At 46.5% G+C, this 137,488-nt stretch overlaps 2 protein-coding genes, 1 long non-coding RNA gene and 1 pseudogene across 4 annotated transcripts; 2 read left to right on the top strand and 2 right to left on the bottom strand.

Moving 5' to 3' along the window:
* Positions 1-6,122: 6,122 nt before the first annotated feature.
* LOC144336324 (uncharacterized) lies at positions 6,123-9,334 on the bottom strand. The gene is made up of 5 exons (XM_077974352.1): positions 9,238-9,334; positions 8,562-8,785; positions 7,760-8,369; positions 6,777-6,910; positions 6,123-6,488 (listed from the first exon to the last, which is right to left on the bottom strand). Exons 1-5 carry the CDS (start codon positions 9,332-9,334, stop codon positions 6,141-6,143), a joined length of 1,413 nt encoding a protein of 470 aa, XP_077830478.1. The 3' UTR covers positions 6,123-6,140.
* Positions 9,335-37,176: 27,842 nt separating this feature from the next.
* LOC106996713 (uncharacterized) lies at positions 37,177-41,428 on the bottom strand. The gene is made up of 2 exons (XR_013407624.1): positions 40,250-41,428; positions 37,177-39,899 (listed from the first exon to the last, which is right to left on the bottom strand). It is a non-coding gene; the product is annotated as an uncharacterized LOC106996713 (long non-coding RNA).
* A 145-nt stretch (positions 41,429-41,573) lies between these two features.
* LOC106995779 (uncharacterized) lies at positions 41,574-88,452 on the top strand. Of its 2 annotated transcripts, XM_077973714.1 has the most exons (4): positions 41,574-41,704; positions 45,797-45,923; positions 46,606-47,405; positions 85,130-88,452. In XM_077973714.1, the coding sequence occupies exons 2-4, from the start codon at positions 45,844-45,846 to the stop codon at positions 85,177-85,179; spliced, it is 930 nt and encodes a 309-aa protein (XP_077829840.1). In that variant the 5' UTR covers positions 41,574-41,704; positions 45,797-45,843; the 3' UTR covers positions 85,180-88,452. The 2 variants fall into 2 exon arrangements, with proteins under 2 accessions (XP_077829840.1, XP_028708136.2); XM_028852303.2 differs by lacking the exon at positions 85,130-88,452 and having other exon boundaries at positions 46,606-49,385.
* Positions 56,021-56,906, top strand: LOC144336129 (uncharacterized; annotated as a pseudogene).
* Positions 88,453-137,488: the final 49,036 nt, after the last annotated feature.

Raw genomic sequence — 137,488 nt, 5'->3', positions numbered from 1 at the left:
GCTTAGGTTAGGGTTAGGTTTAGCGGTAGGGTTTAGGGTTAGGGTTAGTGTTAAGGTTAGTGTTTTTTAGGGTTAGGTTAGGGTAGGGTTAGGGTTAGCGATGGGTTAGGGTTAGGTTTGGTTTAGGGTTAGTGTTAGGGCTAGGACTAGGGTTAGGGGTTAGGGTTGGGTTAGGGTTAGGGTTTGGGTCCATGTTAGGGTTGAGATTCAAGTTAGGGTTCGTGTTCTGTTTTGGGTTAGGTTTAGTGTTCGGATTTGGGTTCGAGTTAGCGTTCGTGTTTGGTTTCAGGTTAGGGTTGAAGTCGTTATGCTGCCTCAGCCTCCCGAGTAGCTGGCATTATAGGCACACACCACCATGCGCAGCTAATTTTTTTATTTTTAGTACTGACAGTGTTTCACCATGTTTCCCAGGTTTCTCTGGAACTCCTGACATCAAGTAATCCACCTGCCTCTGCCTCCCAAAGTCCTGGGATTACAGGCATGAGCCACTATGCCCAGCTTTCACTTTCTTCTTTGTGTCAGAGATCTCTAGCAAGATACCTTTTCACAACTTTTATTGCAACGGAAGTATTTCAGAACTTTGTCAGGTTAAACTGTTAAGGGTATGTCTGTTTTTCTATGATACACTCAATTTAGGAATGTATGACTCAGTAATGAAAGTTGATCTGGCATCACCCTTGGCATTTGAGTTCCTAGGTGGAGAAGGGTCTGTTTTCAGGCATGATAATGGCTTACAGGAATGCAGCACCCCAAGAGGACCCTAGCAATTGGGAGAATTATGTTTACATGACACCCAAATAACCTTAAATTCTTAATAAAAGTTCCAAGGGTAATTTGTATAAGGGTCTTGTTTTTTATTTTTTGTTTTGAGATGGAGTCTTACTCTGTCACCCAGGCTGAACGGTGGCATGATCTTGGCTCACTGCAACCTCCACCTCCCGAGTTCAAGTGGTTCTCCTGCCTTACCCTCCAAAGTAGCTGAAATTACAGGTGCCTGCCACTATGCCAAGCTAATTTTTTGTATTTTTAGTAGAGATGGGGTTTCACCATGTTGGCCAGGCTGGTCTCGAACTCCTGACCTCGTGATTTGCCCGCCCCAGCCTCCCAAAGTGCTGGGATTACGGGCGTGAGCTACCGCACCCAGCCAGGGCCTCGTTTTTAAAGAAAATAAATTATATGACAGATTTGTTTCATATACATATATATATATAAAATATAAACTATACTCGTGAACATTTTACTCAACGTTTAAAAATCTTTAAGACCTTTCAGTACATAAAGCTTACATAACAAAATCTAGCAAAAGTGTATAAAATCTAAACACATTTCTAAAAGAAAGGGTGAGGCTTTCAGGGTGGCTATGCTGTGTTGAACGTGGGCAGTGTTCTCTCTCTCTCGTGGTTCTGCTTATATGGCAGTTCCAGCTCACAAGAGCCCTCGGAGCCTGTCTGTTGGCCTGCATCCTGTGGCATTTGGCGAGTGAGATCTGTTTAATATAAGGTGTCCATAAAGCCAAGGTTATGATATCTAAAAATAATCAACAGTAATTCCCCAGAAATTTTGTCTTTTTTGACCAAGCCACTGGTGCAATGTGGAGTCACTGCATTATATGCAAAAAGAATAGTGCCCTCACTCCAGAGTCTGAACCAGAACTGACCCTCAGTGGTGACTCCCCCTTTATTCTGGAGGTGTTAACATTAGCTGTGGCAATGTAAAAACGGTGTTTCTGGAGGCAGTGGGGGCCGAGAATGGAAAATCCTCTGCAGCCGTCAACATGGAGAGTGAGACAATGCAGGTGTTGACTCACGGAACTGGACGAGAATCTACTACTCCTTCTCCAGTGAGAGTCTCTGTCATTTCATAGAAGGCTTAAACGCAGGGAGGGCGTGGGGATTCCGTGTAAACTTCAGTAAGGTGCATAAACAGAGGCCGTGATGTGTTTTTTCTCCGACCTTTTCCAGGGAGATCTGACCCCAGGGTTGCAGCGTGATGCTCACTAACAGAAGCTGACTCAATTGTGTTATGTCTCTGATCTTTTCCAAGGACATCTGGACCCAGGGTCGCAGTGTGATGCTCACTAACAGAAACTGATTCAATTGTGTTTCCAGGTTTTGGGGAATATCTTTAATTACTGCATGAATGTTTGTAAACTGTTGGGGCTAAATACGAAAGTTGCTCTTCAGGTGCCGTCTCCACCGAGCCACTGTGTACATTTTCTTTCTCTCTCTTGCAGCTGTTGTCTTCCTACAAACTGAACGAAAATGAAAAGGAAGTCATTTCTGCATGTGTCACAGAGGCATCCTTTGGTTCCAAAGGGAGCTGAGTTGGATTCCACAAGCGCATGGTCCTTGTAGCATGTGAATAGGATTCAGTCACGGACGAGAAGGAAGGGTTCAGGGGAGACTGTCACCGCCCTGTCCAGGCTAACACTCCAGCTGCCCAGGTGACAGGCTGGCCTGTGTTTGTGTTGTGTAAGTGTGTACAGCTGCTAATGTAGGGTCCAGAAACATCTTACAGAGTAAGCCTATCGCTACATGTAGTTTTATGTGGGTATAAATGCATTTCAGTTCTTAACATGAACATTTGTACAGTGCTTCCAAGTGAGGGTTTGACTGCCTCACATCTGGAATCCTTCAAGTTTATCCTTCTTGGAGTCAGTGTCGTGAACGTTTTCCCCTAGGTCAAGAGTCTGCTGTCAACATGATGTTCTCTAATTACACGGCTTCATACAACTCCGAGATTTGTGGACATATATTTTTGTATTTAAGGTGTTCCTTCTTTTACTTCTGTTTATAGTTCATCCTTGACACTGCTCTTTTCCCACTGTCTTTATCTCAGGTCCTTTCCAAGCTTTCATCCTGGCTGACTTCTTTTAAGTAATGGAAGGAGAGGACGTGGGGTCAGTCAGCCTGACTTCCGATCCCTTCTCCACCCATTGTGGGGAAAAGAAAGAGATCAGCCTGTTACTGTGTCTATATAGAAAGAAGTAGACATAAGAGGCTCCATTTTGTTCTGTATTTGAGATGCTGTTAATCTGTGACCCTACCCCCAACCTTGTCCTTGCAAGAGACATGTGCTGTGGTGACTCAAGGTTTAATGGATTTTGGGCGTGCAGGATGTGTCTTTGTTAAACAAGCGCCTGAAGGCAGCTTGCTGGTTAAAAGTCATCACCATTCTCTGAATTTCAACTACCCAGGGACACCTACACGGCCAAAGATTGCAGGGACCTCTGCCTAGAAAAGCTAGATATTGTCCAAGGTTTATCCCCATGTGATAGGATGAAACAATGCTGCTAAAAGGTTTATGGAGATGTTTGCATATGTATCTCAAGGCACAGCATTTTCCTTTAAACTTATTCATGTCACAGAGGTCCTTGTTCTTATGTCTTACTGCTGATTTCCTCCCTAAAAACGATCCTATTGTCCTGCCACTCCCTTATCTTTAAGATGGTAAAGATAATTATCTATAAATACTAAGGGAACTCAGAGACCGGTGCCGGCGTGGGTCCTCTGTAAGCTGAGCGCCGGTCCCCTGGGCCCCGCTTTTCTTTCTCTATATTTTGTCTCTGTGTCTTATTTCTTTTCTCAAGTCTCTTGTTCCACCTAACAAGAAACACCCACAGGTGTGGAGGGGCAGGCCACCCCTTCAACCCATTACTTGACAAATTAAAGCTGTGTTTAGGCTTCATTTATGTCATCCTGGATTTCTCAAGAGTTACAATTTTTTGATACATTAATTACAATTATAGGATCGTTTAAAGATCAAACAAGACAATGTATTGTTGGAACCGAACTGTCGATTCCCTCCTGGGCAGGGGTCGCCGCGAAGGATCACCGACACGAGATTCACAGCAGAGAGTTATTTATTACTAGCGCGCTAGGGTCCCAAGCTCTAAGTTGGCCCTGGGACCCCGAGTGCTTGTTACAGGTTGTTTATATAGGCAAACACAAGTTCAAACACAGCTTCAGGCGCGAAATTCAAACAAAGCTTTAGGCCCGTGGTAATTGGGTCTAGCTATGGCCTGAGCAAGGTGTCTTGTTCTAATTGGTTAGAGCAGGACCTTATGAGGTTTTTTCTTGGAGTTGCTGATTCCGGGAACTTCGAGGCAGGGTGGGACCCCCGGAATTGGCAGGGTGGGACCCCATGAGGTTGTTTCCCGGAATCGGCAGGGTGGGACCCTATCAGGGTGGGACCCTATCGAGGCAGGGTGGGACCCTATCCAGAGCCACCTGGTGTTAATTTTTTCTATATGAGGCCTAGTTTCTAAATTTTATGAGGCCCAGTTTCATTCCCTCCTCTTTTTGTGTCAGAGGCTCAATCTTGAGCCTCTTCTTCAGTCCTGAGGGTCTGGTATTGTTGGGTCAGAACCATAGCATGTACTAGGTTTAATCTATTTTTAATAAGGGTGAGTAAGCGGTTGAGTATGCATGGCCCGAAAGTCAGGATGAGCGTGAGCAGGATGAGGGGTCCTAAGATGGTGGAGATTAGGGTGCTAAGCCAAGGGGATTGGTTGTACCAATTTTCAAACCAATTTTGCTGAGATTCTCTCTCTTTTTTTCTCTTGTCTAATCTTTCTCTCAGTTTTGCCATAGAATCTTTAACTACTCCTGAATGATTTGCATAAAAACAACATTGCTCTTTCAGGGCTGCACAGAGCCCGCCCTCTTTCAGAAAGACAATTTCTAGTCCTCGTCGGTTTTGTAATACAACTTCAGACAGAGAAGTCAAGGACTCTTCAAGTTTTGTGATGGATCATTCTATGGCTCTAAGGTCTTCATCTATGGCTACTCTAAGTTGTTGCAGATGATGGTTACCATGCACTAGGGCTGCTGTCCCGGTCCCAACTCCAGCCGCTACCCCAATTCCTAACATTACGGCGAGGGTGAGGGAGATAGGTTCTCTCTTTGGTCTAGTATGAGTTTTTTGCTCATACCGGAGATCAAAGGAGTCTCCAGAGTGATAGTATACTCGGGGAACAACTTGTACCAACACGCAATAGTGGGTGCCACTGCTAAAAACGGCTGTGGATATACAGGGGGTGAGTCCAGTGTTGCAAGCCCACCAGTCCGTCTCGGAGGGGACCAAATAGTGATTGGAGCTGGGTACTGTCAAGGTTACATTACAAAGATGCTGATGACTAGGGGGCACCTGGCCTATGTAGGTTCCTGACCCAGAAACTTCAGCCAGGGTTAGTTTTCTTTGTTGTTCCCATGCGCATCCAGTAGGATTGGCGGAGTTAGTGAAATTATTAGTGGAGGCAATGCCTTCATAGTAAGGGGGGCCTGTTGCCAGACATAGCCAGCAAGAGGATGTAAATTCTGGCTTTGTCTGGTTTAAAGCGAAGTAGGAGCCCTTTATGAGATTTAGGAGCCTGTCACCTATTCCCAGGTCAAGGGGCCCGCGGGTGACGTTTTGGGCTGAAGGTGTGTATTTAGAGGAGGTGGAGATTAGAGGCGGGGAAGTGCTTTTAGGAGCTCTTGGTTGGGGCTCTCTTGGTGCAGGAACCAGGGGCTTCCTTGTTTCTGATAAAACTTGGTTTGGTCCTACTGCGACAGGGGCTGTGATAGGGTTGACTATTAATTTGATTTGGATAGGGATTCCATACAGTGGCTTTTGGTATAAATATAGGCCCCATATTAACCCGGATATTCAACGGTTATCAGATTTTGCTGCATCTTCAAACTTGATGTGGACCAGATTGCAAGTTTTTGAATATCGGGTTCTAGTGCAGCGCTGGACAAAGGACATGGTTATGTACCAGGGTTTCATGGCCCATTTCCATTCTCCATCATTAGTAGTTATACAGGACCAACTAGCGCAAAACAGGGCATCTATTTCTCTACAAGTTTTTTTCATTTTTCCTGTCCTGAATCCGGGACAGGCATAGAACCCGTTCCGGCTTACGGACACCCTTCTAGCCTGTTTTCTCCATTCTCCCCCTTCCATGTCATCTATTTTTGCTATTTTGTCTAGGTTGAAATAGAGGTCAGGGAACCAAGTCCCCATAGGAGCAATTTTTGAGGTTTTATCTAAGACCTCATGAGTACTAAAATCAATCACCTGCCAGGTCAGGTTATATGGCCGGTGGGGGTTATTACTGCCAGCGACGCAGGGAAGGAGGGCTAGTAACAAGCAAGGGGCTAGATACGAGAGAGTCTTATCTTGAGCGGGTCCTCGGAGCGTCGGAGTCTCCATGTCTCAGGTGGTGTTGGTCCGGGCGTCCCTGGAGCAGCCTTGGCGTGGGATGCGTGGATCCAAGTGGAGATTCCGTCAACCTTTATGGCTGTGGGTGTGGTCAGGAGAACAATGTAGGGTCCTTTCCACCGAGGCTCTAGTCCTTGAGTGCGATGCCGTCTAACGTAGACAGAGTCTCCCACCTGGAAGGGGTGACTGGTCTGTGGATGTCCTGGTTGGTACAGTTCTGCCAAGGGGGCCCAGATTTGGGCCTGTACTGCTTGGAGTCCTTTTAGCCGGGCCTGTAGGTCAGTCTTAGGATCGGAGGGGGAGAAGGAATTAAGCAAGTTTGACAAAGGGGGAGGTCCTCCGTAGAGGATTTCATATGGAGTGAGCCCAAAACGGTTAGGTGTATTCCGGGCCCTTAACAGAGCTAAGGATAGGAGGCGTCTCCAATCTTTTAAACCAGTCTCTAAGGTCAATTTAGTAAGGGTCTCTTTTATTGTTCTATTCATTCTTTCTACCTGTCCTGAGCTCTGGGGTCTATAGGCACAATGTAATTTCCAATTAATCCCCAATATCCTGGCGAGCCCCTGACTTACCTGAGAAACGAAGGCCGGCCCGTTATCTGACCCAATTACCTTGGGAAGTCCGAATCTAGGAAAGATTTCTTCCAAAATTTTCTTGGCTACTATGTGTGCCGTTTCTTGCCGGGTGGGGTAGGCTTCTACCCATCCTGAAAAGGTATCTACAAACACCAGTAAGTACTTATATCCAGCATAGTGAGGTTTTACTTCAGTGAAGTCTATTTCCCAATAGACTCCTGGGCGGTTACCACGAGTTCGTTTCCTTTCTGGCACTCGGGTAGCCCCAGCGTTTACCTGCTGACAGACCTTACAGGCAGATGTCACTTGTTCTACGAGGGTACTTGCCTTTGGGATTAGAAAGTCAGTTTTTTCAATCAGTAATTTTAGCTTTCGATTACTGAAGTGTGTCCAGGCATGCATCTGCTGGATCATTGCCAGGGCCTCCTTTTGGGGAAGGACTATTTTCCCTCCTTTTTCCCAGTTTTTAGTGTCTTTGTTTTCTATAGCCCCTATGGCCTTTGCTTCTTCCTGGTCTTCTGGGGTATAAGTATGTTCAATAGTTATGTGGCTGGTTTCGTCAGGTTCTGTGGCTAGGGTCAGTACTTCCGCCATGGCGGCTTGCCTGGCTACTTGGTCAGCCTGTCTGTTTCCTACTGCGACTGGATCCTGTCCTTTCTGATGCCCGGGGCAGTGAATTATAGCCACTTCTTGAGGAAGAAAAAGGGCTTTCAATAAGGCAAATATTTCAGCTTTGTTCTTGATTTCCTTTCCTTCTGAGGTTAGGAGACCTCTTCTTTCATAGATACTTCCATGAGTATGAGCCGTTGCAAAGGCATACCGGCTATCAGTATAAATGTTAGCTTTTTTCCCCTTCGACAGCTCTACAGCCTTGGTTAGTGCTATTAACTCAGCCTTCTGTGCAGACGTGCCAGGAGGTAGTGATTGTGCCCAAATGGTGTTGTGGCCATCTACTACCGCCGCTCCCGCCCTCCGGGTACCTGAGTCAAGGTAACTGCTGCCGTCTGTGTACCAGGTGTGATCCGCGTCTGGGAGTTCTTGGTCTTTAAGGTCTTCCCGTGTTCCATGGGTCTCAGCCAGTACTTGCCGACAATCGTGTGGGCTTGGTTGGTCTTCCGGTACCGGCAGCAGCGTAGCAGGGTTTAGGGTGACCGGAGGGCCAAACTGGACGCGGTCCGTGTCCAGTAGGAGGGCCTGGTAGTGGGTCAGGCGTGCGTTGGTTATCCACCGGTCTGGGGGCTGCCGCACTATGGCCTCTAGAGCATGTGGGGTAATAATAGTCAGTCGCTGCCCAAGGGTTAACTTAGCAGAGTCCTTGACCAGCATAGCGGTGGCTGCCATGATACGGAGACACGGGGGCCAGCCGGCCGCCACAGGGTCTAGCTTCTTAGACAGGTATGCTACCGGTCTTTTCCAAGGCCCTAATTTTTGGGTCAAGACCCCTTTGGCAATTCCTTGCCTTTCGTCCAGGAAGAGGGTAAAGGGCTTTGAGGTGTCTGGTAACCCAAGGGCCGGGGCAGACAAGAGTGCTTGTTTTAGTGCCTCAAAAGCCAATTGATGCTCTGTCTGCCAGGTGAAAGGGGCGCTCTCCTTGGTGAGTGCATAAAGGGGGGCGGCCAGTTCAGCAAAACCGGGTATCCACAAGCGACAGAACCCAGCAGTTCCCAAGAATTCACGTACCTCCCTGGGATTTCGTGGTGGTGGAAGGCGAGCCACTGTCTCTATGCGCCCAGGGGTGAGCCACCTTTTCCCTTCACTCAGGATATACCCCAGATATGTTACCTTGGTCTGACAGAGCTGTGCCTTCTTGGCGGATGCCCGGTATCCTTTTTCACCCAGTGCCTGGAGTAGATGCCTGGTACCTTGTATACAGATTTCCTTTGTAGGAGCAGCCAAGAGGAGGTCATCCACATACTGGAGTAGAGTCACTTCTGGATTTTGGGTCCGGAAGTCGGTCAGGTCTCGATGAAGAGCCTCATCGAAGAGAGTGGGAGAGTTCTTGAATCCTTGGGGAAGCCGGGTCCAGGTCAATTGGCCCGAAATTCCTTTCTCAGGATCCTTCCACTCAAAGGCAAAGAGTTCTTGGCTTTGGGGGGCCAGAGGTAAACAGAAGAAAGCATCTTTTAAATCTAATACTGTATACCAGTCATAGCCTGGTTTTAAGGTGCTGAGTAAGTTGTAAGGATTGGGGACCGTGGGATGGATGTCCATGGTTCTTTTGTTGATTTCTCTCAAGTCTTGGACAGGCCTGTAATCCTGAGTACCAGGCTTTTTTACTGGCAGAAGAGGAGTGTTCCAGGGTGAGCGACAAGGTCGCAACACTCCGAGTTCTAGAAATTTGTTAATGTGCTGCCGAATTCCTATATGAGCCTCTCGGCTCATGGGATATTGCTTGATAGACACGGGCACCGCCGTGGGCTTTAGATCAATTATGATTGGGGCTTGATACTTAGCTAGCCCGAGTCCTCCCGTTTCCGCCCAAGCTTGGGGAAAATCTTGCCACCAAATATCAGGGAGGCTAGTGATAACCGGAGCGTCGAAAAGCCGATGCTCATCTTGCAGAGACACAGTTAAGATTTGGATGGGCTGACCGTCCCGATTTAATACCTGGGCCCCTGTCTCAGAGAAATGGATTTGGGCTCCGAGCTTGGTCAGAAGATCTCGCCCTAGGAGGGGGTAGGGGCATTCAGGTACCACCAAGAAGGAATGTGTCACCATTCCTTGTCCAAGGTTAACTGTCCGGTGGTTAGTCCACTTGTGCAATTTTCCCCCTGTTGCCCCCTGGACCCAGGATGTGCGGGAAGACAGGGGCCCGTCTGCCTTTGTCAAAACTGAATGTTGGGCGCCTGTGTCCACCAAGAAGGTGGTGGGTTGCCCCCCTACAGAGAGAGTTAGCCGGGGCTCGGGGGGGGCTCCAGAGCCTTGACACCCCTATTCGCTATCTTCACCTAGGGTGAGGACAGCGGCAGGTTTCTTTTGGTCTTTAGGACGCTTGGGGCAATCTTTAATCCAATGTCCCCGTTCTTTGCAGTAGGCACACTGGTCTTTTTCCACTTTTGGCCGCCTCCGCTTCTCTCCCTCTCTCCCTGGTCCTTTCTCTCTCACAACTGCCGCCAGGATTTTTGTTAAATGCTTATCCCTCACTCGGTCCCTACGATCCTCTCGCTCCATCTGTTCCTTCGCTAACCTGGCTTCCCTTTCCTCAGGGGTTTCTCTCTTATTATACACTTTTTCTGCCTCCCTAACCAATTCCTGTAATCCATAGGTTTGGATTCCATCTAGCCTTTGGAGTTTTCCTTTTATATCTAATGCAGCTTGGTCTATGAATGCCATAGCTACGGTAGCCTTATGTTCTAGGGCCTCTGGATCGAATGGGGTATACATTCGGAATCCTTCCAGAAGCCTTTCCATGAAGGCTGCCGGGCTTTCATCCCTTTCCTGAGTTATGGTCCTTACCTTGGCCAAATTTGTGGGGCGCTTTCCTGCCCCTTTGAGACCCGCCAACAGAGCCTGGCGATAGATTCGGAGACTCTCCCTACCTGGTGCCGTTTCATAGTCCCAGTCTGGGCGGGTGAGGGGAAATCCCTCGTCTATTTCATTGGGAAGTTGGGTTGGGAGGCCTCCTGGTCCTGGCACATTTTTCCGGGCCTCCAGGAGGACTCGCTGCCTTTCTTCAGTGGTTAGGAGGACCTGCAAAAGTTGCTGGCAATCATCCCAAGTGGGCTGGTGAGTGAGGAGAATGGATTCTATTAACGAGGTTAGGGCCTGGGGGTCTTGGGAAAAGGAAGGGTTATGGGTTTTCCAGTTGTAGAGGTCAGAGGCAGAGAAGGGCCAGTACTGGACCGTGCGATTGACAGTACGGAGGGGAAAAAGGGAGGATTGCCAAGTAGAAGGGCCCTCTGGGTCCTCAGTCCGCCGCAAGCGGAGACGAGAAGGTGTCGGCAGCGGCGTCCGAGGGGTGAGCTTGGGCGGGGCTGGAGAAGGAGACGGGGTGGAGGGAGGGGCCGAGGGAGAAGTTGGAGAAAGGGTAGGGGCCGAGGCGGTAGAGGAAAGAGCTGGGGACAAGACAGGGGGCAAGGGTGAAGCGTAAGGTGGAGGTCCCAGAAGGGGGTTCTGAGGTGGAGGAGGCAGGGGGTCAAGAAGGAGGAGATCCCTCTGGGGTTCATCTGGGAGGACTGGCTTAGGCGGGTCCGGATTCCGATTCTTTGGGGCTTCTAAGGCAAGGAGGGTAGATTGGGATGGGGAAGGGGGATGGAGGAAGGGTTTCACCCAAGAGGGAGGATTTCGGACCAGATCCTCCCAAATAATTATGTAGGCCACCTGGTCCGGGTGTCCGAGTGGCCTAGGATCCATCACTTTTGCTTTAACCTGCAAGATAATTGAGAGGTTAAATGTTCCGTCCCGGGGCCATTCCCCATGGAGGGTTGGCCATTCGGACGAGCAGAATGTTTTCCATCGTCCCTTACGGACTTCTACAGAGAGGTGGTGGGCTCGAGCCCGGACGTCAGGGAAGTGAGTCAGGGTTAGAGACAAAGGAGTCGTCAACGTCTGTCCTATTTCGTCCACGTATAACAAGGACAAAACAAGGGAAACAAAAACAAAGACCAGACAAGTAAGGAGAAGCCGCGCGGCCAGAGAGTGGCGCCACAAGATCACAAAATATTCAGACGGCAGGGGCGGCCTGCCTACAGATTTGAAGAGGCTGACTGAGTCGTCAGCTTTCTCCCAGACTACCGCCAGGGCGTCCCCCAGGGCGCAAGTGGGAAGGTGCGGGACACGTCTGTCCCCCTTCCCCACTTAATTCAGAAGGAGTACTCCCCAGAGTTCAGAGTTAGCCGGCAAGACAGACAGAACAAAACGAAAGTACCTGGTGGGTCCGTTCAGTCAGCAGTCCGTGGCCCGGGCCAGATAGGTCTCCGCCGGATGGGTCGGGGGTCCTCGGACGACCCCACTTCCCGGCCAACGCACCAAATGTTGGAACCGAACTGTCGATTCCCTCCTGGGCAGGGGTCGCCACGAAGGATCACCGACACGAGATTCACAGCAGAGAGTTATTTATTACTAGCGCGCTAGGGTCCCAAGCTCTAAGTTGGCCCTGGGACCCCGAGTGCTTGTTACAGGTTGTTTATATAGGCAAACACAAGTTCAAACACAGCTTCAGGTGCGAAATTCAAACAAAGCTTTAGGCCCGTGGTAATTGGGTCTAGCTATGGCCTGAGCAAGGTGTCTTGTTCTAATTGGTTAGAGCAGGACCTTATGAGGTTTTTTCTTGGAGTTGCTGATTCCGGGAACTTCGAGGCAGGGTGGGACCCCATGAGGTTGTTTCCCGGAATCGGCAGGGTGGGACCCTATCAGGGTGGGACCCTATCGAGGCAGGGTGGGACCCTATCCAGAGCCACCTGGTGTTAATTTTTTCTATATGAGGCCTAGTTTCTAAATTTTATGAGGCCTAGTTTCAGTATATTGATGTGTTTTGTAATATTTGTTGTTGTTTGTTTGTTTGAGACTGAGTCTCACTCTGTCACCCAGGCTGGGGTTCAGTGGCGTGAGTGAACCTTGGCTCACTGCAACCTCCGCCTCCTGGGTTCAAGTGATTTTCCCGTCTTAACCTCCCGAGTAGCTGGGACTACAGGTGCCTGCCACCACACTTGGCTAATTTTTGTATTTTTAGTAGAGATGGGGTTTCACCATATTGACCAGGCTGGTCTTGAACTCCTGACCTTGTGATTCACCCAACTCGGCCTCCCAAAGTGCTGGAATTATAGAGGTGAGCCACCGCGCCTGGACTGTAATCTTTAAAGCTCAATAGAAATGTAAGATCTTGCTATTATTATGCGATGATAAAATCTTTCATTCTTTGCTTTTTCCTTGGTTGCTGGCCTAGAAATTGAATCAATTCTGTTCTCTCTTTTTTTAAAAAAATAATCTTGAACGTGTGAAATTGCTGATATTTTAATATGTTGCTGATGTTTGATCATTTGAATGGTAGCTTCCTATGGTTTCTTCTAGTAGTTAAAACTATCAGGCCAGGCATGGTGGCTCATGCCTATAGTGCCAGCACTTTGGGAGGCCAAGGTGGGCAGATCACCTGAGGTCAGGAATTTGAGACCAGCATGACCAACATGGTGAAATCCTGTGTCTACTTAAAATACAAAAATTGGCAGGAGAACCACTTGAACCCGGGAGAGGAAGGTTGCAGTGAGCTGAGATTGCATCACTGTACTCCAGTCTGGGCAACAGAGTGAGACTCTGACAAAAAACGAAAACAAAAACAGAAAGAAAAAACTATATCAAAGTTATATATTTGTATAGTGAAACCTCAGACAGTGCCACTAAGTGAATGATGATATAATACTCTTATTTCTTATTTTGCTATGACGTTAGTTTCTCAACAATCACTCCACCTGCCGGTTTGGTCTTTTTTCCCATTGGGATTGGTTTCCCTTAAATGTCTGGTGATTCTTCATTGTTCACATTTAATAGTGACACAGGAAGAAGAAGAAAGGAGTCTGTTATCATTAGTAAAAGGCTCGTCTAGAGGGTTTTTTTTCCGGGAGTTGATAGGGTTTCCACATGTTAGTAAGTGATGTCTTTGGTCTAGATGGTTTCCTTTCTCTGGAGAAAAACTTCTCCTCTCCTCTCTGGAAGGCAGGTGCTTGCTGTTGGTTGTTGGTGTTCTACTCACTGGTTACCTGAGGGGTGGGGTGCAGGCATCGGTGAGGGAGGATAACAAGGGTTGACTGTTAATGTACAGATGTTAATCAACCTTCCTGTTTTCTGACGCCTGCCTCACTTCTCCGCCCCTCACCCCCAGGAAGGTCCACAGATGATACTCCTTCTCAAGGCTGCGAGGCCATCACATCACTTTTTTGTCTCTGCTGCTCTCTCTACGTGATGGATAACCATCATGGTTTCTTGGGAGGGAAAGGAAACAACTGGGCCAGTATTTGGTCTACCATCTTTAAGTTGGAAGCTTCTTCTTCCAACTGAAGCTAGAATAACAAAGCTTGAGAAAGCGTTTTTAAAATATCTAGTATCTCAACTTTTGGGGACAATTTGAATATCTTAAGGCACTAAGTAACTGAGTTTTCTGAAAAGGGTGATGGGGGAACCATTAATTAATTAATTAATTAATCTCTGCTTTAAATATATTGCACCAGGTTTGTGTATTATAATTCACACTCAAAAAGTACAGATTTAATTTTGATATATTTTCTTTGAAGAAATAGCTTAACTACTCTTCAGTGCTGCATTTACGATGTGGCCAAATCTTTGAGATAAAATTATTTCTCTCTATGTAAATGAAGATGTTGTACTTTGAAAAATCATTCCTTTTGGCATTTTTAGATCTTTCTCAGTTTTCTTGAACCTTTTGTGCAAGAGCAATGACCTTATATTTCCACAATATTCCTATTAAACACTTAGCTGTGGGCCTGAAAGAAATGTGCAGTTCTGTTAGAAAAAAGGTGGGGAAGGTAGTATCACTATTCCTCTTTCATGGATGGGCAAACAGGTTCAGGAATTTTCCAGAACTGAGGTTTTCTATCTTATAATTGGGTGTTCTTTGTCTCACAACGTGCACTTCGTCCTTCTGTATGGATTTCTTTGCTGAGGCTGACTGTGAATTTTGGCTCTCACATGCTAAGTACACATTAATTTCTTATCCTTTATTCCCACATAGTGTACGAGTGATTTTGAGAGGGTCCTGGATGGCATGGTCCTCAGGTGCTTGGCAAAATGGGTCTGCTCTCTCCTAGGTAAGCCTGGCTCTAGGCCCTTTTCCATGTCCTGGCCTTCCCCAGCAGTCCCTGGTGCCCTCTGCTAACCAAAACTCCACAGTGAAGCACCACCCGAATGGTGACCTGTTAAAGGTTCCCAGTTTGGGACATGTTATTCCTCTTCTGTAAAAACTGCATCAATGGCCGGGCGCGGTGGCTCAAGCCTGTAATCCCAGCACTTTGGGAGGCCGAGATGGGCGGATCACGAGGTCAGGAGATCGAGACCATCCTGGCTAACACGGTGAAACCCCGTCTCTACTAAGAAATACAAAAAATAGCCGGGCGAGGTGGCAGCGCCTGTAGTCCCAGCTACTCGGGAGGCTGAGGCCGGAGAATGGCGTGAACCCGGGAGGCGGAGCTTGCAGTGAGCTGAGATCCGGCCACTGCACTCCAGCCTGGGCTACAGAGCGAGACTCCGTCTCAAAAAAAAAAAAAAAAAAAAAAAAAAAAAAACTGCATCACTTTCAGATAGACTCTCAGGCAAAGGCACAGAAAATTATGATTAGATTAATGATCTTTCAGAGGTTTCCTGTCGCTGAGGTCATCTGAGCCAGTAGTTTTCAAAATGAGTTGCGGGCTTCATATCCTCAAATGTTGCATTTAAATTCTAGTTAAAAATAGTTTCACCACTGTATTTTTCCATTCTAAGACAGATTTTTTCCCATGCTTTACTTACTCCGGAGTTAGCCTGCATCTTACAATTGATCCACTGCATTTCATATGATGAGATCTCTTCTGTTCTTCTAAAAAATTATCAATAGTTTTGTGATGGATATTGATTTAATAGCATCTCAGAATGTAAAACATCCAGGTTACAATCATTAACTCTTCTACAATATTTACATGCAAGAAGGCAATATTTCTTTCTTTTTATAAGCCAAATTATATCTAGCAGAAACTCCCATGTGTCGAGATGTGGAAGATTCCAATTCACGGAAGTTTCTCGTCATATTCTGTTCCAGACACTGGAGGCTGGGATGGTGGCACTTCATGCTCCTCACCTTCCTGTCTCACTACTTTTCCTGTGACTGCTGACTGCTGGCCCTTTACTCTGAAGGGGGTGAGAGGACCACTGCCCTGGCACTGGGGAGGGGATGTTCCTCACAGCACAAGAAGTGCCTGGAAGGCAGCCGTCACATGCCGGAACCTTGGCCACACCAACCACATCTGGGGAACTGCACATAACTAGGGCCTAGCCCATTAGGAATGCTACTGTTCTGGGAACATCTCCCCGGCATCCTCATTTTGTTTTCCCATTGGCTAGTCCAGCTTAACTTAACCCTTAGATGATTCTAGATTTCCCTAGAAAATACCTAGGTGAGAGTTATCCAGGCAAATTCTCTTTTCCTCCTTTAAACCCCTAAAGGCTATATTTTGTGTGTGTGTGTGTGTGTGTGTGTGTGTGTGTGTGTGTGTGTGTATGTGTATGTGTTACAGAAAGACCTAATCTGCAAAAGCACAGCTTGGCCTTCAGAAAATAGATGGGAAAAGGGCTGCTTTATTATTTCCTGGTGCCTCCAAAGCACACACAAAGAGGATATAAGTTAGTACTTTCTCTAATAATTCCATCTGTAACATTGAGCATTTAAATACCTTGCCCATACAAGTGCATCATAAAAGGTAGCATTAATGAAACAATTAAATGTCTCAACCTGTCTTCTTGTAAGCCATGAAATAAATTTCTCCCATTATCTCTATGTATATGTTTACCATTTGTGCAAATATACCACTGAATAGAGATTGTAGACAATTTTTATTTTGATGACAGTCCACTCATGTAAAATTACACACAAAAATAGTACTGTAACCCAGGTGCATTGCCAGATCCAAGTAAATGTGAGCCTAGGCCCATTTGTTCATGCATGTGTTTTTATGATTTTGTCTGTTCCTTTTCTGACTTACATATTTATAATACAGAATGTGAGAAGAGGTAGCTCTTTGTAGTTATTTAGCTTTAAGACATAGAAAACTCTTCTAGAATCTTTAAAAAGTAATTGCAAGAATTTTTTGAAAGCTTCTTGAAATTACAAGTCAAGATTTTAAAAAAATTATTATTCTTTGAAACTACTTTTCTGTATACATCAAGATTTATCAATAGCATATAAAATAAATCAATAGCAACAAAATAAAATGGGAAAGGATGGTAATGGCCATCTCATATTGCTTATTTCTTTTTCTTTTTTTTTTTTTTTTTTTGATACAGAGCCTTGCTCTGTCGCCCAGGCTGGAGTGCAGTGGCCCCATCTCTGCTCATGGCAAGCTCCACCTCCCGGGTTCACAGCATTCTCCTACCTCAGTCTCCCAAGTAGCTGGGACTACAGGCGCCTGCCACCTCGTTCGGCTAGTTTTTTTGTATTTTTTTAGTAGAGACGGGGTTTCACCGTGTTAGCCAGGATGGTCTCGAACTCCTGACCTCATGATCCGCCTGTCTCAGCCTCCCAAAGTGCTGGGATTACAGGCTTGAGCCACCATGCCTGGCCTTGCTTATTTCTTTTATAATAACTAAGTCATATAAATTGAGCTCACAAAAATATTTAGATTAATAAAATTATAATTTACCATTGGTAATGTTTGAGTTTTTCTTGTACATTTTTATGTAGCAAGAAAAACAGTTTTTACTGTTAAAAATGGTTTTTAAAAAATCAGAGCAAGCCTAAGCCCCTTCATTTTATAAATACAATAACCTGAGGCTCATCAGTGCTGGTGACTCACACAGGCACACACTCAGCATTGCTGGATGTCAGCTCAGGATCCAGAATGCATTTGAACAATTCGTGCTAAATTAATAAATGTACTTTAAAATAGGCCCATATTAATCCAAAAATAACTAAACCTGTGGAATTTGTAAAATAAGATGTTTATGAATGAGGACATGGCATTTCGCCTTAGTTCTGATTCCCCCCTTTCTGAAAGCAGAATCTACAGTCTATTTTCCCATTGCTAGATTTCAGAGGAGAGCCTGGTGTCACTTACAGCAGACATTGCAGATGCCTCAGCATTTCGGATGAAGACGGTAAAGACCTTCTTTGTTTCAAAAAAACCTTTATTTTCCAGGGGAGAAAACACAGGTTGGATCTAAACTCAATCTTCCTATTGAAATATTTTAATGACACTGAAAGAGGTTGTTGCATTTGGCAGGTGCAAGTGGAGCCGTGCGGTCCTGCACTGAAGCCCTGCAGTCCTGACTTCTGAGTGGAGCTAGAGGAGAATTATATTAATGTGTTTGCACTACTTGCTCAATTGTAAAGCATAACAAATATATTTAAGGCATGTTTTTTTAAATGAGAATAAAATAGTTTAACAATGTTTACACACCTATTTTAGTTGTTACATTCTCTAATCTTTTTTTATCCTCACAACCATGGAAGCGCTCCACCATCTCCATTTCAGAAAGTAGACAGTAACTGAACAACACTATCTTCTTTTAAAAAACATTTATTTCATTATGAAAGTTTATGGTTTATGTAATTAATACCTTTTTGTGGTCTGCATTCAATGGGTGTGGGCATCTGCACACTGTCGTGGGTCCACTATTGTGAAATCGCACACAGTGGTCTCACTGCCCTAAACAGCCAAGGCTCTCTGCCCATCCATCCTTTCCTCTCCCCAACCCCTGTCAACCACTGATTATTTTGCTATCTATGTAATCTTCCCTTTTCCAAAATGTCACATAATGCCCACAGCAATGAATGCGAGTTTCTGTTGCTCCATATCCTCACCAGCATTTGGTGTTTTTGGTCTTGTGGATTTTGGCCATTCTAATAGGTATGTAGTGGTATCTTACTGTTGTCTTAATTGGCAATTCCTAATAACACATTATACAGAGCACCTTTTCATATACTTAATTTCCATCTGCATATCAGTTCAGCTTTTGCCTATTTTTAATTGGGTTGTTTGTTTTCTTATTGAGTTTTAAGAGTTCTTTGCATATTTCAGATATGAATCCTTAGATATATTTTGCAAATATTTTCTCACAGTCTCTGGTTTGTCTTTTTATTCTCTTAACAGTATCTTTCACAAAACCAACAGTTTTTTTATGTTAAAATTCAACTTCCCAATATTTTTCTTCGTGGATAATGCTTTTCGTGTTGTATCTAAAAGAATCACCAAATCCGAGGTTATCTAGAGTTTTTCCTTATGTTATCTTCTAGGAGTTTGAAAATTTTGCATTTCATATATTGATCTGATATCTACTTTGCATTAACTTTTGTAAAAGGTGTAAGGTCTGTTTATAAATTCATTTTTTTTTTTTTTTTTGCACATGGATATCCATTTGTTCCAGCACCATTTGTTAAAAAGACTCTCCTCTCTCCATTGAATTGCCTTTGCTCCTTTGTCAGAGATCAGCTGGCTGTATTTCAGTCTGTTTCTGGGCTCTCTGTTTTGTTTCACCCGATATATGTGTATATGTATATATGTATATACCCGATATATGTGTATATGTCTTCTGTTTTGCCTTTAGTTTAAAAAAATGTAATTGCTACCTCAATTTGCTTATGAATTCTCATTTGTAAACAGAAAAGCATAAATTAATGCCTGAGTATATTTTAGGGTAGATGTTGCCTTGAATACAATGAGCAGAATGAGTTATAATTTTAAAGTGAATATAAAAATTTGACCATAGTGGTAACAGATTTGCGAACTAGTGATATCAATGACAGAGTCCATTGCAATATTGCTTCATCCTTTGGCTCAGCTCTGCTTCACACCAGGTAACTACCAATCCCTTTTGTGATTCGTTCAAGGATTTCTGTGGGGTGGAAAGTAGAAATATGATATCAGTGGAGGGAGAGAAGGCAGTTTCCCAGACTGGGAGCAGTCAGATCTCCAGTGGGTCCCAACACTGCTCTGTGGCAATATCTAGAGGGTGATGGAAACAGAGACAGGGTGCAAATGAGGTGGGTGCTGGCCCTAGGGTTCCCAGTGTTTCCTGGTTCCCATGGTCTATAAGACGTCTGAAATGAGACCTTCCGGGCTTTGGGGGGCCCCTGTGGAATTGGAAAATGAGGAAGTGAGCAGTGACAATCTAGACTGATTATTAGAGGTACGTCTCTCATTTTTCAGCAACCAAGGAGCCTTTGATTAGTAGTGAAATTGTGGCACCCCAACAATGGTGGAGTGGAATGTCCTGCCACTCTGGAAGGGTGATGGCTCAGGGTCAAGACTGAACTAACTAGAAAAAAAAATGCACTCCAGGAATATCAAGTCCAAAACGAAGCTCTTCAAACCATCTGGGAAGAGAAAACAGCATGACAAGGAAAGGTATATTTGTCAGATCCCAGAAATCAATATAAACATCCATGATAACCCCACCTATTTTTTAAATATATGATTTGGATGAAAGAAGAGAAAGAGACTGATTGTTGCTGAGTCCCTGCTGCAGTCCCAACACAGCTGGAGATGCCCTGTTCCCCTGCTCCCCTGCTCCCCCGCTCTCCTGCTCTCCTGCTCTCCTGCTCTCCTGCTCTCCTGTTCTCCTGCCCTCTTGCTCTTCCGCTCTCCTGCTCTCCTGCTCTCTTTATTTTGTTGATGCTCATGAGGACCCTGATGTCTGAGGAAGAAGGTTCCCGTCCAGCTCTGCCCCTGGTGTGTCACGTACCGGCCTTGTCAACGCACACGAGAACCTGACAGGGTGAGTGTTATAACCCCAATCATAGAAAAGGAAACGTCTCTAAAGTCTTTAGCATCTTGCCCGAATTCGGACACCTAGCAGAGGCCTGAGTTTAGATGCAGCCCCGTCTTGCTCTTTGACAGCCTCAGCACCACATGCTCTGGGTGACCCACGCAGTGAGTCACTGACAACCCTCGTGGTTGGCTCATGGCACAGCGTGGAGCGAAATGGCCCACTGACCTTTCCAGACACTTGGACAATTCGTGATATAGTTTATGCGGTCACTCCCAGTGAGTTCTATTGTTCAGTTTAATAGAATACCTAATTCTGTGTTTATTATGAATAAAGGGAGATTTCTTGTGGTTTTTAAGAATATGAAGCATATCTATTTTGTATACAAGTTGGAAGTTCCAATACTATAGGAAGCATAAGTGCAGGTTATAATGATGGGTCTTTTATAAGACTGAATTCACATCAAACTGAATCAGTAACTCCGGCTGTATGAACAGGGTGAGACACTAAATATTTAATGAAAAGAATTCCTTTCTTAGGTCACAGCAAGGACTAAATATGTCTAATTATCATGCCCGCTAAGAAGATGTATTGTAATATTTGCAGTTAATCACTCATTCAGTTCCAAGAGTATTTATTAATTGTCTGCTCTGGGCATAACAACAATTGGAAGCAGTATGTTCACATGAAAAAAAACTTACCTGAGGCTCTAAGTCACAACTTTCCATGACCAGCACACATTTCTGATTTGAAATACATATCTAAAGCTTCAAATGCATAAATAGATATCCCAATCTAGAACTAATAGTTGCTTAGAATTAATTGTTTAAATTATCCTGGGAATCAGAAAGATATGTCTACATGAAACAATAAAGGTTATATTAGAATTAATAAACTTTAGAAGACCATTTTAATCTTAATATATAAGCATACTACCTAGGCACACTGTTTAAATACATCTGCAACCTACTATTTTTAGATTTAGGTAAATCATTAATCCTTAAATTTGGAAGATTCCAGTGTTAGAGCTCTAGACTATGAAACTTGGATGTTTTTCTAAAATTTTTGAGTCTTTATCCAGAAATACATATTTTCCTGGCACTGAGAACTGCAAGAAATTTCACTTGGAGTCTCCAAATAGTCAGCCATGTGTGATGTCAACATCAGTGTAATAAATACTATCACAAACATCCTGTGACTTTTATTTTTTTTTTATACTTTAAGTTCTGTGATACATGAGCAGAACGTGCAGGTTTGTTCCACAGGTATACACGTGCCATGGTGGTTTACTGCACCTGTCAACCCGTCATCTATGTTAGGTATTTCTCCAAATGCCGTCCTTCTCCTGGGCCCCGACCCTGCAACAGGCCCCTGTGTTTGATGTTCCCCTCCCTGTGTCCATGTGTTCTCATTGTTCAACTCCCACTTATGAGTGAGAACATGCGATGTTTGCTTTTCTGTTCCTGTGTTAGTTTGCCAAGAATGATGGTTTCCAGCTTCATCATGTCCCTGCAAAGGACATGAACTCATCCTTTTTTATGACTGCGTAGTATTCCATGATGTATATGTGCCACATTTTCTTTATTCAGTCTATCATTGATGGGCATTTGGGTTGGTTCCCAGTCTTTGCTATTGTGAATAGTGCTGCAGTAAACATACGTGTGCATGTGTCTTTATAGTAGAATGATTTATAATCCTTTGGGTGTATACCCAGTAATGAGATTGCTGGATCAAATGGTATTTCTGGTTCTAGATCCTTGAGGAATTGCCACACTGTCTTCCACAATGGTTGAACTAATTTACACTCTCACCGACAGTATAAAAGCGTTCCTATTTCTCCACATCCTCTCCAGCATCTGTTGTTTCCTGACTTTTTAATGATCGCCATTCTAACTAGCATGAGTTGGTATCTCATTGTGGTTTTGATTTGCATTTCTCTAATGACCAGTAATGATGAACTTTTGTTCATATGTTTCTTGGCCACATAAATGTCTTCTTTTGAGAAGTGTCTGTTCATATCCTTCACCCACTTCTTGATGGTTTTTTCTTCTCCTTGTAAATTTGTTTAAGTTCCTTGTAGATTCTGGATATTAGCCCTTTGTCCGATGGATAGATTGCAAACATTTTCTCCCATTCTGTAGGTTGCCTGTTCACTCTGATGAGAGTTTCTTTTGCTGTGCAGAAGCTCTTTAGTTTAACTAGATCCCATTTGTAAATTCTGGCTTTTGTTGTCGTTGCTTTTGGCATTTTAGTCATGAAATCTTTGGCCATGCCTATGTCCTGAATGATATTGCCTAGATTTTCTTCTAGGGTTTTTATGGTTTTAGGTCTTATGTTTAAGTCTTTAATCCATCTTGAGTTAATTTTTGTATAAGGTGTAAGGAAGGGGTCTAGTTTCAGTTTTCTGCATATGGCTAGCCAGTTTTCCCAACACCATTTATTAAATAGGAAATCCTTTCCCCATTGCTTGTTTTTGTCTGGGTAGTCAGACATCCTAAACTTTTAAATTTAAGAATTTACATTTTTTTTAAAGTAACTGACAACTGACAATGATTTAAAAATCCATAACTTAAAAAAATAATAATTCCTCCTAAGTTTTCAACCACGAGAAGTGAAAATCTGTTGATACAAAGGCCTGAATATAAGTATTCATAACAACTTTCTTCTTAATAGCCAAATATTTTTAAAATAGCCTATCACTGAAGAATAGATAAGCAGTAATATATCCCTACAATGGTTACTGCCCAACATAAGAATGACATACACACTGGAAACCACATGGACATATCTCAAAGGCATTAGAACACATGGAAGAAACTAGGTATAAGAGAATATTCTATATGATTCCATTTATATCAAATACTTCTTTTTTGAGATAACATCTCACTCTATCACCAAGGCTGGAGTGCAGTGATGTGATCACAGATCACCGCAACCTTGACCTCCCAGGCTCAGGTGATTCTTCAGCCTCCTGAGCATCTGGGACCAAAGGGGTTGGGACCAAAGGGGTGTGCCACCACACCTGGCTAATTTGTGTGTGTGTGTATTTTTTTTTTTTTTTTTTTTTTTAGAGATGGGATTTTGCCATGTTGCCTAGGCTGGTCTCAAGTTCCTGGGCTCAAGTGATCCCCACTTCTCAATCTAGTGCTAGGATTACAGACTTGAGTCATTGCACGTGGCCTGTATCATATTCTAAGACAGACAAAACTAGAGTGAAAGAAAGCAACTGCCGGGAGCTGTGGGTGTGGGGCAGGGGTCCCTGACTACAGCAGCATGCAAGGGAATTTTAGGGGTAATGAAATGTATTTTAATGGTAGTGTTGTGTACATGACAATATGTATATTTGTCAAAATGCATTGATTTGTACACTTAAGATTACTAAATTTTATTATATGTAAATTAAACTCAATTAGATAATAAAAAATAAACTTTTGATCCTGAAAAAATACCTACATACATACAAACTACCTCTGAAACAAACTACTTTTTCAGAATTTCTAATTTAAATATTCAGAAATATGAATGATGATGATGAATTTTAACAAAGCTTACATAATTCAATTCTGTTTTGGATCATGTCTGAGAGGCATATTAGCTGCTGGACTTATTTGGACTTCCTTACCTCCTTTGCATATGAAAAAATAAGAGGTTGAGACAGAAACAAGATATGTAATTTATATACAGTGAAACTTTCTACTGCCCAGGAAATGAGGCTTTCTGTTGTCCAATGAATTGTGCCTGGCAGCACAATTCACTGCTTCACAATTGATCGTTCTTTTTACCCTCAGAGCATCCTCGAAATGATTGACTCAACCATGAAAGAAACACTGTAAATATTCTCAGATGCAAACTCACAGTACCAGCGTCACAGAACACCTGCAGGTGCAAGTAACTAAAAATCCAGCTCAATTTGACTTTAAATACAAGGGAATTTATTGACTCAGGTGCATAGTTCAGAAGCAGGCCAGGCTTCAGGGTGAATCTGAGTACAGAAGCTCATGGATGCTACCAGAACTCAGTCTCTTCCCGATTTTCTGCTCTGCCTTCAGTGAAGTCAGAATCATTCTGCGTGAGGAAAAATCTCCAGGAACAATTTCTGAGGCTGCATTCTTCACCAAAGAGGGAGCATGAACAAGCAAACGCTTGTTCCTAACAACCTACCACAACTTGTATTTGACTCTAATTGGAAAAACTCAGACCCTTGCCCATCCCCAAGTCCATTAGGGGGACCAAGGGAGTGCTGTGTGGCACCTGGCATGAGCCTCAGTTATGCACCCACTAACTGTGGAACCAATAACTGTGACACAGGGTGAGACAGTGCTGGTTAAGTCAACCAGGACCCACCCCATGTTTCAAACCACGTGACTGAATAATTCAGGGCTCTGTTAGGAAGGAGAAAGGGGGATGCTTCTTAAATAGCACCCAACACTCAACTACAATTTAATTTGACAGGAACCCGGAGGCCCTGCCATAGAAATCTCTCACAGTTGCTTGGAATGAGAGCACTCAATACAAAAATCTTATGGCAGCAACCCTATGGCCTCAAGGGCGCCACGCATTTGGTGTGGAGGGTGGGGCAAGGAGGGTGGCGAAGGGCTCAGGGTCTTCTGAAGATGAAGCCAAAGAACAGATGGCACTGACTTAGCAGAGTGGAAAATGTTTAACCCCGAGAGATGCCTACAGAGGCAGCTAAGCCACACCACAGACTCCTAGAAGGGCTTGTGTTAGGGTTCCCAAGTATCTAGGTAAGCTGAGGAGATGGTGAGGCAGACACAGAGGGTCGGTTCAAAGCACATTGGGAAGACTGTGATCCCAAGACCCCTCAGTCCACACTGGCAGTCAAATGCTCCTCCCTGACTTCGGGAAAAGAAACAATTTATTTTCTTCAGATATTGCAACAGAACTTTTCTAAGCTCCAGGATACTGGATAATGCTGCTTATGCAAAACAGTATTTAGTGAAAGCCAATTTACTGAGCAGGGAGATCTGCAGACTCTTTCTCCCTCTTGGCTCCCAGAATGCTGGGGTCAGCTTGCAGTCTTAGGAGATTGGCGACCTCTTTTTGGAGAGGATCTGCAGATACCAACATTTTTAGGGTTTCCTCAGGTCCAGGAGTGCCAGGCTCCTGTGGACTCTTCCTTTGGGGAAGCAAAAGAAGACTCCATCTGTACACACAGAATGCGTTAATTATATTTTCTTGTTTTCTGTTTTCTTGACGCTCTAGCATCTGGTGTTTACTGGGAAAAGATTGCCTTTCCCAGGGCCAGCCAATTAAACTACCAATTCAGAACCCATACTCCTAACCACCTACTTTATCTGGCTCTGATACTGTAGGAGACAATACCGCCCTTCCTTCATCACCACAGGGTGAGGTACTAGACAACTAGAAATGGCCCCTATGCCCCAGAGCCTGCTGAAGCTATTAACGCTGGACAGCCTAAGCCTGCCTGCCCTGCCTGCCCTTGCTGTCCCACAGAGACCACAGCAGAGGATCCTGCCCATGCCTTTCCCTCTCCTGCCTCTGCCTGGGGCGTCCCTGTGCCTCCTATTTCTAGGGATCTGTGAGTATGAATGGGACAGTCACTTCCATGTCTGCAGGTCTTAACATCCCTGATTAAAACAAATTCTGAGTACATTTGAAAACATAAGGCTTCCAACGGAATTTTTAAAACCCTTATATGGAGAATTTTAAACATATATGTAAATAAACATGAATATAACAAACCCCTGTATATCAATAACCCTTCAGAGCAACAAGAAATACATGGGCAATTCTGTTCTGTCTATATTCCCAAATAAAATTCATACATTGTGATTAGTTGATGTGTTTTTAAGTCTATATAATTTATACATTTCCCTTGTATCTCCTGTATATCATTTTCTTGTAATTTGTTGAAGAAGCTGCATTGATTTTCCTGATTCATCTTCAGAGTTTAAAATAGAATTTCACAAAAAGAAAAAAATAAAAGCAGATGGAAAGAATAAAAATGTCAGAAAAGAAATCAATGGGATTTAAATGGTACAGCTGCTTTGGAAAACAATCTGGCAGTTCCTCAAAAAGTAAGACATAGAATTACTCTTTGATCCATCAATTCTATTCAAATCTTCATACTGAAGAGAATTAAAAACATATGTCCACACAAAAACTTGTAGAGCAGCATTATCCGTAATAGCCAAAAAGTAGAAACAACCCAAACATCCACCAACTGATGAGCGAATAAATAACATGAAGTATTTCCACAGAATGGAATATTACTCAGCCTCAAAAAGGAATGATTGCCAGAGGTTGGAGGAGGAAAAAATGGAAAATGCAGTTTCTTTCTTGGGTGCTGAAAATATGTTAGAATTAAATAGTGGTGAAGTCTGTGCTACTTCCAGAAAGTGCTAAATTGAACACTTTACATGAGTAAAATGTAGTATGTGAATTATATCTCAACTTAAAAATCAAGAACATTTTCCAGAAATAAAGTTTATGATTTTCAGATTTAAAAGATCTATTGAGTTCCCCTCAAAATGAATTTCAAAGTTCTTCTACACTAAACACATTATTGTGAAATTTGATAACGTCAGCGATAAAGATCTGAAAAGCTTCCAGAGAGGTGAAAGAAAAAGATCACCTGCAAAGAATCAAGAACGAAAATAGCACTGAAGTTTTTCACTGAAATTCTAGATATAATAAGAAAATGAAATTTGGCCTTCACATTCTGAGAGAAATATATATATTTTAAACCCAACTAAACCGTCAACCCAGTGTGAGAATAGTGCACAGGCATTTTGGGACATGCACAGCATCAAAGCTTTACCTTAGATCAGGAAGCTACAGTAAAGTGGCAACCTAAGAAATGGGAGAAAGGAATTCCAGGAACAGGTGATCCATGCAGAAGAGAGGAGCAGCATTGCCGAGAGCCAGGGGTGAAGCAATTCAAGCTGGAGACACTGAGACAAACACAGGAGCGCCTGGCATTCTCTGAGAGGCAGTGCAGTGGTTCTGCACTGTGTGCAGAACTAAATGTGGCATTTACCTCTTATTGGGTACAATGTGCCTTCCCAGGCCTGCCAGCAGAGATTCTAAATCCTAATGCAAATGATATGGCAACACTTGTGATTATAGACATGAGTGTTTGAATTACAGATCCAGGTCCAAACCCAAATCCTCTCAGCAATTAACTGTATGCTGTCATTTAATTACTTAATCTCTCCAGCATGCCACTTCCTCAGATCAATTCGTATGGGAATATAAATTCATAGGATTGTTATAAAGGGTAGTTTGTACAATGAGCTCGTGACTATGAAATGCTTAGCTTGGCATCCAAAAAGTCCTCAATAAGTGGTGCAACAATACCTTTTTATTACAGGAAACACACCCAATTTAGAAAACAGCGTTCATGGGGGATTAAGAGAAGTAACTACAGTCGGGTGAGCAGAGGGAGCCAGCGTGGGGAGGGCCTTTCGTAGGTGAGGCATCCACCACATTTGAAAGTGGGATACAGGGCCAGAGCTGAACATCAACCAGGATGGGCAGGAATGAAGTAAACATCTCATACCTATTCCTTCATGGGTCAGTTCCTTTCATTTTCACTTTTGACTCTGATGCAAAATTAAAACTCTTCTCTGCTTAAATGTCACTATTCTTAATAAAGTAAATAAGTAGGATCCAAAAACTTCAATTGCGTAAAATACATGCTCTTGTTATTGCAAGGCAAATGGGAAATATTTTGCAGTTGGTCATCGCCATCACAATAACAGGAATTCTAAAACTTACACTGTTTACAACTGAACCACACCCTCAAATAATAAAAAAATGGTCCCTCCCTAACCTCTCTCCCCAGCAAGAGAAGGTCTTTGGCCGCCCCAACCTGAGCAGGAGAGCAGGAGGAGAGTGGGAGCCCACAGTTGCAGTGGCAAGAAGCCTGAGGGCTGATGGCTTTGACCAAATAATAGGGAATTGGGTTGACTTGTTTGAATCATTTTCCAAAAACTGATTTATAAAACAGATCAGACTCATTGAAGGAGCTGGGGAATGGTAGCCCACCCCTCAGTCTCCAGCCTCCCCAAACTGTGTGTTTCTCCAGAGTAACCTTGAGTCTCTCCCAGCATGGATTAAAACCCGTGGCTTTTCCAGATCTAAAATCTGAGGCTCTACAATTTACGTCATAGTTAGGCACTTCCATACCTGTGATGGTAACATGCTTACATACTCAGTCTATCATTGTTTAATATTGAATGAAAGACACACATTTTGTTTACTTCTTATGCAGCAGGTTGGCTGTGTTCACCTGTGTTGTCTCAGGGTCAGCTCTTTTTTTTTTTTTTTTTTTTTTTGAGATGGAGTCTCGCCTGTGGCCCAGGCTGGAGTGCAGTGGCACAATCTCCGCTCACTGCAAGCTCCACCTCCCGGGTTCATACCATTCTCCCACCTCAGCCTCCCAAGTAGCTGGGACTACAGGCGTCCGCCACCACGTCTGGCTAATTTTTTGTATTTTTAGTAGAGACGGGGTTTCACCGTTCACAGGATGGTCTCAATCTCCTGACCTCGTCATCCGCCCGCCTCGGCCTCCCAAAGTGCTGGGATTACAGGCATGAGCCACCATGCCTGGCCGGGTCAGCTGTTTATTTCCAAGAATCCTGTCCCATTTCCTGGAGCCTATTGACTGGGGAAAAGATGTGTCAAAAGTTAAAAATATGTTGGGCAAAGCCTTAGAAACACAGCTTTTCTGACAAAAACAAGCAATGGGGATAAGACTCCCTATTCAATTAATGGTCCTGGGATAACGGGCTAGCCATGTGCTGAAGATTGAGGCTGGACCCCTTTCTTACACCATACACAAAAATTAACTCAGGATGGATTGAAGACTTAAGTGTAAAACCCAAAAATATAAAAACCCTGGAAGACAACCTAGGCAATACCATCCTGGACATAAGAACAGGCAAAGATTTCGTTACAAAGACACCAAAAGCAATCGCAAGGAAAGCAAAAATTGACAAGTGGGATCTAATTAAACTAAAGAGCTTCTGTACAGCAAAAGAAACTACCAACAAAGTAAACAGGCAACTTACAGAATAGGAGAAAATATTTACAAACTATGCATCTGACAAAGGTCCAATACAGCATGTATAAGGAACTTAAATTTATAAGAGAAAAACAACCCCATTAAAAAGTGGGCCAAGGACATGAAGAGGAATTTCTCAAAAGAAGACAAAAATGTGGGCCAGGCGTGGTGGATCAAGAGGCTGGGCCCCCACCAGCTCTAAGGTACACAATCTCAAAGTAATCCCAGCACTTTGGGAGGCCAAGGTGGGAGGATCAAGAGGACAGGAGATCGAGACCATCCTGGCTAACACGGTGAAACCCCGTCTCTACTAAAAATATCAAAAATTAGCTGGGTGTGGTGGCAGGCACCTGTAGTCCCAGGTACTTGGGAGGCTGAGGCAGGAGAATGGCATGAACCTGGGAGATAGAGCTTGTAGGGAGGCAACATCCTGCCTCAGCTTTCCAAGTAACTGGGACTACAGGTGTCCGCCACCACGCCAGGCTAATTTTTTATATTTTTAGTAGAAACAGGATTTCACCATGTTAGCCAGGATGGTCTCGATCTCCTGACCTCATGATCTGCCCACCTCGGCCTCCCAAAGTGCTGGGATTCCAGGCCTGAGCCACCGCGCCCGGATGGAAAATCTTTTCTTCTAAGGTGAGATGCAACCCCCACTGGAGAGGAAAACACCAGAGAGTTTTAAAAAGGAAAAACCAAGGTAAACTGAGGAACTTCTTCACAGGAGACATAGCAGAGTCCACCCAGCTGGGGTGAATCTCTGCAGTTCCCAACAGGACAGTGAGCAGGACCCCCAAGTCACTGGTCCCTGCAGCGTGGGAGCAGCATGAGCCATCTGTGGTCACATTGTCTCCTCTGGCAGCAGCCTCCAACCAGAAATCCATCTCGGGGTCTGTCCTCACAGGAACCTGATGCCAGAGCTGTGCGCTGAAAGGATTTGGACACAGGTATTTTGTGGAACTGGGCATTTTCCAGGTCTTGCTGGAGGTCATTCTGTGTGAACTTGATGGAGCTCTTTCTCATGGGCTTTTTTTCTAAGTGTGGGAGAGCATGGCCTGCATGACTGCTGGCTTCCAGCACGTAGTGTGCAAACCCAAGCCAGGGTGTGTAATTCACTGTAGCCCTTGACAAAATAGCAGGAGATAAAAGTCATTTCTTAATCTTCTGTTTATTACTCTCAGCCAATTAACTTCTATCTATAGTAGAAGATATTTTACCATTATTTTTCAAAATGGAGAAACACCATGCTCTTTAAAAAGTCTTTTGCAGGCACAGACTTCTCAATTTCATTACTTTAAAATCACTAAAAGATAGAAAAAAGTGAAATTTACGTATCAAAGACATTTTCTTTTGGCAAAATATTCTATTTTGTGTTTTTGTGTTTGTGAACTTTCTGTTCATGTGTCCAGATGCATAAGGAGTTTATTCATTCAATTAAGTTAAAACATTAGATAACATGGTACATTCAAAAAGTAGTGAGGACACATTTTGTTTCTGTCTCTTTAACTGAGAAAACTGGCTGATGCCTCCTGTGTGAGAGCACTGTATAGCTGATGCAGATATGGAAACCGAGGTTTTCTTACTTCCTGCCGCTGGCCTGGGCACTGGAAGTTGACTCCAGGAGGGCAGGGTGTCTGTTTTTATTACCACTCAGCAGTGTCACACAGATACACACAGGTGTGTCTGTCCTATAGTGGATGCTGGCAGGCACTGTTCTTATTACCACTCAGCAAGTGCCACACAAATACACACGGGTGTGTCTGCCCTCTAGTGGATGCTGGCAGGCACTGTTCTTATTACCACTCAGCAAGCGCTGCACAAATACACACGGGTGTGTCTGCCCTCTAGTGGATGCTGGCAGGCACTGTTCTTATTACCACTCAGCATGTGCCGCACAAATACACAGGGGTGTCTCTGCCCTCTAGTGGGTGCTGGCAGGCGCTGTTATTACCACTCAGCAAGTGTCACACAAATACACAAGGGTGTGTCTGCCCTCTAGTGGATCCTGGCCGGCACTGTTATTACCACTCAGCATGTGCCGCACAAATACACAGGGGTGTGTCTGCCCTCTAGTGGGTGCTGGCAGGCACTGTTCTTATTACCACTCAGCATGTGCCGCACAAATACACACGGGTGTGTGTGCCCTCTAGTGGGTGCTGGCAGGCGCTGTTATTACCACTCAGCAAGTGTCACACAAATACACACGGGTGTGTGTGCCCTCTAGTGGGTGCTGGCAGGCACTGTTCTTATCACCACTCAGCAAGTGTCACACAAATACACACGGGTGTGTGTGCCCTCTAGTGGGTGCTGGCAGGCACTGTTATTACCACTCAGCAAGCGCCACACAAATACACACGGGTGTGTCTGCCCTCTAGTGGGTGCTGGCAGGCACTGTTCTTATTACCACTCAGCAAGTGTCACACAAATACACCCTGGTGTGTCTGCCCTCTAGTGGATCCTGGAAGGCACTGTTCTTATTACTACTCAGCAAGCGTCACATAAATACACCCGGGTGTCGGGAGGCGGAGCTTGCAGTGAGCTGAGATCCGGCCATTGCACTCCAGCCTGGGCCGCAGAGCGAGACTCCGTCTCAAAAAAAGAAGAACAAAACAAAACAAAACAAAACAAAACAAAACACCCGCGTGTGTCTGCCCTCTAGTGGATCCTGGCAGGAACTGGGAGCAAATGTGACCATAAAACAATGAACGATTTAAAAAACACTCATTATTTCCAGAGGGGATTTAATTCTAACAAGAGGCTCTTTTTTTTCTTTTTTCAAATGGACTGATGGGTAAAAATAATAAATTCATGAACCAAAAACAAAGTAATATACTTTAGAAAGGAAGCAGGCTAGAAAACCCACAGTTGCAAAGTGAAAAAAATTTCCAATTGCCTCTTTGAGTCCCTTCCTGGAAGTAGTCACAGCCGACTTCCTCCTCTGTTTTTTGTTTGTTTGTTGTTTGCTTTTTTGTGGGGTTTTTGTTGTTGTTGTTTGCTTTTTTTTTTTTTAAAAAAATCCCTTTCTCTGCTTTTTTGTCACAGAAGCCTTTGTCACTTGAAACACTGCAAGTGTTCTTTTAAAAAAATTATATCAACCTTTCAATTAAAATGCAACATGTCTTCAACCTGGTATCTAGAGAGGTGAGATGGACAAAGGAGCCCTTGTTACTGCACGTTTTCTTGCCCCAGACTTCACCTTGCACACAGCAACAGACAATGCACAAAGCCACTTCCTTATGGACTGAAATTCTGATCCTTTTATGACCGGCCTTTCCATCTTTCACCTTCTCCTCTCCCATGCTGTGAATGATTGTATTGGACATTTTTGTTTTAATCTCAGTGACAGGGGAACACAGGTAGCTCTAATATAACTGTGACCCAGATGCTTCTGTTTCTAGCATGTATTTATTTTGTAGTAAACATTTACATGCATCATTTTTCACTGTCTTTTGAAAATAATTAGGCAATATCTCATCTGAGGTAGAATGTTTCTAGTGGTTGTGTTCTGAGGGAAAAAAACTAATCTGTTCTCTTTCCACTGTATTCCAGGAACAGTAAGAGGACCTTTTGCTTGAATAATTTTTATCCACACTACAGAGTGGGTAATGAGCAGATTATCTAAAAACAATTCAGCTTCACTTCAGTAACAGCCTCCTCAACTCATTTTTTCTCAACAAACTTATTTTTCCTGCAGAAGAATCCCAGGCTTCTTAGAGAACCCAGGGACTTTTTGCACCTTCAATCGGTGAAATCATCATGTTTTCTTCTGCCGTATCCATAGTTCAAACAAAGATGAGGCAAAGCTAGACTCATTCCTGAAGGAACCCAAGAAATTCCTCCTTTCTCTCTCTGGAATGAAATGAATTCTCTAGACCATCAGTTCTAACCTTCAAAAACCAAACCTGTTTGTGAGATCTCCTTCAAATACTACTGTAGACCCCAGTGTTTATTCATCAAATTTTTGAATATTTGTGTTATTTGGAATCAATTTATTTGTAAGTTTAGTATTTGTATTAATATAAGGGAGAAATGTTTAAATCTGTCTAGGCCATATGTGCCTCTGGCTTATTGCCCAATTAATTTTAGCCTCAGGCTAAACTTTGGTTTCTGTCTTTAATTTTTGTCAGAACAAATATAAGTGATCTCAAAACATCTGCTTTTATTGTAGGGACTCATGCTGCCATCTCCATTCCTCTTTCTTTTCTTGTAATCTGGGTGGAAATTCTTTAATATGAACATTTCAACCACCTTCACTCTCCCATGTCCGCTATCAGCATAGTCAAACTTATCCAGCCAAGGCTGTCATCTTAGGCCAGGGATTTTTTTAGGAATCTATTTTGCTGTGATGCAGCTGGCACCCCTTTGACTCACTTTATCACCCCAGGCTTCTTTTCATTTTAGGAGCCCAAGAGGGCAGAAAAAGAAGTAGGTGAGCAATTAAACCCTCTGAGTCAGGAGCGTCTCCCCTTGTGTTAAGCAGTGTTGTAGAATATCGTATTTAGTAAGCTCCTAGCAGATGAGCCACGTGACTGCTGAGCACACATGCCTGCTTGCTGCTGTGAGCTCAGACACCATCATCATTAGTCTTTTCCAGCTCTGGAGGGAATGATAAGGGCCACTTAATAACCTGTAAATCATAGAGAGTTAAAGGTGTTTCCCCAAAATGCTGATGACAGAATGAAAGGTGAGGAGTGTTAGCCACAGGTCAAAAGTGGAAAGTCTCTCCATGTGGGTTGTTGAAGAAATGTAGGTCTTTTTTCTTTTGGAAGTCTCACTAGAATGGGGTCAAGGACTCTGCCCATTCTAGGATGAAAAATTGGGATATTAGACACCCTCAGATATTTATCCCAAGTCTTCATTTAGGGCTTTTAATTAGTTTGTTCAACCATCACAATCTCAAATGCTAAGCAGGGCATTTGAATCTCTCCACAGTCCAAATCAGCACCGTCTTTTAAAGTTGAGTTTCTCATTATTCTGACCTGATATACCTTATTTATCCTACACCCACCCAATAACATATCATGCTGTTATCTTTGAGACAACACTTGAATTTTATTCAACCTGGAGTGCTCTTCACATGTCTTGTCCAGATCCAGTTTGGACTCATTCTTCAGCCTTGCATCAGTCAATGGGAGCTAGGTTAAACTGTGGTGACAGACAACCTTCAAATTACAGTGGCTCAAAAATCTTCTTCCTCATTTATATACATCTCATGATGGGTCAGGTGAGAGGTAGCTCTGTGCTGTATCATCCTAACACAGGAATCCAGATGGAAGGAGGGACCATCAATAAGATCCCCATTGCTATAGAAAAGAGAAAAAAGCATGCGGAATAGAACTCTGTTTCTTGGAAATTTCTCCTGAAAAAGTCACATGTTATTTTCTTCTCACCTACATTGGCAAAGAAAAAAAAAAACAGTCATGTGGCCATGTGAAAATTTAAGTAGGTGGGATGGAACACTCAGAATGCATTCATAAAAAGTGAACTGAAAATATTTGGAGAACAACACCAATGACTATCATGAATGCCAACATGCATCCCAAACAACCCAGTGCTGTCACTCTCCAAACTTTTTATGTCTTGCAAAGTATTAGAAATTATCTGAAGCCATACCACTCAGAGGGACTGCAAAATACGTAATGACATCTCCTTTAGGATGTCCTTAGAGAATTCAAGGAAAAGAAGTTAAATAATTTAAAAGTGCGTTTGGGTACAGATATTTACCACTAGAGGGTAAGACTAGAGATAGATCGTAAATATAATAACAGGGATTATGCTCAGAGTCAGGGCCAAAAGTATAGTTTGAGGTGGGGTCATGATCAGGGTCAAGATCGATGTCAGGGTCAGAGTAAGGATCAGAATTAGGGACCAGGGTAGAGATCAGGGTTTAGGTTCAGGGTCATAGTCTTGGGAGAGGGTTAGGGTTAGGACTAGAACCAGAACTTTGCTCTCTTCGGGACCCACCTGAGAGTGGGTCACCATGGCTTTGGAGCACCAAGTAGCGTGTCCACCTTGAAGACCAGAGTTTCGTTGTCCTTAAGACTGACCTGGGGAGATGTGGCTGCAGGCCATTGAGGAAGGTGAGGCAAAAGCTTCCTGTCTGCTCCCCGCGTGCTGAGGAGGGAGCTCTGCTATGGGCTTTATTTTCACATGTTACATTCTACAAGTCTTGTTTTACAAAAGCCTCCCTGCCTTGAGGCTTTGGCTGCTGCTGTTCATCATCAGAGTGTGCCATAACATATGGTAAGATTTGGGCTTGTTTCTGGGGAGAAGTCTTGGTACAGAGAAAGGAGCAATGCTTAGAGCCATCATCAGGACGGTTGGGATGAAAGCTGAGGATGGGCAGAGGCTGGAGGAAACATGTGCACCCCGCTGTAAACACTTTTATTCATGTTTTAATTACTAATTTTTCTTACAGTGTTAAAGTAGTAAAAAATAGTATTGAAAAATTGAAAAGTATCCATATTAAAACTTGCAACATTATTTAAGTTTAAATATATTATTTGTACCTCATCAACATTTTTTTTTTTGTTGAGAAAGTCCAAGGTTAATTGGCAGCATATTTTTAATAGTAGATAGAATAATGTCTGTTTTATAAACACTGACATCCTACATTACATGTGTGAACCTTGAAAATCTGAGACAGCTCTCAGATTTTTAGAAAGTGTATTTTGCCAAGCTTGAGGATGTATGCCTGTGATGCATCCTCAGGAGGTCCTGACAACACGGGCCCAAGGTCGCAGGGGCTCAGCTTGGTTGTATACATTTTAGGGAGACAAGAGACATCAATCAATATGTGTAAGATGTACATTGGTTCAGTCCAGAAAATTGAGAAGGCCCAGACGGGGGCTTCCAGGTCATAGGTAAGTAAGAGAGAAATGGTTTCATCCTTTTGCGTTGCTGATTAGTCTCCTCAAATGAGGCAATCAGATATGCATTTCTCTCAGTGAGCAGATGGGTGAGTTTGCATAGAATGGGAGGCAGATTTGCCCTCAGCAGTTCCCAGCTTGACTTCTCCCTTTAGTTTAGTGATTTTGGGTCCCCAAGATTGATTTTCCTTTCACAAGGTCTAACATGTTTTCCTATGAGCATTAATTATTCATTGCGTATTTTATTACACAAATAAGGCACAGATTTTAAAAAAATCATCAACTTTGTGGCTAGCTATATAGACATAATTACACAGAAGCTCAACTAAATTTGCAAACATTCCAGAGTCTGGGTTTCCAATAATTCTTTGTGATTCTTTAAAAGGTAAAAGTATTTTTTTCCCGTAAAACATAGCAACATCTAAAATCACCTGTAGAATGTCCTGCCATTTTTTTTCCCTTAGTTTCCTCATTTTCTGCAAAGCCTCACTGAGGAAATTGACTTTGAATATCCTTTTACACTCTTCTGTTTTAGAAAGCATTGTGGTAAAACATTGAATCATCAATGTCATAAGTTCTCTCCACATTCTTTCTTTCTTTGAATATTTTTTCCCAGTGGCTAATATTTGATTCTGTTGTATTATGACTAAAAGGTAGGCATGGGCACAAAATAAAGACAAGAAGTCTTTGCAATAAGTGATCCCATCATAATGAATCAATTTTCCATTGGAACATATTTTTACAAAGTCACTCTTTTGAAAATATTTAGCCATGAATTGAAACAGAGCCTATAAGGTTATTTTTTTTTCCTGGTCTAAGGCGAACAGCATTTTAGAGAATGAACCTGGGACACAACCACAACACAAGAAAAAAATATGATAATTAAGTTTACTCGTATGTGTGACTACTCTAACGGAAAGCATGTGAAGAGCATTTGTTTTTATTTATATATCAATCTGCTCTGTTTAATTTTTTGTGTCATAAATGCTCTTATTTTAAAAAACAGGACTAGTTAACAGTGTCAATTACTAGTAATTCATGGTATAAATAATTAAACAAGGAAGTGTTAAAAATATAACTGTTTTAAATAAAGTTTTATTTTACATCTTTTTTTACTTACTCAGAAATTGCCCCCCCCAAAATGCAGAGATTTCCCATGTAGCTGCAACCTAGTTTCATCTCTTATTAACATCTTCAATCAGCGTATCTTACATGGCTTATTATATCTTACATAATTTGTCATAGTTTATGAACCAATACTGATAGACTATTATTAACTAAAGTTCATATTTCATTTGGATGCCCTTGGTTCTGTCTTACTCTGACCCAGGATCCCATCCAAGATCCCGCATGACATGTAGTCATCACGTCCCTGTGGGCTCTTCCTGGCTGTGACAATGTGTCAGGCTTTCCGTGTCATGATGACCTTGACATTACTGAGGAGGATTGGTCAGGAATTTTGTAGAATGTCCCCCATTGTCACTGCATGTTCTCAAGGTGAACTGTCACCTTTGATGTTCACTTGGATCATTTGGAAGAGCTACTGTTTGTCAGGTTTCTCCACTGTGAAGTTATTTTTCCTCCTTGCCCATACTGCATGTGTTTTGGTTCTTTTGGAGCACGACACTGTGCGGAGCCCACACTTACGGAGTGAGGTGTTGGCTCCACATTCTTGATGGCTGAGTGTCTACATCAATTATTTGGAATTCTTTTGCAAAGGAGATTTCTATGCAACTCCATTTGCTTATTCACCTGTGTATACAAATACAGACACCTAGATAATTACTTTCAGCTTTAGTTATTATTCAACACTACAGTTCATTCCTGTGTTGGCCATCAGTAGCTGTTTTTATTGGCTATTATTTTTCTTTGATATATTTTAATTTTTTTTAGTACTTACTTACTTTCTGATACTTCAAGATTATCCTGACTCCTATATTTACTGTCCCAGTTCTAGTATCAGACATTTCTTCAAAGAGCATGATTCCTTTCAGAATGGTAGGAAAACTTACATCTGGCTGCCGAATGAGCACATTGTTGAATAGCACTTGTTCTTCATTAGCAATGCTAGGAAGTATATGTGTGTGTCTAACCTACCTATACACACCTAATCATAAAGTTTTCTATGTAGAACTGTGTGTATCTATATTAAACTAAACATAAGTTTACATTCATGTCTCCACCTCTGATCTACTATCACATGAATCATTCTAGCCTTCTCCCCTTGCTAATTTGTAACCTCCCACTTCAACAGTGAGAAACCTGGTTCCTACCATCTGTGACTTATGTAAGTCATTGCTTTATTCCAGATACAGATACTGTGGTTTTACAATTGTTCACAATTGCTTCTGTTGGAAAGAACTTTATAAAATGGAATCCAGTGATGAAGTATAGTTCATTTGCCTTCAGCATACGGATTCTATTCATTTTCAAAGTGACTTAGGTCAACACCATTTTCCCTACACCTTCAGTGAGTTTTTTCATACGTTTATGTCTTAGTCTGTTTTGTGCTTCTGTAACAGAATACCTGAGGCTGGGTAATTTATAAGAAAAAAGGTCCTTTTGGCTCACAATATTGGTGGCTGGAATGTCTGAGATTGAGCAGTTGCAACTGGTGGAGTCTCAGTCTTTTTCACCTCATGGTGGAAAGTGGAAGGGCTAGTGCCTCCCAATCCATAGGTATTCAGCGTCTGTTATAAGCCACACATTGTAACAAGGAATGAACATAAGGGGAATTTGGCCCATATTGTCCAATTGCTTGCTTTAAGTCTTTCAATATTTTAAAAGGAAATGGCTCCCAGCATGCTTGAGTAAGTTCTCTGGCCTCCTCAGCTGGTGAAATAATTACCAGAAACTGCCAAGCATTCAAATCCCCCATTTCTTGTGCCTGGCGAATGGATGACTGGATTGTCCCTGTGCCATATTTGTATTTGGACCCGCTCGCAGCAGTCCTCTACCATAACTAACAGGTGGGCAAGCCTGGATCATTCCCTCATCCTAATTGGCTGTTGGACAAGCCTGAAGCTTCCCTTCGCCATAGTTACTGGCGGGGCCTGCAATGATGGGAGCGGCAAGGCGCGGGTCCCAGGCTCCCCTTCCAAATATTCAGGAGGCTGGCCTGGGGGTGGCCATTCCAGACCTTCCCCGAAAGGCGCAGTAGGTGGCACAGTTTCTTTTATAAGTCTCTGGAGATTAGCATACATACCTTCCCGTTTCTCGCCCTTTTTTAAACGAGACTGTCATGGTTCACTTAGCTGATAATTAGACTCCTGATTACTCAACTTTCCAATGTCATCCTGAAAATCCTCCTTCTCCTCCTCAGTGTGGAAGGGCTCCAGGGCTGTTTTAATTGCAGACCACACAGACCAAGCAGAGACGGGAATATCGCGGCCCACTTGTTGTGCTCGTTTTAAGTCTGACCCCACCTTGTCCCAATCTTCTACATTCATGATTCCATATTCCAGGAACCAAGGAGAATACTTGTCTACCAGACGGAACAAAGATGTGAGATTTTGGGTGCTGACAATTACCCCTCCGCGGCGCAGTAACTGCTGCACAAGGCTTAAGTAATTAGCGAACTTACTGTCAGCTCGACCCACATTTTCCCGAGGTTTCCCTGGAATTCCCCGAGCGCCCTCCTTACCCTAGAGCTTGAAGTGAAAACCTACTCGGGAGTCCTTTGTCGGTCGTCCTCAGCTTTCCACGCTCTGGTGTTCCTTCACTGGATTATTTGTAGAGATTACGGGGAGCCCTGCGTTGGGCACCAGAGACAGCCTTGGCAACCGAGGGAGACCCCCGTTTCTACCAAAAAAAAAAAAAAAATTAGCTAGGTGTGGTGTCGCTCGCCTGTAATCTCAGCTACTCCATGAGAAGTCAGACAAAACCTGCCACCAGAGACTGATTTTCTTCTAAAATGCTTTCTCCAAAATATTTTGAAAACAAAAGGGGGAAATTGGAAAGGAAAATATTTTGGGCCCCTCGAATCACTAAGATAAAGGGAAAAATCAATCTGGGAACTGCTTAGGGCAAACCTGCCTCCCATTCTATTCAAAGTCATCCGCTGCTCGCTGAGAAGAATGCATATCTTATTGCCTCCTTTGGAAAGGCTCATCAGAAACTCAGAAGAATGCAACTGTTCCTCTCTCACCTACCTGTGAACTGGAAGCCCCCTCCTGGCTTCGAGTTGACCCACTTTTGCTTCAGGTTGTACCAGATCAAACCAGTGTTCATCTTACATATGTTGATTGATGTCTCCTGTCTCCCTAAAATGTGTAAAACTGTCAGATACGGTCAGTTTCTCTTCCAAGGTTTGGCATGTTAACGTTCTTGTGTTTTGTTCTCGAACTCAACTTTCTTGTTCTCCATGCCTCCTTGCCCTTAGTTACTGTAAACAACCTTCGCCTCAGTTCTAATCAATAGCTCACATCTGTTCCCTTGGTTACCTGCTCTGCACCCATTTCTCCCTTCGAAACCACACGTCCCACCATTGTAACTCACATCCCCCTTCCCCCTCCCTTATTTGGGAAAATATTCACAAATAGCCAATGGGGTCAGTGTAGATCTTGAGGTCTGGCCCTAGCCCATGCCAGAGGTAGGGATTGCATTAGGAATAAAAACCCCTGCTTTCCTTTATTCCGTGTGCTCTTGCGATTGTGATTGATGAGAGCAGCACGCTTCCGCAGAGGTAAACTGCGTTGCTGAGAAAACTTTTGCTTAAGTTCTGGTTTTACTTTGCGTCACCGAGCATTTATCTCCAACAAAACCAAGCTGTGCTCTGACCACCTTGGGCAACTGTCATCAGGACATCCTGAGGCTGTGTCATGCACAAACATCCCCAACCTTGGCAAAATAAACTTTCTAAATACTCTTATCCCCAAATGCTCAGGGAGACTGATTTGAATAATCATAAAACTCCGAGGCTGCACTCCAGCCTGGGCGACAGAGCAAGACTCTGTTTCAGAAATAACAAAATAAAATAAAATAAAATAAAATAAAAATCAAATCTCCGGTCTCCCGCACAGCCGACTCTGCGTGAGTTACTCCTTCTCTATTGCTATTCCCCCGGTCTTGAGAAATCGGCTCTGTCTAGGTAGCGGGCAAGGTGAACCCACTGGGCAGTTACAGAATTGCCATTATATTGCGTGCAATTTTATATCTTATTACGCATAATAGCTATAATCTTGTATACAAGGTTAAATGCGAATGTGCTCCTTGCGTTGTCAGATCCCAGCGCAGGAAGGACGCACCCCCTACAAACCGCTAGGCCAAAACGGTCATTCTGGCCACATCCAGCCTCACGTGAGATCGCAATCTCCTGTCACTCAGGGCCTGAGGGGCCGGGGCCTGAAGCCCCATACAATCAGGGGCGCTGGGGGTGGGGACCTGTCAATCAGGCGCACCGCCGGAAAGGAGAGGGCGGCTTCCGGGATCTGGCTGGCGGGCGCTTTGTCTCGCCCTCGCCACCGTAGGCTCTTCCTGTGAGTCTCCGCTGCTACTTCCTGGCTCTGGGAGGCCCGGTGGCTCTGCAGCAGCCTCTGCCACCCTGTGACCTGCGGGTATTGGGACATCCCTAGCTGACGCTGGGACACCCGGGAAGCCGAGGAACGGTGAGTGGACTGCGCCTGGCTTCCCGAGGTGGGGAAGAGGGCTGAACCAGCCATCGGCTGCGGAACCTGCGGACCGAGTCTCCGCGGCGCAGCCGGGCCTCAGTCCCCTTCTGTGCAGGGCCGGGCGGTGCGGGCAGCGGGACCCCTGCGTCCTGTCTGTACCTGCGGGCGCCACTTCCGCCGGCCGGAGCCCTCTCCGGAACCCCGCGCCTCCCCCACCCAGGTAGTGCGGTGACCACGGGAGGGTGATCCGGGAGAGCCCCGACTCGGTGAGCGGGGTTCCAGCGTGGGAGAAGCTGTGGTTCATGGAGCTTCCAGTCCCACCTTTCTCCCCCTAAAATTAACCTGAGGCTTTGTTAAAACGTTAAACGGCGCGTTTGAGCAAACGCGATTCATAAACGGGTACCGCAGTCAGGGTTTGTGGTTTGGGGTCCAGGGGAGGGGCGTAAATGAGAGGCTTTGATAAGGTGAATGAGGAAGCAAACCATACATATATATACACACACTTATATATACATATATATACATATATATGTATATATATATTTTTTTCTTTTTTTTTGAGACGGAGTCTCACCCTGTCGCCAGGCTGGAGTGCAATGATGCAGTCTCAGCTCACTGCAACCTCTGACTCCCGGGTTCAAGTGATTCTCCTGCCTCAGTCTCCCAAGTAGCTGGGCTTATAGGCGCCACCACCACGTCCAGCTAATTTTTGTATGTTGAGACAGGGTTTTGCCATGTTAGCTAGGTTGGTTTCGAACTTCTGACCTTAATTGATCACCCTCCTCGGCCTCCTAAAGCACCGGGATTACAGGCGTGAGGCACCTTGGCCAAAATATTTTTCTGTTTCCAAACATTTTACATGAGAGGAAAGCGGAGAATAAATCATCTGACACTACTGTAAAAAAAATCTTTGTGCCTCTCTTCTTTTCATGTTTCCTAAGTGTACATATTACCAAAATGTCTTTAGGTTGAGGTCCCCCCGTGAAAACTTGACAGGGTGTTGTGTCCTCAGCCACTCTCCTGTCTTTTCCTAGTCCTGGCATTTTAGAACTGTCTGGGGATGACCCAGGATACCCACAGTGGCCATGTCTATTGGCGGGTCTAGTGAGTATCATCCCCGGGGTCATCTCATCCCCAAGGACAGCCTGAGGTAGGGGGTAGAGTCTCTCAGGTTAGCAGCTGGATGCTCTTGGCCTTAGAGGAATCTCCTGGTATAGTTTCATCTAAAATGGTGACCCCTTAGGGTCATTAAAATTTTAGGACATTAAAATTAATGGACAATACAATGTAATGTCATGAAAGTTAGGTCATTAAAATTATTCCTCCAGCCCGAGTTATTATTCCTCGAAGACACATTGATGGTTTACCAATTGGATGCTGATATTGAGAGGAAAAGGCAGAAATGATTTCTGCTCTCTAGCTTGTCTCAGACTTGTGAAGAGAGAAAAACCGTCCCAAAGGACAAGGAAAACCCACCCCAGAGAGGATGCGCAAGAACCTGAATATTAAAATGCACTTAAGGCACACAGGAGGACAAAGAGCAGTGCCAGTGCCTCCTAGGTGGTCATTGAGTACTTTACTGAACAGGATGGGTGTCCTAAGGGATAGAACGGCCTGCCGTGACACTTAGAAAGGTCTGCGTTGGAGGCAGCACTGCCTCTCACTGAGTTTGTTACCTTGAAAAGGCTTGTCCGCTTATTTGAGTTTCAGGTTTTCACTGACTGTAAGATACATTTTGTCAGTACAGCTTGAAAGATAAAAATACTATTTCCAAAGAGGCAAGGTAAAATGATGTATTTCATTTGCTAAAAATTTGTATTTATTTCTTCCCCAGAGTGAATGTAGTAAGTTTTAAAGTTCTGTTCTTTTTAAGGGTAATTTCAAATGGAATTGTAGGACTTAGCTTTGTAAATGCTATTGGTGAAATAAAAGTGTGATAGATAAATTGATGATTTATAAAGATTCACCAAAATGTCAGTTCCCCTCTTGTAGCTTTGTGAAGAATTTATGACAGTGGACACATGTGTATCCTCTTATCTGGGTGTCTGAGTGTTGTTTTTTGTTTTTTGGAGATGCTGTCTTGCTCTGTAGCCCGGCTGGAGTGCAGTGGCGCCATCTCTGCTTACTGCAACCTCCGCCTCCCGAGTTCGTGATTCTCCTGTGTCAGCCTCCTGAGTAACTGGGATTATAGGCACCCACCACCACACCCAGCTAATATTCATATTTTTAGTAAACACAGGGTTTTAGGCCTGGCACGGTGGCTTATGCCTGTAATCCCAGCCCTTTGGGAGGCCAAGGTGGTCGGATCATGAGGTCAGGAGTTCCAGAGCAGCCTGGCCAACATGGTGAAACCCTGTCTCTACTAAAAATACAAAAAAATTAGCTGAACGTGGTGGCAGGCACCTGTAATCCCAGCTACTCGGGAGGCTGAGGCAAGAGAATTGCTTGAACCCGGGAGGTGGAGGTTGCAGTGAGCCAAGATCTTGCCACTGCACCCCAGCCCAAGGGACAATGCGAGACTCCGTCTCAAAAACAAATAAACAAACAAACAAACAACAAAAAGACGGGATTTTTGCCATGTTGGCCAGGCTGGTCTCAACCTCCTGACCTCAGGTGATCCCCTACCTCAGCCTCCCAAGATGCTGGGATTATAGGCGTGAGCTACGACGCCTGGCCCACTCCATTTTCTTTTTATTCCCTAAATTTTAATATGTTTGAGTTTGTCTGTTCCTTTATCACTTTTTTCTTACATAAAAAAAATTCTGCCTAATCCTTAGTTAAAAAAAAATCTTCCTGTGACTTCTGAAAGTATTCTGGTTTTATCTTTTGTATTTGAATATATAATAAGATGATTATTGTTCATGGAATAGAGAAGAATGCAATACATTTTCCCAAGTAGATGCCAGCCTGGTTTGCCTCATATTTTAAAGTGCATGTAATTTCTTTTTCTATTCTATAGTGCCTACTCTATCATTCCTCAACTTTCCATATAGATGCTGGGTCATTAAGACTTTTTTTTTCCTTTGGTCTGCTTGCTCATCTCTCTGCTAACACTGTGCTGTCCTGAATATTTTTGTTTGAAAATCTTAGAAGTATGTTAGACAAGCCATCACTCTTTTTTTAGATGACTAAAAATGATTAGACATTGGTCATTTTTACTACATATGAAAGAGTAGCTTTTCTTGCCTAAAACCACCTGATCTGGGAATTTATGTGGTTTCATAGGAATAGCATCTGGAAGTGGTGACATTAATGTCATTTTAAAAAGCATGTGTCCTATTTCCTCTTATTCCTTTCTGCCTTGATATTGTGCAATAGAAATTTGAAAAATTGTTGTATTAGTATTGTTAAATATCAATTATTGGTTTTATTTACTACTCAATTAAATTTAATAAGCCTATTCTCTCTTGGTGTAATCACGTGGAATGGGTTCACTTCCACAGTTAACAAGTGACAGCACATGTAAAATATTGTCTACCAGAGAAATTCATTGAACACTTAGTGTTCAGACTGTGTTTTTGTGTCTGGTTCCCTAAGCACCACTGCAGTGACACAAAATAATAGACTTTCAGCAGAAGAAGTTTTGGAAAATATACTGCATAAGCCATTTAGATGCAATGAGTCATTCTTATTACTTGGGTTGGTGGAATCCCTTTCAAAATGTAAGTTCCTAATACAAACAAAGATTGAACTTTGTGAGCAGGTATTTTTAAGAATAAGTAGTCTCAGGACTGATAATATTAACTCACTTATGCACATCAGGTAGGACTTTAGTATGACAGATACTAGAAATGTACAAAGTGAAGTTAAAAGGTAACTCCTAGCAGCATTTCGTAATCTTACTCCCTGGATTCTCTCATGAGATGGGTGTTTCTACTTTGCTGTTGCCTTTTTGAATAGTTCAATTCTAGCATTAGTACTGCTGTGTGGGAGGGAGTATGCATGAGCAGAGTAAGAGTTGTGACAATCAAGTCATAAAATAAATGCTTGGAAATTTTAGAATCATGTAAACAGCTTATGAATTGAGTATACATTCCCAGTGCTCTCAGTCTCACTCATCCTTCTATCCACATGTGTGGAATGTTTTAGGACTCCGTGGCTTTTGAGGATGTGGCTGTGAACTTTACCCAGCAGGAATGGGCTTTGCTAGATTCTTCTCAGAAGAATCTCTCCAGAGAAGTGATGCAGGAAACCTGCAGGAACCTGGCTTCTGTAGGTAAGAATGACAACACATTTCACTTAATTACAGAAGTATTTCCCTATCATCAGTGCTATTTGTGATTTGGAATGGGGCAAGGGAATGATTTGGTGAATAAATCAGGCATGGGCACTGTGTACAATGAACATGAAATCTAGTAATGTTTCTATAGTTTGAAATAATTCATGATAATTTTGTGCATCTGCATTTTAGGAAAAAACAGAAAGACCAGAATATTGAAGATCACTTCAAAAAACTTGGGAAAGATACAAGATAATTTGCACCGAGAAGAGGAAATAAAGTCCTCTGAAGGAATCTTAGCATGTCATGAATTTAAAAACAAGCAATCAAAGCAAATAAGAGTCACTTGAAATTCATTTCCTTTTAGAGAAATTTCAACCAAAATGTAACGTACATCAGTGTAGCAGTCAGTGTTTGGAAAACAGTTTACTTGAAAATAGTACTACAAAACTGTGTATATGAATGTTACTATTTTGGTCATAGCCATGGAGGTGGTAGCTGTGTTTTCAGTAGTAGCCCATTTACTTTCAAATAATTCAGTCATGGCACAAAAACAAAAACAAAACAAAACAAAAATGCATTTTCCCTAGTATTGGTAGCAGTGTAAGTTGAAGACCTATGAATGAGTAGAAAGTTATTAAACCAACCAATAATAATGTGCTTGTCATTTTTTTTACAGAAATCATATGGTACAGAGACTGTGTGAAAGCAAAGAAGGTAGTCAGTATGGACAAGTTGTCAGCCACATTCCAAATCTTGATCTGAATGAGAACATTTCTACTGGATTAAAACAATGTGAATGCAGTATTTGTGGAAAAGTCTTTGTACATCATTCCCTCCTTAATAGGCACATCCTAGCCCACTCAGGATACAAACCATATGGAGAGCAGCAATATAAATGTGAACAGTGTGGGAAATGCTTCGTTTCTGTTCCAGGTGTTAGAAGACACAGGATAATGCACAGTGGAAATCCAGCTTATAAGTGTACGATATGTGGGAAAGCTTTTCATTTTCTCAATTCAGTTGAAAGACATCAGAGAACTCACACAGGAGAAAAACCCTATAAATGTAAACAATGTGGTAAAGCGTTCACTGTTTCCGGTTCTTGTCTAATACATGGACGAACTCACACTGGAGAGAAACCCTACGAATGTAAGGAATGTGGGAAAACACTCAGATTTTCTTGTTCTTTTAAGATGCATGAAAGAACTCACACTGGAGAGAGATGTACCAAATGTGATAAAGCCTTCAGCTGTTCCACTTCCCTTCATGACCATGGAAGCATTTATACTGGAGAGAGACCCTATGAATGTAAACAATGTGGCAAAGCCTTTAGTCGTTTGAGTTCCCTTTGTAACCATAGAAGTACTCATACTGGAGAGAAACCCTATGAATGTAAACAATGTGACCAAGCCTTCAGTCGCCTCAGTTCCCTTCACCTCCACGAAAGAATTCATACTGGAGAAAAACCCTATGAATGTAAGAGATGCGGTAAAACCTACACTCGTTCCAGTTACCTTATGCGCCACTAAAGAAGTCATGATGTAGAGGTTGGGTGTAGTGACTCAGCCTATAATCCCAGCACTTTGGGAGGCCAAGGTGTGTGTATTGCTTGAGCCCAGGAGTTTATAACCAGCCTGGATTAAAACAATGTGAAACAACCTGGGCATCGTGGTGAAACCCTGTCTCTACAAAAAATAAAATAATGCCGGGCCCGGTGGCTCACGCCAGCTACTCGGGAGGCTGAGGCAGGAGAATGGCGTGAACCCGGGAGGCGGAGCTTGCAGTGAGCCGAGATCGCACCACTGCGCTCCAGCTTGGGCGACAGAGGCAGACTCTGTCTCAAAACAAAAACAAAGAAAATAATTAGCTGGGCATGGCGGCACATTTCAGTTGTCTTAGTTCTTTTTCAAGGACATAAAAGGCTACGGGGGGTTGGGGGGAAGCCCTGTGCATGTGGATCACGAGGTCAGGAGATCGAGACCATCCTGGCCAACACGGTGAAACCTCGTCTCTACTAAAAATACAAAAATAGCTGGGTGTGGTAGCATATGCTTGTAATCCCAGCTACTCAGGAGGCTGAGGCAGGAGAATCACTTGAACCCAGGAGGCAGAGGTTGCAGGGAGCCGAGATTGTGCCACTGCACTCCAGCCTGGCGACAGAGTGAGACTCCATCTCAAAAATAAATAAATAAATAAAGCCCCTTGAATGTAAGAAATGTGGTAAAACATTTACTCTTTCCCATTCCCTCATAAACATGAAAGAGCTCACACTGCAGAGAAACCTTAAGAATGTAGGAAATGTGGTCAAGCCTTCAGATTTTCCTGAAGATTTGGGAGGGCTCAGAGTGGAGAAAAGGCTTTTGAATTTAAATTTATGGTAAGGCCTTCGGTTGTATTAGTTCCATTTGAAGACATCAGCTCATTCCTGAGAAAAACCCTATGAATGTCCAGAATGTTTGAGTGTTTCATTTCTCTCATATCCACTCAAGGACATATGAAAATGCACGCTGTAGCTGGCTGGACCTTGTAAATAAAAGAACGTACACAGGATTAAAACTCTAACAGTTTAGAAACTGCAAGAATATTTTCAGTTTTAACATTTACTTGAAAAGCCGTGTGAAAACTCCCACTGGAAAGAAGTTCTATAAGTGAAGCTTTTCTAATTTGGAAAGCCTGATGCAAATTAATTATCGTGCAGTGCTTGAAAAAAATCTATGAAATGTTACACAAGTTACAAGTATATTGTTTTTATCAGTGGCCCATTCTTAAAGAGTCTTGAGTATGCATTTCACCTTGTTTTGCAGGGAAACCTTGAGGTGAGAGTTCTGTAAATGTTCTTTAAGCAGTAGTACCTGAATTTCATAGATAATGATATTTTCTTAAGTCTGTTGGTAGAATTTTTGTCTATTCATTTGATAATGTGCTGGATTCATGGTTGAATTTGGATGTTTTTCTAATATGTAGGTAAGTTTAATTTTTTTATTCCATTATTATTTCTTTTTGAGATGGAGTCTCACTCTGTTGCCCAGGCTAGAGTGCAGTGGTCGGATCTCGGCTCACTGCAACCTCCGCCCCCTGGGTTTAAGCGATTCTCTTGCCTCAGCCTTCCGAGTAGCTGGGACTACAGGTGAACGCCACTACATCCAGCTAATTCTTTGTATTTTTAGTAGAGACAGGGTTTCACCATGTTGGCTAGGCTGGTCTTGAACTCCAGACCTCATGATTTGCCCGCCTCGGCCTCCCAAAGTGCTGGGATTACAGGCATGAGCCACTGCGCCCGGTCAGGTAAGTTTCATTTGTATGTATTGTCCTGTGATTAATGGACCAGTGAATAATGATTGTGAATTCTTGGGATTGTCTTACTAGCCTCATTTGGCAAATTTTGATTATCCCTTGTCCATTATACACATCCCACCTATTTTTATTAAATGAAAAACTACTTTTGATGTAAAGACATTTATTTTTTGCTAATAGTGAGTTGGTATTAATTCCTAAGTACATACGGTTTACCCGGGAGATGGAGCTTGCAGTGTGCCGAGATCACACCACTGCACTCTAGCAAGGGTGACAGAGTGAGATTCTGTGTCCAAAAAAAAAAAAAAAAAAAAAAAAAGGAATATCCTCAGTTTTTTAATGTTATACCACTCTCTGCGCTCAAGTTAATCCCTGTTTGGGCCTGTGGGAGCTTACACCATCCTCCTGTATGTAATTAGTAACTGAGGTCTGGCTTATCTGTTTAGTAATAGATGTTATGTGTTTAACGGTGCCAGTAAACATAGGGTACTAATTCCTTCCTCACCAGTGGGGTGCATGAGACGCTATTGAAACAATTAGCAACACGAATGGAATGGATCAGTCCTCAATGCAGGACACCAGCTCAACTTGACCTACCTGCTATGGGCTGACTGTTCCGTAACACATCAGTAGTCACCTGGGTCAGAACCGTGAGCTGACGATGGGCGTTCCCTTTGGTTTGCAGTGTTTTGTGGTCTTCAGGTGTTGTTATCTTCTTCTACACTAAAATGCTCTCATCTCCTAGACATCAATGTTTAACTTTACCCCAGCATGACCATTGGCCTGTGCTTAGCAGGCAGTTTTGAGGCCCTGGCTTATGAATGCACAAAAGCACAGCACATAAGCTAACACTTAAGTCCTAATTAGCAAGAATCAGGCTGTATCTCTGCAGTCCCTGCATCTGCTCTGGTCACCATCTCTGTGTGCTTAGGGCAGCCATGTGAACATTATTAATTATTTTACACTCCAAGACAATAGTTATTATGTAAGCAGAAGTAGTGGCCTTGTTTGTTTCTTGTGCTGCTGCTCCCCTTGCTGCTGTACCATACACCCTCCTGATGAGGTGTACATCTATGGTGCCTCATGGTTCAGGCACTGCTGAGTAAAGAAAATGGGAAGAAATAGTTTGATATTAGCCCCTACCGAAGCATATGAAGAAGCATCTCAGCTGCTTTTATTGAAAAATTCCTGACCAGTGTGTGGGCTTTTCTTATCACTGCTGCTTATCAGCATGTCAAAAGTCTCATCTTCGGACTGCAAGTCTTGACGGCCTTAGTTATAGTGGCCTTACTGCATGTGGAGCTAACCCCAGGAAGATGGAGTGGCACTCTCTGGAGGATTAGGTGGTCTCCTCCAATGTGGGTTGATGGGCTTCTGAACTCTTTCCTTTAACCATGCAGAGAGTCTACACTGCCAGTGATCATGTGCCACAACTCTATAGATGTAGAAATTCAAAATATTCTGAAATCGTTTCCATTGAAAGGAAATAGAAAAGCGGTCTGGTGCCACGCTCCGGTTAAGAGAACTAGTAGATGGCTCACAAGAACACTCTGTCGCTACTGTCTGTGCCTCTGTCACAGCAAATATCCTGATCCTTCAGTTTTAAGGGTGCAAGGCCATTTTCCTCCCTTTCTTACTGGTAGTTCTCAAGATTACTGTATGATATGCTGGGAAGGCAATATTCTGATAATCAAGTGACATTGGTCAGAACAGCCCAGGCTCTGTTATAGTCCCTGCTCGAAACAGAATGGCCTTTAACGCTTGTGTCCAGCAAACCACATCCTGGGAGAAAACTCAATGTGGGCTTCTTTCTGGGGTCCCTCAGTTGTAGTGCAAGTGAAGCATTTATAGTCAAAACTCCATCCATCTGCTCTGGGTAGCCTTCCTGATCTTGTGGTAATGGTTCATATTGAATCCTAGAATTCTGTTGTCTTTTGTTTGCTATTTGTAAGTAATAAATTCACTTCATGGAATTTATCTATGAATGTATTTGGCCTCATTGTGCTCAGAAAAGTTGGTAGCCATTGCACAGTGAACCCGCTTCATAATTGGTGAAAACACCTATGGCCCCCTTGTGCCACAGCAAGGAGGTTCATTCAGCCAAACATAGACTTCATGTTTATAAAACCCTGTAGCACAATTATTACCATGTGGGAGGCCTTTAACAATGGTGATGCTGATTTGAAAAACTCTGAAGGAAGAAATTTACCCAAATGGGTTGGGTACATTGGAGTTCCTCCTAATTCCAAGAAACCCTTACTCCCCTCCACCTAAAAAGAGTGGAGAGGCTGGGTGCGGTGGCTCAGGCCTGTAATCCAAGCACTTTGGGAGGCCTAGGTGGGCAGATCACAAGGTCAGGGGTTCAAGACCAGCCTGACTAACATGGGGAAGCCCCATCTCTACTAAAAATACAAAAATTAGCTGGGCGTGATGGCAGGCACCTGTAATCCCAGCTATTCGGGAGGCTGAGGCAGGAGAATCGCTTGAACCTGGGAGGTGGAGGTTACAGTGAGTCGAGACAATGCCACTGCACTCCAGCCTAGGTGACAAGGCAAGACTCCATCTCAGGGGAAAAAAAAAAAAAGTGGATAAGAACTGAAACAGGTTTAAAATTTCAACTAATTGGAAATGCAAGTTTATAAAAATAATATTTAAAATAAAAGGTTAAATGAGTGCTCATTGAATTTTATGCCTCCACAAAATAGGTTGTGAGTTAACTTCCACATTTATTGAAAGCCACCAAAGTTGGGAAGCCTCCGTGTCTGAAATTCACAGGTGGCTCAAATAAGAATTACACCTGGGGATACCCCAAAGTTTAAATATGGTATCCCCTATGATATTATGAGGAATTACTGTACATAAATCAGGTTGTCTTCCTTTAACTCTGAAAATCATATTATCTTGCCTAAATTCTCCATAACGCATCGCTCCGCAGTATCCTATAGTGGACATGGCTTTTCTGACAAATGAGCACTAAAATTAAGTGTTTGAGACTCACCTATGTTCTTATCAAAATGGAAATCCCTGAATCCCACCAGTTAGAATAACATGACAGAATGTCAGATTTATGGAATATATAAGTTTTCTGTAAGGTTATTAGGTATTGAGTCTATTTTATTAATAGATATCAATATATATAGATTACCTATTTCTCCTGTGTTTTAGTATTAATAGATTGTGTCTTTTAATTCATGCAGTTGGTCTAAGTTACCAAGTTTGTGGGTTATGGAGATTGTAATATTCTTTATGATTTTATCATCCATGGGCTCTCTAATATAAAGGCTTCTTTTAATTCTTAAAGTATTAGGTTAGTGCAAAAGTAATTGTGGTTTTGGACCATGAATTTTAAATTTGTATAACTAGGCTGCAACACATCTTTATTAATCAAAATAGAACCCATTACAATGGGCTGGGCACAGTGGCTCACGCCTGTAATCCCAGCACTTTGGGAGGCTGAGGCAGGCGGATCAGGAGGTCAGGAGTTTGAGACCAGCCTGACCAACATGGTGAAATCCCGTCTCTACTAAAAAGATAAAAAGTAGCCGGGAGTGGTGGCATGTGCCTGTAATCCCAGCTACTCAAGAGGCTGAGGCAGGAGAATCTCTTGAACCCGGGAGGCAGAGGTTGCGGTGAGCCCAGATTGCACCTTTGCACTCTGGCCTGGGTGACAGAGTGAGACTCTGTCAAAAAAAAAAAAAAAAAAAAAAGAAAAAGAAAAAGAAAAAGAAAGAAAAAGAAAAGAAACCATTACAACGAATACATTTTTGCCAATGAGAAATAAACTTGTTTATTCTGTGCTTTCAGGGTTGGATGAACTCTTGAAAAGCATTTTCTGCATCCTGCTGGTTGTGTACTTGTTTTCCCTGCAAAAAGTTGTCAAGATGCTTAAAGAAGTGGTAGTTGGTTGGCGGTAGTGGGAGTAGTATCATCATCTCTTCCTTTAGATGACAGGAACAATATCACAGGGTGGGTGTACACCCTGTGTGTTTTTGGAAGCAATGTCATTCTCTCTTCTTTTAGGTTTTAGGATTCATATCACAGGCGAGGTGTACACCCTTTGTTATATTGGATGGAATCTCATTTTCTTTCAACCTGTATCTTTAGAACAATATCCCATGGGGGCTGTCCGTCCCTTCAATATTGGTACTAACACCATCTTCTCCTTTCCTGGATATAAGAAACAGTATCACAAGAGGGGTGTACACCCCTTGCAATACTGGTAGTAATATCACCTCTCCCCTGTGGTTATTAAGGACAAAATCCCAAGGTGGCTGTATGGTTCCTACTTTATTGGGAGTAGTATCATCCACTCACCCCCTGAATAAGAGGAACCATATCACTGAAGAAGTGTCCACCCACTTCGATATTGTCAGCCATGTCATCTTCTTCCCGCCTGGATATTAGGAACGATATCCTAGGGTTGGGGGCTGTGTACACCCACTGCGATATCGAAAGTAAAATCAGCCTCTTTCCCGCTGGATATTAGGAACTCTATCACAGGTGTGTGTGCACCTTCTCGTATATTGGGAGTACTATGAGCCTCCACCCCTCTGCATATTAGGAACAATATACAGGGGGCAGGGTGGCTACAGCCCCTGTGATATTGAGAGCAATAGTCTTCTCTTTCCCCTGTACATTAGGGTCTACATCACAGGGGTCTGTACACCTTCTGTGATATTAGGATTAATGTTGTCCTCTCCCCTACTGAATGTCAAAAACAGTATCACAGAAGGGTGTACACCCCCTGCGATATGGCCAGTAATATCATCGTCTCTACCTTTGGATACTAGGAACAACATCACAAAGGGTGTGTACACTCCCCTGTGATATAGGGCATAATGTTATCCTCTCTTCCCCTGGATATTAGGACCGATATCCCTGGTGGTGGGAGGGGGAGTACATTAAGAACAATATCACTGGGTGGGTGTACACCCCCTGTGATATTGGGTGTAGTATCATCCTCGCTTCCCTAGGATATTAAGAACAATATCACAGGAGGGGTGTACCGCCACAGCCCCTGCGTTATTGGGAGCAATAGCATCTTCTCCCCCTCTCAATATAAGGAACAATATCCCAGGGTGGGTGTTCATCCCCTGTGATATTGAGCATAATGTCTTCGTCTTCCAATGTGGATATTGGGTGTAGTGTCACAGGGGGGGTGTACGCTTTCCTTGATATTGGGAGCAATATCACACTCTCCCCTCAGGATTGTAGGCAAAATATCAAAGGAGTTTTACAACACATGCGATATGAGCAGTAATATCATCCTCTCCCCACCTAGATGTTAGGAACTGTATCACAGGCTACTGTACACTTCTTGCGATATTGGGAGTCATATCATCCTCTCCCATCATGGATGTTAAGAACAATATTACAAAGGAGGTGTACACCCCCTGCCATATTGAGAGAAATATGTTGCTCTCCCTTTCGGGATATTAGGAACAATATCGCAGGAGGTGTGTATAACCACTGCGATATTGGGAGTAATATCATCCTCTCTCCCTGAATATAAGAAACAATATCACAGGAGGATGTACACACCCTGTGATATTGGGAGTCACATCATTTTCTCTCCCTCTGGATATTCGGAACAATATCACAGTGGATATGTACACCCCCTGCGATATTGCCACGAGTATCATCGTCTCCCTCCCAGGATATAGGGAACAATATCACAAGGGGGTGTACATCCCCTGCAATACTGGGAGTAATATCTTCCTCTCCCCCACTGGCTATTAGGAGCAATGTCACAGAAAGGGTGTACACTCCCTGCTCTATTGGGAGTGATATCTTCCTCTACTTCCCTGGATATTAGGAACAATGTCACTAGGGAGTGTACACCTCCTGCAATATTGAGACTAATATCATCGTCTCGCCCCCTGGATGTTAGGAACCAGGGGTGGTGTACATCCCCTGCGAAATCGGAAGAAATATCCTCTCCACCTTTGGAACACTTTTTAACATAGCTTCGTATGTGGGGAGGACTCGAGTGATTAATCGAATGTTTCATCAGGTGCGGTTCTTCTATTTCCCAGTTTTGACGCAACATTTGGTGAAATTTCCAGGGACTCCTGTGGTCAGCTTCACGGTTTCACTCTGTCACTTTCTAATGCAGTATTCTTTGGGAGTCTTTCAAATTAAGCGCCATCATTTAAAAATAAGTTTTATAATATGCAGTTTCAGGTGAATTCTTTACCTTCGTGTCTCAGGCAGTAGCTACCTACCTGCGAGTTGTCAGAAAGGTTCACACTGTTTTCCAGGGCGGCCTTTGCATTTACTGGAACTATTAAGAGCTCGTTCCTGCTTCGGCCGTGATTGACACGCAGTGCGCGTGAGGCCGTGCGTGGCTTAGCGTCTTCTGCAGGCTTAGAGGTCACTTTCTGTTCTTCCCCAAGCCTGCTCTGCTGTGCCGAGTGTTCACTGCGGGCGACGGTCACACTGTCTGGCACAGGCCACCGAGGCCACAGGGCAGACTCCACGTATTGGAGCCTGCAGAATGGCAGAGCCTGGCCTCCTCGCCGCCCTTCAAGGGGAGCAAAAAGCGCAAGCCTGTTATCAGAGCTGTGCTAGCCCAGAAAGCCTCCGAACTGGTTTAATTTAGGAATCAGCTCCTACCAACTGCCCATGTTTAGGATGTGTTTGAGTTTTTGTGATTTTTCCTGCACTGAAGCTACTGGGCTGGCTCTGAGTCACTGTCATGGGACTTCAGGTTGCCCCGATGGGAAGCGGAGGGGGAGGAGGGCCGCACAGAGGCTTGCGGCCGTGATAATGAAGGGCTTGTTGCCTCTTGGGACAGCGAGTTCAAACTCTTTGTAATTGTCAGCGTAAATAGCGACCCGCTGAGGACATGGCTGTAATTCAGGGTGGCATGGTTGATTGTCATCGTTGATATCAGGTACCTGCCTCTAAAATGACGGTACCCGTAGTGCGGCTCCAGGAGGGCAGCTCCTGCCAAACACACGTGCTCCTGGGCCCGCGCCTGAAGCCACGGTCGTGCTGCCAGCCAGGCCTGCAGCTGTGGGTGCAGCGGGGTCTTCATGGCACTGAGCGCCTCCCTCGTTTGCTTGTGGGGCCCAGCCCTCCATCCCTCCTGGTCCCCAGTGCGGCTTCTCCCAGGATTCTCCCAGCCCCGTGCACACCTCTGTCTTCACAGCTTCCGTAGTTTTCTCGTGGGCGGCCCAGGTGGGCTCCTGGGCAGGGATCGTGTGTTAGTCGAGTTCTCTCCAGCCTTCCCTGGCTAGTGGCTCAACAGGTCCCTTCAGATGAGTCAGCCAGCTGTGTGCCTGCATGTTCAGGATACTTGTCAGGATCCTTCCTCAGAGCAAGACGGACACTCACTTCCTCCACAGGACTTTGGAGCCCGCCATGGAGAGATGCCAGCCACATCCAGAGGGGCCGCCCAGGTCCCCGTGGGCTGGTGGGAGTGACTTCTGAGCCACTCGAGGCCCCATTTTGTGTTCCTACACCCCACAAAGTCACTTAAAGTGCCATGTTCTGGTGCCTTGTGCCTCTCGAGTGTGGCACACAAGCCTGGATGGGGATCTGAGCGGGCGCTGCCTTCCTCAGGCTGCGCTTGTGTTTTAGGGCCCCTGGAACACTCGTGGCTGTGATTCTAGCCACTGTCTCGGCTTCCCTAGACGGTTTCACCCGCAGCCTGAGGGCCACATCGGCAGCCACCGAGGAGCCAGCAGACGTTGGTCTCACTCAGTCCTTCTCGACTTTGGTGACAGAGGAGACAGCAAAACTTCAGCTGGGAGCCCCAGGCCTTCTCTGCTTGGGGCCCTGGGACTGAGATAGCACAGATCCTGCCATCCACGTGCTGGGGGCCCCGCTGTGCGGCTCCCTCCTCTGGTCAGGGGCCTCTCCCTTGGGCTGGGCAGCTCCGGGTCCTCCCACTCACGGGCTCAGGGCGGGTCCTGGATGCAGAGAGAAGGAGAAGGGTGGCGGTTTGAGCCCAACTGTGTTGGCTTCATCTTCTGCTTCTTGTCGCTAAATACATTTGCAAAGTTTTCCAGATGAAAACTCAGAAGGGATTTTTAATGACTGGAATCTGTGAATTCCATGGAAGCCAAGTCTGTCCACCTCTTTCACCCACCTCATTTTTCCCCGTTGGGGCTGATTTTGGCAGCATTCATAGGGGCAGGGACGCAAGGGGTGGTGGCCAGCCCTTGGCCCTGTGTCCCTCCTCTCCTCCCCTCAGCGCCACAGCATTTCGGTGTCATCCCCTTCCCTGCATGTGTCCTCACGAAAACCAAGTGCGGCTGGAGGGAGATGCCTGCGCCCGCTCCCGTGACCTTCCCGGCCAGCCCGGCTGCAGCGGCCCCTCGGCAGGCATCTTTGTGGTGCTGCCTCCGTGCCCCTCCCATCACCTGATGCTCGTGCTCCTGAATCTTCACGCGTGTGCTCCGTGCAGCCACCTCACGGGCTTCCTGGGAATGGAGACAGTGTCTCACGCCAGTCAGAATGCTCTTCTCTGTCCACTGAATAGGCCAACACAGAATTATTGCTCTGTGATTATTTATGCTTTGTTATGTAGAACTGGAATAAAGAGAAAGCGAATTTAGACATTACAGCCATCAGGTTGAAGCTAGGTAATTGCATTAGGGAATTAAATGAGAGCATTTGAGCTTCTCGAGTTCTAATTCCACATCTTCGTATCCCCATCACCCCATACCCAGTGTCTAACACAGCTCTTGGTCTAGGAGTTTCTTGATAAATGCTTACTGAATTGAACTGTACTGAGCTTAACATTTCTACCCAGAGTTAGAAGCCAGTCCCTGAGCAAATTGCATTTAGAACGTGAGTTTGACGTTACTATGGTAAGGGGTATCCTACACGTCATAATTCCTAGTCAATATCAGCTATTTAGTCAAATAGAGTCAAGTATAGAGAGGCATTGGCCCATCTGGGGAAAGGGCAAGGCACGATGCTTTAGATGCAGGTCCCCAATATCAACTATGAAAATTAAATGTTGTCATCTCCAATTGCAGCCCTGTCCTCAGCTGGTCACTGCTTATGCTAACAATTATAAACAGCTTGAACTTGCTGTCCTGAGAGACAACACACCCTCCATTCTCTCTGCAGTGCAGCTGCCTTGGTGGATGGAACATGCCCCTCCTCCCTCCCTCCCCCCTCCCTCCCCCCCTCCCCGCTCCCTCCCCCCCTCCCCCCTCCCTCCCCCCCCTCCCCCCTCCCACCCTCCCCTCTCCCTCCCCCCCTCCCCTCTCCCTCCCTCCCCCTCCTCTCTCCCTCCTTCTCCCCTCCTCTCTACCCCCCTCCCCTCTCCTTCTTCCTGTCTTCTCTCACATTTCTCCCCCCACCTTCTCTCCTGGGTGAGGGGCAGAAGAGAAGAGACCTCCGGAATCTTCTGCTTCATCCAAGCAGCTTGGGGGCAGCATTAACTGCTGCAATTTGGCTGCCCCAGCAGGAGCCTCAGGGCAGCCTTTCTAATGGGAATCCTGGAATCATGTCTTTCCTTAATGTGTCCTAAAGGCTGGAGGACATGAAGTGAAACAATGCTCCATGCTCAGTCCTGTGATTTTGTGTATTTATTGGACTTACTTTGAAATTAAACTAAATGATACCCAAGGTAGACCATGAAAAAAAAAGTAAAAACAGGCTATGGTGTTTGAAAAACAAACAAAACCGTTTGGCTTGTTGGTTTGTTCTTAGACCTTCACAGGCTCCTAGGTCACACGTTTCAGTTTCTCAGCGAGTGACATTCTCTGCGGAAGCTGTGTCAGTCTCTTGTTTGATGATGTCAGCCACAGCAGAAGGAAGCACTCCGTAGGCCCCGTGCTCAGCACCTTGGCATGAGCTCCTGCCATCTTCTGTTCATGCTCATCACAGCTCTGTGCAGTGGGCATCCTCCTGATCCCTGTGGGAGGATGGAGGATGGAGGCGGAAGGGTGAGTGACGGCAGGATCACATGAGGGGTCTCTCCCGAAGTAGGGAGGGGAACCTTCCCAGGACCTCAGTCCCCATCACGACCTTCCTCCTCCTCCTCTGCCTCTCTGTGACTGTTTGACTCAGGCTGCAGGGACAGACGTGAGTATGTGCAGAGCGCATGTGCACCCCTGAGGGTGTGTGCTCATATTGGCAGAGAGGGATGTGCACGTGTACAGAGCGTGTGTGCACACCTTGGATATATGTGCTGGCATTGGCAGGGACAGATGTGAGTGCGTACAGAATGTGTGCTGGCATTGGCAGGGACAGATGTGTACAGAGCGTGTGTGCACACCTGGGAGGGTTGCTTATGTTGTTTTGTAAGCGGCAAATACGTGGCCTGTTGCATTGGCGGCCCTGCGCCGGTGCTGAGTCCGTCAGTGTCCCTCGGGTTGGGGTCTCCATCTCCCCAGACAGCACTCGAGTGTCTTGAGGTTTCAGATTCTTCCTCTACGGGTACTTGGGCCTCCTCAGGACCAAACATCAGAACCAGCCCCAACTGCAAACTACAAGAACATTCAAATGCATCTTCAGTAGAGAAAACAAAAGCAATTGGAATAATTTTCCACCATGACCCCGTGGTTAAGCCGTTAGATACTCCAGCCAACAGATTGAGTCACTTTAAAATTCACACCAATTAAAATGGTTGTGAGAGTTGCAGAGCTTTACCGCTAAACCTTGAAATAATTGAAGCGTTCTGCTCCACTTGCTTACAAACTAGGGTTGGGGATAACTTTCAGTCCAAAGTAGTAACCTTCTAAATCCAGCTTAGATGCGAGGCTCCCACTGACACAGGAAGAGACAGTGGCCCTTGATTATTCTCCTGTGTTCAGATACTTTGTCATTTTTTTTTGTATCCTGATCATCACTTCTGCTTTTCCAATTCAAACTAAAGGGAGTTTAGTTCTGTTTTGGAGAAGCTGTGGTTAGTGGTTTCTTTTCATGGTTTGCTTAATCTCTTATGTCTGGCGCTTACATTTACCCAAATAGATTTTTCTTTAGTACGGCAATGCCATAGCCCAGGGCTTCTCCCTCCATATCTGCTCCCCAGGAGGCCCCCTAGGAATGGGCGCTGGAGATCCAGCCCCTCTCCATGTGCCGTTTTCTTTGAGTCCAAGGTAGGTTTGGCTCAGAGAAGAAAACAGGCCTCCGAGTTAGGTGCCTCTGACTGCTTGCTTGTGAAATGTTTAATGATAAGGTGCCTTCCAAACTAATTTTACACATTGATAGTTGTAGCCTGAAGTATCACTGCAGTCATAAGAACAAGAAACACTCCCATCAAGTAGATGAGCAGAAGAAAGCCATAAAAGTTTAATAAAGCGCAAATAAAATGGTGTTGTAAGAATGTACAGTGGGAAATGCTCTCAGTCCAGCCAGATCGGCTGTGGCGTCCTCCTGTAAATACATTTAGCCACGTGTGGCCCTGATCGCAATCACTACTGTGAATTGCGATCCACAATGTTCTTGGGGGTCGATGCCTGGACTGTGCCAGCAGATGAGTCTGATTTGAGGTCACGGTGGTGATGTGCTTAACACGGCCAGCTGAACTGAGGGGTGGCCACCCATGCACTCACCACGTGCAGCCGTTATTCTTGTGATGGAGTTGCACGGGGCGCAGCTTGTCCACCTGGGCTACTTAAAGTACCGGGAACCCAACCACGGGTGGGTGCCTCCCGACATGAGAGCTGTCTTTTTTATCCAGGGCCCTCTGGCGCTGCAGACTCTGAGTCCACATGGGAGGCGCCGGAGTGCTCTGCTGGGCCATGGAGGTCCCCGAGCAGGTGGTCACTCATTGCTTGTGGAGTGGTCCATGGCCTGTGAGTTTATTCCCCGGTCTGTGTGGGTGAGATTAACCAGTTCACAGCTGGGCACTTACCCCTTACACAGGTGACACTAGTTAAAGTGGAATCTATATTAACTCGCACGGGAGTGCATGAGGAACCGGCAGGGTGGGGAGGTTTGGCCCTAGCACTAGAGCCCGGGCTCCTGACATTCTGCGTCCTCTTGTTGGGGGGGGCCGTCAGAGCCGCTGTGGGTCCTGAAGACAGTGGGTGCCATATGGACCAGGGGATGCGGAAGCCTCTAGAGGCTGCGGGAGGCAAGGAGACGGTCGCTTCCCCAGAGCCAGCCCTGCCGCCACTTCGACGTTAGATGGTGGGACCTGTTTTGGACTCCAGCTTCCAGAAATGTGAGAAAATAAGTCAGTGTTTAGGGCGCTAAATTTGGGGTGATTTAGTGGAGAAATAGAAAACTAGCCCACAAAGGTGCACGCATTGAAATGTGCTCTGTTCAGGTGTTCACAGTGGTGTGAGGGGGATGGCATCAGGGTTCTGGGAACTGTGCAGTTTTAATGAAGGAAGGGGCTCGCCACGCCTTTCCTCATGTAACTGAAGGCATGTGTACCTGCCACACCGCCCAGGAGACAGGGACTGGAATTCTGACTTTATTTCTTATGGGAACCAAGCCACAGTCAGAACACAGTGAGGGCTGAAATGAGCTTCCTACAGCCTGAACTGGGAAGAGGAATCGCAAGTAGCTTGTTTTTTTCTACACAGACCTGTCCTTTCAGGTTTTGTTAAGTTCTGGAAAAAGGGAGAAGCCAGGCACACCTCGGTGAGGGACAGTGTTTCTGGAGGTGGTGCGGCTTCAGCCTTAATGTGGCCGTGTGGTTGGGAGGCTCAGAAACTGCCCTCCAAGGGCACTCATCTATTCCTTATTGCAGTAATACCTCGTTTACAGAAATCCACAGAAATTACAGTGCGGGAGGCCTCTGGTCTGGATGGGTTTGTGTGGACCGAGGTCACGGGGTGTTGTCCCAAGTGCTTATCCTGATCTGGCAGAGGCTCTGTTCCCAAATAATTATTCCACAGTTTCAGAGCCTATATCTGAGTGATAGTCTTTTAACTTTGTTGCATAAAAGTAAACAAAGTATGTCTTGAGGGTCTAAAAATCTAGTAGTCATGGCTGTAAACTCATACATGGGGCTTTGGGATGGAGTGAAAACCACTGTCACCTGGGGTGGACGCTGCGTGGTATTTTTAGCGTGGTGGCCTGCTCGTGCCTTGAGCTCCATCTGCAGTGTGAGCAACAGCTGTGCATTTGAGAAATGTGGACAGGTCAGCTTGCTCCTCCAGGGGCCTGCGGGCATCCGGATGAGGGGCCTGGGATGAGGCCACATCAGTGGGAAGGAGCTTGATTGTGTCAGCAGATATGTCTGCCTCTACAGGCCTGAAAGCCAGCCAGAACCCAGTTTTCCTTTGGTCATCTAATGCCAGAAAAAAACCTGTTTCTTGGAGATTCTCGTAATTTATATTAATGAACCATTTGACCATAAATAAAATGTTATAAATGCATGAGGCTTTACAATTTGGCAGATGTGTAACTCACATGTCATTATATCAAACTGTTGAAGATATTTGTTGCACTTGAAGGTTTTTAGCATTTTATGCGCAAACCAAATGCCAGTAGCATTTTGAAGGAGTATTTTGGAATTTTAAACACAGTGGGATAGTGCTGGGTCTCTGGGATGCTGGTGAGGTGGACGTGACCTCAAGCTCTTGGAGCTTGCAAGCAGGATTCCTAAATTGTCACACCTGCAGTGCTGGAAAGTCAAAGTGGATTTCTGTAAATGAGGTATTAGTGCAATAAGGAACAGATGAGTGCCCTTGGAGGGCAGTTTCTGAGCCTCCCAGACACCCCAGGAGGAAGCGGGGTGGGAGGAAGTTACCCACCAGAACCTGGACGGTGGAGCCGGGTTTGCTGGTGGCCCTGCTTTGCAGGCCATTATGTGCAATAAGAAACAGGTGAGTGCCCTTGAGAGCGGTTTCTCGGCCCCCTTCAGAACCGCAAGTGGAAGACGCTCCAAGGTGGGGGTGGGGGTTCGGTTATCCACAGGAGCCTGGATGGTGGAGCTGGGTTTGCTGGTGGTCTTGCGTGGCAGGTCATTACATGCACTAAGGAACAGGTGACTGCCCTTAAGGGCGGTTTCTTGGCCTGCTTCGGAACTGCAAGTGGAAGATGCCCCAAAGTGAGGGGGGGTGTGGTCCATTATCCAGTGGGGCCGGATTTGCTGTTGGCCGCTGCGTGGCAGGTCACTGCGTGGAGCGATGGGAGGTGAGTGGAGTGGGAATAGAGGATGCACCCTCCACAGCTGCTGCTGGGAGTTGGCTGTGGTAGCCAAGGGGGCATAGAGGGATTCCCATCAGGGGCAACACGACTGGGATCCCACGTGTGCTGGACGCCGATGTGTGGCTATATGTAATCTGTCTGCAGAGCCGTCCTGGTGAGTGGGTTCAGTTACCTTCCCATCTCACATTTGAGAAATCTCGGGGGCTCACATCACAGCTAGGTGGGTTGGAACTAATGTCTCAGGCAGGACGTTGGCCCCAGAGTCCAGATCTTACCCCCCCTCTTTTGAGTCCACCAAGCTTGTAGACGGGGTGTGTGGTGGTGGGTGGCGGCTGAGAAACCAACACAGTAGAAGGGGAGGAGGAAATAAACCAGGCAGGAGACACAGGCAGTGCTTGGGAGGTCTGCACGGGGTCTGGGTGTGGGGGGCACGTCTGGGCCTGTGAACCCCGTTCTGTGCTCCTGGCTTGCCCAACCTTGGCCCTCAGCCACATGCTGCGTGCTTTAGGTGAAATCTCAGTCCCTCATGTGGTGCGGGCATCTTTTCTCCCTGGCTTTGTCACTCCGTAAATCACGGAGTCTCAGTGGGGATGGCGGGGTGGTTGGTGGTCCGTGGAATTTGCCCTCAACCTCCCCATCCTTGTCCTGTCCTGTCTGGCGTGTTACCTGAATCTGTGTCTCTTCAGAGCCTGCAAGTGAGTGGAGGCCACGGCAGCCTCTTGCTGACCGACCTCTCAAACTTTTATTCATCAGAATAGTGTTAAATGCTGATTCCTAGGCACCCCCATTAGACTCTACGCCTGCCTGGCATGGGTACTTTGGGGAAGGTACAGAGGATTGCTGGGCTGTTCCAGGAGGGAATTTGCATTTGTAGAATGTCCACTGTGGTCATTCTAGCACTCTACTTTCCATGCACACATGGCATTAAACCTGGAAGACCTCTGGGTGCTGTGCTGGTGAGGAAGCCCCGGCTGGATGAGGGGCTGCTGGGGCTCGGACTTGATTCCTGGGCTGGGGGCTGCGGGCTTATTCTCTTCAGTGGGCCTGCTGATGGGATGCCCTGAGAAGTCCTGCTGTGCACTCAGGGGAAGGTGCAGAGACAGGCTCAGAAAAGACAGACCATGGATTTAAAAATTCCTACTGGAAAATCTTTTATGAGCAAAGTAATTTGCATGTAACTGAAGACAATCATTGCTTGAATAATTGGTTTGTTTACAAAGTTGGTCCTATGAACAGATTAAAGTTTTCATTCATGCCTTATCTATAATGTAAATAGGAGCTATTACTGCAACCTAAATTAGCTTTAAATTTCGTATTAGATTGCAGTCCAGATTACAAACGGCTGCTTGATAATCTAATTGATAAAACGGAGGAATTTAGTGCTTGCAACCCAGAGTGAAGGGAAGAAAACTGCTTTGGCTTCTCAAAAGTGTGTGACTGAGGGGTGACCTGGGGTGAAGAGAAGTGGCTGGAGTCATTACACTCGAGGAGATGATCTGCCCCCGCCTTTCTCAGCTGTCTTCTGGACAAAACAAAAGGGTGATAAATGGAAAAATTCAACACTGAGTTCGTCTATGCCCTGAGCTTCTCATACGGTCATTAATGGGCTGTATCTGTGAAGCCTCCATACAGGCACAAAGGAATTAGGCTAGAGTAAGGTGGTCGGCGACCTCTGGCGTCTGGACCGCGTGTCATTTCCTAAAGCCCTTTTGGGTGAAATGACAGTCGCAATGTCGTTGTTCAGAGGAGTGTAATCTCACGTATGAGATGCAGATTTTAAATGATGCAGATTTTAAACACCAAAGCCAGGAAGCTTGGTGGGAGTGGCTGTCTTCCAAGTGGTTTTCTGTGCTGCCATGGATGAGGCGTGGATGTGTCATCTGTTGGTGAGATCCACTGGTGAAGGGGATAAGCAAACCATGGAGGTGGGGGGGTGTGAAGCTGCATCTCTTCTGGCATCCCGAGTAAATACATTTTGTAAAACTTGTGAATTTGACCCTGACCCTAACCCTGAGTGTTGAAGTCTGGTGCAGTGTCTTGAGCCCTCTTCTGCATTGAGGGTGAGTGACTGTAAATGACCGATTCCTCAGTGGTGAAAGTTCAAATTTAGCTTCCCTGAGGAAACCAGACCTCAGTCACCCGTGTCTCCATTAATACTGCCGCCCCTACGATGGTGGCTGCAAGTTTCCAAGCCTTCCTTGGAGAAGCAGCCGTGAGGTGCTTGATGATTTGATAACATCAGCCACCTTCTGTCTTCTGTCTAATCACGGTACAAATGATTCTCCTAAAAGGAAATGGATCTGGTTTCTTCCCGATCATTGGAAGAAGCAGCCCGCCTAGGGACTGCACCGTCCTCTGCACTGTCGCAGGGAAGCCTGTGTCTGTCTCCAAGGAGTCACGTGTGTCGTGGGAATTGCCTCCTTAATTTTTCCTGCTTTTGAGGGCTCGGTAGCTCTGCCTGTGTCACCCGGGATGAGCAGCGGGTGGTCTCTGGCTGCTGTGGGACCAGGGCTTGTGTTTCACCCGGGACGAGCAGTGGGTGGTCTCTGGCTGCTGTGGGACTAGGGCTTGGGGGTGCATCATCACATCCGGTGGCCTGTCCAGGTGGGCATCGTTGTCTTTTGCCTGTTGCCTGAGGCAGCTGTGATGCCATGGGGGTCATTCTTGTCAGGGCCAACCCAGTTCTTCCCGTGTACACCTCTCCTGCTGGAGTGCCTTTCCTTATGATGACTTGTTGAATTAACGTGGAGAATGCAGAGAGGCTCTGGGCCTCTCTCTCCCATTCTTACTCCCTGGAGCTGTGATGCCCGACAAGGGAGCCCATAGCCAGAGGCTCCTTTAAATTCAATTAGAATAAAGATTTGATTACATAGCTAAACACATTTGAAAAGAACTTCACAGATTAAATTCCAGATTCAATCCTTCAGGCCCAGTGGCCACGTTTCGGGGCTCAGCAGCTGTAGGTGGCTGTTATCTTTCTGTGTTGGCTGAGCAGATTGGGGCGTTTCCAGTTCAGCAGGCAACTCTCTTGCATGGCTCTGCCTGTGGTGAGGGCACTTAGGCTGGAGAGCCTCGTGGGGATCCCTTAGGCCTCTGGCTGCAGCCAGGCTGCACGGTTCCTATGCCTCGGGTCCTCTGCAGGCCCAGATGGATCCCACCACAGAGCCAGCACTGCTAGACTTGGGTACTGTGTGCAGACAGCAGAGGGGCACGTCTGGGCCTTGCAGGGGCTGGGGTGACTGGCCTCCTTGGCCAGGCTCCTGTCTCCGAGTCTTCAGGGGAAATGCATCCACCATCCACCATCCACACCGTGCACCAGAGGAAAACTGCAGGCTTCTCTGGATGGTGAATTGAGATCATGCAGAGTGACTAGGTTTGGGCTCCTGACCAGCGTGGAACCTGATACCTTTAGGTGGAACCTGACATGCCTCCATGTGTACATGGCAAAGAGAATGCAGCATTGTCAGCTTGAATCCAGATGTGCTCCCGTTTTGAGGTGGAAGGTTCTGGGAGTATTGGCCATTGGTGATTGTGCTGCCGTGGAGGACTTTGAATGCAGGCACTGGTTTGGGATAACCCTGGTTTCCTGGTCCTGTATGTGGGCATCCCTGAATATCCCGGACTGGAGGAAGGCAGGGCAGATGGGAGGGTGACAAGAGGTGTCAGGTGTTTCCAGCTTTGGGGACTGATGCCATCAGATGGCCGAGATCAGGATGGTGGTGGCCAGGGACCAAAGCAGGGGTGTGTGGAAATGCCATGTTTCCTGGAGCAAGTGGAGGACCTCTTGAACTCTATTCCTGGGCAACAGTTCTTCCATTCTCAGGAATCTGTGCCATTGTAATTGAGTAGTAAATTCTGTAATTGCTCTAATTACTTACTGTTAAGTCCCCATCCCAATTACCATGAATTAGCAACAGTGATAACAGTTTGCCTAGTCAAGCCTTACCAAGAAAAACCAGTGGACCTAGTTTTAGTTGCCTCCAGTTCCCTCCAAATCAGATTCCTTAGCGGCTTGTGTCCCCACACTTGCTGCAGTTCCTCCTGGGCCTGGCAGGCACATTCCAGACATTCACATCTCCGCTCAGATGCAGGCGTGCACATTATTTATAGAAAATCGCACTGCGCTGTGATCGGCTTGAGCTGACGTTCTCTAGGTGGGAGGTGGAGGTTCAAAAGTTCTAATGGGATGAAATTAGAAATATGAATTTTAAAAATTCACGTGTTATGAACTCTGTTCAGTGATTTTCTCTGAAATGAGAGACTATTTGCAGATGAGGCAGTCAGCCTGCAGCTCTCCTTAAATCTGTCCTAGACCTCGATGCCGTCCTTTGGCCTCTTCCTGGGTGTGGGGTGCTCTGCTTGAAGCAAAACCAAAGGAAAGAACGTGGTCTGCATCACTACTGCAGCCAGCTCAACGCGCACACCCACTGGGAGGGGGGTTTGATCACTTAACATTTTAAATGCATTTAACATTCAACCAGCAAGTCAGCCAGTGCTTTCTGTAAGCAAGCTGCCTGGCTCGTGGGAACCTGACACTTGACTTTTTGGAAGAGAGTACTTGCTTCTGTGGAGTGTCAATATTTGTCTCATTTCTTGAGACTCTGCTCAAAGTGATGAACGTGAGTAAATTAGGACCCTTTTTTTTGTAAATTGGGCCACAGAGCTCCCTAGGCACAGTCAGGGGAGTAAACGGCTATGAAAGATGCCGCCTGATGTGAGCCATGGCCAGGCACTTTGGAACCTGGGGTCCCATCTCCAGCCTTTCAAAAGACACAGAGGTAATATAAAATGCAGATGGGAGAGTTCATATTTTGGGCATCTCTGTTCTTTTGAAATCAAAGTGCAAAGAAAAAGTTTTGCCTTGAGATCTTAACCCATACTTGTTTTTCTCCTGAGGTTTTAAGATTTTCTTAACTGCTTTTTTCTCCCCCGATCCTTGGGGAACTTCTATCTTCATATCTTCTTAAAAGATATGGTTAAATTCAACACTGAAATTTAAAAACATGCTTTCATATTTTTCTTTAAACTGATGTATCTGACATTGGTGAAGAACTAACTGGGAGTATTGGTTTATTTTTAATTTTTTGAGACAGTCTTGCTGTGTTACCCAGGCTGGAATGCAGTGGCACGATCTTGGCTCACTGTAGCCTCACCTCTTGGTTCACGCCATTCTCCTGCCTCAGCCTCCTGAGTAGCTGGGATTATAAGTGCCTGCCACCATGGCTGGTTCATTTTTGTATTAGTAGAGACGGGGTTTCAACATGTTGGCCAGGCTGTTCTTGAACTCCTGACCTCAGGTGATTTGCTCACCTTGGCCTCCCAAAGTGCTGGGATTACAGGCATGAGCCACCACACTCGCCTGGGATATTCTTGATTATAACCGTAAAATATCCCTTTAATAAAAACAGAACAGCAACAACAACAAAACAGCTGTCTGAAAAGCCTCGAAATTAAAGAGCTCACTTGGACAGGGATTTGGACACCAGTTGAATGGCCCAGCACACCATAGTTACATGGGCCACTCGGCCTGTTAGATCCTTAGGGGATTTAAAGTCATGTGGATATTTGCATTTCTGCCTCTGGATATCGTGTTAGTATTCGGCTAGTGTTTGAGGGCCAGGCTCAGATCCGGGAAAACAAGAGCCCCTGCCCTCACGGCACTTCTCTTCCATGTGTGTGTGTTAGGAAAATAGAAAGCATAAGATATTTTTTTCAATGAGCTGGGAAGGTGGAAAAACAAGCTTAAGATGTTTACTTGTTCAGAAGAAGGGAAGTGCAAGGAACACTCTGCTTTGCTGCTGCTGAAGGAGGCCCCTGGCGGAGGCTGTTTCAGAGGTGGAGTTTCTCTGAGAAAGGTGGTAAGAGGCAAATAGGATGCCCCATCTGGTTTGCCAGAGATGGGGAAAGTTACTATCCCCAAAACAGCCTCAGCATTCTGGCAAAGGCTTTGGAAAACCAGCTAGGGTGTGGGACCTTGTTGGCCGCTGGGTAGAAGGAAAACATTGCTGGTCCTGAGGACTGTACTGTTCTTCCACTGCTATAAAGAACTATCTGAGGCTGGGTAATAAGGAAAAAAAGGTTTAAGCGGCATACAGTTCTGTGGGTTGTACAGGCTTCTACATCTGGGGAAACTTACAATCAGAGTGGAAGGTGAAGGGGAGGCCGGCATATCTTCACATGGCTAGAAGGGGAGAGAGAGTGAAGGGGAAGGTGCCATGCACCTCCAAACAACCAGATCTCAGGAGAACTATCATGAGGACAGCACTTGGGGGATTGTGCTAAACCATTAGAAACCACCCCCATGAGTCAATCACCTCCCACCAGGGCCCGCCTCCAACACAGGGTTAGAGTTCAGCATGAGATTTGGGTGGGGACACACAGCCACACCATGTCAGGCTTCCCATTCTTCTCCTGCAAGTGCTTCGCAAATGGTTCTGTCATTGGTTTTTGTTTTTGTTGATACATAATATATGTACATATTTTCAGAGTGCATGTGATACCTTGATTCACCGCTATATTGATGAAATCTGTGTACTTGGGATGTCTTTCACTTTAAATAGTTTCTTTTCCTTGTGCTGGTTATGTTAAGTTATTCTCTCCTAGCTGTTTTGAAATACACGGTAGATGACCCACTGCCATCCCCCTGCTGATTTATCAATAGTAGGTCTCGTGTTCCCATTAGGCTGTGTGTTTGTGCCCGTTACCAGCCTCTGCCCATCCTGCTTATGAGTGGGCTCTGCTGGGCCCTGTTGACCACCTACTCTTGGCCTCCATGAGATCTGCTCTCAGCTCCTGCTTATGAGTGAGAACATGCGCCGTTTCCTTGCTTGACTCGTTTGCTTAACGTAATGTCCTCCAACTCCATCCATGCTGCCGCGGATGACAGGGCTCTCCGCTGTGTGGTGGAGTATTGCTCCTGTGTGTGTTCAGGCCACGTTCCCTTCATCCCCTGTTGACGGGCACTCAGGTGATTCCAGACTGTGGCTACTGTGGATGGAAGCTGAGAGCAGTCACTGGCTTTATACTCGGGGGACGTGAGCCACTTTGATGTTCTCAAGCAGCCTATCCCCAAAGCCCTCCGTAGAATGCCGCATTCGTTTGTACCCACGGCTTCTTCCACTAGGATGAACAGCTGGGAAGGGGCTTTGAGTGAATGCTTGGGTTTCTGTCTTTAATTGGTACCCAGCTACACTGGCCAAGCAGGGGTCCCAGTGACCCTGGACACTACCTCACATAAGGTCCAAAGATGCAGTTAGGTTCTTTAACTTAAAAAAAAAATGCTTTTGACCTGGTTAAGCTATAGCATTATCAGTTAGAGTTTTTCATATTGGAAAGGTGTATATTTTATTTTCTAAGAAGGAAAGAAATCCTGTTAAAGACTCTAACCACAGATTAAATCATGTGAAGGAAAGAGGTACTATTTTTGGGGAAAATTACCCCTTCATGTTAAAGATCAAGGAGATGACTTACATTGTTTAATTGAGTTAATTATGAAATCTTAAGTGGTTTTAAGAAGATGAGTTGTGGATGCTGCAAGACATGAGACTGATACTGATTTAATGTTAGTCAGCCCTGACAGAATGTGGCTAATATTTAAAGCTTGCTCCAGTATTGCTTGATAGATTGTAAGTTAATGTAAAGATCTGTTTGATGCTTTTATTTTACAAAATATTATTGAGAAAAAGTTTGACAGCCAAGGAACCACCTTCAACCAATTTCTTCCTAATTTCTATCACCAGAAAAATTTGTCCTGTTAATTCCAGAATTTGCTTTTGAAAAGTTCCTGTAAGGAGAGCAGAGGTATTGGTGGTTGAATGGTGACTTGAATTTAGATGAAGATCATTAAATATTTCATAGTCATGTTTGTTTTGGTGGTTTTAGCAATTTTATATTAAATTTAGAACTGTGAGTCAAACCAAATGTGTTCTTTTGCTTTTGTGGTACTCCTTTGTATGACTATACTGGTAAAGAATGATAAAATGTGTATAGGGTATTTTTTCTGTGTAGATATTAGGATTTTTAGGGGAACAAATTAATCATTCTTCTAATATACACTGTGTTGTGTGTTGAGTCCTTTGTATATTCGTTGAATCACTATAATGAGGACCACTTGAAAGTCTGTTTCTATACAAGATGTTTTATATGTTGACTTGTGTTATACAAAATCCTTCATCCTCTAAGAAGACTAAGCAATGGGTTGGAGGAGAGGTTTAATCACCCATTAGGTCTATTCCGAATGCCCAGAATTGAATGCGAGTACTAATTATGTTTTTGAAGTGAGGGGTGTGTGTGTGTGTGTGGTGGACTCCTTTTTAGGTCATGGGAGGGAGGTAAAGCAAAGATGAGATTTGCTGATGAACATTTGTGCATATGCTAGTGGAGAAGTCATATGACTTGACTGCATCTGCGTACTCTGATTTTGGTTTTGTTAGTGTCCATAGCCACAAGCCTCAGCCGCCTCTGGGACCCATCCTGAGGGGCTGTGGTGAAGGTTATTACAGAGTTGTGTGTCTTAGCGAATGACCCAAACTGTCTTGTGGTCCTACTTTGGCTTTGTTTGAACCTCTAGATTGTTAAACTAAGTTTAACATTTTGAGGATTATAAATTGTGGTTCTTGTCTAAGAAGAGGTTTCTGTTGTCTCTGAAGACAGGAGGCACAATAAAGATGGTCCCTGGCTCACAATGGTTACATTTGTGATTTTTTTTTTTCAACCTTGTGATGGTGTGAACTAGTCACACTCAGTGCATTGTTCGGCCCGAGATGGGCTGCCTCTGGATGAACCCGTTGTAAGTTGAAACTATTATGTCAAATGTACTTTCTATTTAGGATATTTTCAGCTTACGCTGGGTTTATTGGAACAGTTTCATCCCATGGTAAGTCAGGGAGCATATGTGCTCATAAAAGTAGAGACGATCTCATAGATACCGTGAGATATAATGTCTCTGATGTTGTAGAGATACGATGAAAACAATCAAGTGGGACTTGGAAGCCTTGGAGGGACTCACATGGGCGGCTCCTGGAATGCAATCCTGAGCGCCACTGGCTTCTGCATGTGACATCTGTGCCTTCTGCTTAGCCCAGTGGGTTATTGGCTGCTCCCGAGGGCAGAGAGGTCCAGCGTTCCTGTGTTTAGGTGTTTGAGCTGCCTTAAGAGGCTAGGTCAATTCTCACTGGTGTCTTCAGGGCTTTAGGTCTTCTGAACAAGCAGGAGGAAGGGCGACTTTGTAGAGCTTTGGAAATCTCAACGGACTTCAGGGCCATCCCCCTTGGTAGGAGAGAACCCCACTGGCAGCATTTCTGCCAGGTACATGAGTGCGGGGACTTGGGTTTTGGGGTGTGCGTCCTGGTTGCCTAGTTGCTTGGAAGACCCCTATTCAGACCCCAGCCTGAGTCACCGTGACAGGCCTCCCGCTTCACATGCCACACGGAAGCCGTGGCATCGGTCACTGACGCCCACCAGCTGTCAGATGTGCGTGTGTATCTTCCCTGGTCTCGTGATGGGTCTTGTTTTGAGGTTATAGTAAACGTTCTTTAAGAGGGGTTTTGGATTTTTTATGTTGTTTGCAAGGAGGCAGCAGGGAGTGCTTGAGCAGTGAGATCCCCTTCCCAACCAATGCAATTTCAGATCACAGCAGGTAATTAGGGCAGCGGAACTGTGGGATCACCTTTCCAACCAATGAGAATTCGGATCACAGCAGGTAATTACGGCAGAGGGGCGGGTGGCAGAACCCTGAACTGTGGCTGTTTCTGGTGTCTTGCCCCGCGGACAGAGCGTGCTGGGGCCTCCGTGGTCCTCTGTGGGGTGGGTGGAGCACATGAGCTGGGTGCTGCTGGGCTGTGGCTGGCTCCCCAGCCCGGGGTTTATGCAGGACTGGTTCTTAAGACAACTTGGAACCCAGAGAGCAGCACGAGGAGAACGGATTTGTGCGTTTCGGGATCCTTGGTGCTTCCCAGTCTCAGATGATGTGCAGGCTCTGAGGGGTCTCGCCAGGAAGACTTGCACAGTCGGCCCCCAGGGTGGAGTGGGGCTGCAGCAGGTCTTGCAGGAGCTGGAAGTGGGGGTGAGTGTCTCGCAAGCGGGACCTTTCAAATGGGCCCAGCAGGATGCATCCGTTGAAATGGTGCCACCTAAAGCAGGGCTGCGGCCAGCAGGACCTGAAAGGCTACAGCGGGCTCTGTTTCTGCTCTCTCTTGAAAGAGTTTCTGCATGGTTTTCCTTGGTTTTTGTCTGTTTGGAGGACGCTTCCCCCTTTCTTGGGCTTACCTAGCCTTCTGAGCTTCCTTGTTGAGTATGACAAAGCCCTGAGAAGGCATTTTTATCGCATAATTATGTTATCCTGGTGGCTGGATAAATGACCTGCAAATGTGGGTGACTCAGTAGCTCTGAGTGTGTTCAATATGCAAGCCAGAGGTGGGAATGAAATGTTCAGGCAGGCATCAGAGGATCTGTTCTCTGCTTCACACTGGGGCCCTGGTTTGCTGACAGTCTTCACACTCAATCCAAAATGGGGATAATGAAGTCTCACGGATTCGGCTTCAGCTGAGAGCTGCCTCCAGCACAGTCTTGTGTGAGTAACAGTTTATAGGTTTGGTGCAAAGGGCGGGCGTCAGTTGATCTTATTTGTGGTGGTGCTTATGGTGGCTTTTCCGTAAGGAATGTAGACTTTATTAGCTTTGGCAAGGGAATCCTGAGTGATAAATTGGAAGAATGTTTCAGGAAATTCTGGAACCTGCAGTGAATCTGGAATCTGTATGAAATTGAGATTTGGATTCTCACAATTTCCTAATGCTACCCCGAAACCCAGTAGTTGACATAGTCGTAGAGCTTCAGTTGCGCTGCCCCAGTTCCGCATTTTAAAAGGAACACGTTGCTTTCATCTAGAATGTTCTGAGTTCTGACTACTGCCAGCAGAGTGACCAGCTCTCTGCATCAGAGGGGAAGCCAGGGCTGCGTTCACGGCGTCGTGGCAGCTGGGAGCTGACCCTGGACCTCAGACACGTGTGATGCTGACCTTTTTCTGTAAACTCCAAGGGTGTCGTGGTCTCCTTGGCGCTTTACAGTCTTCTGAAGCTTTTGATGTGTCTACACTTTATAGATTTTTCAGAAGTAGACAGCATTTTCCCACACCCTTGCGCTGAGTTCCGTCAGAGGCTGGTGTGTGGGAAGCACCACACCCACATTCTGACAGGGAAGACTCTGGAGCCCAACTGAGGTCAGAGTGGAAATTTGTTTTTCCTTCCCTCCAGTCTGGTCCAGCTGCTCCCTGCTTGGTCAGAAGAAAATCATGCTTTCCCAAGTCGTAGGCAAACCACCTAAATCAAACATTTGTCTTTTTTCTTTAATATGCCCATTTAGTTTATATGGGACGATAGATACAGAAATGTCTTTTAGGGGAAAATTAATTTCTTTAATTACAGAGAACTTTTTGGATTAAAACTGCAATCAGGAGGCTATTTTGTAATGAGATCTAGTTAAATACTACAGTGGAAAGCTCCTTATATTTGATCTTAAACTTGGGCCTAGTGTGCGTGGCCGCGTGCTTGTACTCATGACGCCACGCTCAGCTGTGAACTACAGGCACGGTACATACTTTCTGGTTGCTTTTTTGAAAGTCTTATTGCTTGGCCTCTCCGATTCAAATGATGAGTTACGTTGATTCTGTTCAGAATGTTCATCCCTCCGTCTAGGGTCCAATCGTCCATCTCAGAGGAGGAGACCTGAGGATGAGATAGAGGCCAGAGGGCTGTTGGGTTGAGGAAGAGGGTGGGGCATAGGGCCGGAGGGGCATGGGGCCAAGGGTGGGGCAGGGGCCTAAGGGGTGCAGGGCTGAGGCCGGGGCAGTGGTAGGAGGGGTGTGGGGCTGTGAGTCAAGCTGCATGGTGGCCTCTATGAATTGGGAGACTCCAGGCAGGAATACAAGCTACGGACTCCTTGACTTCAGCCCTGGGACTCCTGACTTCCAGGGCTGAGAGGAGGTTTGCATTTGTGGTAATTTGTTGCAGCAGCAATAGGAAGTTAATGCATTGTATCTGTTCTTCACCTCCAAACCTTTGAAAAGTAACCCTGTTGTATCGGCCTTTTGTGTGCCCTAAATTCTAATGAGATGGTTTGTAGGAAATAACGGACACAAACGGTGGCAGAATGCAAAGTTGGACAGAAGCAGTGTCTTCTGTGGTTCTGTAGTTTGGGTCTGGGAAGTTAGATTTCGGTCAGAGTGTGTGGTCTTGTTCAGCGTATACCTGGAGTACTTGTTCAGAGCTCCTGGGGGAGTGGTCTTTAACACTGTTAGGATTAAAACTCCAAGCACATCAGGGCCAGAGTTCCTGAGTCAGTGTTAGGCGACCTTTGAATAAGAGTTGGCATGTAGAATCTGCCCACTTTACTAGTATGAAGCAGCAAAATCTTTTTTTTTTTTTTTTTTTTTTTGAGATGGAGTCTCATTCTGTCTACCAGACTGGAGTACAGTGGTGCGGCCTCGGCTCACTGCAACCTCCGCCCCCTGTGCTCAAGTGATTCTCCTGCTTCAGCCTCCAAATTGCATGATTTGTTTTCCTGTTTTATATACTTAGTATATGAAAACTCTGCAAACTTTATTAATACAAATGACATGCCAGAACTTATGAGAATCCAGCATTTTCCTGTGCAAATTAGTAGTGATGTGGAATTCCTGGGCTGATTTGGTTTTATAAGACATGGGACGGATTCTTTGCCTAATTTCTGTGGAGCTAACAATTGTTAATCGCCCAGCACTCTTACCTCCACCAACAGCTCAGGTGAGGGAGTTACCCCCGATGTCATGATGAGAGGCAGGAGACTGAGGCTTAGATGAGCAGGTGACACATTACTGTCCAGCCCCACCAACCCCGTAGTTTCCTGCCATGGCTCAGCTATCTTCCTGCAAGAAAGCAGAGACACCCTGGTGCTGGGTAGAATTCCTTGTGAACCGCTTTGCATCCTCCAGGGAGTTCTTGCTTTACGGTGGTGGCTCATGGGGACGCCTCTGGCCCACTGAGAAAGTGACTCATGTTGTAACATTACTGTCTCTCTGTCCAGCTGCTGTCGATTGGGTGATTTGTAAAGAGACATTTATTGCTCACAGCTCTGGAGGCTGGAAAGTCTAAAGTCAAGGCAGTCCAAGGTCAAGGCACCTGCACATCTGGTGTCCCAGGGCCTGTGGCTTACAGACGGCAGCATCTCACCGGGTCTTGCGTGGCAGCAGGCATCTCGTTGTGACTCACATGGTGGAGGAGCAGGAGGGCTCCTCCAGACCTCCCAACAAGGACACCAACCCCAGTCCTGAGAGCAGGACCTCCCAAAGGCCCCACCTCTTAATGTATCCCTTCGGAGATGGTTTCAGCATGAGGTTTTGGGGACATTCAGGCCAGAGCCATTGCTCTGCTGTAGTGTTAGGGCTGCATGGCATCATTACTGCAGCAGAGCCACAGCTTCTTATCTGCATTTGCTGCAGGAGGAAGACGCAGGTGCCTGTGCAAGTTGGGGTTCAGTGCAAGAAGTCGAGACCCTCTAGGAATCTTAGCAGGAGGAACTTAAGGGCTTTGAGAACTGACACCTTAGGACTGTAGTTTTCTTCAGACCATAAAAACCTTGGTGTGTGATAATACTGAACATTTCCTGAGCCCTGTGATCCTGTAAAACAGTGATGGTTAAGACATTCCCCCTCCCCACAACTGCGCCCCCCTTTTACTGCAAGAAGCCCCTTCCCATGTGGCTTAGGCTGACTGGCGGGTGACCATTTACCGAGGACAAGGCCAGACACAGGCCTTCAAACCCCTCTTCTCTGCCTTATAAGTGATTAGCTAAACTGCCTGTTCCCACTAATCAATCACCTCCCACCTTGAAATGGTTCTTCGTGGTGCAGTTGCGCCTAGGGGGATGGACTTGTCTTTGACTGTCGCCTTCCACAGAGGACGGTTAGTGTGGGCAGGAACAAATTCTCTGCTACAGGTCTGCATTCCAGGCTGTTTCCAGAAGTGGGAATTCTGGTGCCTTGGAGTCTGGGAATGGATTTCTAGTGTCCCAGCTTCAGGTGGAGTTGAAATTGAGTGAGGCAACCCACCACACCCATCTGGAGCCAGGAATTAGAGCCATTTTTAAAGTGGCAGTTTCTCCATAAGATTACCCAAAAAATGCGCTCAGCACGTTTCTTTCTTTCTCATATGCATTTGGCCATCTAAAATCGGAATGGTGGTTTTTTGAAGCATGGATGTAGTTTTAAATTTTGAGTATTGTAAACCTTAATGTAGCTTCTTAAAATGTTTGCCTGATAATCTGGAGATTTACTAAACCTTTGGAGTGGTAATAATGAGTTGATCTATATGACTTTGCTTTCTATGATGCAATGAAAGTACTCTAATTAAAACCTCTGCAGTTGGGTCAGCAGGCGATTGGCCAAAACAAATTCTGCTTTTTGGGTTTCTTTAACCAAACAAGGGCGTAGAGTGTAGGCTGAAGTGGCAAATTCATTTCAGAGCACGCCAGAGCCCTCAGTGATTGAGCAGCCTTCTCAGGTGAACATGTAACGAGCCGTGAGTCTTGGCAAGCCTAGCTACTGATGTGTGCACGTGACACCACAGAGCCACACCTAGGAAGATGTGGTTTCTGTAACAAGCTTTGGAAAACCAAAGTTCAACTTAATTATCCAACTTTGTTACAGAAAAAGCTTAGACCAGATGGCCAAAGACCTGATTGTTTCATGGTTGAGACATGGTTATAAAATTGCCCTTACTTGGTGCCAATCAGTGTTGGTCCACAGTGATACTCCTCCAACCTCACTGAATAGTTTGGAGACTGATATGAGACTGTGAAAATCCCCTTAAGGTGAAAAGGGCTCTGGGGCACCCGGGAATATCCGCACACCCGTGGCCATTCCCCTATAAGGTGGAGAGGACGGCTGGGTCACGCGGGAGCATCCGCACACCCGTGGCCGTCCTCTTTAAGACGGAAAGGGCTGCTGGGGTGCCCCGCAATATCTGCACACCCGCGGCCATTGTGACTGTCCCCCTTTCTGCTCGGTCACCTGTGTTCCCGCATTCAGGCTTTGGGACACTCATGAACAGCTCGTCCCCTGGGCTGGTGAGGAAGGAGTGGGAGGTTGTTCTGAGGTTCTGTCACTGTCTGCCCTGTCATGAGCTGGGCCAGGCAGTGGCAGTGACCCTGGAGGAGTCTGATCAGTGAGGGCTCTGGCAGGAAGTGCCGAGGCTTGAGGTGGCTCTGCCAGTCGTAACCAAATGTCTTCCCTCTTATTTCCGTGATTCCTTCTGGTTCTGCACCTTGCACTGCAGAGTCTCTGTGTATCTATAAATACACATGAGTTACGATACAGGTGTCTCTTTCCCCTCTTTCAGGGGCTGGGCCCAGGGAGTGAAGTGCAAGACTCCTTTACTGCTGGATGTCCACCAGCACGAGGCACTGCCTGCCCTGCTGACGAATGCCTACAGCGAGTCCTGGAAGCCTCCTTCTGAGCACCTGGCCTGTTGACGGTGTATACGGGAGACAACGGAGCTCCCCTTGCCCCACCCTGAGCATAAACTGGGGAGGCGGCGGCAGCACTGCCCCCATGGTGCATCGTTGGTGCATGGTGGAAAGTGTGTTCATGCTTAAAACACAGCCCATCCTCTCAAAAGCAGGGTGACAACCACATTTACTTCTGGAATCTTAAATAAGGGCCCGTCTCTTTGAAAGAAGAACGTGGCATGTATGTGTGTACCACCTTTGTTTTTTTTGAGACGGTTTCCCTCTGTCACCCAGGCTGGAGTGCGGTGGTGCGATCTCACTGCAAGCTCCGCCTCCCGGGTTCATGCAATTCTCCAGCCTCAGCCTCCCAAGTAGCTGGGACTACAGGCACCCGCCACCACGCCTGGCTAATTGTTTGTATTTTTAGTAGAGACGGGTTTTCACCATGTTAGCCAGGATGGTCTTGGTTTCCTGACCTCGTGATCTGCCCGCCTCGGCCTCCCAAAGTGCTGGGGTTATAGGTGTGAGCCACCGCGCCGGGCCGTATGTGTGTACCTCTTTACAAGTCTTGCCCGACCTTTGCATTGAAAAATTATTGAAAAACTTAAGGATGTAACTGACAAGAACTTTATAGGTTTCTCCAAGTAAAAATGTGGAAAAGTTAAGTGAACCCATAATGTGTTTTATTCCTATGAGTCCCACACTTGGATTTTTAAATGTGGGCAAAACATCTGTATGTTCTTCAGCCTGATTTCTGTGGAATCGTGAATGAAACGTGCTGAAGTTGCCGTGCGCATTTTGTGATGTGGCGGTGACAAGTGGGGCTGGTCATTAAACAACTGGAGGGATCCCTGTCCTTTCTGTGCTCCTGTTGGACACTAGGCACGTGCTTGGGTGTTTTCTGTGTGTGGACAAGATGAGGACAGAATTTCCAGATTCACACGGTGGTATTTTCTCCCTTTTCTGTTAAAACGTGTCTTCTGCTGCTTCTACATAGACCAAGTGTTTCTTTCTCTTGCCTGTCTACATAAACGCTGTTTAACAAAAACCGTATTGTAGACATGTGAAGCTGATATTCCACATGATCAAGCAGATAGAGATGACTGAGTATACTGTTTTGTGGAAGGAAGGTTTAAAATGATTTTTAGGTTTTTCCCTGAAATAGGGAATACTTTTAACTTTTTCCCTGAGATAGGGAATAATGAAATGGGAAAATAATTAAATTTTCCCATGTAATTGTTAGATTATATTTAATTATTAGATTATTCATGTATTGCAAGGGAAAAAGGAACTAGATCACCCCATGTACCCAAATGAAAATTTAAAGGGTATGGGCGAGTTCATTTGAACTCCTTTAATTTGTTTTTGTTTGTTTGTTTTTGACAGTCTCACTCTGTTTCTCAGGCTGGGTGCAGTAGTACAATGACAGCTCACTGCAACCCCAACCTTCTAGGCTCAAGTGATTCTCCTGCCTCAGCCTCCCCAACTGCTGGGATTTACAGGCGTTAACCACCACACACAGCTTATCACCTCTTGGAGACTGGCTTTGAGTTTGGGCATTCACTGAACTATATTTTCGTTAATTCTCAAAGTTTGTCACTGTTTATCTTTAATTTGCTAAAAATCTACATGTATTGTAAAATGCGTTACCTTTCCTTAGCATTCACGGATTCCCTGTTAGTGGGGCAGAGACACAGAAGGGCAGAAGGCGTTCGGACATCATCAGGGTTGCAGTTGAGTCCTTGCCCCGAACACACTGGAGCTCTGGGCTCTGTGGCCCCACGGGGGTCCTCTGTCCACTGAGGGGGCCGGGTTACCTGGAAGGTCCCTCCAGCCTCTGTAATTTTGCTCTTTTCAGGTTAACATCTCATCGTTGTCCTGGACAACACTGCCTTTTGTTCACTGGCCCACGAGTGAACAGCTGGTAAGTGGCCAGTGCTGCTTCCTTCAGCTGGGAGGTGGTGATGTGATAACACTTCCGTGGAATTTGGTTCTTGGTGTTTTAAGGCTTCAGTTGTATGTTTATTTTTAATCTGCACCTCTGAATTGGTCTTTTGATTGCAGAGATTGCTTACTGGATTTGTTTCTGAATATTTCGTGGATAACAGGAGAACCTTGCTTATCTGTGTGTTCATTTAATGTGTTTTTGCCAGACATTTATATGGGTGTGTTAGCCCTCAGCCCACTTTCTGTGTGTGGTGGAGTCATTGAAATCATTTATGTGAAGTCTCTCTTCTTTTAAGGCCAGAGGACGTGGGGTGGTGTCTCCCTATACTAGGGGGAAATGGCATTGTTCTGCCTTCCTCCCTGGGAATGCTGGTGTTTCCAGGTCTCTGAACTTGGCTCCCACACTGGGAGTGTAGCTGTGGCTTCTGGAGCCCGTTTTGTGCGGGACTGACTCCTTCACTTGCTTTATTCCCCACTGTCTTTGCTGCTTTATGACACAGGGATGAGGGAGTTGGGCCCGGGGGCCTTGCCTATGCCTGAAGGGCCCGATGCAGAAAACTCCTCGTGGGAAGGATGTTCCTTGAGGGCAGCTTTTGGAGTCTTTTCCTACTTTTAACTGAGAAGCAGCTATTCACATGGTTCTATTCTGCTGGTGTGTTTCAAAATAATTGGTGTAGAGTTACGAAGATGTCCGAGACACCCATGATCCACTCCGGGCCAGTGCCGGGCATTGTGCTCAGATGCCTTCAGACCACATTCACATGCCAAAGATTCTTGCTTGGTTATTCTCAAACTTATGAGAATCTAAAATGCTAGCCACGGTATGGATTTTCTCTTGAGCCCCCATGACTTTGCCTTGTATTTTGGGCATGAATGACTTCATCAAGGGGAAAGAATTTGAGGAAGGAGCCTCTGAGGCTAGGAGGGGGTGGGAAGGGGCGGGGGAAGAGGAGGGAAAAGGAGCTATAGAGGGAGGAGCCAGGCTGGGGCTGGGGCATCTCCCCATGATGCTCCCCCACCCCTGGCGCGAGGCCCCAGGGACTGATTGATTGTCCCACAGGAAATGTGTATGATTGCGTGTCTGTTTTGTGGGCTGGCCATTTGGATTGAGGGAATGTCTGTGTTGTGATCCCTTATTGATTCGAAGGTTGGAAAGGTTTGTGCTCGATACAGGGGTCTCTTGGTGCGATGGGAAATGTGATCGCAGCAGCCTTCGGGGTGGGGAGAGCCCTCGAGGCCCTCAGTGGTGGCCGGTGTCGGCCTTCGCTTCCCTGGGTGAGCTGCCCCCAGGGTGGGAAGGGAGGTCCTCGGTGGTGGCCGCTGTTAGCCTTTGCCTCCCTGGGTGAGTGCTGCTCCATCCCCGGCTCTCCGACTCCTTGCCTGGCACCTTCCTCGTTGGAAGCCGTGATCCATCAACTTTGTCCATGCGTGTCCTGCAGACTAGTGCTGACTGCAGGTTCAGGAGTGGTCAGAGGAGGCCCTCGTGATGCGAAGCTAAACGTTTAATGATGGCGCTGCTGAGTGCATGAGCCACGTCAGCCCAAGAGTCTGAGTAAGAGGAAACCGCGGGGTGGAGGGAAGACTGGACAGATGGGTGCTTTCCTCGGCCCCTGGGAGCACGGCCATGTCCACGCTCAGACCTCCTGGTTTCTCCCATATTTCCATAAATAGCAAGGGAAGGATATGGGGCACCCAGGGACCTCAGGGGTATAAGCTGTGTCCTCGCGTGGCCCCAGCTGTGGCCAGTGACGTTATTCTCTTTAACCTCAGGCTTATTTTCTATAAAAACACAAGGGGACAGAAGTAGTTCAAGGGCCTGTAAAGACTTATGTAATTGTTAATAGGCCTACTTTTATGCTTTCTTATGTATTAAGAGCAAATCATGAAACAAACTCATTTCTGTTTGAAGAAATCTTTACTGCTCTCATTTTTGTGGCAAGCAGCATTGATTCTTTGCTTAGTGAGCGTTAGTGCCCTCCTGCCCAGTGCTGCTGCCTGGCGTGTCCTCGCACACACCTCTGTCCATTGGTCTCCGTTCACTTTTCCGCCTAGAATTGTAGGAGGGGCGCTGGGATCTTAGGGCTAGAAAGAAACCCTGAAGACCACTTTTAGGGGCGACTTTTAGTCAGGGCTTCCAGAGAGACAGCCAGCCAGGTGTGCGTGTGTCTCCAGGGCGAGGCCTGCTGCAGGGGCTACAGAGTCCAAGAAGCCCCAGGACCCACAGCCTGCAAGCTATAGTCCTGAGAGGGTGTGGCTTGAAGACTTGAGAAGCGGAGGGTGCAGATCCCACCAGGGTCTGAGGAGCTGAGACCCAGGAGCACGGGCTGCAGAAGACAGATGTCACTGGCCCATCAGCCAGACAGGTGGAGTGAACCCAGTTTTCCCCGCCTTGCTGTTTTACTCGGGCCCTGGGTGGATAGGGTGGTGCCCCCCACACCGGCGAGGATGGGTCTCCACTCAGTCCGGAGACAAACATGCATCTCACACAGAAATAATGCAGAACCAGCCATCTGGGCACCCCGGGCACGCTCAGGTTGATGCACAAAACCAATGCCGCGCGTGGCCCTGACATCTGCGTGTTCGCATCACTCCACACACATTGCTCAGTCATCACCTCGGTGAGTTTGTAAGCTCGTTGTGTGGTTCTGGGGCTCTTTGTCCCTGGTGATGATAGGCTCCCCACTGTCCCAGCTCAGGTATGGAAGGTGATGGCACCAGCGGCTCCTTGTTTCTCAGACACCTGAGTGGGTGCTCTGTGCAGCCAGTTCAACCTGCAGCAGCATCTGTTTCCTATGCGGATTCCATTCGGAGTATGTGCCTCCCTTTTGTTGAGGGTGCAGCCTTCTTGAAGGGAAGAACTGTGTCCTGTTCGCCTATATCTCTTGTGGTGTATCTCATGGCTGAATAAGTAGCTATAGGATACCTCGGTGGCTGAATTATAGGTTCATTGGAAGGAAAATTTTATACTTAGTTTTTCTTTTTGGGATGGAGTTTCACACTCAACGCCCAGGCTGAAGTGCCATGGCACGATCTTGGCTCATTGCAAACTCTCCCTCCCAGGTTCAAGTGATTCTCCTCCCTCAGCCTCCCAAGTAACTGGGGCTACAGGCGTCTGCCACCATGCCTGGCTAATTTTCGTATTTTCGTTAGAGAAGGGATTTCACCATGTTGACCAGGCTGGTCTTAAACTCTTGACCTCAGGTGATGCACCCACCTCGGCCACCCAAAGTGCTGGGATTACGGCCATGAGCCACCAAACCCAAGAACTTAATACCACCTTTTTTAAAATCATAATGGGCTTGTTAAATGCTTACGTTAATGTTTATTTTTAAAAATGTTATCTGTGACCTTTCAGCTTTTCATAGCACTTCTCGTGTGAGTGTTTTAAAAAGGCCCTTTAGTCGTGGGGGAGAAGCGGTTATCCCTTTCAGCAGAGGGAGATGGAGGAACAGGCCCTGATGGGTCTGAGCACAGGCAGTCACCCTAACCTTGGTGCTTGCTTAGGTCTATTCTCCGTTCACCGTAGCCGCATCCACTCTCATTGTCAGCTTAAAAATAAGCTTTTTCCTCTTTCTAATCAGAACAGTTAGTTTGTTAACCATCACGTTAAGGTACCGAGAATGATGGCTTTCAGGCCTCAGATATGACACAAGTAATAAATCCAGCTGACCCTGAACAACATAGGTTTTGAGCTTCGAAGGATCACTTATGTTAATTATTTTCCAACCAAACCCTTACTGAAAAATCCTGGCTTTGTGGAGGGCCGACGTTTCCTACATGCGGTTCCATAGGGTGGCCGCGGAGTCCTGTGGATACGTAGATTTGGGTAAACTCGGGGGGTGTTCTGGAATCCATGTCCCTGTGTATACAGAGGGACAACTGCAGCTTTTTAAAAGTTTGTGTCCTGCCTTGTCCTAAAAAGGTTCCAAGGTGGATGCAAAATTATTTCATGTTTTTGGTTTTCTTGGTGGGATATTGATGTTTATTCTTCAGTGTCTAAAACCCTGAGTGAACAGAGTTACCGCTTCAGGAACAAAGCCAGTCTGGAAACACATATTGAGATATCCACCTTTTCTTCATGGTTTCACAAAAGGCCATGATCATATTTTATTCAGTTGAACTGTAGGAAACTGCCGATATTTGCTGTTTTTGGCCTACAAAATGGCAAGTTCGTACGATATTAAAAACAAAGGCTTCCTGGATGGGGAAAATAGGAATCGGTGAGAACATGAAGTTGTCTGTCATGGCTTCTGAGTCACAGGTAAATAAACCTGTGTGAGGGGAAGTTGGCTGTACAGTATTTTCCTTCTGTTTTGAGACTGTCAGAAAAAGGTCAGTTCCATTGGGTTGGGTCCCTTTGCCTCACCTTTGCTGCATAGGGGACTTGCCATTATACCTCTTGTTCCCAGTGCCCAGGAGGCTGATGCCGCATAGAAGACCTGCAGGTCGGTGGATGTGAAACAGGCATCGGACACGCTGTGCACCTTGGGACGCATCTGAGAAGTGCGTGCTTGCGGCAGGTCTGAGGTGAGGGCGTGTTCCATCTCCTCTCCCTTCTCTGGCTTTGCAGGCCTTTGAAGTTGGTCCTGGAAAGTGAAATTAGTTAATGCTGATTTAAGCTCCAGGTCAAAGCCGGGGGGCCGAAGAGACCCGCCCTTCACTAGGGGTGTGAAGCATTGGGCCCTCCCATCAGGAGGCAGCAGGGACTCGAGAAAGTCCCACATGCCCTCCAGTTCCCTTATGTTGAAATTTTTTGTACTCGGCCATACCGGGTAAATTTGGGAGGTAAATGGGGGGTTCACATGGGGGTGTGCAGTATTCTTAGGTGTCAGGTGCGAGAGTTGAATTTGTAGAAGCTGTGCAGATAGGAAAGGGCCTGTCAGGGAGTGCTGTTTACATGGAGCAGATTTAACGCAAGGTCTGTGCTCTGCCTGGGTCCGTGTCTGACCGGTGTCTCCCAGTCTGCAACAGGACGTTCACGTGACTTGGCGCCATCGTCCCACTCTGTAGACGTCTGAGGATCTGTGCGCGGCTGCTCTGTGAGAATGAGTTGTGATAATGAACTGAGAAACAGTGAACAAACCCTGAATTGGTTAGCACTGGTTCCACGGCCACTTCTGCCGTGGTTGGAGTCATTCATAATAAAGTGTGCTGGACTCCTATGCAGAGCTCTGAATTTCAGAGGCCCTTTAACTTGGCAGCTAACCAGTCGCTTCCTTCAGAAGACATTTGAGTCCCCTTTACCTGCCAGGGTGACCCTGGGAGTTTGAAGATGAGTGAGACAAGCCCTCCGTGTCTTGTGGATTTTACTGTCCAGAGGGGAGACAGATGTGGATGGTGAAGGAGGCCCTATCAGAGGTCAGTGCACGTCAGTTTTATTTCTTCAGTACTTGCTGTGTTCAGGCGGTGCCCCGGGCCATGTGCAGAGCATCTGGGGACCCTGCCCATGGCATCCCAGGCACAGCTAGCGTCTGCGCCATCTTCATACTTGGCCTGAGTTTTGGGGAAGTACTGAGGATGGCTTCTGCCTTTGCTGGAGAGAGTTGGAAGTCAGGGCAGCCCTCCACAAGGAGATGATCGCCAGCTGATTCCTCAAGAAAGGGAGGTGGTCTCCACATGGGCAGAGCAGGGCAGCATGCACAGACCTGGGTGTGGAATCTGGGGCATGTGCATCTGAGTGGGGTCTGCTGGGAGACAGCAAGGGTGAGGTGTGAAGGCAGTTGGAATTTACAGGATAAATTATCACTAAGACGATGCTGGGAAAACATAAAATTGGGACTCTCTGGGGTAAACGTGGACTTAAGGTGACCCTGGGCGTGGGTGTTTCAGACTCTGAAGGCAGAGATTTAGGAAATTGGGGCAGAGCTGAGCCCCAGACGAGGATGAAGACCACCCTTGGGATGTTAAATGAGACAGGGGTGGAAACCCAGTGAATGTCCTGGGGTCAGTCCAGCAGGCAGGCAGCAGAGGAGACCGGTGTCCTCAAAGGCTCCTTGGGCCTGCCTCTCAAAGTGCTGGGATGACAGGCATGAGCCACTGCTCCCTGCTGATACTTTTAAAATTTCTAAGCTACTCTCTCTCATACCCACTCCCGTATTTTTTTTTTTTTTAGACCAGGTTTATGGGTATATTTTTTCCAAGGGAATCAAAAAGTTACCTGTTTGAAGCACAAATAACACCGTATTTAACAACCGAAAATGCCAATTTGCATAGAAGTTTCCAAATGCCCAGTTGGTTTGAGCCTTGCGTTGCAGTGTCACTACCTGCTCTTAAATTTCTACACGATGTATAGATAGCGAGGCAGGGACGGCTCGTACATCTTCAGGTTTCGATTCTACTAACTTGGGCTATATTTTCATTTATTTTGGCACACCTGTGGATGTGGCAAGCAATGCCAGGGTATTTATTTTGAAGCTTGTCCAACAACAGTTGGGAAGATTTTCACATTTTTAGAATTTTCATAGTAATAGTTATAATTTACAAAGAATTTAAAATTGTGTAGTCATTATTGTGTTTTTTTTCTAGATGTGCCCTGAAACAGGGTTGCTAACTATCATTCTACATCACAGGATTCAGAACAGTACCCTTTTGGAGCAGATGCCTGTAATCGAGGAATTCCGCCTAGTCAGTTCACTTTAAACGTGTTTAAAAGGTTTTCTTTATCCTAGTTGGCACCTGTGGCTATAGTTTGTTTTCACTGCTGAGGAATATTCCGTGATGGAAAGCGTAATTCATCTGTTTTTCATATCGGTGGACATTTGGATTATTTTGGGAGGGTGTGTATGTCTATTCAGCTTTCATTTTTTTAAGGATTTTTTGTAGAAGATAATGTAACAGTGTAACATCCTCTGGTACGGAGCCAACACGAACCCTGATTACAGCCACACAGACTCACACACAGACTCTCAGGCCTTGTTGCCAACGCACAGAACCATTTACTTAAGTTGAAACACAGTAGCAGAACCTGAAGTCCTGTGAACGGTTCCTCCGATCTTACACTTGGAATTCACCTTTTTATTACTATGTCTGCTAATTAGGAAGCCTATCAGTTATACAGAAAACTGAGAACGTAAAATTATATGTTTATAACAGAAAAAAACCTTATTTAATACCTCAGAACACATGGCTATGTTTTTCCCTCATGCCCCACCACTGTTTTCTTTGCTTGAAATGGGAAATGATACTTGAAAGCGGTTTTCTAGCGACTGTTAGAGTGGCATAGTTCTTCAGAGACAGAGGATGTAAAGCACACGGAGAATTTGTGTCTGTGGAATGTGATTTCCTGGTCACCTCATTCAGGCTGCTGCCGCCTTCCCCTCTGGCTGCCTGCACCGTGGGACGTCTGAGGAGGTCCCTGTTTCATCCTCTGGAAATTCTGAAAAGGAAGGAGAGGAGGGTGTGCAGGGTGTGGTGCATTTGTGTTGGTCCTTCGAGCTTTTATTTGGAGTCTCGGCTGCCTTGGTGGTTCCTGCCTTTATGTCCCTAGCTCGTGGCTTCATCCTTGTGTCTAACTCACAGGCAGACAGATGGAAAGGGAAGTTGTATTCAGCCAACAGCTTGATGTTATTCTCAAGGCTCAAATCGACTGGGTATTTGGAGACTTCTGTGCAAATTGGCATTTTTGGTTTTTAAACACCGTGTCTTATTTGTACTTGAAATGGGTAACTGGTTCTCTGGGGAAAAATATAGCCATAAAGCTGGTTCTTTAAAAAAAAAAAAAAAAAAAAAAAAAAAAAAGGGAGTGGGTGTGAGAGAGTGGCTTAGAAATTACACCAGTAATGGTTGGGCGTGGTGGCTTAAGCCTGTAATTCCAGCACTTTGAGAGGAGGAGGCAGGTGGATCCCCTGAGGGTAGGAGTTCCAGACCAGCCTGGTCAACATGGTGAAACCCCGTCTGTACTGAAAATACGAAAATTAGCCGGGTATGGTGACAGGCACCTGTAATCCCAGCTACTTGGGAGGCTGAGGCAGGAGAATCACTTGTACCCGGGAGGCAGAGGTTGCAGTGAGCCAAGATCGCACCACTGCACTCCACCCTGGGCGACAGAGCAGAAACTCCATCTCAAAATAGAAAAAAAACAAAAAACTAAACAACAAAAACCCGGTAATGAAAACCTGATTGCATCATCTGTAATGGAGATGGCGGATTATTTCATATTTAGTGACAGGATGAATCGGATATGTTTGCAGTATTGATTTGACAAGGGAAATGGTGAGAACCAAATGTGCCGCCCAGCTTGGGCCTCGCCGTTGGCAGAAGACCGTGGCGGGCAACAGACTGGAGACTCGGAGACCGAGGGGAGAATTCTCACGCTGTGACGCTGGTGCAGTGTGTGCTTCTGCACTCCTGCTGGAGGGAGCTGCCCCTTTGCCTTGCAGGCTTTGGTGCAGTGGAGACCTTAGGACCTGCCCCTCCTGGCACACCTGTGGGTGTGGCGAGCAGTGCCAGGGCTGAGGCACAGGTGCTGAGCCCAGAATGTGGGACGGCAGAGGCTTCACACGCCGGCAGGCGTCTGCTCCAGCAGCCGGGGGTTTCCGCAAGGGGGCGGGGGGTTGGTTTTCCTCCTTGAATTTGGGTGGGGAGGGTGTCCTGGGGTGCTGTGTCTGCACTTGTGTTGCTCTGAGGTCAAGTTGTGGCCCCGAGTCCCTGTCCCTCTGCCAAAGTGAGGATTTGCCCATTTTCAGGTCAGATTTCCCTTGGGTCCGGGTCTCTAGGTGTGGGGGGCATTCCAAGGGGGCGTGAGCACGGTGGACGTGCGTGGGCCTCTTTCTCTCCCCTCAGGGTTGTGTGTGAAGAGCTGCCCAGCGGAATCACCCTCCTGCCTGCTGTTTCATTCACCAGGAATCGTTCTCACTGTGGACTCTTGAGTCGAATGTAATCCAGGAATGGAACGTGCTGTTGCTGGATGCCACACACAGCATCAGGAGCTTAGTTGGGGATTATATGATCTTACCCCACACCTTAAAAGTAAAGACTATGGTTGTCAGGCCTCTGAGCCCAAGCCAACCCATTGCGTCGCCTGTGACTTGCACGTATATACTCCCAGATGGCCTGAAGTAACTGAAGAATCACAAAAGTGCAAATGCCCTGCCTGGACTTAACTGATAACATTCTACCAGAAATAAGTGAAAATGGCCGGTCCTTGCTTTAAGCGATTATTATTATTATTATTTTTTTGAAATTCCTTTTCCTGGCTCATCCTGGCTCAAAAAGCTCCCCCACTGAGCACCTTGTGACCCCCACTCCTGTCCGCCAGAGAACAAGCCCTCTTTGACTGTAATTTTCCTTTACCTATCCAAATCCTATAAAACGGCCCCACACTTACCTCCCTTCGCTGACTCTTTTCAGACTCAGCCCGCCTGCACCCAGGTGAAATAAACAGCCATGTTGCGCTCACAAAGCCTGTTTGGTGGTCTCTTCACACGTGCGTGCATGACAATAGTTAAGGGGATACTGAAGTCTTTGGCAGCTCCAAGAGCTTTTTCAGTTTGTGTCAGGACATTTTAGGCAGAAGGAAAAGCTTGCTAAGATAATCTTACAGAAATGTTTGGTGCAGTGCCATTAACTCATGGAATAAATGTGTAACTTTGCGTGGTGGCCCTCTGGAAAGAGATGCACTTTGAGTGCACCCTGGTCTGCTCGCTACAAGAATCGGCCGTGTCACCCCGCTTTCCGTGGGTCTGCAGGTGTGCGTGGTCCATTGCCCTGCACTGTGGCCATGGAAGGGAAGATGATCTGGAATGCTGGCGACAGTTATCGGTGCGTGTTGGTGTGTGCTGCTTTCTACAGGCGAGAACATTTCTGTTTAATAAACATCTCATCTCGATGATGACTGCAAGATATTTGAGTCTCATTCAATAGTGTTTCTTGGTTCCTTCTGTTTTTATCTGCTTTCTAGCACTAGGCAAGTGAAGATATGGAAAGTAAAAACCCATCGAACTTGTAGAGACATGGTGTTGTGTAGGAGCAGACTGTAGCCTCTGGCTCTGTTTAAAGATTGTAGTAAACCTCTTACCTGGCATGGTCAGGGTGTAAATTATCTTGTTTAATCGAAATGTGTATGAGTCAAAGCTGGCGCCTGCATTGTTGATGAAATACCAGATTTTAAGGGAATATGTCAATGTGCTGTAAGATACCAACAAAGTTCCTCACTGAGGTTCGGCGCGGGTTCGGAGGAGCTGGGCCTTAGGTCACCAGGGTTGTCTCTGGGAGCAGATGCTCAGTGTGGGCATTAGTCACTTAGCCTTTCCAGAGCCGAGGAACAGCTCTCTGTGATGGTTTTTGGAACCTGTATTTTGAGTCAGTTTGTCCCACTTGACTCGAAGTTGCCGCGCAATTTCAGACCTTTGCCTCCACCGTGCGCTCGTTTTCTTGTCCCCTGATAACTGCCTCGGCCTGACATTTGAGCCTCGTCGTTCATGGACACAGGCTCCGTGGTGGGCCAAAGGCCGCGACTCCGGCTTGCACAGTTCCGTGCCTCTCACCATGGCTTATCACATCACTCTCGGGATCTCCCGTTTAGAGGAAGAGTGTCCCTTTCCTGCAGGCCTGTGTGGTGTGGAAACCACCCCTACCTACCTTATTCCTGTTTGAACTGTACCGTGAAGCTATTTCTGTTCTAGTCAACCGTCAGAATTTAAGGAACAGTGATTTATGTAACTTATCACACACTTCTCAGTAGTTCTTTATGAATTTCATTCTGTTGTGAAATTGCAGTTTTCATGGCTATGCTGGTCTCACGTTGTGGCCCTTGAAATGAATTGCCTTCCCCATTGTGTGTTAAGGTTGTGCCTGGGAGCTGTTGAGGCCTCACCTCTGCTTTAGGGCAGTGGCTTTGCTCTCCTGACAACAGGAAGAATCTTATTTAGAGCACTTCTAATGTAGTTTTTGCTTTCAGACAGAATTACTTTTTTCACAGACAGCCACTAAAGTCATAAATTATGCTCAGGATGCACACAAGGGTCAGCTGACAGAGTGGAATCCAGAACAGATCCAAAGACGCAAAAGCAGTTCCGTGGAATTTGAGTCTTTTCAACAAATGGTGCTGGAATTATGGGACAGCCGTATGCAAAAGAGTGAAAACAGGGAGAAATTCCTGTATGAAAATTAAGGTGGACCATAGCCCTGAATGTAAAATACCAAACTACAAAACCTGCAGAAGAAAGGGAAATTGTGGAGACCTAGGGTGAGAGCTCTTAGCCATACCATGATCCATAATCAAGGAAGAAAACAAGTAGGTAAGACTCATCAAAATTAAACTTCTAATATAAAAGACACCCCTAGGGAATTGAAGAGACACATTTTCGATAGATGGGGAGAAGATGTCTACGAACCATGCAGCCGGCAAAGGACTCATCCAGAATGCACAGGACTCCCACGGCTCATGACAGAGAACAAACCACCTGACTTAAAAGCGGAAGAGACCTGAACAGATGCTTCACTGAGAAGGACGGGAGGATGGCCCGAAAGCATCTGAAATGACCTTCAGCATGACTGGTTGCACCGAGATGTGCACCGAAGCCGCAGTGAATTTGTTCACACCCCTGCTGGAGCGCCTGACTAAGGTCTTCCGACAGCCCCAGGTGCTGGTGAGGACAGGCAGTCGGGACTCCTGTGCGATGCTGGGGTTCAGCACGGTGCAGACAGCTTGGCGGTTTCTTACAAAACAGAACTCACACAAACATGGGTCCCAGTGACCCCAATCCTGGGTATTTACCCTAGAGAAACAGCATCTGATGTTTAAGAAAAACTGTGCCCTGATGTTAATAGTGCTGTCTATAGTTGTCCAAAACAGGTTACAATGTGCCACAGCCATACGTGGAATAATAAATACCCAGCAGCCCCGAGGCCTGGCTGATGATCACAGGACACCCCGGGTGCACCTCCAAGCACGATGCCCAGGAAATCGTGATTTTGCGAGTGTTTTGCGACAACACTCGCAAAAGACAGACCCGGGGGATGGGAGGACACGGAGAGGGTGGTTGCTGAGAATGGGAGGGTATGCTTATGAGGCCCCGTGAGTGGGTTTGGGGCTGTTGGACTGTTCTGCTTGTGTGATGACGATTATGGGAATATTTGTGCCGAAATTCACAGAACTGAACACTGTCCACTTGACAGTAATTTTTAAAAAGTGGTAATATGCTCATTTTCGGTACTGTTTTTAATGGAAGATGGAGTTTGCAGATGATTTGTCAGGGCAAGCCTGTCTCAGGAGTTTGTAGACGATTCGTTAGGGGCCTGTCTCAGGGCCGTTGGGTTGGGTTGGGTTGGGTTGGGTTGGAAAAGCCTTCTCTGTTGTGGGCAGTAGTACGGGGCATGGAAAGGATATTGCCAAGGAAACATGTAGAATCCTTTGAGGAAACGTGTATTTCTAACTTGCTATAAGATAGAATTGGAAATTGTAATGGTTTTGTTTTCTAGAGTCTTGGTAGAATAGGGAAGACAGTGTAATAAAAGCTAATTTTGAAATGAAGAATTTTAATGATTTTCAACAGCAATTGCTCTAGGAAGTCACCCTGGAAATGTTTTTAAAGATGTTCAATAGCAATAGCTCTAGGAAGAGTCACCCTGGAGTTGCTTCTTGAGCATTGGTTTCCTGGCTGTATCTTCCGACTTTCATTTTTAAGTTTTGCTGTGAGTTGGGGATGTGTGGGAATAGCCATCCCGGCCCTGCAGGGGGGTGCATGTGCCCCGAGGCCTGAGGCACTGTTTCAACCTAGCTTGCAACATGGGGACCCTTGTCAGTGGCTGGAGTAAGAGTACCAGCCTGGCAGGCTGGGGGGAGCCCCAGGGTGGTCTGGGCACTGTCCTCCCTGCCTGCAGGATGGCAGCTGGAGGAGCTCGAAGTCTGCCTGCCTTGTGGCTGTCAGCGCAGCAGCCCCTCCTGGCCCTGGAGCAATCTTTGGGTCCATGAGTCTCTGCACCGGGACTTGCCTCCTGGGACCTCCGCCACTGTCCTGAGGGCCCTGGTGCCACTTTCCCGGTGGGACCCAAGCCTCAGGCAGCTGCGACCCCAGATTCGGTTGCTTTCCCTGCCGTCTCATTGCAGCACGAGTGCTCATCTCACTCAATGTAGAGCCTCAGGTTCCTTCAAGATCCCCAGAGATGGAATCTCCCAATTTAACAAGATAGTTGGTGACAAGATTTGAGCGGCACTGATTTAACTCAGCTTCCAGAGTTTAAGTTCCCAAGACACAGTCTTGCTCCTTCCTCGGCCTCATGCTGTGTGGCTGGTGTGGATCCGGGGTTTCCAGAGGGTGGGGCTGAGGCAGGTCAGCAGCAGGGGGATGGCTCATTATTGATCGCTTGATGCCTTGAGGATAACTAGGATTAATGACCTTTATAGGGCTGTAGTTTTGGAGTATATATATGTGCGTGTGTGTGTATGTATATATATATGTGTGTGTGTGTGTGTGTATATATATTTAAACGAAGTAGACACGGTTATCACTGCATTTTTCTGACATGAAACTTGGAGAGCAGAGGGTTTAGGAAACTCCTGAAGCCACACTGTCAGCGGGACCCGGGCTGTCTGGCCTTAGACCCTGCACTGTTTGCCCCTCACCACGCTGTCAGCAGACCCAGGTGGTCTGGCTTTAGAACTCACGCTGGTCGCACCTCCCTGCCACATTGTGGGGTTTTTCCTGCTTCTGGGCAGCATTTGATAGCTTGTGAAACAAGACCAAGACTTACTATGAGTGGATATGCCATTATCTGAGATCCAGAACGTTTCCTGGACCTGGCGTTGCCGATGTCACGTAAGGGAAGGTAAAAACATTTTCATTGTGGTCACTGGGGTTCCTGAAATGGTATTTTTCCCAGTGAAAGTTTACTCATAAAAATCTTTTAACTCAATACTATGTGAACAGGAAGAAATGTGTTGGGCTCTAGTTAAATGTCTCAGAGCCGCAGAAGTAAATGAGGGCACCTTCCGAGCACAGCCTCCCGGAGGAGGCCAAGGACGTTTGTCTGGAGGGTTTGCCATGAAGCAGGACTTGGGCAGGGCTGGTCTGCCTAGGGAGGCCTCTGCCATGATGTAGGTTAGTTGAAGTAGTTGACGGGTGGTGGCTTGAGATTGGTGGTCCCCGAGGAAGCCCCTAGCAAGGCCGGTTTCCGTGGGATGGAAAACTGCCGTTCAGTGGCTGTAATCCTGGCTTCACGGGTCTGAGATACAATCCTGCCCTTGGATACTTGGATCCCAGCCAGGTCAGATGGCCCTGAAAGGACATTCGGACTGTGATGGCTGCACCCATTCTCAGCCTCTGTAGGGTCTCCTATGTATGTGTGTGTTTCCATTTTCTTTCAGCACAATTTCTCCCAGTGAAGTCGTGAGAAATAGAAGGAAAGGTGGAATGAAGATGTGATTGAGGAAAGTGTGGTGTGGTCTTCGACCTTATTTTGCCTTGGTTGGTGCTCAAGAACTCCACCTGACCTCAGAGCTGAGCGTTTCTGCCAGGAAGTCCTGCCTTTTATCCTACCTCGAGGCCTGTTGAGACACTCCAAGAAGCTTCGTTAACAAATTGCCTTTTCCTTTTACAGCAGTTGGATATATTTGCAGCAAAACAAAGGAATAACCCCCCAATATGGTGATTAAATGCATTTAAGTATAGATAGCATTCAGTCTTGAAGGGCCTGGGATTTTAATCATCTTTGGGTCATGTAACAAGTGGTGTTGGTGATTAAAATCTCCTGACAGCTTTGTTCTGCCACGTTCCTCAGTTTTGAATGATGATCTTCCTGGTGTTGTACCTTGGAGGGGCGTTTGTGTCAGTAGAGAGCAGAGTGGTGGTTCCCAGAGGCTGGGAAGGGACAGAGGTGAGGCCCCTGAAGGACAGTGGTCTTCCTGGTTTAGGGGTTTGGGGCTCAGCCACCTTCCTGTGTCCGTGTAAATTATACCCAGGATCATTTTCACTCGCCCCACTTTAGTTGAGTATTGGAGCTTCAGGATATGTGTGCCCACGTCACCTGGGCCGTGATCCTGGAGTTGGGTGAGGCTGATTCCCGGGTTTATAGAATTACTCTGGGATTATTGAAAACAGAAGCACTTGAGGCATTCATAATGCTATTTCCTGAACGTAATTTATGTTCAGTTCTTCAGAAACATTTATCTGAGGAAGCATCTATAATTTTTGTTTTCTGCCACTCAGTGCTAGAAAGAATTGTGCAACACTCGAGTGGCATTATTCCTCTCCCTCCACCATGCAAGCAAGATTAAAGGTACCTCTGGCTCCCCTCAATCTTCTCATCTGCAGGGTGCCTGGCATGGCAGTGTGCTGCCTTCCGTCTTCTTTTTGGGGAGAATTAGTTGTGTTTGTGTGTACTGCTCAGCTCAGCCTCGTGCAGTTGTGTGGGTGAGGAGCTTGGATGCTAGGTGACCCTCCCAGGCCTGCCTCCCACCTCCCTAGGCCTTGTTCTAAACTGACAGATAAACAGTGTGTTTTGGAAGAGGACAGCAGCAGGGCAGGAGAGAGTTTGTTCAGACTTTCTCCTTGCACTGACGTTTGAGTCTTCATCCAGCCTGGGCACTTCTACAGAGCTGCGTTTGTGTGTTGCAAACCATTCCCTCCCAGTAACCGTGCTTTCAGAGGTTTGGAAATGTGACTTAACTAATCTTCAATTTAAAGCGTACTATTAAATTTTAGTGTTGAAACTGATGTATTTTATGGCCTTTATTTGATTTCTCTTGATTTTTTTTTCCCCATATGAGACATGGCATCTTAAGGGAGACAGCCTGGTGTTGGCCCCCTTTCCTAAGGATGGAAGTGAATTCTGAAAGCCCTTTATGTAGGCAGCGAAATAATCAGGGAACCGTTATTATAGCTATGTCTGTCTATGTAAAGCGAGCACGACTCATAAGCAGAAAAAAGTGCAGCCCGGGGGCAAGGTGAGCCCTAATGCTGCCTGTGCCTCACCTCCCTGCCATGAGGAACGGAAGTGCAAGCGCAGGTGGTTGAGTTAGCCTCCAAGCACAGCCTGCACCCCCCTCACATCCCTCTGCATCTGCAGGGGCACAGGCTGTGCTGCCACCCCTCGCTCAGTGCCAGGGCTGATGCATCAGGAACAGGGGGTACTGTCCGCCCCTTGCTCGGTGCCAGGGATGATCTGTCAGGATCCCTCGTGCTCATCTGGTCCTCATGTCTTCATCACCGGCCTCCTGCTGGTAACGGGCTTGTTATTACCTTGGTATGGGTAATAACATACCCATACCAACGTATGTAATAACATACCCATACCAAGGTGTTGTGGGGCGGTGCTCAGTCCTCCGAGGGAATTGGCCCTTAGCCGATTCATATTCAACAGGGCCGGGAAATGGGTTCTTGTTCCATGTCCTGGATCCCAGGAAGCCCTTGCCCTGGACCCTGTAATGCCTGGGGTCTTCCTGAGAAACGCTGGTGCCACTGGAGCACAGCCCAGCCCAGCCCCCTCCAGTTTCTCCGCTTTGTAACTGCACTTGTGTTTAGCAAGTCTTCCAGGACTTTAGACGCTGCTTGGTGTGAGCCAGGTTTTGTGTGGAAAGAGGACAGATCCGAGCCGGCAACCAACCAGCCCAGAACCATCTTTTATGCTTCCAGATTCTGTGTCCAAAAACTTACCCGTGGACATTGAGGGTGATGCATTTCTGCTCCAAGACATCTGTGGACTCAGCTGGAGGGATCGAAAGGATGTGGAGCCTCTTCAGTCCTGGCCTGGGCTTGGACCTGCTGTGCAGCCTCTCAGTGGCACCAGGGCCCCCTTTGTGTCACAGTGGCCTCGGGTTGGTGGCACTGCCCCAGGATGTCCCAGGCTTCCTGATAGTAGGGCCTGCTTGTGCCATGGCGGCCTCGGGATGGTGGCACTGCCCCAGGGTGTCCCAGGATCCAAGGCCAGTGTTCCTTCCAGCGAAGGGAAGTTGTACTGTAAGGTCTAGTCTCGGAATGAGCCTGGGGTCCTATCCTTCAGAGCGGTCCTGCACTCACCACAAATCAAGCCAGGGGAGGCCCTGCCAGAATTTGCAGCTGTGTTTCAGGTTGTTCCACAAGGCCTCTTTTATTTTGGGCTACTCAGGTATATAATTCTTATACTCTGGTTTTTTTGAGACAGGCAAAAAAAAAAAAAAAAAAAAAACAAACAAACAAAAAAAAAAAACCTTTTTGTTGCCCAGGCAGTGGTGTGAGCACAGCTTACTACAGCCTTAACCTCCCAGGCTCACGTGATCCTCCTGCCTCAGTCTCCTGAGTAGCCAGGACCCACAGGCACATGTTCCACGTGTCCCCATGCCTGACTTATTTTTGTATTTTTTGTAGAGATAGAGTTTTGCAATGTTGCCCAGGTTGGACTCAAACTCCTGGACTTAAGCAGTCCAGCTGCCTCAGCCTCCCAAAGTACTGAGATCACAGGCATGAGCCACCGTGCCTGGCCAAGTGTGTTTGTAATTTCAAAATTAAGAGGACCCAGAGTCAGTTAATGACGTCTCTACTGGAACATGCTGCTTATAGTGCATTAGGAAAAATCATCCAGAACTTGGAAAAGGGGCTGGACAGACACAGCCCTTGGAGGTTGTCCGATGAACCCCTGGGGTCTTTAACCATCTGGAGGGATGTACCATGTCAGACTCACTGTTGTCGACCGGCTGAAGCCCAGGTTTCATGAGGTTATGTGTCAGCTTGTAGTACTTTCTCTGGCAGAGGTGCGAGTGACTTCGCTCAATGTGAGGCTCATCTCAGGGACTTCATGGCCTGAGGGACGGCAGCCTGTTTGAGCTGATCGAGCAATCTCGCGCTACCCTTATTTTCTGAAACGCCTATGAGTGACTTCTCACACGGTCTTTGAAGCGGCTTCATGCCCGCGCTCCTTGGTAATGATCGAATGCTTTTTTTGACCCCTCGTCCCCTTTCTTTGGGGTGTTCCAGTCTCAGTTCTCATGATGTGTTCTGCTTCTGCAGGAATTTCTGAAGCTGCTGAGTGTAGAAAGCACTGAGGAGGCTGTGCTCCCACCCCTGTGAGCCTTCCAGGCATCATCCTCTCCCCTTGGCGAGGCGGCGTCCATGGCACACCGAGGAGGCTGTGCTCCTGTCCCCCGTGAGCTTTCCAAGTGTCCTCGTCTCCCCTCCAGGAGGACAGGAGGAACCTTTCAAACCCTTCTTAAACTTGTTTTCATGTCTTTGTTTTAACAGATTTCTTTGCATCGTCTCCCTTATCCAGAAGTGAGGGTGAACGCTGAGTTATTCACGGGAGTCAAGAAACCACACGAAGCCCAAAGTGATGTTTGTTTCCCTGAAATGATTTGTGTGTGTTCACCTTAAAATGCAACTCAGTAAAACAGGTGTCTTTTGAGGAATGACTTTACATTACTCAGGTAAAAATGTGACAGTTAAATTTCATCATCTGTGCGGGTGTCCACAACCCCCTTCTGTGATTGCGTGTGAGTTTGTGACTTGTGGTTATTTTTGAAGAAAGAAAATCTGTCGCTGAGGACTTCAGATGGTGTGCTGGGATTGTGTAGGGTGGACATCGGGGGCTTCAGTGTGTGGCTTCCTTGAAGAGGTTCAAATTAAGGCTGAGAGTCCCTACTCCAAAATGCTACGAAACCTGAAACATTCTGAGCTTCCTCATGACATTCGAAGGAAATGCTCTTTAGAGCACTTTGGATTTCAGGCTGGGGATGGTCAACTGGAAAGTGAAATATTGCAAGACCCTTCTGGCCCCAGGAGCTTGGATAAGGTCATGGAGGGGGCCTGTGCCGGGTGTCCCTGGAGTGTGAGGCAGCCTGGGCTCGCTGAACTGGTTTTTGTAGGAGCCACAGAAGGGAAAGAGGGTCAAAGTGGCCACGCCTGGCTCCTGAGAAGGCTGGACCAGAAGGAGGTGGGCGCAGAGGGCAGCAGTTGAGTCCCCAGTGTCCGGGGCTCCTGTCCCTGGTGGAGTTGAGAGCCTCCTCTAGTGGTGGCCTCTCCGCTGTCAGCAGCCACTGAGGCCTGAAGGGAGAGGGGGCTGAGGAGAGGAGGAAGGATAGGCCTACTTCTGGAGAGGGCCAGCATCAGCCTGTGCTAGCCTCGTGTGTTACTCCTGCATCCAGGGTGCATGGCCGTGCCTCGTGGTGTAGTGGTTCCCGGGATGCACAGCGCTTGTCTGCAGTAATAGCTTTGTCTCCGACCCTTGGAGGCAAGTTACCTTTTTCCCCAGTGAAAAGAGGTAGAAAAATCTTACAGAAATGCATTTGCTCTAATGTCTATTTTCCGATAAGACATGGTCGCTTAGGCTAAATCTTTGGGAGGTCAAGGCAGGAGGATCACTTGAGGCCAAGGGGTTGAAGACCAGCCTGGACAACGCAGCAAGACCCCATCTGTGTAACAGAAAAGTTAGCTGAGTGTGGTGGTGCGTGCCTGTGGTCCCTGCTACTCTGGAGGCTGAGGTGGGAAGATCACTTAAGGCTACAGTGAACTGCGATTGCTCCACTGTACTCCAATCTTGGCAGCAGAGCCGAGACCCAGTCTCAGAAAGAAAAGTAAAAAAAAAAAATCCAGAAATGTCATTCTTTTTAAATCATCCCAAAAGAAAAATCGTTTTTTTCTAAGAATGTAAAGGGAAACTGATAAGATTCTTTCCTTGCATTGTTTCTCCTTTTCAAATATGTACAGTAGTCCATCCACATCGTCTCTCATCTCATTACAAAGCAGCAGGTGTCTTTGAGGTTAGTGGTGTTTCTCTGTGTCGCACCTTGGAGAACAGCCAGCATGAAACCTCTTACCACGATCGTGCACATCGTTTGTAGTCTCAATTAAAATCCTCTCCAGAGATGCTTGTGCCGCTTATTATAGCAGAACTTTGGTTGTGCTGAAATGTGCATTCAGCTAATGGTTTTAAGTTCATATCTGAGATGATGCTGTATAATTCCTGAAGCGTATGGGATCAGTAATGATTGAAGATAATTCTGGCTGATGTCATTTGGAGGATATTTTTCACTTCAAGTTAAAGCTTCCTTCGCGATAGTCATTTTGGGATTCATTTAACTATGTGCTTTATTTCATAGCTCAAATTTTCATTAGTCATTTCATACCATAGGATTTTGAAAGCAGATTTGGCAAAATCTTTCTAACAAAACGTTTGCTTATGACGTCCCAAGGAACAGCACTCAGAATTGCTGTTAACTGTGGTACATTTTAAGGCTGATGATAGAAGTCACTTGAACGGTAAGGGCTGCTTTGTGAGGCAGATGGGGTTTGAACCCCGACCCTCCTGATACACCAGTCCTGACCCTGGCCTTCTCTCCTCTCCACTGGGAGATGAGAAGGATGCCAGCATCCACCTCACAGGCTGTCCTGAGAGCCCTGGACTAAGGGCTTGTGTTCCTCTTGCAGGTGGCACAGATGTGGGGACTTGACGATATACACACTGCAGGCTGCCAGTGTCGGGGTAATCCAGTGTTATTCATAAAGGGGGGATTTGCTTTGCTCCCCTGTAGACCAGGTGCGGTGCTGCTGTTGTAGCAGGTGTGTGGATCCTCTTGGGTGGTCCTCAGGTGGACAAGGAGTCACCGATTCGGATTTCCAGTGTTAGATGTGAGGGGACCATGGACCTCATGTGTTCAGAGGGGAGGAGTAAAAAGTTTTGCTTGTAATTCCAGGACTGTCTATCCCAGGAATGCCAAACCACTGGCTTTCACCTGACGCAGTCGTAGGTGACACTGTCTGGAAATGAGGACTCATGTTCCGCATACCTGAGCCCAGTACCCATCTCCCTCCAGGGCCGTGGCTGAGCCCTCCTCATTTCGCTGGGTTGCCAGCCTGAGGATCTGTAAGCCCAGTGACGTCTCCGGTCTCGGCCTCCCTCCCCGTGGGGACAGGAGGTGGCTTCAGGAGACTGGTGATGAATGCCTGAATGAAGCCGACTTGTGACTGCAGTTCTGTCTAAGGGCCTCCCCGGGTGTTAGATGTCAGTAAATGACACCTGTGTGTGGATCTCATGTGATGAGAGAAACAGTGGGGGAAACCAAAGCTTGTGGAGTCTGCAGGTTCTCGACTTGGGGGTGTGTGTACCTGTGTACTTGGTGAGGGGTGTGATGTCTGGAATGATTGTGCAGGTGTGTCACGTTTGAGCGTGTGTGGTGAGTGTATTTACCAGGTGTGCTGCAGTGAGCATGTTCATGTGTGTTGCATGTATTTGAGGGTGTGTGTGGAGTGTGTACACGCATCATATTTGGTGAGTGTATTTGAGGGTGTGTATGGAGTGCATACATGCGTTTGCGTGTATAGTATTGGGTGAAGGGGTGGCATGTGTGGAGTGAGCATGCACACGTGTATGCTGTGTGGGGGGTTTCTACGTGGTCCTCCCCTGAGCCTGCTCCTGGGCCCTGCTGTCCTGGCAGCTTTACAGTTTGGTGCGTCTTTGATTCCGGAAGATTCTGGAACCAAATTCTGAAGCTGTGATCACAAACTTGCAGCCCTGGAGGACGCTGGCCCGTGGAGCCGGCACGAGGGTCTCTGTGCTGGCCTCTCCCTGGGCTCTGTCCACAGAAGAGCATGTCCGATGATTGAGCTGTGCGGGTCTGTGGCTCCCCAGCCTCGAGTCAGCCCTCGGTTCTGTCCCACCTCTGTTTTTCTTGCTGAGGTGCTCCGGGAAGTGGTGCCTGGGATGGGGTTTTCACCCTGGGGTTGCTTCGCCCGCTGCCCAGGTGCTGGCTGCCTGAGCCCTGCTGCCGTCCTGGGTGGACGGGGCTGTCGCGGGGACATCCCTGAGCACCCGCGGGAAGGCAGGTTTAGGAAGTGCCAGAGGTGAGTGGCTTCCTCTCACACTTGATTTTCTGGAAAGTTCTGGGTCTCCTATTTTTCCCTAAGGGAAGTTAGAAACTGAGTTTCTCTTTAGGGGAACGTCTTTGCAGCGTCTGGTGTTTGAATGTTCTCCAGGTGTGGAATACTCGGGGCCATATGTGTTTGGGAGCATCCGTGTCCTGAGCGAATTCAGTAGGGAATGGAGAGAGGCCTCCTGTCAGCTTGGCCTCTGTTTCCAGCTTGTTGAGGGTTGACGGCTGCTGGTATCCCAGGGAGAGTTAAACACTGGGCGGTGTGGGATGGGAACGTTTGCTCTGACAAGGTCAGTGGGAAAGCATCTAAGCAAACGTTGCTGTTCTCTGGGCTCCTCGGGGTCGAGCTAGTTTTGTGGGGTTGAGGGAAAGCTACCCTTGTTCCTGTTCCTCACCATTTGAAAGGTGTCCAGGACACGTTCCTCTGGAGAGGTGATGCGCGTGAGTGGGGGTCAGGTCGTAAGCTCTGAGGTTATTTGGGACCTGTCAACTGATTTCCTGAATACACAGGTGCTTGGTAAAGGTGTTCCTGATTAGCTAAAACATTTCAACAGGATGTGATAGCTGGTGGTTGTTTAAAGACTATCACAATTTTCCTGTTACTTTTTAAATGGCTGTTGAATAAGGCAGGATTCACATATTTTTCTTTTCCTGTCTGCATATTTGATATTTTGTTTTTGTTTTTTATGTGGGTGTGCAGCTAACAGGAATTAGAAGCAGTCTCAGCCCTGGGGAGACTTCAGGACCGCCTCAGTCAGTGCTGAAGGGAGGCAGGGATTTGGGGGCTACCTTCTCCATAGGACGGACACCAAGGGCCAGAGGTCAGCAATCTCAGTGAGGTCACAAAGACGGGCACACCCAGCACCCTGGCCCATGTGCCTCTCCTTCACCTTTGTCTCTGCTCAAAGCTGCTCTCCTGGGTCATCACGGGTGATCTTTAGGCACGTGATTGGTTCTTGCAGAAGTGGTGTCAGGCTGTGGTCAGTGTGGGCCCTCAGGACTTCCATGTTTTTGGCTCACATCAATATTGGGCAGTGGTGTATGTTTGTTTTGGAGTGGTAGATCCGGTGGATTTTGGCTTTGCCAACTCATTTAATACCTGTTCTAGGCGCGGGGACCCTCTCGTAAGCCGCATGTTCTCCTGGGTTCTGGGACCCTATCATAAGCTGCGTGTTCTCCTAGGCGCTGGGACCCTCTTGTAAGCCGCATGTTCTCCTAGGCACTGGGACCCTATCATAAGCTGTGTGTTCTCCTAGGCGCTGGGACCCTATCATAAAGTGCATGTGAGGGATCTCGGAGGTGCTCCTTATGAGGATCCGCTGCCTGACCTGAGGTGGAACAGTTGCAATCCAAAACCACCCCCCAGAAAAATTGTCTTCCATGAAACCCATCCCTGGTGCCAAAAAGGCTAGGTGACAGCTGGCCTAACAGGTGCTAAGATGTCAGTAGATTTTTGGACTTGGGCCTCAGTTGAAGAGGATTAGATTTTGAAAGGTGGGGTTTGAAGGCTTCTAAAGGGCAGATTTTTATCTCCAGTGGGGCCTGGGCAGAACTGGGTAGAACTGACCCAGAAGCTGACAACTAGTCAGGCTGGCTCACTGCCTGTGTCCTGTGTGTGCAGCCTTGCTGTTCATTCAATTGGTGTTGTGGATTCCATCCACAGCCTCAGAGTAGTGGAACCCATTATTTCAACGCTGACCTTATTTAACTTTATCAAAAAGACATGAAAATCATTTAGTATAAATCTTCCAGATACCTGTATCCTTTCTTTTCCCAGAGGCTTTTAAGTATTGCAACTTAAAAATCTTCAAAAATATCTTTTTTTTTTTTTTTTTTTTTTTTTTTTTGAGGCGGAGTCTCGCTCTGTCGCCCGGGCTGGAGTGCAGTGGCCGGATCTCAGCTCACTGCAAGCTCCGCCTCCCGGGTTTACGCCATTCTCCTGCCTCAGCCTCCCAAGTAACTGGGACTACAGGCGCCCGCCATCTCGCCCGGCTAGTTTTTTGTATTTTTTTTAGTAGAGACGGGGTTTCACCGTGTTCGCCAGGATGGTCTCGATCTCCTGACCTCGTGATCCACCCGTCTCGGCCTCCCAAAGTGCTGGGATTACAGGCCAAAAATATCTTTAAAGGAAAACCTCTAAGTACATTTTTGATGAGCACCCTTGACAGCTTTAATATGTGAAGTAAATTCCCTTGACTTTTGTATTCCTAGAAACTCGTTCATGTTTGCAGAAGACTTTGTATTTTCTCACCAGTGGCCACTGTTCAGTGACCATCATACCTGCCGTGTCTCATTTAGAAAGTTGGATGTGGATGTATTAACTTTTCAGACACACTAACACATGGGCTGTTTGTTTTTGGTTTTGATTTTTTCGTTTTTTTCCCCCCAGCTGAATTCAAGAAAGGGAAACAAGGAGACAGTAGGTACCCGAAAGCGTCTAAGTGGCTGAGTGGGGGATCCTACTATGGTGTTGGATTGTGTTCTGCCAGACATCGCTCCTCGAAAAGCTGACCCTGAAAGGGCTGGCATTGCCCTCGCCCTGGGACATTCGTCTGTCTCACCAGAAAATGAAGAATCTGCCAGAGTACTGTGAGTCAAATTCAGTCAGAACTCGATTAACTAAGAGGGTTTGTCCCAAAGGGCAAAACATGAGGACACATTTTTAATTTTTAAAGAACGCTTTATCGTGAGTCAGTTCTGATGTGTACTGCATTAGGAAACCTCTGAACTTCCACGGTCAGGCCCAGAACTCTGAGGGAAAGTGGTTGTGCCCTTCCCACTGATTTTTGTCACTAGCTTTATTCATTTCCTTAAAACCCTTTTTGTATGAGTTCTATTATAGTTTGAAAAAAAATTCACTTAGGTAGAACTGGAAGCGTTTCCGCAGTATTAATACTCATGACCCGTTCTCGGTCTCGGCATATGTGTACTCTATAAATGTACATGTGTGTATGTGGTGTACGCATACTACGTGTATTTCCACTGTGCATGTATTTACAATGTATAGGTATGTACACTACATTTGTGTCCTACACACGTGCATGCTGTAGGCATGCATGTACATGTGTATATGTGTGTATCTATGGTCACTGATTATATGCACACTACATGTACACCTATCTGTTCTGCATGTGTACCTACATGCATGTATTTAATGCCGTATACATACCTGTGTACGTACACCATGTGGGTATGTGCACATTATTTCTGCAGATGTATATATACATATGTGCACACAAGCATGCATGTACACTATGCACACTGAATAAACTTCTAGGTATGTACACACTAATACATATACATGCTGCATATGTATGTACACTATTGCATATGTGTATACGTTTTATACGTTAGTGTACTGATGTACATTGTATACATGTGCATATGTGTACACTGCGCATGTGTATGCATGCTGTAGTGCACCTACGTACATTGGATAAGAGTGTATGCTATACGCATGTGTATACATATAGCAAATAGCATACCTATATACATATGGATGTGCATGTGTATGCCATATGCATGTACATACAGGTTATAGTATACCTGTGTACACTGTATGCATATAGATGGGTGTACATGCTATGCATGCACATACATGTTAGCTTATGTACATTTGCTATATGGATGTGTGTATGCTCTATGCTTTTACACACGTAGTGAACTTGTTTGTACACTATATTTGGATGTGTGTACACTCTATGCATGTACACCACATGGATCTGGATGTGTGTGCACTCTGTACGCATGTAGTGCACTTACGTATACTCTACGTATTCGGATGTGTGTATGCTTTATGCAGGTACACGTGTTACAGTGTACCATATACGTACACTATGTGAATGTAAATGTGTGTGTGCTCTATGGCACCAGGAATAGGGCTCCCGTAGGGATCCGAGAACACACTATCTCGCTGGCACCGGAGAGTGTAGGATGAAAACAGTTGTTTGTTGCAACCTAGTTGAAATTTGGCAGGTTACTATATCGTTTGCAACGATTTAGGAATAGTCACTTCATTGATGTGTGTGTTCCTGAAATCATAAACAGCTCTGTGAGGTGTGTCTCATCCCAAGACGAGAAAGGGAACCGAAACAACAATGACTCGGTCACTTAAGTGAGGTAGAACTAACACAGCAGCTGTCTAGCTTTCTGTATTATAACTTTGTCAGCAGCTCAATGAGAAATCGGCACTCATCAGGAAATGTGTCCACTTTCTACTGTTCTTTATTCGTGGCGTATTAACTGCCTCGTGTTATTCCTCACGATGTAGCAAAATCCCTCCTAGAGTTGTGAATATAAACAGTTCATGACAAATGTAGTATCTTCTTTGTTAACATTGAAAACGATATGTAAGTTCATCTTCAGATACTGTTTGGAAGGATGAGAAAGAAGATGTTTAGGATAAAAGAATAGAGAGCTTTCAAGTAAACAGGGAAAATAAGGACTTTGTGCAAAATATTTCCAAATTTGGAATTTGAGAATATTAAATCTCACATCTAAGATCATAGGTAGTTTTTTGGGGGGGTTTTAAAATTAGTACTTGGTTTTCCATGTCTTTGGGAATTTCAGTCCTGATGGAGGATTGCAAGAATAATCTGATTTTTCAGAACAGAAGGACAGTCTATCTCAAAGGTAAATTCCAGGTTCTACCATAGAGAAACAGAAATTGCTGTCAACTTTCTGTAAGGTTCTTCAGTTCTTTCCTCTTCTGTGGTTAAAAAACCATCTCTGGGTTTAGTCTCAGCCAAGTTCCTCTTATGAGGTTGCCTTACATTTCGCACAGCTGTTGAGAGTCTTCATCATTCGTAGTTAACTTGTCAAAAGCAAAACTTTGTACTAGTTAGATCTGAGCACCTTGAAGGCAGGGCTTTGTTTTATATTTTTAATAAGCAGCAGGGTGATGGCAGGACTGGGGCCCTTCATCCCATCATGCGTTCCTCAGAGCTTTCAGAGTTCTCACTGCGTGCCGAGTGTGGTGTTGGCTGTGTAGCATTTAAATAGGAATATGAGGCTCTGCGACTTGGGACGCTCTTACTACCTTCATAGAGAGCTTGGTGACAGTTTAGCATGACAGCTTGCACACCTGTTGTGTATACTTTATTACGGCCCCACAGAAAGGGTATTGATTTAAACGTGACTAATTTCTCTTGTTTATTTTTGCCTTTATTCCTAGTTACAGTCCCGATACTTTTTCTTCCTTTAAAATCTTGCTAATCGCTGGGGAATTAGTGATAAACTATATTTATGTGTTCTCTAAATCTAGCGATTTAATTGGAGGTCATTCTTCTTGTACCATGTGTCAGTGCTGTGTCAGGATGGTTCAGTTTTACATTGTCAAAGGATTAACTAGAGCAGGATGCAGTCTTACTGGAACTTGCTCATTTATGAAATATAGGCACTTTATTTTTTGTTACACTCGAGGTGTGCTCAAATGTAAACATTTTGAGCCGTGTTAGAAGGATATACAAGATTGTAATGAAGAAATCAACAACTTGATCAAGTACCAGCTAATGAACTTTATGTTTGAAGTATATGGAACATGGACCTTGGCAATCAGTTTTCATCTTGACCTTTTATTTTTTTTACTAGAATCTTGGTCTGTCACCCAGGCTGGAAGTGTGGAGCACAGTAGTACGATGTCCGTTCGCTGCAACCTCTACTTCCCAGGTTCAAGGGATTCTTATGCCTCAGCCTCCCTAGTAGCTGGGGTTACAGGGTGTGTGCCACCATGTCTGGATAATTTATTTTTAGTAGAGATGCGGTTTTGTCATGTTGACCAAGCTGGTCTGCAACTCCTGACCTCAAGTGATCCACCCACCTCAGCTTCCCAAAGTGATGGGATTACAGGTCTGAACCACCATCCCTGGCCTGATCTTCTGTTCTAATATTGGTTATTCAGTCTCAATGATAGCGCCTGGTTGTATTAACTTGTTGTAGACAGCACAATTGCAATGAATTTGGTTGTGTATGTACGTGCTGACTTAGCGTTCATGGCAGCACTGTGAGGTGGGCATTGTTCCTGAAGGAAGGATGGATGGGCAAGTCGGGGCTTAGATACGGGACTTGTGGGCAGTCACTGTTGTCCCATGGCTGAGATCAGGCCTGTCTGTCGCCTGTACACTGAACTCTTTTTTTTTTTTTTTTTTTTTTGAGACAGAGTCTCGCTGTGTCGCCCAGGCTGGAGTGCAGTGGCCGGATCTCAGCTCACTGCAAGCTCCGCCTCCCGGGTTTACGCCATTCTCCTGCCTCAGCCTCCCGAGTAGCTGGGACTACAGGCGCCCGCCAACTCACCCGGCTAGTTTTTTGTATTTTTTAGTAGAGACGGGGTTTCACCTGTGTTAGCCAGGATGGTCTCGATCTCCTGACCTCGTGATCCACCCGTCTCGGCCTCCCAAAGTGCTGGGATTACAGGCTTGAGCCACCGCGCCCGGCTCCCTGAACTCTTAACACACGAACGAGCAATGGTCAAGAGTCGGTGCTCGAGTGTGATGTGGCCTGTGGTGTGTGCCTCTCAGCCTTGCTTTGGCTCGGGGTAGCAGGGCAGCAGCTCCGTCCCTCATGCGGCCGCCTGGGAGTCCCAGGAGAACCCACTGATACCGTTTATAAATGCCGGGCATCGAACGTTCTCCTTGGTACCAGCACATCTGGAATCGGACAGTGCAGTTAGATTCTCGGCCAGCAAACCTGTACAGGAGTGTGTGAACTCTGCGTTTGCTTCTCCCGGACAAAGGTGAATTCCCGGTCACTAGTGGATGACAACAGGTGTGGCCTCAGGAGCAGCACGGAGACAGGCACCCGGGTGCAGGAAGAGCACCTGCAAGAGGGGTTGGGGAACGTGACAGGCGCACGTGCGAGTTTAGCTGTTACCGTGGCAGGTGGGGGGTGGGTGAGACCAGATTTTCTCATTGTTGCCCCTTTCTGAAAAGGGCCTTGAATTGACTTCTCTGTGGCTCTTCGCGCCTCCTTGTCAGGTTGGAGGAGACTGCTCCCCTGGCTCAGGCCCTGCTTGCGGCGAGACGGAAGCTGCTGTTGCTTGCCCTGCCCTCCCTGTGACGTCCTCTGTGCTGTTGTCCGGGAACAGTTCTGCCGAGTAAGCTTGCACTCTGCTCCCTTCTGCTCTTGGATTTCATGTCTGGAAGGCTTGTGTTCTTTCCTGATTTTTGATAATGCTGAGCTATGTTTTCGCAAGGATCACACGTGCCCATACAGGGAGAAGCTCCTTTGCAACTTTAGCATCTTGACGCTCTCAAGCAGAGCTTGCTATCGAAGTTGACAGCCTCCTGTGTTTTTGTTTTGGCAGAAACTGAATTTCAGTCCTAGGACAGCTTCAGCACACTTGATCCTAGCTCTTCTCTCTCACTGCTCCACTTGTGTGTGACAGAAATCATATGCCCCGAAGTTTACCAGTCCCTTCATTTGAAAATCAGTTAATGTATGCGATCCTCATGAGAATTTTACTTTTTATTAAAGCAATTGCAAAGACTGGGTTTTGTGAAACCAGTGTTTTATGTGTATATTACTTGCACTCACAATGAGCTTTGTCTTCTAAATATTTCATGTTTCAGATTAGCACTGGAATCATGCCCTGGAGTAGTTTTGCTTTTCCGCTTTTATTTTTGGCTAAGGTAAAGTTGAGAACATTGTGATATTAGGTGAAGTGAGCCCTTTTAGCTTCTTCTATGTCTGTTTTCCTTTAAGCCACAACCAGCAGACGGATACCAGTTTGTGAGCACCTGGCATCTCCCAGGCCTTTCCTGGGTCTTCCCTCAGCTGTTTCGTGGACAGAGCAGTCACTCGTGGAACGTGAACCTGAGAATTTGTGCGTGGAATTAAGTAAATGTCATAGCTCTCTTCTGTGACGAACGGAATCACATTAAGCCCAGTAAATTGTAACAGCAGGTTTTGCACATGCAAAGCATTGAACACCAGGACAGGCAACCAGGCTACGACGCTTCTGGTCCTGCACAAGACCTCCGGTATCACAGCACATTTAACAAATTGGCTGCATTGAGTGTTTGAAAACGTTGTGTATGTACCCTGTCCGTGATTTTCGAGGGCCTGGAAAAACACCTCTGTGGTTATAGCAATCTTGATCGTTGGGAGCTTAAGGTTAGTACTGGGGCAGACTGTGTTTTAAAGAATCAAGGTCTCTCGAGTATGTTTCGGTTTTCCCATGAAGAAGAAAGATGTTAGCTGTTCTTTCCTGGACTGTGGCTATCAGAGTGCCCCACCATGGTCACTCACACGTTTACTTCATTTTCATTTAACCGGGCTGGGCTTGGGCCAGAGTACTTCGGTTGTCAAATGTCATATGAGGCTGAGGAACTGTCTTCTGCTTCATCGTTGGCATATGGAAATACTGTTTTTCAAAGCATACTCTACTCTCTCATTTGTGTTTATATAAAATAATGGAATGGTTATTTTAACTGTGCAGTTTCCTATGCTTGCTTATTTAATTGCGGAAAGATAATGGTTTTATTTTGCTAAAATCTGTGCTAGGAATTGTGCAAAATCTTTGTGAAATGCCCATTTTACTAGCTTAAGTTATAGATCTTTGTATAGAAAAGAAAAAGCCTATTGCTACAAGGAGCATTGTCTTTACCGATGCAAAAAGCTTTAGGCTTATTGGCCGTGTAGTCAGTAAAATGCATTAGAATGTGGCGAACATTGAGAAAAGCATTGAAGTTTTAAAATCTGCTATGCAGTTTTCTTCAACTCCCTTGCAAGATACTTAATTTGAATAAAAGACAGAATAAAGTGTTCCCATTGAGGAAAGGGGCAAGAGGACTGTTGAGAATGTGTTCTGAACCTGAGCAGTCCTGCCACGCCCATCTGTGATGTGGTGGTGTCCATGGTATCACTTCTACAGAACTTTAAGAATGCTGCTTCTGTGAATAAAATACATTTATTCTTAGCATTTCAGTTTTGAGTTTTGAGAAGTGTAAAAAGTGTTAATGGTTTCTTTCCCTTACAGAATTTGCTTGTTCTTTTTTTTTTTTTTTTTTTTAATGCCTACGAGACTGTGAAGCACATTAGTCACTTAAAAAGAAAAGAAAAAAAAAAAAAGGGCCGGGCGTGATGGCTCACGTCTGTAATCCCAGCCCTTTGGGAGGCCGAGGCTGGTGGATTGCTTGAGCCTGGGAGCTTGAGACCCAGGGAACCGGCCTGGGCAACCTGGTGAAATCCCGTGTCTACTGAAAACACACAAATTAGTTGGGCGTGATGACTGCACACCTGTAGTCCTGGCTACTCCAGAGGCTGAAGAGAATCGCTTGAGCCTGGGAGGTGGACCTTGCAGTGAGTGGAGATCACGCCCTTGCTGTCAAGCCTCGTTGACAGAATTTGGACCCTGCCTGATAAACAGCAACGTTCATAACGTATGGGTGAACTGCCCGGCTGCTCTGTCTAGAGTAGAATAAATCCAATTACGTTTTTGTCTTTTATTAGCATTGAAATTTTCTTAATCATCCCTTTGTTTTCATTACATTGTAGCAATATATTGCTGCTTAGAGTCTGGAACAAGTAGGCTTCTCTGGATCAGGTTCTTACTGGATTGCTAAAACTTAGAATGATTTTTCCCCTCCTTGGATGTGACTTATAGAACTTTGCCTTTTGAGGTGATGTGTTGCATTTGATAGCGGACACAGGAACGCCCAAAGAATTCACTTACGGGGCTAAAATGTACGTACTTTGTAGTGTTTCCCTCCTAGAATGAAAACGGTACCTCTCATTTGTGGGTCGATGATGCTATTTGCTGAAAACATTTTAAATTTTATTTATTTTAATTTTTTGAGACAGAGTCTTGCTCTGTCACCCAGGCTGGAGTGCAGTGGCACGATCTCGGCTCACTGCAAACTCCACCTCCCAGCTTAACGCCATTCTCCTGCCTCAGCCTCCCGAGTAGCTGGGACTACAGGTGCCCGCTACCATGCCTGGCTAATTTTTTTATTTTTGATAGAGAAGGGGGTTTCACCGTGTTAGCCAGAATGGTCTCGATGTCCTGACCTTGTGATCCACCTGCCTCGTCCTCCCAAAGTGCTGGGATTGCAAGCGTGAGCCGCCGCACCCGGCCGAAAACATGTTTCTTTACTGCCTCAGTCCTCAGTTGGGTAGTCTGTTCTTTGTAAGACATTCAGGGAGCGGGGACATCTTGAGTCTTGAAAGGCGCTCTCTGTGAGATGGGAATCTTCCGGCTGCTTATTTAGGGAATCCTGCCGGTTGTCATTTACTGGAGAGCACAGTTTCCTGGCTGCCCTGGTCTTTGAGGGGAGGGAGACTGAGGGGTCATTTTCCCACCTGGACCAATGTGTTTATTAAACCTGGCTTGTGTATCATTTGGATCTTTTTATGAAGGAAAAGCCACATCTGTGACTTTCAGATGAGTGGAAGTCATGTTAAAAAAAAAAATATATATATATATATATGGCTACTATGGAGAAGTTTTGTCCCTGTGACCTGTGAATACAGTCACAGGAGAGCAGAATGTTCACGGTGTGGGTGCTTACAGTGTACATCCAGAGTCACATTCTTCACTAGTATTACGTTAAAAAGTGACAAATAAGAGAAAAATATTTTGCTCATTACAACGTCGGTAAGAAGCTGGCAGCACTCTTGTTTTTGGAGGGGTGTGAAGGGAATATTGAGAAAGTGTCATCAACATTAGACTCGCCCACTCTGCAAATCCTGTGCCAGCTGGAGTGAGGACACCGTGATGGAAAGATGCACCCCTCTGCCCGGAAGGAGTTGAATCTTTGTAGCGCTCAGGACGCATGGTTCATCTCTATATAAAGGCAGAGTGTGAAACGCCGTGGAGGCTGAGAGAAGCGATGTGGTTAGCAAGTATGAGTGAGACGTTTGGGGCTTGTTAGCACCTGGCGTGTGTGCAGCAAGCTTTGCTATCTGCACATGTGTGATTCTTAGAACACTGGCGTCTGGAGCCGTGGGGGCTGTCGAGGGCCCCAGCTCCCGGCGGGCTGAGAAGTTCCTTGTTACCACCAGGATAACCGTGATTTTGAAGGCTGTCACTCAATCCCAAGTCCTGGAAGGGGCTCCTTTCAGAGGAAAACACCCCTAGAGCCTCAGGCAGAATTCAGTGATTTTTCTTATAATGTTGCTTAGATTTCGCAAACATGAAACCAAGAACATATTTCAGAATGCTTATGGTTCTTTTGTAACCATGGAAACAAAGTAAGTTGCAGTCGATGGACAGTTTGCGGAAGCTGAACTGCCTACATCGTGAGCACGGCGCTCTCCCTACCGCCCTGGGCCTTGCTCCGGTTTGCTGGAGAGGCTTTGCAGGGCCTCTTGGCTGGGATACCTCTCTCATGTCCCATGTTGCTACCCCTGGTCACAGCCATACTGCTGGGCACCTGCGCCGTGAGGTCACTGATTGGACACGGAGCCGCGGGGCAGCAGTTGGTCAGGAGGTGGCATCCACATGGTCCGAAACAGGTTTCTGTTCATTAAGAATGATCATTGCAATAAAAACAGAGTGAAAGAAAACTCTACTGACCTGAGAATGCGTCCGCTGAGTTGCATAGGGAAGTGCAGTGAGGAAGGTGAGGGCTGAAAGGAAATGAGGGAGGGAGAGGAAAGGAGAGAAGGGAAGCGAAAGGGGGAGGGCGGATGGGAGTGAAGAGGGAGATGGAGGAGGAAGAAGAGAGAGGGCGGTGGGCAGGAGCCTGGGAAATGTGTCCCAGAGCCGGTTCCTGACCGTCGTGGGTGCGTCAGAGCTGATCTTCCAGGAGAGGTGGCCTGGGAGGGCTGACCCTTAGGAAGTGAGGGCCAGGGGGAGCTGATTTTTTGGCCCTCAGCGGGGCTGTTGACCTGAGATACAGTCGATAGTTTTCCTGAAGAGATCGTCTGCACAGCCACCGTTTGCTGCCAGGTTGGAGACAGAAGTGCGCCTCCCCATGGATTCTTTCTAGTTTGTGGATTTTTCCCAGGTTACCTGAGCAGCCTGTCAGTGGAAATGTCGGGGATTACTAACATGTCTCCATCCTACAGAGCAGTCGACCAGCTTCCGATCCTGTAGTTGTTGGGGGCACCATTCCGGTCCTGTCAGTGCCGGCCCAGCGTGGAAGCCGCAGCCCGAGGCGCTGGGAAACCTGCGGGGCTCTCACTGCCAGGGTTCTGATGGGAATCGAGCGCTGGAAGAAAGATGTCCTTAGGGCAGAGCCTGGCGAGGAGAGGGGGTGCTGCTGTTGCAGCAGTACATGGAATTTCAAATGACAAATGAAACAAGCTTTTAATTATGACCAGAGCCCTATGCTCTGCGTTTCTTCAAATGGAAATGTTGTGCTGAAATGAAATTGCTGTTAATCGGTTGCCTCATGCAAGACGCAAGACGGAGGGCTGGGAGCAAAGTAGAACGTGGACTTATCTACAAAGCTTCCTCCTCTCAGACTATAATCAGTTGGATGGTGCTACACAGGAATATGAGAGAATTCGTGTGAGAAAGGTGATGGGTGCAGACCTGTGTGACCGGCAGGTGTGGGGGGAGGTTTGAGAGAAGCTTTTGGCTGAAGTGATGTCAGATGCAGGTGCTGAAGTGTGATGTCTGTCTGGATGGAAGAGCACACACGCCTCTGGGCTGCGGGAAACAGATAAAGGAGGAGGTGGACAGACGTGAGTCGTGTCTTAGGAATGGTAGCAATTCAGGCAGACCCAGGATCAGGCTCCCACGGGGGAGGAGTGGATATCAGGACCCAGGGACCGTGGGGCGGGGGTCATGCCCAGGCCTCTGCGGGTCTTGCTCTTGTGTCAGCAGGGCCCTGTGCTTGCCCTCCTTAAAACTTTCCTGATCCATAAAACGGGCACGACAAAATCCAACTTGTGACACTGAAGCTTAAATGAGATGATGTACATGGTGTCTTCCTTCCCTTCCTGACACATCCTAGACTCACAGCTATGGTAGCAGCGACAGACTGGATGGAATGCTGGAGCCGCTTTGCGCCTGGTGAAGCCACATGGATTTGTGCAGTGCTGGCGACTGTCTCTGAAAGCCTTTGGTCATGGCAGTGGCAGCCTGGAGTGGCTCTTGGCATACTTGAGTCTGTGGAGTGCAAGGTTGACTGGAGCTCCGAGGCCATTGATACTAACCAGGGGTGAGCTGATGAGGCCCTAAAACATGGGGGAAGGCCGAGAGGACTTGGCTGCCAGAAGCATTGTAGATTTCTGGCTTCGAGAACTTGCTGACTTATGGACATAGGAAGGTAAACCCAGATGGCTCCAAAATTGTAAGTCCAGAAGAAAGGTGGGAGGGTACAATTGCTGACTAGGTCATGGTTGCCCTGTCCCTTTGTTTCTGGCCATCGTTTCTCCTCCCTCCCCCTGCCTTTGTGGGCTGGAGGGCCTGAGCCTGCACAGCGGTCTATTTCATGATGACAATGGCCGATTATTACCCTGCAGTAAGAAGTCTCTCCATTTTATTTGGCAGCAGTAGTTAAATAAATTTAAGGAGTGATGGTGTAGTAGTATTTGTTTTGTTTGTGCTTTTTTTTTTTTTTTTTTTTTTTTTTTTTTTTTTTTTTTTTTTTTTTTTTTTAGTGTCATTTAACTGAATGTTATATCCAATTTCACTGATCACTTTGAGAGGCCAAAACATGCTTTGATTTGTTATTTTGTGTTTGAGCTAGTTTATTGCCTCACAGGAATGCCAAGTATTCTGTTGTCACACATCATTAAGTATCTCAAATTGTGTTACTATAATACTTAGCTGAATTACCTCCCTTATTTTGGCTTTTAAAAATCTAAAATCTGTGTGAAACACAGGATGGTGCATCTCCATTGAGGGTTGTTGAGAAGTGTGACTTTTCCTGGCATGCTTGAAAATCAGTGACATTATTTTATAGAAACACTTTGTAACTGACAGCAAAGCTAGAAGCTCCTGTAAAGGGCAGAGTAGGCAACGTGTTATGCTTTGAGGGCCACAGAAGTCTCTGCATATATTTCTTTTGTGAAAACGTCAAAGTGTAAAAATCACTTCTGGTTCCCTGGCCAAGGCTCGGTCGGGGATCATGGTTTGCAGACCCTTAACAGCAGCTTAGCTGAAAGCTGGTCTCCCATGCGGTGAGCAGGAGCCTACCTCATTGCTTCAGCCAGAAAGATGCTGCCCTCATGCTGGAATTTACTTCAAAGAAACTTGAAAGCTCTGGCACCGCTGCTCATTTCCATACTGTTGCAGGCTATCTAAAATACGGAGGATGCCTTGGCGTTTTGATTTTGTTACTCCTCTTGAAGGGCTCTGAGATGGCTTATCGCGAGTTCGACATTTGCAGAAATGATCAAGCAGAGCTGCAGTCATCTTGCAGATCAAGTGAAGTTTTTTCTGAAAGCTTGTTACAGGCTTAAATTTCTGATCCCGTTCCATCCACTGATCTTGTATGATTGGTTTTGTTTTGCACCCATTTGGGTCTGTGAAGCGTCTCCCCACCGTGGTAGAACTTTAGCTCTGATTTCATGCATGATTCGATATCCTTACTCCTCTTCTGTGAGGAGAAAGCGCTGTAGCTCCTGCGTGGTTTCTGGCCCCTCCCTGCACGCGGATGGATTGGGAGGTATTTGTGGTGTGTGAACTTGCTACCCCCAAAGGCTCCTTGTTGACTCCCCTGGACCAGACTCTTCCCTACTCCCATGGACTGCACTCCTCCCTCCTGGTTCATTCCCCGGACCACATTCCTCCCTCCTCCTCCCTGGCTCACTCCCCTGGACCACACACGTCCCTCCTGGTTCACTCCTTGGACCACACTCCTCCCTCCTGGTTCACTCCCTGTATCACACTCCTCCCTCCTGGTTCACTCCCTGAGCCGAACTCCTGCCTCCTGTTTCACTCGCTGGGCCGAACTCCACCCTCCTCCCTCCTGGTTCACTCTCCTGTGTCCCCACGCCTCTCTCCTGGTTCACTGCCCTGGGCCCCCACGCCTCCCTGCTGGTTCACTGCCCTGGGCCCTCATGCCTCCCTCCTTGTTCACTCCCCTGAGCCCCCACTCCTCCCTCATAGTTCACTCCCCAGGGCCCCCACTCCTCCCTACTCCCCTGGGCTACATTCCTCCCTCCTGGTTCACTTCCCTGGGTCCCCACTCCTCCCTCTTGGGGACGTGGTAGTTTCTGCTGTGCTTGTGCCAGCACGATAAGGCTGAGTGGCAGCTCCAGGGCTATGGCTGCTCAAGCAGCTGTGGTGTTAGTGCAGAGAACTGCCGGGATGCAGCTGCCCTTGCTGTGATGCTTCGAGTGTCACAGTCGGTATGGGAAACTAGGTGGGATGTGGATGTCCCAGGAAGGGACAGGAGCCTCCCCTCAGCCTCTGTCAAACAGTTCTCAGCCAGGCATGGTGGCTCATGCCTGTAATCCCAGCCCTTTGGGAGGCCGGGGTGGGTGGATCACCTGAGGTCAGGAGTTGGAGACCAGCTTGACCAATGTGGTAATTTTTGACACGTTAAGGATTAAGGAAAATGACTCTCACTCGTTTGCCTTGCTTTTTAATTGATGATTGGTGTAGCCTAGTAGTCTGAACTTGTTAAGCAACCATTCTTACTGAAAGACTAATGTTTAAAAGTCTCTTCCTCTGGACACGTCTTTGGCTGCTGTAATCAAATGCAATGTAATGAAATGCAATGTAATCAGCACTGGTTAATGGCTTTCCTTGTTTGGCTAACAAATGCTCCTCAGAAACTTTGGTTTCTTGTTATTTTCATTTATAATCATGTTTTAAGCCTTCTAATTTTTCTAGCTTTCCTGCGAGTTGGGAATAATTGTGATGTGTGCTTAGTTTGGGATGTTGACGTATACTCTATGCCCAGCTACTATGCCGTTGTGTGAACACTGATTTCTCACTTTCTCATGAAGACTGATTTCACCTAGTTTGGTAAATTCTATTAATTTTAAGGAAGGGAGTGGAATGCAACTGCTGTTAGGAGGCTTTTTTAAGGATCGGGGAAATGTTGCCATGATTATTACCGTTACAGAAGGAACATAAAAATACGTGCTGCCTTCAGTCATGATGAATATGTAAGTCCGCGTCTGGGACTGCAGAAAACGGCAGCCCCAAATCTTAAAATCGTGTGGATGCACCAAGCCCATCTGCAGGGCACTGTAGAGCAGCCTGCATTAGCCGAAGTTGGCCCACAAGCCCTGAGGGATGGTGTCTGAGTTTTGATAAGGCTCTGACTTGGGATTTAACAGATCTCCTAATACTGTGATATTCTAAACAAAGACACGATATTGCCCAGGGAGCCCAGTGGGCACCTGTAGGCAGTGTAGGTGAGAAAAGGTTCCAAAGAAGATTCCTGCAGCTCAGCTAGGAGGATTCTGTAAGGCAGTAGACACATCAATGTTCACATGGGAGTGTTGAGCTATATTCATTCCTTTTAGGCAGCCAGGCTTGTGTGTGTGTTTTAGGGGCACTCACATAGTGCCCCTTCCACCCTCACTGCCGGTTGTGCCTGTTTGATGTTGCGGATTTCTGTGTTAAGTGTGTCCACTCTCCAAATGTATCTCTGTCTCTAGAATATTTTAGAGTAGACCATCTATTGTTTAAACGCTTGCTTTTAGTGAGGAAGAAATCTTTCAAACGGGCCATACCGACCCTGCTATAAATGTTGAACAATGGAATGTGTAATGTTTAACACGTAGTGTTTAAAGTAGAAGACAGTTTAATTTAGAAATCCTGTTGGAATGCCAACTTAAATTACCACCATCCGTATGCATATGGAAAAGAATGAGAGAGAATGTACAGAATTGGAATTTTGTTTATTTTGTAGAGACTCTGTAATGTATCAGGTACAAGCCTCACTTCATGATTTAAATGCATGAAGCTGAAATTACAAAACTTGACAAAAACATGCCTTTGAATAGTGAGCCTTTATCCTCCTTGAAATAGTGATTCATTCACTAAAATGTCCACCTGCAACTTTGTCAAACACATTTGTTGCATTAGTTCTCAAGTGAGCTCAGTTTTCCAGACAGGGAGATTATTATTGCTTAAAGTTTGTCCTGATGATATTGGTGAACAGGGAAAATCCTATGATGTGGATCCTCTGTATGTGTTAAATATCAGATGCGGCCTGCCCAACCCTCTGCCTGTAACTGGGAACCTTGACTGTCGGGATCATTGTAGAGAACCTTGAGGAAAGCAAAACAAAAAGCCTCTGGAGTAGCAAAAGATGTAGCTGATTTCATGCAGTAAAACTTACACATTTTTCTTTAAAATGTATCCTTCGGAACCTCAGTTTGCTGATTATTTTAGAATCACTGTAGTCTGCTGACAGCAGTCGTGGGAACAGGTGCATGGCCCGGCTGGTGCAGGAGGGTCTCAGAGCGGAGCCACACTGCTGACACCGAAGGAGGGGCTGGAGCCATCACGCTTGTGACTCGTGCAGATGGCCTTGGCTGACCTCCAGAAGAGGAAACGTCAGTATCCAAGGAGGAAAAAGTCTATTAGTTTCATGAGTGTTTGCCTTTGCAATGGCTACAACCCTGAGTTTGTGGCACCTGCTGTCTCTGGAATGAGGAGTCTTCCCTTCCTGGCAGACAAGCTCTAGATGGGAACAGGAGCTGTGGTTGCTAGATTGAAGAGGTTTCCTTCTTGGGGAGGTGGCCTTCGAGCCTGACATGAAGGAAGCTGTGACTGGCGGGAAAGGGCCTTGGAGACAGTGTATTTACCAGGAGGGTCAGTGACTGAGAACCATCCTGTTCCGAGTGTTGCCATTCTGGTTCTAGAGTAAACTTGGGGAGAAACAACAGCCAAAAGCCTCGAGGAATATTCTGTGATGTTGATCACGTTTGGTAGATTTGTTGCTGAGACTCTGAAATGAGAAGCCCTGGAGGTGCAGGTCTATCAGGCCGTGGGACGTGGGAGAGCTGCTGCTTCAGGGGTTGGAGTCCCCGTGCCAGAGGCTCAGTCCTGCAGAGACTTCTGCACAGTGGGCAACTGATGCCTCCGGTTGATTGTGAGTCCCCCAGATGAATACCCATGAAAGGTACCGTGTCAGCAAAGAGTCAAACTCTGTGAAGCATTTGGAGATTTATTCTGAGCCAAATGAGTTACCATGGCCCTTGATACTGCCCTCAGGAGATCCTAAGAACGTATTCCCGAGGAGGTCAGAGCCCAGCCTGGTTTTATAGCTTTTAGGGAGACATGAGACAATCGATCAAATAAATGTAAGATGTACATGGGTTTGGTCTGGAAAGGTGGGACAACTGGAAGCAGGGGTGTCCAGGTCATAGGTAGATTCGAAAATTTCCTGATTGACAGTTGGTTAAGAAAGTTGTCAGATAAGGGGTTGTGGAGACCAAGGCTTTGTCATGTGGAGGAAATCCTCCAGGTAGCTTCGGAGAGAATAGATTGTAAATGTTTCCCATCAGACTAAACGTCTAAGTTCTGTCTAATTCCAGAAGGGAGGTAGGGTGATGAGGCAAGTCCGACCCCCCAGCGATCATGGCCTGGACTAGTTTTTCAGATTAGCTTTGGAATGCCCTTGTCAAAAGCCGGGGCTGTTCAGATGGCCAAAGTGGCTTCGAATTCTAATGTTTTTACAACCAGAAGGTGATTGTGTTTTTTTCTGTGGATGACAGCCAGTGTGGTAATTAATATTTTGTTAGCAGATTAATTTGGAAGTCAATGTGTTTTCAAGTATGTTAATTATTAAATCATCAACAAACAGAGAAGGGCTTACTTTGAAAGCAGCCTGAGACTCAAGAGGCTCGGCAAAGAAAATGATGGAGTTGGGAGAACTGATTCACGTGTTTACTGCGCCAAGTTTCAGGCATTATGAGAAGTCTGTGCTGATACATTGTGACTTGAGAACTTAAATCTTGATGGACTCTTAAGAGTGAGGCTTTTTTCTTTTTCTTTTTGTTTTAAACGGTCAGCGTTTCTGTCTCCTGTGTTTTGTCTTCCAGCTGTGGAGCACTTTAGATTTGTGTTCACGTGGCGTTGTTCCCTGAACCACCAGGTTTGTGGCTCCGCGGTCCTGCCCGCCTTGATCGTGTCTTCCCCGCCCCGTGGGTTTTATCCTGAGGACGGTTCTCCGCTGTGTGGAGTGGAGGATCAGTGGACACTGGCTTTACCGACTCATTTTCTATGTAGCTCCCAGTTTCTCAAAATCATAATTGTCTTGGATTCCCTGTGAAACTGGGAATCAGGCCTTGGGCACAGTGCTGGGTGGCCTTGGGTGCAGTACTGGGGCAGGAGGGAGAGATGAGAATAGGAAGGACGGGTTTGTCAGGGGAAGGAACCCTTTGCCGCATTCCTGTGTCTGTTTTAGGTTAAAGATGAATGGCCGGGTGGTGGATGTCTCCCCTGCTGTGGCTGGACCTCGCTGTGCTGAACCCTGAGCAGGGGCCCCAGCAGCTGCCTCCTGCCAGGCCAGGGCCACAGGGCTGGGCTGCTGCCTCTAGGGTGAGTTGCGAGGGCTCGTGCCAAGTTGCAAGGGTCTGCACCGCTCCTGTGTGACCTGAGGGACATGGGGGAAGCTGGTCTGTGCTCCTTACCTGGGAGAAGTTGAGCTCACCTGGGCCCAGAGCCTCGGGGGAGGTATTAAGGCAGAGGCCTGGAATTCCTGCTTTCCCCAGACAACAAGAAAGCTCAGTGTTGCACCTGCTCTGAGATGCCCTCAGCAGCCATATATAGTTGACTTGAACATGAGGGAAGGTGCCAATTAACCCTGCTCTGTGGAGAGCTTTGAGGAGTCCAGGCCCTGGGCCCCGGGCTTTTTAATATGTTCCTTCCTGAACAAAAAAGAACAAAAGATCCCTGTGGCTGATGCCGACTGCATGGGGTAGGACATGCTGAGCTTGCGTGGGGCTTGCCCCTGAGTTTCCTTGGTGCTCCTCCCAGCCCCCACGGACACCAGCCTTTCCAGGCCGAGGCTTGTCCTGTTTAGACCCTTGTTGGTGGGGTCTGTGGTCCTGGATCGAGGGCCCAAGCACTTCTTTCATATTATTATAAATGATTCACCAGAGACGCACGGCTGCCCCCAAACATCTCACGAGCATGAGAGCCAGTGTAGCCACCGCAAGCTCATAATTCTAGTGGAAAGAGGAAATTTTACTTTTAATGTGCTCGTGTGACTCAGATGCAAATATTTAATTCCCGTTAAACTTTCAAGAGCTTGAGAACCTCTGAGATTCCTTGAAAGTTGTTCCTTTGTCCCACGACTAACTCTCCTGTGGAAGGAGGCTGGGGTGGTCCGCGGGGTCTGGGGTCCTGCTGCATTCTCCAGGATTCCTTAGGTTTCATCGTTAGTCCCAGCTCTTCAGCAGGTGGAGCTGATTGACTCTGACATTTCCATTATATTGTTCTTGTGTTGCCTCAGTTAGAATAATCAGTATTTACCAGAAATAATTGATGGCGAGATGGGAATTATTGGTGATTCCCTGACATAGGCAGCCTGTATAGATAAGCGTGTTACACGGTGTCTGATTTCTGAGATGTTGGTCCAAACCTTCTCAGCAACACACTTTGAAGGGTAGATTCCTGTGCAGGAGAAGCTGCTTTTCCCCGAGACGCGGTGGCGGCCCCTGCACTGGCATGGCAGGGTGGGCGTGTGACTGGGCAGGGCTGGACCTGCTCCTGTCCGCCCCTGTGCTGGGCGCGTACCTCCGCACCACATGTGAGTCGAGGGTGCCTGCCTTTGTTCCCCCAGCTCGAACTCATAGAATTGTATACCTTCCTTGACACATTCCTGCACAGAGATGATTAGATCTGGGGGCTGAATCTCAATCGGACATGCATGTAGGTAAATTATTGACGTGAATGACTTGGGTCCTCCACGTTCAGGGTCAGGAGGCGCGGAGTGGGTTTGGAGACAGCTGCCTGGCCTCAGGAAGTTTCTCTCAGAGCCTGTTTCTTTCTCTAGCAAAGTAAATGATGCCTTCCTCACGGGGCTTGACACACGCTCAGTACTCAGATGCTGTCTGGTCTTTATTATAGTTAGTATTTGGGGAACAGCATGGCTGGTAAGAAAATGCGTTATCTTTACAATTTATAGAATGTCACACAAGGCAAGCGTGAAACCGGGACTCTACCCTAATCTGAAGATGCTGGTGCTTAGTCTTCTGAAGCATTTTGTTGTAATTCTGGCGTGTGTCAGCCAAGTCATATGATGGCACCGCATGCGTGATGCCAGCTCAGTTACCTTGGAACGGGGAGCCTGAGGCTGCCAGGGAGCAACCCTCCTACCTCCAGCCTTCGGCGGTTTTTCTCTCTCTCCTTCCCTCTGTCCCTCCCTATCCCCCACTCCTCCTTTCCACTCCTGCTCCCCTCCCTACCCCCCTCACTTACTCTACAACAGACACCCAGACTTTGACAAATCCCAGCTGGGCCTATTTATCACTGGGTTGGGAAACCAGAGGGAAAGGGGCCCAGTTACTACAAAAATAGAGAATTGAAATAGAATGTGAACTACTTTTGCGTATTTTTTATTTTAATCTGAATATGAAAGGCAAGTATCAGCATAAAAAGGGTGCTAACTGCGCCACACAGCTCCAAGTCTGCCTTGTCGGGGCTCCGTGGGTTCCCACGCCCTGGCCTTCTCTATGAGTGTCTGGACACGCCGTGGCTGCGAAAGGAGCATTCAGTTATGGTCCTTTGAATGTTGCAGAGTCATGTTTAATAAAAATCTTCACGTTTACCCACAGCCAAGTCTTGATTTAATAACAGGTACTGCAGGTCTCTGGGTGGGCCTGAGCCTCTGTTTTAGAAGCAGCCGCACCATCCGAGGGGCAGGTCCGTGTGGGCTGGCAGGCGGCCTGGTCCTTGGAGCACAGGGTGGACCTGACCCAGTGCTGGCAGTGGGGGGCCTTGCAGTTCTAGAATGTAGTGATGCAACCTGTGGCATAAATAAAAAGCCTCATGTGCCCCCATGAGAAGCTGGGGCTTCCCCTCAGTACTGTGGTGTGCTGTGTTTGTGATCATGCAGATGTAAATGGGTGAGGGAGATGTCTAAAAACTAGGCTCCCAAAGACAGCCCTTCATGTCGGGTGCTTTCATGTGTGTATGTACACCTGTTTGACGAGTGTACACCTTCACGCGTGCACCTGTTTCACGCATGTACACCTGTTTGTGCATGCACCTGTTTCACCCTTGTGCCTGTTTCGCGTGTGTGTGTGCCTGGGCATTCACCTTGTATTGCGTCATACGTTGTATTTTACAGATTGTTTTTTTTTCAGTTTGTATCGTGAGCTTGTAACGACGTCGTGAAGAAAAGAGGGGATCCTGGCAGCCTTTGGCTCTGAGAAACGTGATGTCACGGGAACAGATGAGACAGTCCGGGTGAGGCCGGCAGATGCCATCGTGGCCTGGGAGTCCGTGCACATCCACTGTCTGTCGCTGTGTGACAAGTGACCCCAAAACCTAGGGGCTTAAGGCAAAGTACACGTACGACTGTACAGCTTCTTCAGGTTGCAAATTCAGGGCAGCCTTGCTGAGCGGCTCTGGCCCAGTCCCCCGGGTCACCGTGAAGATGCTGTCCAGGGCTGCAGCCATCTGTAGGCTCAGCTGGGCTGGAGGTTCTGCTCCAGGATGCTGTGCTGACGTGTCTGCGGGCAGAGGCCTGGTCCTCCACACCTGGCCACTCCCCGGGGCTGCCAAGTGCATTCCTGCCCAGGGCCGCTCCTTTCCCCAGAGACGTAGCAGTGCTGGTCTTATGCCCAGCGTCAAGGTGGCCGGGTCAGGAGCAAAGACTTGTTTCCCCTACTCGGCGACTACTCCTGCAGGGCTGGACGACAGTGGAGGTCGCGCAGGATGGTGTTCGCTGAAGACCGTGCTCTGTGACTTGACGGGTGTTCCTCCCAGGAGGGTGAAATGGAGACTGGACGCTGGGAGCGGCATCCTGCGTGACCCCACGTGTAGTGGGCTCACAGCAGAGCTAAGTCCTTCCTTTACAGATACTTTTCAGAGTTTGCCCGTCTTTAGATTCTCTGATTAACATGTCTGAGGAGGGTCCCAGGAGTCTGCCACCTGCCAGGCCAAGGAGGTTTCCTACATGTAGCTGGTACCCTGACACCCTGAGAAACGTGACTCGAGAGGATCACCTGAGTTTCCTAAATGAGTCACCTGTCTTCTCTTCCCTTTGCTTTTATGCTTCCCCCAGGGTGGGTCAGTCCTGTCAGCCGCAGCGATACCTGCATGCTGGGGTTCCAAGGAGATTGGGGGTGTGTGTGGTCCCCCAGGGAGATTCGGTGACTGAGGATGCTGTCATAGCAGCCAACATGTCCCTATCGTTTTCACTTTTAATGAAGTACAGTTACTAGGTTTTCTGAGGCACAATGATGTCCTTGTGAAAAATTGGTGATCAGGGAAGCAAGCAAGTATGGGAAAATGATCCTGCCCTTAAATCTAAAAAATGATGAAACAGCAAAGAGCCCTGAAGAGCCCATGAACCTCCTCATGGGGCAGTGAGGAGACACCTCAGTAATGGCTTAAAAAAAAATGAGATCATACTGAAGAAAAAGTACACTAAATTTTGGGTCTCCTATGGGTAAAGAGATTGTGGTTTACATTTTGGAGGCATGCATTTATATACTTATTTTTCTTTGCTGGATTTAGAATTAGTTGAAATAATTGTTTTTTAAATTTAAAAAAATGGGGTATACGAAGTCTAATCTCTTTGTGACATTTCTGTACTGTGAGACTCCACATACAAAAGTGAAGCCCAGACTGTCTGTCTCTAATGAACCAGAGAGAGGTGGTCATCTCCTGCAGGCCGGTCTGGTCTCCAGGCATCTGGCCATCCTCCCAGTCTTGGGCACACCTGCATCACTGGTGCTTCCTGCCAGACTGTGACTCTGCCCAGGTTTCAGGAGCACCCGGAACAGTTTTCCTAGGGGCTCCTGCTTTGTCCTGGCTCCTGGAAGCACAGGCTTTTGATGAAGGACTCCCCACTGCTAGGTAAATTGGTGATTGCCCCACAGTCTGTGTTTCTTGCATGGGGCGCAGAGAGTCTGGGCGTGGTGTCGTGGCCCTGGAGCCAGCTCTAGGACTGCCCGGCGGCCTTGCCTCCGCCCCTCATCTGGGAACAGGGCAGTGGGGAGGAGAAGGGAAGCAGGGTCTTGCCCCATCTGCGTCTCGAGAACACGGGAACACATCGTCCCATTGCCTCGCACCATTCACAGCCCAAGCTTGTGTGAAGTATTATTTTATAACCTCCCCTGACAATGATGTATTTTATATAAGCAGCACATAAAGTGGTAATTTAATACCCTATCGAGGAGGATTAAACAATAAGGAGCAGATATCGCTGTAGAAAAGTTACTTTATCCGGGAAACATTTATCTACTGCAGGTGGATGTGAACCATGGCTTCCTCCTCGGTGGCTCCTGAGGAGCCTATGAGATTCCGTCCTGTTCGCCACTGTTAGTTATAAGCTACACCTTTCCTTCTATGACGTTAGTTACAAGCTCTACCTTTCCTTCTATGATGTTAGTTATAAGCTCTACCTTTCCTTCTATGATGTTTATTTCTTGTCTGTTCACCAGTGTTACAGTTATAAGCTATACTTTTCCTTCTGCGATGTGTATTTCTTGCCTATTCACCACTCTTAGTTACAAGCTATACTTTTTCTTCTGTGTTGTATATTTCTTGAAGGCATGGACTAAATCCTAATTCCACAGTATTTGATGAACACGCTCGAGAGATACTTGTTTGAATGAATGGATTAATGGAAAATAGAAGTGGTGACTTCACTTTTAATTCATTATGTCAAACTTTGTTTACATGGAAAATTTTATGGTCCTTTGGATAAACAGGGCCTCTGTGCAGGGTTGTTAGAGATTGTGAGAGTGCCTCAAATGGCTCTGTGGCTCTAGGCCCACAAAGGTCTTCAGGGACTTGGTGGCGGCACCTGTGTTGAAAACTGAGTTCTGCAAATCCATTCGAGTGACCTGCCAGCACACACAATCCTACTTCCCAATTGATTTCTGCACAGAGGCTTCTCCTGAATGCCCCAGGTGAACGTGGGTTTAGCCAGCACTGCTGGGCTTCCACAGCAAGCCAGGGTGCTGCAGGGATGAGAGAGAAGAGGGGTAGGACCAGGATCTTCCTGGGACCCAGTCCCCGTGTGGGGACGCTGCCTGGCCTGGCTCTTCCGTGGGACGTCAGGGAAATGATGGCATGGAGGGACTGTTGGCATGAGCTGCTTGCTCAAACATAGATCCCAGTTCTGTGTGAGAGGCAAAATAGAAATTTATGTGGATATCATCAGTAACATAGCAAATATGGGCTTCTTCCCTAGGGTGGCTGACCCTCTTGCTCATCTGCTGAGCAAAGGCCAGGCCCGACCTTCTGGGCCTCCACAGTGAGCTTTTCCCAAGCTCTGTCCACTCCGTGGAGATGGCCGCAGCCAGGGCATACAATGGGGTGTTTGCCACTTTTTGTTTTCTTTTTCGAGACGGAGTCTTGCTCTGTTGCCCAGGCTGGAGTACAGTGGTGTGATCTCGGCTCAGTGCAAGCTCCGCCTCCCAGGTCACACCATTCTCCTGCCTCACCCTCTCGAGTAGCTGGGACCACAGGTGTCTGCCACCACACCAGGCTAGGTTTTTGCGTTTTTAGTAGAGACGAGGCTTCACCGTTTTAGCCAGGATGGTCTCAATCTCCTGACCTTGTGATCCACCCGCCTCGGCCTGCCAAAGTGCTGGGATTACAGGCATGAGCCACCACACCCGACCAGGTATTTGTCGGTTTTTGAAAGCTTCATTTAAAGAATGAAATAGACTGAACAGAATTACTTCCTTTTGAATGTTTAATACTTAATCTACCAGAACACTTAAATACAGTTAATGTATTCAAATAATAAGAAAGAACTTTCCCTCCATTTCCAAAGCAAAAGTATAAACAATCTTTTACTTGGCAGGGATTTCACTATGTTTCTTAAAAGCCAGCAAGCACTTTTCCTGAAATAGACCCGTCTCTTCCTCTGCATAGATCCTATGAACATTTTAGCTACATTTCTGCTATATCTTGATGTGTGATAGATTATAGAAAATTCCTTGCTACTGGAACTTCACGATGCTTTCCTTTTAAACATCAAATAGAAAGTATGGATAGTAAATCTCAGATTAGTTGCCATTCTTGGTCTTGGTAGAGCTGCCACCAACAGCCTCTGTCAATTACAACAGAGTGTGTCTCCCCAGCAACTAGGTTTAGATTGCAGACCAAGCCACGATCACCCAGGATTCAGTGCAACGTCTTCCAAAGCTGTAGCCACTGCTCCTGGAAAAGATTTGAGAAGCCCTCCCTTTGATGCCTGTGCATGGCTGTTCTCAGATCACAGCAGCTGCAGCAGCATCTCGGAGGATGCCGGCAGGGGTGTCCTGGGTACTGACTCCACGGCAGGGGCCTGCAGTATCTGAATGAAATGGCCGTGACACTGTGCACCCTAGAGGAGTCCACAGCCACGTTTCAAAGGTGCAGTGGCCCGAGGTGAACCCCAGAGCACTGAGGAGCCTGGAGTTGACCTGTCACAACTCCATTGAGAGAACTGACTGAATTCCGTACCTGTGTGGGCAAAAGATGGCTATTTGCGCTTGGCTCCTTCCCAGGACAGGGCAAGGGAGGTTGTCTGTACAGCTAGTGGGAGCTTGACTCTGTTCACACTCGGGGCTGAGTCACTCTCCTTTCTGTGAGCCCAGGGAAGATAGACATGCCTAGCTTTCATGGAAGAGAGCCCTGATGAGTCGAAGCTGAGCTTCAAGATGGTCGGTGTTGTGGTGTGCGTGGCGGGTTCCGAGTCGGTGTGTGCTGAGTGGGGACCCGGCTGCTGCTGTCGCTATTGGGCTCAGCAGACGCTGCGGGGGACGTGGCTCCTGTGGTACTTGGTTTTCTCCTCACAGAGGTGGGTTTCCCTGCGGTGAAGGTGTTGGTGCTGTAACAGGCAGCCTGGCAGGAGGAAAGGTGCTCGTGGGTTTGTGCCCCGAGGCCCCCTTCCTCTTGAGGAGCAGGAAGTGGGTTTGGGACCCAGCTTCCCGCTGCGCTCCCTTGCTAGGTTCTTGGCCTCGGGGGCCAGGAGAAGCTGAGTGCAGGGCTGAAACCTGGACCCCTTCCACAGCCTCCGCGGCACTTGTGGTGGTATGCGGGACATGGCCCTTGGAACTCCAAGCCCTACCCTGGCATGCCCGCCCGTTGGGGCGTCTCGGGCACCTGCTGTGTGCTAGGCTCCCTGGTGGGGTGGGCGGTAGCAAGGGCTGTGGGGTAGAGTGGACACGGTACGCAGATGATGATGAGAAGCATCAGGGAGGCAGTCAAAGCACAGCTGAGACTTGCAAGGAGGGGACTGGCTGTGGGTGTTGGGGCTCAGGGAGCTGCCTCTACCCAGAGCCACAGTGGCCAGTGAGGGCAGAGCAGGGGACCGAGGCCCAGGGAAGCCGTGTGTATGGTTCGCATCAGGTGTGCGGGTCTGCCGGGCTGTGCGGCCCTTCTCAGTCCTGGCTGGGCCTGGGGTCCCAGAGGGAACGGAGGGTCTTTGCATCTCCCTCCTCTTGCTTCCCTGCTGCTTCCTGGTCAAGGGATGCTTCTTTATTGCAACTCTGGCAGTTATTCTGCATATTAAGAGGAGTTTCACAAAATCATAGGGGGAGAGGCGGACTAGAGATTCATTTTTTTTTCTCCCCCTGATTTTATACGGAGGCTTCTACTATCCCTTACTGTGGAGGCAGAGTGCAGATGCTCTACAGTTCTCTGTCCAGGAAGAGAAGAGCTGCTGGGAAGCCACAGAGCTGATCATTGCAATAGCTCTGACATTTTAAAGTGGGAAAATGCTGATGTCTATAATAATCAGAGTAAAACTTCAGTAGCTTCAACATAAAGATGTCGAGATGATCTTAGAGCCATTTCGTCCTTAGATCCTTCTACAGTGTGGAGTGTGACATCTCTACCAGCCGCTGGTCAGTGGCCGCCTGGGGGTAACTGAATGCTTGAAGTGTAAATGAGAACTTCTAATTTTATTTAATTTTAGTCAAATTTAAATAGCTATATGGGCCGGGCACCGTGGCTCATGCGTGTGTTCCCAGCAGTTTGGGAGGTCGAGGAGGGTGGATCATGTGAAGTCAGGTGTTCAAGACCAGCCTGACCAACAAGGTGAAATCCCATCTGTACTTAAATATATAAAAAATTAGTTGGGCGTGGTGACAGGCGCCTGTAATCCCAGCTACTCGGGAGGCCGAGGCAGAAGAATCACTTGAACTCGAGAGGCAGAGGTTACAGCAAGCCGAGATCGAGCCACTGCACTCCAGCCTGGGTGACAGAGGGAGACTCTGTCTTAAGAAAAAAAAAAAAGATTTTAAAAAACCCTACATGCCCCTAGTTGCTTCTGTAGGAGACGGCATGGTTCCAGAAGGTAGACTTTGTGTTGAGGACTCTGCAGCGTGAGGCTGGAGACAGTCTCCCTTCCTAGCAGCGTGGGCCGCTGGGCTGCTCTTCTACCAGAAGGGATGGCGGCGTCTCTGGGAGGTATCTGTGGACTCAGATCTGTGTGGATTAGTGACTTGTGTTACTCACAGATACTTAATTTTATGGGTAAATGAATACCTGGACTGGCTGCAACTTCAGGGCGAGATTCGGGAGTAGGGAGTGAAAAGTGACGACGGAACCCTGGGCTTGTCCTGCCATACCCAGGAACCGGTCGGGGCGCCTTCTCGTCTGAAGTCCCAGCACGTGGTCAGGGTACCCCTCCCCTCTGAACCCCCCCCGGAAGTGATCGGGGCACCAATCCCCTCTGAAGCCCCAGTACCTGGTCGGGGCACCCCTCCCTTCTGAATCCCCCAGCACATGGTCGGGGAGCCCCTCCCTTCTGAATCCCCCAGTACCTGGTCGGGGCGCCCGTCCCTTCTAAAGCCCCCAGACCTTCCTGGACTGCGGTGCTGCTTCTCCAAATTCTGCCCTTGGCTGTTTTCTAGGAATCACCTGTACCCGAACAGGCTGCATGTGTCACTTCTTGTCGGATCTGGGGTGACGGTGAAGCTCATTTATCTTGTCTTCCTCCTCACGTGCCATCTCACCTGTTGTCTGTCTGAGTTTGTGTGAGTGCGTGTTGTGCGTTCTCAGGCTGTGCTTGGTGCTTAGGTGACAAGAACGTCTTAGAGCAAGGGACTGCCTGCTCCAAAGGACGCTGTGAATGAATCGAGACACGGTTTACTTGTGGGGTTTAAATTTCCTGGGTGTTGGAGGCAATTAGGGGGAAACAAGGTCTAAAAAAGCCCCTGGGGATGAGGAAGGCAATAATGAAAGAAATTACTCTATACACATTTAGCAGTTGGTTTAATTTGTAGGTGAATTTTGCATTTTGGGAACTACTAAAGCTATTGTTTGTAGGGATTCCTTGATGAGCTTCTTGTTTTCTGTCAAGTAGAAAGTAAAGTGGATCGGTTTTGCCTTTAATTCTGACTGACTAGAATCTACTTCCTTTTTCCCCCCATTCACGTTAGGGTGGGGATTGGACTAGAAGAGCTGTAGGATCTCTTTATTTCTGATCTTAAATGAATTTTTTCTTTAATTAGTTTTTTTGTTTGTTTGTTTTGTTTTGTTTTGTTTTTGGTGAGCCATTACTTTTTCCTTCAATGCACTGTTCTTTGGTTTGGAAAATGGGCTCTATTTGTACCGTGCTTTAAATGTACACAATGGTTCTAAATTGCTACTTTTCGTTAAAGTTAGATACAACATCTTAATTGAAATGTCATCCATAATTGAGGCACAGTCTGAGGCCTGGAGACCCCTCTTGTCACTTCCTTGCAGCCGTGTCTCCTTCTCTGGCCACGTTGCCCCTGGCCACATCTCCTCCCCCCACCACGCCGTGTCATCCCCCCACCACGCCGTGTCATCCCCCCACCGTCACCTCTGGTCACATCAACTCCCTCCCAGCCACATCCCCTCTGGCCTCACTGCCTGCCTCCCTCTCTCCCTGGTAGCCTCTGTGACTCCTGCTGTCTACCCTCCCGTGGGTCTGTTCAAGGCTCCTTCCCCGTTTTCCACCCCTGAGTGGGTCTCAGGGCCTGGATGTTTCACAGGATGCAAGTTTCTTCCCTTCCAGCCGCGGGTCTCTGAGCGACAAGTCCAGAGAGGGCACTAAGCTCTCCTTACCCACCTCGAGGTCCCAAGCCCTGACCGCCGACCACCAGGGCTTTTCTGCAGGGTGTGGGGCAGACTCATGCGTGAATTGGACAAAAAAGGTGCTTCCAGGAATCCTTGTTTTAAGTGCACTGGAGCAGAGATGGGGAGAGGGGAACACCGGGTTTGCTTAGAATTTGGCCCTGCTCACAGCCAATGAGGCAACATAAGCACCTCCTAAATGAAGCATTCCACACACTGATTTTACACATGACGGTTGAGATGGCTGGAAAAGGCTTCACACAACGAGTGAGTTTGAGCTGCATTTGAAGGAAGAACAGGTCCCTGTAGGTGGAAATGAAAGATAAGGGTGACCCAAGCCATCAGCAGCAGCGGGGGTGGGGTGGTGCAGACTCCCCATGGATGGTGGGCATGGCTGAAATGCAGGAGAGGGCAGGGGTGCGAAGGAACAACAGGGCGGCAGTAAAATTCCCCTGCAGAGAGGGGACGTGACTGAGATATTACCACATGTATACAACTGAGAGATGATCTGAGGATGATTTCTGGGAGCCTATGGGAAGAGCACGTGGTCATCATCAGTTCTCGGGATCTCTCTTTATGAAGTGAAAACAGTCATGCCTCGGCCTATCTTGTGAGCTGTTAAGATCAAATCAGATAATCTTCAGCGAGCCTTGTAAATGCTAAAGGTTATGACAGACTGTTTCAGCCCGCTTTTCTCCACCCTCCTTTCCTATTCGGTAACGTGAACCCTGCTGGGTACCTACCTCACTATCTGCCTGGCTTTCTCCTCCATAACGTGAGCCTTGAGTACTTGCTGGGTACCTCGCTGTGCACCTTCCTTCCTCAGTAACGCGAGCCCTGAGTATTTGCTGGGTACCTCGCTGCCTGCCATACAGCTGGCTGTAGAATTGTCAAACGCACTTGACTGGCACATAAACAGAAGTGCTCGCCAGGCCTTGGGAGGGCTTTCTGACATGTGGGTGCCTTCTGTTCCCTGTTAGGCTGGAGCTGCAGGAGCCCTCCTAGACCAGACAGAGGACCAAGGCTGGGGCCTCGGGGTGGGGCCTGGGGGATCTCCCTGAGTTTATTGTGTGGGTGAGAGCAAACTTCAGTCCCGCTGTGGCATTGGGATTCAGGGTTCCTTCTGGAATGTTTTGAGTGAGAAACAGGAAGTGTGCACAGGTGCGTCTTCTGCGGATTTTATGGTTATCTTGGGAGAGCACTGGTGCCTCTGAGCTATGAACCTGCAGAACCACTTCTTCCACTAACGGCCGCCTTTATATAAAGAATGACTTACAAAAGATGCCACTTCAGATGGAGGTATTTGCAGGTGTGGCCTGAAAAATGAACAGAATGACTTTCATCTCAAGGAAAGTACCTTACATTATTCCCAATGATAGACATTTGAGCTTTCCAGCGAGTATTAAAATATAAAAATCTTGTGTCTACCACTTGCTCATGTGATTAATGATATTGATGCGGTTTGGTTTGGTTTGGTTTGGTTTGGTTTTTTACATATAAAGAAATGTGGAAGCTGCTCATAACTCTGAATCAGTGTTATCTACCCAATGTGTGATTACAAAATCGTGTGCTGGTAAAAGCCATTCAAGTGCAAAACGGACCAGTCGACTTAGAAGGAATTGGGGCAGAAAGGTCCAACGAGCAGAGCACAGACTGTGTTGCAGACAGCCTGTACGGAAGTGCCACTTGTTACATTTGGCAGCAGAGAATAACTAAAGTGATCTGAAAACACAGTGAAAATACCGCTTCCTACTTGTATATCAGTATGGGGTTGGACTTTCTTCATAAACTTCAGTCACGGTTCTGCAGCCCACTGAACGCAGATGCAGGCATGAGAATCCTGCTGTCTGAGGTGCAGAGATGTTAGGTGTTTTCACAGCAGCACAAACTGTTGCCACGCTGCTACTTATTTTGGAAAATGGTTTCTTCTTTAAGACTGTGTTAAGATGTAATGACTTTATCCTTGTAAAAGAAACTAAATTATGTTCTTTTTTTTTTTCTTTTTTTTTTTTTTTTTGAGACGGAGTCTTGCTCTGCCACGCAGGCCGGAGTGCGGTGGTGTGACCTCAGCTCACTTCAACCTCTGCCTCCTGAGTTCAAGCGATTCTCCTGCCTCAGCCTCCCTAGTAGCTGGTACTACAGGTGTTCGGCACCATGCCAGGCTAATTTTTGTATTTTAGTAGAGACGGGGTTTCACCATGTTGGCCAGGCCGGTCTCGAACTCCTGACCTCAAGTGATCCACCTGCCTCTGCCTCCCAAAGTGCTGGGATTACAGGCATGAGCAGCCACCACTCCCGGCTTGATGAGAAAGCTTTTTTGTGCTCTTTAATAAAGTGCAAAGGGTTCCTGAGACCCAAAAGTTTGAAAACCACTGGCTTAAACTGACAAAATTGTCCACGATTCTTCAGTGTATCTTCTAATCTGTTGATGGAGAAAGGACGGTAAGGGTTGCTTTACTTTTTGCCTTTCACAACTCAGTGGTGCCAGGACAACTTGGGTATCCACATGGAAAAGGATGGACTGGACCCTTCCTCACCATACAAGCAAAGCTCAACATGAATCCAACGTAAGGAGCTGACTGAGACCCATTCTGTCAGTCTGCTGGGTACCATAACGGACACCACAGACCGTGCGACTTAGACAATAGCATCTTATTTCCTTTTTCCTGGAGACTGGAAGCCTGGGATCAAGGTGCGGGCAGGGTTGGATTCTCTGGGGCCTCACCCCATGCTGTGTAGATGGCGTCTTCTCTGTGTCTTCACAGGTTTCTCTTATGTGCATGGAGCACTAAGGACTGTGTCTAAATTATCTTAAAAGAACACCAGTCATACTGGATCAGGCCCTACTTTTAAGATCTTATGGGACCTAAATTACCAAGATAAGGCCCTGTATCTAAATACAGTGACATTTTAAGTTTCTGGGGTTGTGACTTTAACATGGGAATCTTGGGGGGCGGGGAATGGGACAGTTCAGCCCATGACACCTTCAGGGGAGAATCCTCGAGAAACTGTTAGGTTGGATTAGGCAATGTTTCCTTGGCTGAGACGTCTAAAGCTATAACAAGCAACTGAAGGGAAAAAGACGGTATCAAAATTAAAAATGTTCATTTCAGAGGATACTATTAAAGTAAAAAGACAACCCACAGAACAGGATACATTATCACGATAAGGACCTGATATCAAGAATATATTTTAAAGCTCTTAATAAAAATCCAATTTAAAAATGGAAAAAGGATTTGAATAGACATTCTCCAGAGAAAGACATATAAATGCCTTAAAAAGCACGTGAGATGTTTAGCAGAATTCGTCATCTTAGAAACGGAAATCAAAACCACTGAGATACCACTTCACAACCACTGGGATGGGTAAAATCCCAGTATTGGACAGTGACTTGGTGGTGAATTTGGGAAAACTGAAATCTTGATATATTGCTAGTGGGAAGGGAAGTAAAATGGTACAGTTGATTTGGAAAAGTCTGGCAGTTCCTCAGAAAAGCATGAAATCACCATACGACCCAGGAATTTCACTCCTAGGCATATGCCCAAGAAAATTGAAAACATTTTTACAAAAAAAAAAAATCTTATGCAAGAATCTTCATAGCAGCATTATTTGTAGTAGTAGAAACAGTCCAGGTGTCTGTCAACAGGTCACTCACTGTGAGATTCCACTCACCTTGGACGTGAAAGATGTCAGCACCAAAGGTCACGCCAAAGGTCATGCACTGTACGATTCTTCTCACAACAGATGTCCAGAATGGGCAAATCCAGAGAAACGGAAGTCGGCTGGCGATTGCCAGGTGCTGGCGGAAGGAAGGAGCAGGTGCTGACTCTTAATGGGTTCAAGGTTTCTTTGGCCCATGGTGAAAAAGTCCCAGAATTACATACTAGTGGTTGATGTGCAGCTTTGAGAATGTGCTAAAAAGACTGAATTGTATCCTTTAATATTGGGGCTTTTATGGTTTTTAAATTCCTTTCAATTTAAAAAGGAACTCAAGAACTTCTTTGGTGTTGATATTTAGATGGTGAAAGAGACAGTATCCAAAACAAGTTACTATGTAACTCACGTCACCAGAGTAAAACTTCATTTTCTGAGGATCTTAAAGGAAGTGTGTGAGCCTAGGAGACACAACAATCCTACACTAGATGTTACACCCCATCTTACTGATTTCTATCTCACATAACCATATTCAAGGAAAACCGACATGTAAACATGAGGTGAATGCTATGCAGAGGCACACTCCTCTTACCCGGATGATCTTTAGTGGCACAGTAAGAGATGAGGTCATAGCAACGTTAGTTTAGTTAAATTTCTATGGCAACAGAAATTTGGCACATCTGATGAGTTAGATCTCTCTGCACAGCTCCTAATGGGGTTGCCCATTTCTGTATGGTGTCTGTGTATATTCTCGCTGTGGAAATAAGTGATAGCACCTGCACAAACACTTGCCCGGAAACGTGCACGAAGCTGGTGAAGGCAGAGGACAGGCGAGAGGGAAGCATGGCTCAGCCCTGGCAAAGAAGACCGTTATTCCGAACGCAGAAGATTCAGGAACACAATCGTTGGGAAGACTGGTGATGTCCGTGGATCTCACTGCTGTTGTGTTGTATCTGTGCAGCCAGTTACCGGAGCTGTCAGAACCACACGTGTTGGTATTGGTATCATCACTCAATGCTTCTGACTTTTCCTGGTGCTGAGGATGACTGCATGTGGCGGAAGCAAAGTACTGACCTAGTACAGATCATCAGATCCCAGTTCTTTTTTATGAAGGGGGGCAGGATTAGAACCACCCCCCCACACTCCCCAATGCTATAAGAACTGGGATCTGATGATCTGTGCTGTCGAGAGAGGCAGGGTTAGAACGCCCCACTCCCCAATCCCATTGTTGAAAATAATAGTTGGCTTGGGGGAGGGTTT

Source organism: Macaca mulatta, chromosome 17, assembly GCF_049350105.2.
Source record: "Macaca mulatta isolate MMU2019108-1 chromosome 17, T2T-MMU8v2.0, whole genome shotgun sequence".
In the NCBI taxonomy this organism is placed as follows: Eukaryota; Metazoa; Chordata; class Mammalia; order Primates; family Cercopithecidae; genus Macaca; species Macaca mulatta.
Note: the sequence above shows the minus strand (reverse complement) of the source record. Positions and strands in the feature narration are given on the sequence as shown.

Bases quoted from the DNA above. Each gene is read 5' to 3' on its own strand.
- LOC144336324 (XM_077974352.1), bottom strand. From the start codon at position 9,334: ATGAGCATCGGCTTTTCGACGCTCCGGTTATCACTAGCCTCCCTGATA. The intron at 6,911-7,759 runs GTACCCGGAGGG...ATACCTTTTCAG, and splicing joins CAGCAGTTACCTTGACTCAG to GATGGGTAGAAGCCTACCCC. The intron at 6,489-6,776 runs GTAAGTCAGGGG...TCCGATCCTAAG, and splicing joins GGCCGGCCTTCGTTTCTCAG to ACTGACCTACAGGCCCGGCT.
- LOC106995779 (XM_028852303.2), top strand. From the start codon at position 45,844: ATGGGCTTTGCTAGATTCTTCTCAGAAGAATCTCTCCAGAGAAGTGAT. The intron at 45,924-46,605 runs GTAAGAATGACA...TTTTTTTTACAG, and splicing joins CAGGAACCTGGCTTCTGTAG to AAATCATATGGTACAGAGAC.